Genomic DNA, 131628 nt, shown 5'->3' on the forward strand with positions numbered 1-131628 from the left:
CTTCACTCTGCAATCCGCTTCTATCGGAGTGGACACTGACAGGGGGGCGGGAGGGCAGCCTGTTCTTGAGCCTCCTTCCCCAGTCCTGCTCCAGCAGCTCTGCCAGCTGCTCTCACCTTTGAACCCAGAACTTTCCTGCTACAGACGCCCTGGGAATCTCTAGGATAAATCATGGGAACTTAGAGATCAGTGGCACAAATACATCCAGGACTCAGCTGATGCACCTCACTCCTGACCCACAGGCTGCCCCCACCCTCCAATATTCTGCATCCAGAGTCTCTTTCTGGAGGGTCCTCTCTCCCCTGCCCTAGGGCAGACCTTGGAAGCAAACGCTGCTTGCACTGGGCACAGATGGAAACGTTGCTAAATGCTCCAGGGGCATCACTCCTCCAATCTAGTTGTAGCCATAAGCTCACAGCAGGGCTGATGCAGCCCACGGGTCAGTGCCAGAGATGGTACCTCCTACGCCCCTCCTGGCCATCTGGAACATGCTGCAGGGCACATCAAGCCCAGGAGGAGAGGGAGGGGGAGGGGCTTTACAGCCTGATAATTTATGGAGCTGCTGGAGAGTTTTTCACACTCTCTGCCAGATTCAGCTGTTTGGGCTCTGATTGACATGCTTCCATTGGGGAGAGACACCCCACCCCCAGGGGAAGTTCTCTGCATGCTCTGATGAGGGCAGGGGGCAGAGTGACAGCCTGGGGCCACCTGGCATGATAGGAGATACTAACTGGAAGCAGCACAAGCCCTGCTGGACACAAGTTCTGACAGTGATGGACAGACAGCTTGGCCTGTGTCCTGGCTCTGCTAAGGAAGGCAGCAGCCATCATTAAAGAGGATGCCTCAAAGCACAAGCAGAGCTGGATGCAGCCCAGGGTAGGACTAGAATAGCAGGGGGGTGTTTGGGGTGCATGGGCAGAGCTGTGGGTGGGTGCCTAGGAGTGGAGGAGCAAGGGGAATGGCAGGTTGGAGTGGAGGCGCATTGGCAGAGCTCTAGGGAGAACGGGAGAGAAGCCAGGACTAGGACAGTAAAGTTTCTGCAGCGCTGAGGTGTGTGGTGGGGGGACCCAGAAATGGATTGAGGTGTCTTGGCAGATCAGTGTAGGCAGAACCCAAGCCTGGAATAGCTGGGGGTGCTGTAGGCCAGGAGTGAGGGGCAGCAGCAGAGCTGTAGGGGTGCAGGTCTGGGACAACTCCCACCTGCCTTGGGAAGAGACACAAACATGCAGAGAGCTTGGCCTGCTGGAGGGTTAGCCCTGGGCATGGCCCAGGCTTGTGCTACCAGGTGACCCTACCCCTTGTGTAAGGGACTCACACTGCCCAGGGCTCCTGACCCTCGAGAGATTTCAGTGCTCTGAGATGCAGGTGGAGCTGGTTCCTGCCACGCTCATGAATTCTGCTAGGGATGCTGAGAGGTGGGGGAGAGCATTAGGGGGTCAAAGCAGCATTGTAAATGGTTTAGAGCAAGGGTGAGCAATAATTTTCACAGGGGGGCCACTCCATGAGGGATAGCTCAGTGGTTTGAGCATTGGCCTGCTAAACCCAGGGTTGTGAGTTCAGTCCTTGAGGAGGCCACTTAAGGATCTGGGGCAAAAATTGGTCCTGCTAGTGAAGGCAGGGGGCTGGACTTGATGACCTTTCAAGGTCCCTTCCAGTTCTAGGAGATTGGTATATCTCCAATTACTACCTTTTTATTACCTTTGGTAAGTTGTCATGGGCCACCCATTTCTACTATATTAATGGGGGGGGTGCAGGATCTGGGAGGCAGTTTGGGTGCAGGAGGCAGCTCCAGGCTGGTGCAGAATGTTGGGGTGCAGGAGAGGGTGAGAGATGTGGGCTCTGGGAGGGAGTTTGGTGCAGGAGAGGGCTCCGGGCTGGGGCTGGGGGTGCAGGGTCTGGGAGGAAGTTGAGGTGCAGGAGGGGCTGTGAGGTGCAGGCTCTGGGTGGGAGGTGCTTACCACAGGTGGCTCCTAGCCAGCAGCTCAGCAGGGTTCAGGCAGGCTATCTGCATGCCGTGGCCCCCCGCCACTCCCGGAAGCGGCTGTGGCCAGATGCTGCTGGCACGTCTCTGCATGCCCCTTGTGGGGAGGGGAGCAGCACCTCTCCGTGCGCTGCCTGCATTCACAAGCACCGCCCCTGCAGCTCCCATTGGCTGGTTTCCGGCCCATGGGAGCTGTGAGAATGGTGCTAGGGGCGGGGGCAGCACGTGGAGCTACCTCCCCCTGCCAGGGGCATGCAGAGATGTGCCAGCAGCAGCTGGCTGCTTCCGGGAGCGACATGGAGCCACAGCAGGCAGGCAGCCTGGCTGAGTGCCCCGCTGCACTGGGGGACTTTAAGCAGCCCGGACTTGGAGATCACAAGGGGGCAGAGGAGGCCGGACAGAAATGTTAGACAGGCCGGATCCAGCCTGCGAGCTTAGAGCTACTTTGACCCTGCCTTAGATCTACTTTGACCTGGGGCTGGAGTCCTCAACCCAGCCTCTCGGTCCTAGAATAGAGTCCTTCCATCTCCTCACAGCTCTGTAACTGAAGGCACTCCGACCCCATCCACAACACAGGGACAAATTCACACAGTGCTAGAGGGAAGCTATTTGCTACCTTCGCCAGAGGAAACATCTACCACTTGGCCCATCGGAAATTTGAGCCCGACAGTCTCACGGCTTGTGTCTGCCTCTAGCAAAACCACCAGTCACCACACTCGCTATGTCCACACACACACATACTTCACCATGAACATGTGCAGCCTCCATACACACACAACCACACACTCTTACCTCTCCGCCCCTTCCATTCTCAGACGCGCCCTCCCTGGCCCCACAACCTGACCCTCCCCTGGCCACACTTTCCTCTCCTTGCTGTGCCCAAGGGATAGAGCCACTCGGGCCTTCTGAGCCACAGGCAGCTTGGCAGAGCGGCCAGCTGCTACACCACTCCCTCTGCACCAGCCTCCCCAGGGCCATTCTGGCACAAGCCTCCCGTGCTCTGAGCAGGGTTGGACCACGGGGTGGTAATACCCACTGGCAGCTGGTCCAGGCTACTTGCTGCTACCACTGATGGAGCTGACGCCCTGGGAGAGCTTAAAGAAAAACTCAGTGTGGGAGCAGCTGATGGGATTTCCCAGACAGAGCCTGCCACCTAGTGGCACAGTAAGGTGTTGGCCTACATACCACTGTCAACAAACGTCTGCTAGAACAGGAAGCCAAATTTGCCTTTTAAATTAGATCTGAGCCAGAGAGCATGGACCACAGCTTCCCAGTCTCAGAGCCCCAGTGCAAGCTCTGGCAGGAGCTTCTTCTCTCCCTCTGGGCCATGGCTATGAGAGGAGGGAAGGTGTTTCTTAGGTAAGCAGCAGCCCAGATCACCGTGGGTCAATTCAAGGAACACGATGACTGAGCATGGTAAAGATACACCCTGCTGAGCCCACCTCCACCCCTCCATACAGTGTTTCTCAATCAGTGGGTTGCAATGCCAATGGGGGAGGGGAGGGGCAGATCTGGAGAAAGAGGCCAGCCCCGTAACAAGCTGTAATCAGCTAGCTTTGTCTCTGCAATGGCCCTCGACTGTCCTATCTAACATGGTAGGACGGGCACATATCTAGGCTGCAGGGTGTTGGGCTGGGCCAGGAAGCACAGTCACAGAACCCGGAAAAGCACACCAAGAACTTTCCTCCCTTGTCCCACTGAGCAAGGCAACCAGCAAGTCGCTTGGATGAGTGCAGGTGGGTTCGGGATCTCCCCCAGAAGCCCAGGTGGGCGGCTCAGGAGACTGAAGAACAGTTCGGTTTCCCCTCCCTCTCTCCCCACTAGGACCATTTGCATTAACATGGGCTGATTTCTCCTTAGGCGCCTCTTAACTCATCTGCTTATTCACCCTCGTTTAAAGTGAATGGCACCTCCATCAGCCCCACTACAGCCAGCTGGGATTCCCCTACACCCAGGAGGTTAGGAGGCCAGTGGGAAAGAGCAGTCACCAGCAGATGGACTCAGAAGCCACAAGAACCCTGTTTCCAGGTCAGTGAAATCAAGGGGGTAGAAAGGCAGGCAGCCTGGGGGAGTGGTCACTACTAGGAGGTTTCTAAAGTCCCTGCAGCCCAGCACCATGCCAGGGGGTTGGGATCCGCATTGACTCGGAGAGGACAGCACCAACTACTGAGTCACTAACATCGTTTCCCCCAGCACATGGCCCCTTACTCGGCACGGGGTCAGAACGGATTCAAAAGGACCACCAGTACCACGCCCTGAAGCAAGCCCTTTTTAGCACAGTGCTAGAGTCTGCTCAGTCAGAAAGGAGAGCATCCTCTACAGTCATCCATGCTGCTTCATGCAACACAGAGCCTCTAGCACAAGTGAAGCACTGGAGTTGGCCCTGACTCAGAGAGGGAGAGTCACTCACACTGCTCCCTGAAGCACAGCAGCCCTTGCATGATACTGGGGTCTGCAAGAGCAGGCCATTGGTTTACCAGCACCTCTCCTTAGCGGTTGGCTGTCTGCTCCTGAACACACCCCATCGCTTTCCTAAGCTCCTCCAACATTCTCAAGTTGCTAATTCCAAGGATCGCAAAACAATTTGTTTTCCAGAACGGCACACTGGTGTCGGGCGCTAATGGGATACGTTGGTCATTCAGAAGAACGGCCCAGGGCAGGTCAGCGGCTTACAAATGTGCAGACGCAGATTTCACGATTAGCACATGGCTCAGATTTCCCCCAACGCTTTCAAAACAGCAATAGGCAACATTAACAAAAGGATTACTCAGAATTCAAAAGCGAATGGGATTTGTGACCCATTATATTAACCAGAGACGGGGGAAAGCTCTGCCGAGTGAGCACTGCTGACAGGGCACCAAACCAATTATGAAGAGCTCACAGATCACTAAGCTGGATATATACACACACATCAAGATAAATTCCTATTTGCCTGCAAATGCAGGACGCTGCCTGAGCCACCCTACCCCAGCTGGTTTGCTTTTCTATGTGCCCATTAAACTTGGATTATATCTAGTTACTTTCCCTGGTAATTCACTTCCCCCACAGGTTTAATGCTCAGGAATAACATTTGGGAGGGTAAAACCTGAAAGGATAAATGTAATGTGTGTAATTACTTTGATAAATGAGAGAGAGCAGAAGGCAGGCAGGGAGTACACTGAGCTACAAGGCCACGCACACACACAATCGTGGGAATACCACCGATGCTACTGACAGATACGTAGGAACAGCCAGACTGGATCACACCCGAAATCCAGCCAGTCCTGTATTCTGGCTCTGGCAGTGGCCAGTACTGGATGCTTCATAGGAAGGTGTAAGAACCCTGAAGTGGGCAGATGTGGGATAATAGTTAGAGATGGGCTTAAGCCAACAAGCATGAGGTTTAACAGCCCTTCCAAAATGTGTTGTCAATCATAACAACTCTGGCTATTCTTATTATCTATATAAGAGTTTAGTCCCTTTTAGAATCTTGCTAAGTTCCTGCTGTAAATGGCTCCCTGGGGCAAGGAGTTCCAGTCTAACCACACACGGTGTGAAAAAAAGTCTTTCCTTGTATCTGTTTGGAATTTGCCCCCTTTTAATTTCATTAACTATCCTTTTGTACCTGTCTTACAAGATACTTCTGGGTGGCACAGGAAACCCAGCTGAGCTGGGCTCCACCTGGAGTCAGTTTTCCACTGTGGAGCTTTATAGATAGAATCATAGAAGCGTAGGGCTGGAAGGGACCTCAATAGGTCATCTAGACCAGTCCCCTGCACTCAAGGCAGGACTAAGTAATGACTAGACCATTGCAAGTTCTTAAAGAGAAAAATGTCTCTCTCAGGAGAGTCATATCCAAAACATCCTCCTGCCCTGAAACCTCCTGCTCCAATTGCCTCCCACTGACCTTGATACTTTCAGTGTGTTTGTTTCTCTTATGACTTGAAGATATAGACTAATAGACTTTAAGGTCAGAAGGGACCATCGTGATCATCTAGTCAAGGGGTGGCCAAAATATGGCCTGCAGGCCAGATCCGGCCCGTCTAACATTTCTGTCCGGCCCGCCAGGCTCTTCGGCTGCCCCTTCACGATCTCTGGGCTGCTAAAAGTCCCGTGGCACAGTTGGGTGCTCATGCAGGTTGCCTGCCTGCCATGGCCCCACACCACTCCTAGAAGTGGCCAGCTACTGCTGGCATATCTCTGTGCCCCCCTGGTGGGGGGAGGTGGCTCCACGCACTACCTCCACCCCCAGCACCATCCTCACAGCTCCCATTGGCTGGAAACTAGCCAATGGGAACTGCAGGGGTGGTGCTTGCAAGCGCAGGCAGCGCATGGAGACCCGCTGCCCCGCCCCCCACAAGGGACATGCAGAGACATGTCAGCAGCAGCCGGCCGCAGCCGCTTCTGGAAGCGGCATGGAGCCATGGCATGCAGGCAGCCTGCCTGAGCCCTGCTGTGCTGCCGGCTGGGGGCTGCCTGTGGTAAGCGCCTCCTGGCCAGAGCCTCCACCTCACAGCCCCTCCCGTACCCCAACCCTCTCCCCAGGTCAGAACCCCCTCCTGTACACCAACAGTCTGCACCAGCCCGGAGCTCCCTCCTGCACCCAACTCCCTCCCAGAATACGCACCCCCTCCATTAATATAGTAGAAATGTGTGGCCCATGACGACTTATCAAAATTCGTGGAGTGGCCCCCTTGCGAAAATTATTGCCCACCCCTGATCTAGTCTGACCTCCTATACATTGCAGGCCACAGAACCTCACCCACCCCTGTAATACATCCCTAACCCCTGGCTGAGTTACTGAAGTCTTCAAATCATGATTTAAAGACTTCAAGTTATAGAGACTCCACAATTTACACTAGTTTAAATCTGCAAGTGACCCCTGCCCCACGCTGTAGAGGAAGGTAAAAATCTGCCAGGGTCTCTGCCAATCTGACCCAGGGGAAAATTATTTTCCTACTTCAAATATGCCAGTGAGTTAGACCCTGAGCATGTGGGCAAGACCCACCAGCCAGACACCTGGGAAATAATTCTCTGTAGTAACTCAGAGCCCTCTCCATCTAGTGTCCCATCACCAGCCATTGAAGAGATTTCTAAGTCAGTTCCTCTCTGCTAATACCTCACCCCGCTATGCATGTCCTGACTCTCCCTCCTATCCCTGTGGATCCTCCTCAATATAGACCTACAGCAACCCCTGCTGGTCCAAGACCTGTCCTGCACAGCCAGTGAGGCATGTCAGGTTATATGGATGGTTTCATACTGTGGGAGAAAATATCTGCTAGACACCAGAGAGACCAGGTAAATGCTTGCCACTGGTGACCTAAATCAGGCTTTTAAACCCTTAGCCAACTGTGCCACCTGGCTGCATGGAGTGAAATTTGCTTTACTCAGCACATGCGGCCTGCTCCTTTTGCAGACTGCATGCAACAGTTTATGGAAGAAACAGGCAGAGCTCAGAAATGCTGTGAGCTGTCAGAGAAATTCCCGTGCAAAGTTCCTCATGCTTCTGATGGTGCAGAACTTCCAACACAAATAAGATTCAGAGTGCTTTAAACTGAGCGAGAAAGAAACTACCAGGAAGTCTAGAGCCCTCTCTCTCCACCTTTTGTTCCAGCAAGGAAAACAGAGTGCACAGGAGACCTTATATAGCATCATTAAACATACCAAAAACCAAAACAGTTGAGGCCCAGCCAAGATGCCGACAAGAGGCTTGTAGACCCTGCCTACACCATACATGTTCCCTACTGGCATTTCACACCACAGGAATGCTGGGGCTATAAATGCAGGGATGGGACAGGGGAACATGGGGCTGGGGCCAAAATCTACCAGTCATGGACCCGCTCCTGGACAGTTTTCAAACCCGTTGGGATGGGAGGGTTAATGTAATAAAATGCGAAGGATTGCTTGCCATGACTTTTTGCATATCCAAAGGCATGTCCTGTTCCTGGCTGACGGGAACACTGGGGAAGGAGGGGCCATAGGGCTGAGTGGGAGCCAACCCTCGTTTTCTCTTTCCTTTCCCAGGAAAGAAGGGACAAATCAGAGCAGAGAGATACTCAGAACTGAGGGCACAGGACCAGATGGCCTGGGCTGTTTCTACTAGGGTGACCAGATGTCCTGATTTTATAGGGACAGTCCCAATATTTGGGGCTTTTTCTTATATAGGCTCCTATTACCCCCACCCTCTGTCGCAATTTTTCACACTTTCTGTTTGGTCACCCTAGTTTCCACCAGTGTAATAAACAAGATCTCATCCTTTTCAGCTCAGCGGAGCAGGATGGAACCACGCTCCAATCCAGGAGTGAAGGATTAGCTCTTGTCACACTGCGTACCGTCTCCCAAATTAGCCAATTCAAGTGTGATTACAGCCCTAACCCATCGCCACCACCAGCAGCCTTGTCAATATTGTCAGCAGAGAGATTAAGGCCTGCATGAGCGCTGGAGACTGGTCTCCCTTCTTTCCCCTAGAAATGGTCAATTTGGGCAAGCTTGAGGACATGTTTGTGATGGAGGTTTTACTTTCTCCTGCTCTATGAATTTAAGTACAGGAGGAGACCAGGTGGCTGGGGTGTCAGTGCAGGACCTTCCCCAGCACAACACTCCCAAAGAATCAGGCTCCAAAGATTGTGCTTTAAGCATCTCTCAATAACTGTACTCATCTCCCTGAGCTCTTCATGGTCTACTCGAGAGCTCATGTTCTGACCAGCAGAGACCATTGGCTCCTGGACTTGTACAAGGGGGAAAAGGAAAATATTTGTCTCACCTGTGAATTTTAGTTCTAGGATCTTCCATGTTGGAAAGTCTTCATAGTGGGTGTTCTTGGTCTCCCTGGCAAATGGAGGCCAACCTTATCTTTGTTGAGCCTGGGCTTAGGACTGTCCCTTGGAAAGGACTCTCCAGAATGATAACTGCCAAAGCTGAAAAATTATTTCTTTCTAAAAGTGCTATTTCACTCAAGCAATTTGCAGCAAAACCTTGACATGAAGCTCAGGGTTTTCTGGAAGAAGCGTCCTCTTCCCTTTCTCTAACAAGTGAGCAATAGCCAGAGAAAAACCTGGGCACAAATTGTGAATTTTCCCTCTCGGTTCCCTCCATGTCAGACAGTCTTCACAGTGGGACAAACAAAGCAGAAAACCATCCCTAGGGAAGACAGAGGATTCTATTTACCCGATTGAAAAGGAACTTAAAGGTTACTGGGTCACCCTATTGCATAACACTTTTCTACCAAACATTGTATCTGAACAATTCTCAGTGGTTAAGCGGGGCAGGGAGATATAAACGAAGCTTTTTAAGTCCACCTCTGAGATATGGGGAGCACAGCTTCCGCTATCAAGTGTCTCTTTCTTACATAGTAGTACCTCTACATCAAAGTCCATTCAGAAAATTAAAATAGGTCCATCAACAGGCTTCCAGCCTGGTCTCTGATACACCGAACAGCAAGATGGTCTAGGTTCCATTCCCTTGTTTCTGTGCCAAGTTATACTCCATGTCTCCTCCTTGGATCTCAGCTCTTCCCCTCACTTCCACAAGTCAGACAGGAGTTCAGATATGTGCCCCCTACATGGGTTCTGGTATCTGTACTGATCACCAGCTTCTCTGGACTCAACACCAGACAGCTGTAAAAATATTAAGAAAGCGTCTCTTGGTGAATTTAAGTAGTGGATTTGGATGAAGATCTTTACATACTGATTTACTGCAATTGCTATCCGGAAGCAGAGAAAGAATTGTGCTGGGTATCCACATGAAACTAGCTAGCCCAGGAGTTGAGTGAGATTTTATCTTAGTTCACCAAACATTAGCACACCTCGCCTATCTTCTTCTGTCTCCCTTCTGAAATAAAGATCTTCTAATCTTTGATGATGACTTAGTTACTGGAGCTCTGAGCATGCTGTAATTGGGCCTCCCACCTGTTCGCTCAAAGCCTGAAGGCTTTTACACAAGGCCCAGGAGACACTACTAACATAAGAAGGTCATCCAGACTAGGGTTGATATGTATCCCTTTCACTTGAAAGGAAGGTTGATGAAACATTGGGCTATATATCCATTTAGAAGCTGAGTCCAAAAGGGCACTGCTTTGTATTGAAAATGCTTCTTGTGGTAGCAGAACCTAAAGTATCCCTGGGTGACTCTCCCTGTGCATACCTTCAGTACATCTCCTGGAGGTGTATTTTCATATTGCGGAGTTTGGAGGCGATAATGCTGCAAGGACTGATTTCAGTATTTCTGCATGGAATATTGATTTCCTCATGGATGATGGAAGACCCAAGATCTAAAATGGGCTGTGTGCTATTGTTTCTTTGTACAACAAAGAATCTTATGCCTTTTCCAAAATATGTTTTCCATGAAACTGGTTCTATCATTCTAACGTGTAGGAAATGGACTTCTGCCCCCTTCACCTTTAGATTCTACAAAGAGACTTGCTGTTACTATTGTTGATTTATATTAATTCACTTTGGGGAAAGGATAAACTTGATCCTTGGACAACGAATGAACTCTATTGAATAGCCTTCCCTGATTATCTCAAGCACCCATTTTTGTAAGTGGGTCACTCACAGATAAAGACCCACCGTTAAGGTCACAGAGGGAGGGTTTGCCCAAACTTGGAAATCCAAAAAAATCACCCGACGCTTTTGGGGCTTGATGTTTTTTCCCCACAAAAGAATCCCAGCCTGAGTCTTCCACCTCTCAGGAAAGGCAGTAATGGCTTCTTCCTCATGTGAAATCTATGCTGGAACTTAGAGGAGCAGAGAGGTTTCAAAGGGAACACTGGCTGAGATAAAGCAGTTTGAAGATATTCTCACTGGAAGGAGGGAGGGATGTATTACTTTGTATATAGCCTCAGTGACTGCTTTGTTAATGGGCCCCCCAAAGAGGATATAAGTTCTGTGGGACCCCTAGAGGCAGGAAGGGGAAAGGAGGGAGGGCTATCTCCTAGGGAAGGGGATCTGAATCACCTCACCCCATGCTCCCTGCTGCTGAATCGAGAGTGAGCGAGGCCTGACCACACAGAATGAGGAGTGAGCTGGAGCCGCTAAAGATAAACACCTTCATTGGTAGCAGAAAAGTCGCAGCAGCTGCCATCTTTCCTGGCAGCTGAGGCCTTGCAGCTAAAACAACTTGTGGGAAGAGGGGATGCTTTGGAGCCTTCTCAGCACAGACCTCACCTGCCCTGGGGATTCAGGCGGTTCCATGAAACTTTCCTGCTTGCAATGCAAGCTGTGGGAATAGGAGTCCCATATATGGGGGCGCTGAAAAAAACTTGCCACTGATTCTGGCCTGGCCTCAGGGAAGGCAGCTTCCATGCATCCTGCCTGGGCATGGACCTCACCCACCTGCCAGCTAGGAGCTGGGTCCTGGGGAGAGCTGCTGTCCTTCAAATCTGCCTCAAAGCCAAATGGAATTCTTTTTGTTCTGACAAACCTCAAAGCCAACGAAGGGAGAGACATTTAGTTAAAAGTCTTTCAGAAACCCTGCAAAGGGAACTCTGGAGCGAGCTGCGCGGAGGCAGAGCTCCAACAGTCCTTCCTGAGGGGCAGCTCTGAGCCGAGGCTGAGAACAAAGATCTGGTCTGCCTCCAGTTGCCATGGAGACCGGGAACACCCCACTGTGAGGTGTGCCTGACAGGCAGGGGACTGAGAACGCAGGTGCTTAGCATGGATGGAAAGACGTGCCCATCTCTTCCTGCTGCAGACAGCTTTTAGCATCACAGCGGGCTGAAGTCCTACCCTTTCCCCTTTTCAGTGAAACTGGAGTCACCAGACCTCAGCAAACTAAGCTCAGACACCCAAGGCACATACTCTGCTTTTATTTAGTTTCTCTTTGCAGCCTGCTCTCCCTCTCCCTGGTCTCTCTGCGATGGTCCATGAGCCTCCCAGGGCAATCTAAGATGAGAGGGGTTTTTAATATAATTTATTACTAGCCTGCAGCTTCGAAACTCCACGGCTTTAGAAAACAGAAGGCTGCATCTCTGACTGCTTATGGGGTGATTAACAGCTTTAATTTGCGGCCTGCAGCTCGACAGATCCCCAGGGGTTGACAAAATACATATAGCAATCTCAAGTTGGTCCCCTGAAGCCCTGACGCTCCCTAGATGATTCAGAACTGCTCTTTCCTCTCTCCCTGTGCCACTTGAAAAGGTTGTTGCCCCACAAAATGCAGCGAGCACCAGATCCATACCTAGCCCAACAGTCAGCCATGCTTTCAGTTAGAAAATGCCTTTGGAAATCAGACCATCAGGTAGGGCAGAGCCCCGCAAGCATGGGACACAGTCTTCAGAAATCACACCCCTACCCTGTAATCTGAAGTCAGACTGTAAATAACAGAGGCACTGCCAAGTAGGGTTAGCAATTCTGGCCTAACGATTCTGTGCATAGGAATGGGGAGCCAGGGATTTCTACACCCAGGTTGACAGAGACTGGCCTTGCATAAGTCATGTTCCCTCCATACCTTCTCCAATCTGTGAAGTGGCACCTCTAATGCTGAACTTCCTGATAGGATGGAGAAGATACTCGGGCACTAGGTAAGGGCAGAGTGTAAGCAGCAGCTCTGCTTTCTCTGCTTCTAAGTCTGTCAGGCTTCACACACACACTAGAGCAGTGGTTCTCTAATTTTTTTTTTCCACGGAGCACTTGAAAATTGCTGAGAGTCTTGGTGCACTACTTAATCATCTTTCCAAATGTTTTTTATACCGTTAGCTAACTATTGTAAACAGCTGTGGATAATACCGCTATAGATATAGATATAAACTATTTTTTTTTGTTCTACAAATAAAAGCACACAATTCATATTTTAATATCAGTAGTCTTACCTTTCTAATGCAATGGATGTGCCCTCTCTCCCCCGCTGCGGCAGACCCGGAGCTGGGGCTGAGGAGTGGAGGGTCTCTCCCTCTCCGGTAGCCCCTGAGCTGGGGCTGGGAAGGAGGGCCATCTCTCCCCAGCAGCTGCAGCTCTGGAGCTGGGAAAAGCCACCTCTTTCTCTGGCTGCCATAGCCCTGCACGTCCCAAATTCCCCCCACCCCTCTTCCCACCCCACTGCCCCCTCCCAACTGCCCCTTATTCCAAGGCCACCACCTCACTTTACATGTGCATCTTCTCCAGAGTCCAGGCACCTCATTAGTGGAGCCACGCCTGCGCAGCTCTACTCATTAGGTGGATGGCCCTTCCTTCTCTTGTGTGCGGCCACCCAGCTGCATACCTTAGAGGGAACTATCCGCGGACCACCTGAATTGAGCTCGCGGACTACTGGTGGTCCACGGACCACAGTTTGAGAACCTCTGCGCTATAGAGTAGCAATGGCCTCACAGAAGCCGTCAGAATGGCGACAGGAAAGCCACATGATGGTCTTTATGTGTGGTAGGTGGCAAACACACCACCTGCTGCCGCATCCTTACAAGGACTCGGAGTGCCACAGACAGGGATGAAACAGCTGCATGTGACTTAAGCAGTTTGACTTTCATTGTGAATTTCCCATGCAGATAGAAACAGAAGAGGAGCCAAGTCCTCAGCTGCAGAACGAACATTTCCTGGGGCATGGTTCAGAGCATAAAGCGCAGCTGCTCCACTTTGCTGAGAGGACAGTTTGTCGTCAGCCACCATATCCTGCCGGGCACTCAGACACACTTTCTGCTGAGGCACAGATGCCACAAATTAATACACAGCACTGGCCTAGAACAGTTCTCATTCGTTAGATAAATTACAGTGGCTGCCTCTGGAGAGGTCAAAGGACCCCCTAGTAAGTTAAAGAGGAGGATAGATGGGCTCAACAGTGTGTACAATTTGCATGAACAGGGACCAGCGTGTTACTGAAGATGCTGCTTTCCCACGTTCCAGGCCAATGAGAGCTGAATTCCTTAGAGAAGCAGATGGCTGCTATTCCCCCACACATTGACAGGTGCGCCTCCTCCCGAGAGGGGCCACAATAACCCAGAAGGAGATTAAGGACTTAGAGGCTTGGACACTGAGTTTAAAAGTGGGGAACTTTAAACATGGTCCTTTGCCAGGTCTTTACCAATACAACTAATTGGTAAATCCCCTTCTTATTCCTCTAACAGTGTCTCGTCCCACCTAAGCAAGTAAAGGGAGCTCACTCACTGCTCCTCTTATTGAGGAACAGCTGCTAAAGGAAGAGTACAGCTTTTCAGAGAGACCATTTGAGCTTCAGGCTACTACAGGAATCCAGTGAAGAGAGGTACCACAGACCTAGGGAATGGCACAGCTGGAAAGGGGAAAAAGGAGAATCCTAGGGGCATTAGAGGATGCAACATAAGCACAACATTCTTCACTTAGCAGAGGTTTTAATATTTATTTGATACAGGCCTAGAGAAGAGGAACAGAAAACAAGGGGGAAGGTTGGATCCTTCTTCAGGTTCAAACATCACTCTCTGTACACAGAGGCAATGCTAAGCATTGTGCACCTGTTTGAAGTTGTTTTGTTGTGTCCTCCCCATTTGCTTGGAGCACAGCCCTGTCTTTCACTGGTCCATCAAAAATCTGTTGACTTGCTTTAGGTAGTCCGGTTTCAAGTAATCCCCCAGCTCCCCCTTGCTGACCCACACATAGTCTTCTCTCCTCTCTGCTTGGAGCAGATCACCACTCTGGAGGAGGGCTTTGAAGAAGAATATTTTGGCCCCAACACTGCCCTCTGTCCTGAGGGCCCTGGGGAACTTGTACTTATAAAGCCCGCATGGTGCATTCCCTAGGAATTTGGCCTGGATGCAATTTCCTGTGAGGTCCCAGGGATCCCGAGGGGGAAAGAAAACAAAGCAAGAGATCAGGTCACACGATAGCAGCTGCCGCATCCAAGGGGTAACAGTGGAACAGCACAGGACACGTCATGCTTAGTTTTGGTTCAATTCTGTTCTCTCTTTCTAGCAAGAAGTCCACACTATGCCACACCTCCCTCTTAAGGGCTCTTTTTAGAGTCCCAACAACCCCTCGCAAGGACTGGCCAGAGTTAGTGTGATCCTGGGGAATCATAAAGTGCCCCCCTGCACCTTTGTCAGGCTAACTGTGCTGCTTCCACCGTGCTCCCCTGCTGGGAAGCAAGAAGCAACCTTGCTGAGGATAGGCTTTACGTGCCAAGAAAGGCTGCTAATGAGCTGTGTGTGGTGGAGACAGAGGCCCTTTCCCCCCACAAGAGCACTAGATACCATTCAGGAGCCTGTCCCTGGGGCTGAAACATTGCAGACCCTAAAGCCACATTGAAGAAATCATCGGGCCAGCTCGCTGGAGCTACCAACAACAACAAAGTCTTACTCTCAGGGTATGTCTACACTTACGGTGGTGTGCAGAGTACAGACACTGCACACACACACACACACCTACCTGGCAGGGGTATAAATGGCAGGGTAGATGATCAGGCATGTAGCACACTACTCACCAAAGCCATGCCTCAACTCCCCAGGTATACACCCTACACAGGCTCTCTACATACTAAGCAGCACCTCCCCTGTCTATGCTGCTATTTTGTAACAGCTGCAGTGTCCCTCTGCATCCCCGCTGCCAAAGTCTCTCTCTGCGGTGCCTAGCTACTTATTGCAGCGATAAGTGTGGACAAAGCCTCCCTTTCACTGCAGCTGCATGTGTGGTACCTGTACTCTCCATGCCACCGTAAGAGTAGACATAGCCTTGGGCACCTAGCGCCCCCTGTAGGGAGTCAGTACACTAGCAGCTGAGCTGGAACGTAGAGCAACTCCCCCTGAAATGGGCAATACCCTGGGCTTCCCATCAACTTTACCCAGACACAACTCTCCTCAGAGACCCCATTGGGTGCAACTCACCTTCTGCTGCTACATGTCCTTTCTCTAGCCAATCCTAATGGAGTATAATAAGGCTCTGCTAGTATGAGCAGATAATACACAAGAGAAAGAAACAGGGACAGGAAGGGGTGGCAGCAGCTGCACAGCAGATGACTTACCTGAGAGAGTAGCCAAGGCTCTCTCTGCAGTGCTTCGCAACGTCTCTCCAGCCTGCCACTCTGCTTGAGGCAAGAGCCACAACTCTTGGTTGCCAACTTTCTCTTTGACCAGAAGCATCAGGTTCCGATCCAGCTTCCTGTTCAAAGATGTCCGGTCATTGCGCTTATCAGCATCTGCCAAGAGAGAACAGATTCTAGAGACAGTCTCCAAGCGGGATGGCGTCATCCAGTACCTAGCTCGTCAGAGCCCAAGCCTTCCTCTCGCTCAGACCCTGACAACAAGGACACATAGAACAATTCCAAGTGATGCTTCTAGGTACAAATGCTTCTTATTTCTTGGGAGAGTGGAATAAACTCCCCCAAGAAATAAGCAACATCACAAACCTCGCTACTTTCCACTCCAAGTGCAAGGCACATTTCTTTGACATTGCCTTTTCTAACATAGGCCCATAGTAAAAGGTATATTTATTTTAAAATAAACTACCAAAACAAGACATCTGCTCAATATGCAGTGGCAGTCAAAAAAGTTAACAGTGTGTTAGGAACCATTAAAGAGATAGCTAAAACAGAAAATATCATAATGCGACTATATAAACCCATGGTACATCTAGACCTTGAATACTCCATTCAGTTCTGGTCACCCCACCTCAAAAAAGAGATATTAGTAATGGAAATGGTATAGAGAAGAGCAACAAAAATGATTAGGGGTATGGTAGCTTCCATACAAGCAGAAATTAAAGACTCGGACTGTTCATCTTAGAAAAGAGATAGATAAGGGAGGATATGATAGAGGTTTATAAAATCATGAATGGTGTAGGGAAAGTGAATAAGGAAGTGTTATTTACCCCTTCACATAACACAAGGACTAGAAGGTGACTGGAAAAAAATTAATAGGCAGCAGGTTAAAAAAATAAAAGATAATAATAATAATAATAAAGGAAGCACTTCTTCACACAATGCACAGTCAACCTATGGAACCCATTGCCATGAGATGTTGTGAAGGCCAAAAGTATAATGGGGTTAAAAAATATTAGATAAATCCATGGAGGACAGGTCCATCAATGGCTATCTGCAATGCTCCGGATATCCCTAAACCTCTAGCTGCCATTGGCTGGGACTACCCAAAAGGGAATAGAACACTCAAAATTGCACTGTTCTGTTCATTCCCTCTGAAGCATCTGGCACTGGCCACTGTCAGAAGACAGGATACTGGGTTAGAACAACCGTTGTTCTGACCCAGAATGGCTGTTCTTATGTTCTCAAAACACTCCACTACACATGCTTTGCCCGCTGGGGAGATGATGAGAGAACAAACAGCATATGATAGACATTAGTCATGTTACTTAATGCACTACTGGAAGGCACTCAGATACTATGGTGTTGAGCAAAGTATAAGAACCTATATACAACAGAATAGGTGTCACCTGGGGATCTGGATGGAATCCATTGATTTTCAGTCATGTCTCATAAAAGCAAAAGCAGGATTGCACTTGAGATGCTCTTCTTTTAAAAAAGACCATTTAAAACAAGTAGTTTAAGTCTCTAGTTCAACTTAGTGCCTAATAACTAAGAGTCAACGTTTATGTAGCACCTACATAATTACAACACTAGTATTGTGTGCTCTTGTGAACTACAACTGGGAGTCAGTCTGGTCATGGTTTTTCTGATAAGGACAGAATAACCAGCCTCCATACTTTTCTCACAGAACCTTTGAGAGGGGATAAAGGAACAGAACACAGCTCCTTTCACAGACCAGATAACTCAGCCTATAATAGCTTAAAGGGGTCATGGGAGTCCCATGGAAGCTCCCTCTTCCTGAGGGCTCAGCACCCTGCCTCACCTCCACTGTACCAAAGTCAATCATGTTCAGATAGACCAGAGAGGCCCCATCCCTCTCTTGCTCAGCTGAGAGAACTTGGATCAGAACCTGTTATTCGTGGGCCAGCTTTGAACCGCTGAAATTTCTGTTCCCAGGCATCCTCCAGGTCTTGGGCCAACACAATAGCTTGCCCAGAGTCCGCTTCGTCATCATATGTATTGTCTTTCCTCTTCTTTAGCTGCTCCTCTTCTGCCAAGCGACGGATCTCATAGTCTGAAAAGTTGCTTTTCTCCACCTCTATCTGGAAAGGACATCATAGAGAATTGTCAAGTATTAGGAGCCTCACTATGGGTCACAGTTACCAGCGCTGTTATCCTAGGTCGCACGGAGAGAATAAAGCAATTTTTACTGCCACAAACAGGGCTTGTGTTGATTTCTTTGTGCTGGAGAATAACTTCTCTGCCCAGAGCATGAGCTCTACCCCAGGAGGTTAAAGTTACACTGTGCAGAGAACACATCCAATATTGAAGACATAAGGAGATGCTAACCCAATGTAAATACAGCTATATGCTCACTACAAAAAATATGTTAGCACAATATTATCGTCTGGAATCTAAATGCACATAAATCGGGAAATGCAAAAATTGAGGGTTTCACAGTAACATGGCCTCCATGTGACATCCAGCAGATATCACCTTTTAGAACTACAGCCAGGCATTGGAGTCATTACTGTCTCAGAAGGAAGTGGTCTCTTCCCAACAAGTCACCCCACCACTTGTGGGATCCCATCGCCCACTAGCACATGCGCGGGCATGGAGTCATGACTCAAAGGACACCCCTAGTTTGCCACTCCCCACAACATCCATACACCAGAACACTCCTCATGGAAGCAGAGTCATAGTGCTAGTGCTTAAAGCAAGAAGGGGACACTCTGATTGACCATCTAGGGTGCACATCACAGCCCATGGAACGCCACCCAGCCACTCCTGCAACAAAGCACATAAGCTCCTGGGGCACAGCCTGCGTCTTGCCCCGGTACAGTTACAAAAGGGCATTTTAGCCTGGGTTTTAACTTGGTGCTTTATAAGCTATTTGCATTTTAGATGGGGGACCGCTCCAGGTGGGTCACAGCGCAGAGGCACAACAAGCTGCTTTTCCTCAGCTCTGATACTCCGGAGCTTGGCAAAAGGGGACCCAGCAATCTCCTGTGGGGGAAACACAGCATGTGGCCACCACGGCTCTGGACCAGCTTCAGTGCGGGGGGCTGCCCGGGGGTAGGAGCGGCTCCGATAGGCACCGCAGGATCCAGCACCGCCGCTGCCTGCGTACCCCCAGCCCCAATGTTTTCCTGCTCCCTGCCCCGGGAGGGTCACTCCCCCCAAGCCCGCTACCTGGTGCGCCAGCTGCGCCATCGCCTCCTGCTCCGGGCTCAGGGCCTGCGTGATGCTAGGCGGCCTCTGCAGGCACAGCGCACCCGCGAGCCGCCACCGGGGCGCGGCCGAGGCAGACACCCAACGAGGGCCAAGCGCCCACCGCCATCGCACCGCGCCACCGTACAACGCCCGCTGCATGGGGGCCGCCATCATTTGTCCCCGAGACCACAATGCACCGCGCCACCGAGCCATCCGGGCGCCGCCATCTTTCCTCCCATAGGCCACAATGCACGACGCTGACCTTTCCCCTCTCCCGGCGGGTCGGGCCAGCGGCTCCTCGCTCTGGGGCGGGTCGGACGGCAGCGGGGAAGGGCCATGGCCCGGGTGCTGGTGGTTGCCTGGCAGCGGTTCTTAGGAGCCGGATTGGGGTAACTGGAGGAGATGCGGGGAGCGGCCAGGGCGCTGCTCTGCGAGCGACGTTGGGGAGGGACGGGAGTCCAGGGCTTTGGGAATTGCGGGGGGGGGGGGGAGGCGGAACGGGCGGCCGGGGCCTTGGGAATTGCGGGGGGGGGGAGGCGGAACCGGCGGCCGGGGCCTTGGGAATTGCGTGGCGGGGGCGGGGGGAGTGGGCAGCCTGGGAGTTGCGGAGGGGAAGTGGGGAATGAGCGGCCCGGGCATTGGGCATTACGGTGGGAAGGGGGCAGCGGGTGGCCAGGGTGTTGGCAGCTGCGGGAAGTAGGTGGCCAGGGCGTTGGGGTTCCAGCTCTGAGCTAACCACGACGCCCTGGGGATGGTTTACAGACAGCAGCCGCACTTCGCGTTGGGTTATATTGTGGATTCAAAATGTCTCTGCTCCAAGCAGTGACTCTGCTAAACGGGCGCTGTGGGGCTCGTTTGCTGTTCTCATCTTTCTTGGTTCCAGAGCTGGATTGCTCAGAGCGCAAATAAAGACATTTGTTTTGCCATCAGCCCTGCAGACTCAGGCTAGTCTCCCTCTGGCTGGGTATGGTGCTCAGTAATAAAGATTCTGTTCCCCAGGGATACCTGTGCAATCACACAGTCTTCATCTTCTGCTCCTATATACAGTCTTTTGGCCCTGTCATTGCAGCTCAGTTCACCCTTGTATAGACAAAGCATGAGGTGCAATAGAAACCTGTTCACTCTCCAACTAATGAAACCTATGTAGCTACTGAAGTCAGCAGCTCTGGTTGATACACACAGGAAGGGCTCTGTTGGGTAGGAAGAGATTGTGTAGGGTAGAACTAGCTAAATTATTAAAGCTACATGTGTTTAACAAGCGCCCTCCTTCCCAGCGCTACCTGTAACAAGGTCATACTGTGATGTTGTTGCTGCTGTTTCCATGTCAGCCGATGACCTCGTGCAGGATCTAGGCACAATAGAGAAATCCAGGGCTTGAGGTACAGGCTCTTAGGGTATCGCATAGGCTTGGCAGGAAATGATTGGGCAAGGCTACTGTTTTATTGATGAACAGTCTTATTTTCAAACTTGCTCCCAGTTAAGTGTCTCTTCACAATGGATGTTGTCAAGATACAAATGCAATTAGACAGACACCTAAAATCCTCTCCTCTGTGCTACTAAAAGGATTATACAAAATACCTCAGTGCTCATTTCAGTACTTGTAAAAGCAGCAAAGAGTCCTGTGGCACCTTATAGACTAACAGCTTTCGTGGGTGAATACCCACTTCGTCGGATGCATCACCCACGAAAGCTCATGCTCCAAAACTTCTGTAGTCTATAAGGTGCCATAGGACTCTTTGCTGCTTTTACAGATCCAGACTAACACGGCTACCCCTCTGATTTCAGTATTTGTTTGCTTTTGCGCCTCCCTAGATCCTGGCCAGTGAACTTAGCCAAGTCCCTTTCCATTTCTGTTTCTTGTGCACTGCCAGCATGCTGTCCGAGTTTATTTTTATTGTGAAAACGCTCCTCAGTTTTGCCCAACTGTTTGTTTTGATAAAAAACGAATGTGGAGGCCTGACAACATCCCTTTGAAAAAGTGATGTTCCTGGGGTGGTTACTATTTGATTCCTCAAGGTGACTGTGGAACCTTGAGGGTGGTGGTGACTGCTTGAGTTAGTCCTGCAGTCAGCAAATAGCTGTGGTTGTTTCCCGTGCGAAAATATACTATGGGAGGTCTTATGTGAGGGTGGCAAAAGATAATGTAAAAGACTATTGTGTAGCTGTGAAATCCTAATCTATTTCTCCCACTTCTTTTACCTAGTGGTTACAATGTTGCCTTGCATCGTGGCATACACACAGGTTCCCAGAGGTTGCAGGAACAAATGGAGAATACAGAAAGTGTTGCACCTGAAGTGACAGCAAACCAAAGCAAGAGTGACTTCAGGTGAGGCATCCTGTATGGCTCCAAACCAAGCTGTGGTGTAAAGTCTCTTCATTTGTCTCTCATCAGGGGGTAAATCACCTCAAGCATCTTTCAGGAAAGTAAGGAAAACAAGTGACTTGAAACAATTACAAACACAGTTCATATAAGAAGTTCTGAGCTTCGTTTGGCAGCATTTGATCCACTTTTTTCCCAAATTCCAAAACTGTATTAAAAATTACCATTGTGTGTTAGTGATATTGCAAGTATTTGATTCCTCTTATTTTACTTTTCAGCCTTTTTCCCCCAGTACCAGGACAAGGAAGTTCCTTAACTTGGGGTGGAAAAAAATATGAAGAGATCCCAATAGCTCACATCAAAGCTACATACAACAAGTAAGACACAAACTTCTCGGTGTACAGGTCCCATGTAAAAGGGCCTGCAGCAGTACCGCTTTATGCTGAGAACACACAAGCTAAGCAACTGGGCCCTGATCTTGGGTAGATGGGAGGCCTCTATGGAAAAGTCAGGGAAGTAGTGTTATGAGTCAGTACTGAAGCAGCCATCTGTAAGGGGAAATGCAAGACCAAGGCCATTCATTCATAGTGCCTTTCACAAGAGCAAGGCTGTTGATCGCATGTTTTGACCAAACTCCAGTATGTGTAATTACATCTTGTCCCCCCTAAATTCCACAGGCAGTTTTAGCAGGATACAGGAATCTTATCATTTCCTGTCTTACATTGTTGCAATGTTGCTGTACAGCCAGTGGTGAGCTGGAGCTGGTTCGCACTGGTTCGCGGGAACTGGCTGTTAAATTTAGAAGTCCTTTTAGAACCGGTTGTCCTGTGTGGAACAACTGGTTCTAAAAGGGCTTCTACATTTAACAACCAGTAAGTTGAAGTGACCCAGGAGCGTAGCGGAGGGGGAGGGGGGAGCAGGGAGAGCGGCCGCTCCCCCTGAGCACATTATCCAAAAGTGATGCCAACCCCCGTGGGTGCTCCAGCTCCCCGCCCCTCGGCCCCAGCTCACCTCCACTCCGCCGCCTCCCCTGAATGCTCTGCCCCACTTCTCTCCCTCCCCCCTGCATCCTGCGAATCAGCTGTTTGCGCGGGAAGCCTGGGAGGGCAGAGAAGCGGTGTGGCGGCTTCGCGCTCAGGCTCAGGGAGGTGGAGACGGAGCGGAGGTGAGCTGGGGGGGAGGGGAGGCGCCCGTGCTGCAGCAGATAACCGGGGGGAGGAGGCGGCGCAGGGGAGGAACCTCTTCCTGCCCCAGCTCACCTCCGCTCTGCCTCCCTGGGCCTGAGCATGAAGCTGCTGCTTGCTTCTCAGCCCTCCCAGGCTTCCCGCATGAACAGCTGATTCGCGGGAAGCAGGGGGGCTGCGAGCTCAGTCTGGCCTGGTGCTTCAGGCGCTGCATGGTGGCGGCATGGCCCAGCTCCAGCCGAGCAGCGCGGCTGTAGCACCGCCAGCCACCTCCAGGCAGCGCAGTAAGGGGGCAGGGAGTGTGCGGGGGAGGAGGTTGGATAGGGCTGGGCAGTTCGAGGGGGGTGGATAGGGGTAGGGGTGGTCAGAGGGCAGGGAACAGGGGCATTGAATGGGGGCAGGGGTCCCTGGGGAGCAGTCAGGAAAGAGGGAGGGTTGGATGGGGTGCTGGGAGGCAGTCAGGGGCAGGGGTTCCAGGGGCGGTCAGGGGACAGGGAGAAGGGGTGGTTGGATGGGGCAGGGGTCCCGAGGGGCCATCAGGAATGAGAGGAGGGGTTGGGGGGGCGGGGGAGGCAGTGAGGGGACAGGGAAGGGGAGTGGATGGGGCAGGGGTCCCGGAGGGGGCGTGTCAAGGAAGGCAGGGGGTTGGATGGGGCAGGAGTCCCGGGGGGTGGGGGCGGGCCATGACCCCCTTGTGGGGTGAGGAGGGAACCGGTTGTTAAGATTTTGGCAGCTCATCACTGTGTATAGCTGTTGAACAGCTGCCCTGTTGTTCACCAGAGGTGGCTGCATTTCAGTGGTGACCCCTAATGAGACATAATTTATAATTCTGTAAAGCACTCTGAAGCTTAAAAAAGGTGTTCTCTATGTTTTTAAAATAAGCAGAGGTGGTGAATCATACTCACCCGTGGGAAAGTGGGCCTGGAAAGGTGAAACCCCATCTGAACAATTTCTAGCAGGAGTATATTACCTCAAAAGCCAGTACTCTCCCAGTACTCTCTTCTGCCACTCTAGCATGACCCTTAAGACAAACCAGGAGCTTTCTACCATTGCCTAGAGCAGTGGCTCTCAACCTTTGCAGACAACTGTACCCTTTTCAGGAGTCTGATTTGTCTTGCGTACCCCCAAGTTTCATCTTACTTAAAAACTACTTGCTCTCACACTCAGGCATAAAAATACAAAAGTGTCACAAAACACTATTACTGAAAAATTGCTGACTTTCTCATTTTTACCATATAATTATAAAATAAATCAATTAGAATATAAATATTGTACTTACATTTCAGCGTATAGTCTATAGACCAGTATAAACAAGTCATTGTCTGTATAAAATTTTAATTTGTACTGACTTCACTACTGCTTTTTATATAGCCTGTTGTAAAACTAGGCAAATATCTAGATGAGTTGATATACCCCCTGGAGAACCACTGGCCTAAAGTGCAGTAGTGTTGAGGTATGGGGCGGCGGGGGGGCCCTGTGGACGGCCTTGAAGATAATCAGAGCAAGAAAAGATGGGAGAATTACTTTCTTACGGCTTCTTACCCCACTTTTTCTTATCCCCAGCACCCACATCCAGGTCATCAGTTCTGAGAACTTGCCATTTGCCCGTACGTCCTGTGGCACAGAAGGATTCAGAAATGCCAAGAAGGCCACTGCCATTGCAGCACAGACTGCAGGCATCGCAGCAGCAGCGGTGAGTCTGGTCTGGTCACTCTGCTTGTTGAGGCTAATCTTGCTGAGCTCAGAGGAGGAGTGCTAGCAATGGAGTGATTGCCAACAGATGGGCTCTGAAGTTCTGCTTCCTTCTCCCATTTCTGTCTTCTGGTGGAGGAGAGAAGTAAAGTCTGCCAGTTCCTGTGTGTCTGAGCAGTACACTCCGTTTCCACATTGTTTCCTTTGAGAGGGGGCATGGTGAGCTTCTCAACCTGGATAAACTGTATGTGAAATGGGAGCTTTAAATATACATGTGGTGGATTTAGTGGCCTATAATGAAGAAATGAAAGTTGCTTCATATCCTTTTTTGGCTCCAGTTTGGACAGCATCGTAGTTTAAACCATGGGTCTAAATGTTAAGCAGCACATTTCATTTGACTGTTAAGCCCAGATGGAAACAGTTTACTCAGCTGTGACTCCCCTTCCACATATCGATGCTGTTATAAGCAGTGTCACTCATTGGTAAAATGGCAGCTGCTTTATGAGAGACAGAGCTTCCGTTTCAGTTATAGCTTATAAGGGTAAGAAATTTTTGTTACCTTGTGCAGAGTTGTGGCCCTGACTTGAGAGCAGCTTTTGCTCAGATGGTCTCAATCGGAATATGGACCATTTATTTTCAAAAGCCAAATAAGGGGAAATGAAATCTAGGCACAAACCGAGCAGGTGTGAGAGGCAGGAAGGAACTGCTGTGTTTAGCATTATCCCATGAGCAGCACTGCATAGTTGGCCCGGTGAAGTCTCAGCTATAAGCTGCTGTTGGAGGCAGAATACCACACCAATGACCTGAGCCATTCTGGCAACCCTTCATTCCTAAAAGAGCTTGGTCAGACTTTGAGAATATGAGCACGTGTTGTTACCAGTTGCACACAGACTTTAATATCTGGCCCTGTGGGTCTAGTGTAAGTGTTTCTAAAAGAACCTAAGTTTGTGCATGATGTGTAGGGGAAGATGAGACTACCTGTGTCTTAGACTCCAGCACTGCAGAATGAGGCACAGTGAGAATGAAAACCTAGAGCAGTGTTTCCCAAACTTGGGATGCCGCTTGTGTAGGGAAAGCCCTTGGCGGGCCGGGCCGGTTTGTTTCGGCCGATCGCGGCTCTCACTGGCTGTGGTTCGCTGCTCCAGGCCAATGGGAGCTGCAGGAAGCGATGACCAGTACGTCCCTCTGCCCGCGTCACTTCCAGCAGCTCCCGTTGGCCTGGAGCAGTGAACCATGTCCAGTGGGAGCCATGATCGGCCGAACCTGCGCAGCACTCCTGCGCAGTGGGAGCAGGTAAACAAACCAGCCCGGCCCGCCAGGGGCTTTCCCTACACAAGCGGCGTTCCAAGTTTGGGAAACACTGACCTAGAGTATCCCCATTCTGAACTGGATAGAACTCACTCTAGTTAACCCTTTAGCCTCTGGAATTTTCTTTCCCATTGTGGGAAGAACAATGTGTTGTGATTGGTTTAGATGAATAAGAACCATTTCCAGCACTAATCTCATGCATCAAGGACGGATTCTTAGAATACAGGTGCAGTGATGCATTGTTACCCCTCACAAATAGCCAGTGTCAGAAATTAGCCTCTATCTCTGTATCCTGAGGCCTGGTCTATACTGGGAATTTACATTGGCATAGTTCTCAAGTGTGAAAAATCCCCACCAAAGAGATGTAGCTATGCCGTTTGAACCCCCGATGTAGATGGGTGCTAGTTGTCAGAAGAATTCTTCCGTCAATCCAGTTTCTGCCTCTCAGGGAGGTAGATTACCTACACCAGTGGAAGAACTTCTCCTGTCAGGCCTGGTCTACACTAGGAAATTGTCAGTAAAACTACGTCACTGAAGAGTGTGAAAAATCCACACCCCTGAACAATGCAGTTAAATCAACCTAACATCCTGAGGAGGTGGAGTACCGACACCAGCAGGAGAAGCCCTCCTTTTGGTGTAGATAGTGTCTTCATTGAAGTGCTTCAGTGCAGCTGCAGTGTTTTAAGTGTAGACAAGCCCTGAAGTTCTGGGGCTGTATCATTTTAAGTATAAACATACCTCCCGACAATTTTTAACCTGCACCCTCAGGGAGGATTAGAGATCTCCACTAGATGGCAGTGCTGTGCCACATTAGGAGAAACTGGTAAGATTTGTTGATTTGACGTTTTTTTAGGCCCTCCCTAATTTGGTCACCTACCAGCCTTAAAAGGACACATCATCTGCTGCCTCAACTCATGACCCAAGACAGCTTCCCTTCTCAGCTCTCCTTTCTTCTTCATACATAATGTTATGTTGAATGTGTCCCTGGCCGTGCATTTCCTATCCTTCCCCAAATCCCTGGCTTTGTCCATATGATCTCCATGTTTATCTCCCTGGAACCATCCTTGATTCTCTCTTCCTTTCTGTCTGAAGATGCTTGTGATAGTGGATGAAAGGGATTAATCCAGAGAGATTGGTACTAGCAGCGATAGATACCTTTTGACCTGCCTGCCCCTCATCACTGAAAGCACTTTTCTCCCCACAGAAAGCCTGCGGGAAGGGCGTGTCCCATGTGCGAGTGGTGGTGAAAGGTCTGGGCCCTGGGCGTATGGTGAGTGCCTAAGATTCCTCTTCACTGGCATCATGAGCCCTCATCTATTTGTTTCTTTCTCTGAGGGCTGCAGGGTTTTTTATTCAGGCCTATGGCATTATGATGCCTGTTAACCTGCTTTTCTGAAATTGATATGAAGGACAAGAGGGGCTGCAGGGAATTTACTGGTTTGTCACCCCAAACATTAATCGCAAAAAGAAAAAAAAATGTCGTCCTGGTGAGATCCTAGAATAATTTTGTGTAAGGGACTGAGTGAAAGCCAAATTGCTTACGTCACTTCAAACTAGAGTAGCAAATCCATGGAGAATACATTGTAAGAAACAATCCTGCCCTAGTCAGGAGGAATGGACCATCTGGGACCAAACAGGGCTTCCTGATTGTTAAGTCTATTGCAAAGAGATGTTGATTGCTCTGTTCCAGACTTCCTTCTCAAAAATCTCTTTCACTTTTCTGCCAGTCTGTGCTGATTGTGCAATGGTGCAGCATGCGGTCTAATGTCCACTCTCTTGCTCTTTCAGTCTGCCATCAAGGGGTTGACCATGGGGGGTTTGGAGGTCATCTCCATCACAGACAATACCCCAATTCCACACAACGGCTGCCGTCCTCGGAAGGCACGAAGACTCTGAGAGGGGAGTGGAAGGGAGACATCGTGTACAGTATCAGTTTGGTGCACTGTGAACTGGTTTTGAATTTTGCCTTTGATGGATCTTGGCAGGACGTGTTCCTTGGAAGCCTTTCCTAGGAGAAACTTAGAGAATGGACACAACCCTGGTCTTTAGCCTAGTGGTTGAAGCAAGCCTGTATTTACTTTCTGAGTAGGAAGCCTCATCTGTAAAGTTAATAAATTAAAATGTTTTAGTCTTTGTGATGGCCACGTCTACTGGCTTCCTGGAAGCATTTTGGATTATTCTTCTCTCAACTGCTGCTTTCCTCCTGTCACTGCTACTGTATGTGGCTTTTGACAAATCCAGGTGCTGCTACTCTTGTCATTAGGAAGGGGCCCTTTTGCAATGAATGGCAGATTTTTCTCATCTCCCTTTTATCCAAACACAGATTTGGAAGCTAGAAGTGGAGAACCTCTTCTCCCCATCTAGGTTACAAAATGTGGTGTTCCCACCAGAGGCCTGAGCCCAGCGCTGTTATGCGAGAGGAGTGCAGAACAGCCAGCTCCTCCAGCTGCGCGGAGTGGAGGAGTCTGAAGTCATTCCTGCTATAGGTTGGTTTTGTTGCTTCATTTTGCCTTAGCTACAATTGTCTAATTGGTGGTATTTACTAATAGAAAGCCCCAGTTCTACTGAAGTAGGAATCTTGCCAGCGTTGATCTACGGCATCATTGCTGTGACTGTGCCAACTCCATGCATAGCTAGCACTGTGAAATGCACATACAGTAGCTGGTACATTTTTTCCAACTATTACTGCATGCAGTATATTCAGCCCTGTCTCTCTCACGCCAACTGCACCTGCTGTGCCAGGGCTTGAAGGGAGAGGGTAAGTAGGGGATTAGAAGGCCTGAGGAACAACTAAATGCTGCCCAAGAGATTTAAAATGCCAGGCCAATGCTGCCATTGGCTAGAGGCTGGCATAAGCCAGGACCTATGTGTTTGGAACGTACCTGCTATTTGCTGCCACCTATTTCAGCTCCACTCAAGGAGAGAGTCTCGTAGGCTAAGGGCTCTCTGGTGTGTGAAAGGGGTGGTAACTCTAGCAACTGAGGAAGGGGTCTCTTCCTGGCTGAGGGAAGTTTGCTGATTAGCCACCTCCAGCTCAAGGAGGAGACCAAGAGGAACAGAAAAAAGCATTGGTTACATGTCCCAAACCCCTGGCAAGTACTTCACCTCTATCAGGGATGTTAATGAGCATAGATTCTCCTTTGGTCCATCTGCCAGGTCTAGCACAAATCCAGGCTTCTCTGCTCCATTATTTCTCTTTTCTTTTGCTTCCTCTTTAGTTTCTCAAACAGTGTAATTAGCTATTCTCTTCCCCTTTAAAGAGAGAGGGTGCCATAGCAACAAGGCAATGTTTAACTCCTTCATGGCTTTGTGAGATGTGCAGCAAGCTAATGAAATTAGGCTGTTTAGAGGAGCCAATTGGGCTACATTTAACCAATGGCAATAAAACAAGGCTTGAATGACTCCACCTATCTCATTCCAGCTCTGTGTATGTGAATTTGGGCAGAGGGGAAGTTGTTTTAAAGTAGGGGGAAGTCCCTTTACAATTCACAAGACTGCAAGATGGAGGAGAGAAGCTTTTTCCTGTAGGCTCCCCATTGATTTGAATTTAATCACTCGAAAAGGCAGGAGAGCTTTCCCCCCAAGCCCAGGAAAGGGGTTTCTGGGCTTCTGCTGACTTCCCAGCATCTCCTCCTGGACAGTGTTTGGTTCAGTTATAGACCCTATAGAAAAATATTAACCACATGCTTCATTAATGGCCAGGGAGAGCGTACATGGAGACGTGGGTAAAGCTTGATCATTTTTAGTGCTGCGTTCAGCAAGTAGTTGTGGGAACTTAGCAGCGTCCCAGAACATGTACATTCACTAGCCAGCAAAAGAATGGCATGGTTCTAAAGAGGTGCATGTCTGAGTATTGCTGAACGGCTGAAGATAATATCATTATATGTATTCTGGAGCAAACTACATAGTCACTCTTGAATACAAGTAGCTTATGTGCTGCTCAATCCAATGCTATCATGAGCACCACTGGGGCAGCAAGAAGTGCTTCTAAGTGTAAATGGTAGAAGGGAGTGAAAAATAACAAGTGCTATGGGGAGGTCTGTTGTTTTTGAGTTATGCGCTCATCACATATACCCTCTGTAGGTCCAGGCCAAATCTACAGTAAATCTTGGCCTTTCCCACTCTCTAGCAATTATGAAGACCGGGGCTTTTAACACTGTTGATTCCTCGGCATTTGTGAAAGACACACGAATCCAACAAACTCTCTTCACTGTATGTGCAGTAAAGAAGTTTCTCATCTCTTCTCTGCTGTTCTGCCTCACCCCCGTTGCCTGTCTCTCTCTCCCTTCCTATCCAATATTGATGTTTGCCTAGCTCTCTCTTCGAATCCTTGTGTACCTGGCCAGAAGGAGCTGGCATTACCTTTCCATCTGTTCATTAGCTGGCCATATAGAACATCTTGACATGTTTGCTTCTCTTCCAATCCCCCAGCTCAGCATAATCTTCATGGGTTTGCAAACACAATGCATCAGCTACAGTGCTTATTTGTGAATTCAAATCCATCACATCCACCTTCTTTGTCTCCCTGACTTCACTGCTGAAAAACAGACCGTCTGAGCCCAGGCCATGCTCATAAAGCATGAGTGGAAGAGCAAGGGAGCCTTGACTCTGCTGCAGTTTTAACTCTCTTTGTTCTGCAAAGCTTAGGCCCATGCTGCAGCTTTTTAGCCTTGGAGAAGAGCATAATTGCATCCAAATTGGACTCTTACTCCCCTTGAGTGGGACAGTTACCTTCAAACACTGTGCTGCAGATGAGTCTGCTGCGGATCTTTTAGTGCAGTGTGCTCAGTTGTGCTCTTTGTTGGGTACGAATGGACCCCAACAGCACTTAATTACAGGATTTCTTTACAATTCCATTTCAACCGTTAATTAAAACCCAGTTTGAGTCAGCCACCAGGATTTACAAGTTTTAATTGCTTTCCCTAGTGCTTGGGTGAGGTATAGTTCCGTGCTGGCTTGCTTAGCTGCTCCTCCTCCGTGTGCAGCACCATTTGGTCCTAGTACTTTTGTACTGGTCAGACTTTTTAGTCCCTGTTTGACTTCTCTCCTCTCAAGAGTTCTCTGTTTGGCCTGGTGCTCACTTGGCACAGGTAGGCTTCTCGCTTCCTTGCTTTGATAACTTTCTGCCTACCATTGTAAGCTTCCACTTCATGACTCAAGGCTGCTCAGACAAGCCTTTTTGAACACAAGCTGTTTAGTCTGTTACTGAGGGCAAAGCTCCACTCTTTCTTCTTTGCTATCATGGTACAAACATAGGGTATTTTTGTACCCTTTCTTTTAAACTAGAACATATCCAAATTTCCTATAGTGAGGGATCAAAATGCAAACTAGGTTACTCATTTATGGATACCCTGCTAATATGAGTTTACCTTATTGAATGTAGAGTTTGCCATACGGCCTCAGGCAGTTAGTCCTGCCAACCTGTTATCCTGCGTCTAGTAGGGGCCAATCCCTGGGACTAGAGTAACAAGCGGAACTTAAGCAGTGCACTGGCCATGCCCAACTTTTAGCTGCCCTGCTCTCGAGTGGAATTCATAAGCCTGAGCTAGGTGCCTAAATCCTACCCTCAAAGGGAGTTAGGTACGTCTCTTTCTGGGCCAGAGGCATACCCCTTCCTCCACTCAGGAGTCTCAGCTCATTTTACTGGAGTTGGTGCCTAACACGGGTCAGTCCTTTCCCCCCCCCCCCCCCAAGAAAAGTGATGATTGCAGCACTCCTGCTCCTACCCCCTTGCTATAGCCCAGTGGCAAAGCCATTCAGCTTGGAAGTAGGAGACATGAGTTCCAGGCCCTGCTTCTGAATCAGGCGGATTGGGGATATGAACCTGGGCCTCCCACATAAGCGGTGAGTGCCCTAATCCCTGTGCTATAGAACAAAAAGGGGCACCATCACCTTTTTGGTGTAGAGAGCACACTTAGCGCACCAGGCAAGACAGGAACAGGGAAATGGTTAGTTTGTCAATCCCACTTGGGCTCAGGTGAAGCAGCTCAGCAATGTCATGCTAGCTCACAAGTACGAGACAGCTTTCTGCATGCTCACTAGCGGGAATTTAGGTTGGACCTAGGTGCCGAAGTCTCCCTTGTGCATCTATGGTTGGTGCTCTGAACAAAAGCCACAAAAACTCATCCCTCACAGTGCACTGTACATGGGGGAACCCCCTTCACCAAGCAGTTTCCCCCTGGAGCTGGAGCAGTGGTCATCCTTGTTTGCTGAACCAGTGATTCACTATTTCCTTTGTAGTTTAACTGTAAAGGGTTGTTGGTGACAAGTCAGGTGCCCAATTCCAATTCCTTTGCATGTTTCAATTGAACCATTAATCAAATGATGCTGATGTCCTTTAATAGCTGACACCAAGTGAGGAAGAGAAAAGGGCAGAGCTTCCAGTGCCAATAATCTGGTTTACTTCACACAATGTCTGCATGGGGTAGGGCTTCTGCTTAGTTTTCCCTCACTGCCCCCAGGGGGAATGTCTAACCAGAAATCCTCAGGAGCGCTGCAGTGGAATTACACTCCTTTACAGTGGCAAAGTGGTAGTGGGCCAAAATCATGCTCAGTTATAGGGGGTAAATCAAATTAACTCCATGATTGGACGTTCCTAACTAAGAATCCTTATGAACTTCCCTGAAGCATGGAGGGGATCCAAATGAGGTCATGATTCTACCCTTCCTGTGCACTGAGACTCTGGCATCAGTATTCTCCAGTCTACAAACAAATCATTGATACCAACCCAGCTCAAGCCTCTTTACCTTGGCCATCTTTCCTTTCCTAGTTACCTCTCCAGGTTCTTAGCGTGCAACCTCTCAGGCCAAATTAGGTCAAGGATCTTCGGATTGTTTTCTTACTTTCATAATGCTCTCCACTCTCCAGGAAGAGGCTCAGGCATTAATTGGCACTCAACAGGAGTGAGTGCTTGGAGGTTTTGCTTTTCAGCTGGCTAATAGCATCCAAGTTCCTGAGATAATGGTGGGGGTTGGCAGCACATTTCTCTGGAGGAGGGGGTACCAAAAGAAGTGGGCAGACAAGGGCTATTTTCCTTTTCCCGATGATCACTCAAGCTCTCGCTGGGCAGCTAAACAACAGCTGGTGAGAAAACTGAGCACCAGTGTAGGAGGAAGCATTGTGTTCTCGGCTCTCCTGTCCCTCTGACCCCACCCCCTTTACCTTTTGTTTGTCAGATGCTCATGATGCTTCTCTCACTGGGCCCAACATCTGCTGAGTGCTGGAGAGTCTGCATGTGCTCCTATCTGAACTGAAATCTTGCACCAGCTGGAAAGCCCCAATAACTCTTCCCCTAGGCCCAGGCCAAGTGAGGCTGTTCCTGGGAGTAGCTAATGTAGTCAGTTTAGAGCTACTGTTCTAGAGGAAGTAGGCAGAGCAAACATGGGGCACGGGAGTGAATGATAAGCAAAGATGAAGGGAATGAAACAGGTGCCACTCAAGAATAGAGAAGTTTGGGATCAAAGTACAGGAAGTGTGTGGTTATATTCTGCTGTAACTATCCAAATCATCTCCTATGCTGAGCCTTCAGCACACAGTCTAGAGCCGTCAGTGTTACCAAAAGTGTCTGGCTGTACAAGCAGGGACCACTGCAGCAGTAACTTTACTCTAAGGACTTACAGCTATTCAAACGACTCACTCCCCTTCCCTAGCAGGGAAGAACCCATCTCTCCTCCCTCCCAATACCCAAAAAAGCAGCTGGGAGTTTCCATGCACCCCTGCCGCTAGCATGAAGAGTCCAGGGGGAGTATTCACTTAGCCACCTTTAATACTGGCCTGACAGTCCCATTGGAAATTGACTCCCAACTTGCTCCTCTTTAGTAAACTTTAATTTCTCTATGTGGAAATGACACCCCTCAAAAAACTTTCCCTTCCCTCCCACTCTGGTTCTGAAATGCCCCAGGGGTCTGGCCATGGGGAAGCTCCAGGGGTATGTCCATGAGGCTCTGTCTGCCTTTGCTTGTCTTTATGGAGATGGATTCTTTGTCAGCATGCGAGACTGCAGGAGCAGCAGTCCATCAGTGAGTTCCCCCAAAGATGCTGCTGGGTAGGGCTGCTATGCGCAGCGCCCTGCTTTAGAGTGAGGCCAAATCAGAGCAAGTGCAGGACTTGCGCTATCTCACCAGTTAGGATTCTGATTGGCAAAGCCAAAGTGAAAAACAGGAATGGCCTGGGTTCATGTCCTACATCTGTCCAAAACCGTTTGGATAACAGCTTCGCTGCTGGTTCATTTTAATCACACGTCCTTCTTTCCTCCACTAACTACCCTGTCTGAGAACAGGCTGGATTTCCCACAGCAGGCTGGACTCAGTGTTGCATAAGAAAAACAGAGCTGAGCAAGAACCACGCTGGTCTTATCAGTCCCTCTGGCAGGTCCCAGGCTGAAGTGTTGAAAAATGATTCTAATCTCTTCCTATTCCTGCCTTGAGGCAAGCAACTTTTTCCAGTAATTGTCAGGAATAGCCCTCATGCCACTCATTGCACAGACCTGGAATCTGGCCTTCATTTGGTCCTGCAGGGTCCATAACAGAAGCAGATGACTGATTTACTGAGCAGTCAGGACCACACTCTGCCCAAGAAAGTCTAGAAAACAGTCAGACTAACCTCCAGTGCCAGCCCCCCAATGCATGTCTCCTTATTCCAGGGGGAGAGAGTGAACAACAGGTGCAGCTTCTCTCCCTACCCCTCCCTCCAACAACCGGTGTTGCACCCAACATGCACCAAAATGCTTCTTCTTTGTGCATGTTGGTAAACAGTCTGTTTAATGCCAACAAGAGTCACGTATCAGAGGGGTCGCCGTGTTAGTCTGGTTCTGTAAAAGCAGCAAAGAATCCTGTGGCACCTTATAGACTAACAGACGTCTTGCATCCGACGAAGTGGGCATTCACCCACGAAAGCTCATGCTGCAAAACGTCTGTTAGTCTACAAGGTGCCCCAGGATTCTTTGCTGCTTTAACAAGAGTTACAACATTCTCCATTTACCCACAGAACCGTAGCTGGCTGGCCAGCTGCAAAGAAAGCTCCCTTCCCAATGGGCCTGACCAACAGCAGCCAGTCCATCTTTGCCCTCTGCTGAGATTGCCACCCTGTGTGCTGGTACTTGGTGCGATATGGGCACCTCTGCAGCAGGAAGTGAACATTGTCACACCCAACTCATTCCTCAGATGTCAATGAATGACCACTGGAGGGTAGGGATAAGCACAGCTGGGTTTAAACAGGCCCTGTGGAAGAGAAACGCTTCCAGCACCCTGCTTCTGAGCCAGCCAGGCCCTCCTATAAACTCCTCTTTAACTTAAAACCTCTTTTGGAAGAAGCAGGTGCAGGCAGAATAGGGATTTTATTCTCCAAAATGATGATCATTCAAGGTGGGAAGAGCGGGGAGGGCTAGACAAGAGATTCACAGCAGTCAGTATGGGTACATAGAATTGCAGCTTTAAAAGAAAATAGTCTCTTGGCCCTAGGCTATAGGTAGCTTTAAAAGTACTTTCAGCCCTTCAGGTCAGTCCCACCTTTCCCTTAATCAGCACACGATGAGCCGAGAGAGAGAGAATGAACTAGATGAGGGGTTGGAAAGCTGAACTGTTTGGCTTCCAAACGCTACTTTCCTTCTCCCTCCCAATACGCACACATTTTAGCCAAAAAATGGAATTAATTCCCATACCTGTCCCTTGCTTTTATCAGTGCTCTGCACACACTGGCTGGGAGGGAGACAGTGCACAGCTAGTTCTCTACCAGTATCAGCAGGTCTAACCTGGCTGGACTCAGCATCCAGCTAGAAAATGCAATAAACAGCACTGAAAAACCTTCCCTCGGGGTGGGAAAGAAAGAAAATGAGAAAGAGGGACCTTTCTCATAAGGCCTACCCTGCAGGTGACACTAGCTACTAATCCCCTCGTAGAAAGTAGTGGCATGAGCATAGTTCCAGCAGCGGTTCTTTGGCCATTGGGAACAGAGTTGTCATAAGATCCTGCTCCGGGGTTGGAAGAGGGTTGTCTCCAGGGCTGACTAGCACCATTCTCAGGAGATGTCCTTGTGCAGGTTGCTCAGAGTAGCCGGTTCGTTTGAGCCTCCTGTCTTCTAGCTCAGGCTGCTGCATCCCACCCTGGGGAGGCTTAACAAGGACAGGGGCCTCGCCCAGACTCTGGGCCGAAGGGTGGGAAATGACCTCAGCCACGTGCAGAGCGGCCATGTGCGCTGCTACCTCTCCTCTCCCCCCCCGAGCAGGAGAGGCCAGGCTGCTTTGCTGGCCGCTCTTTCCTCTTCAAGCGGCTGTTTTAACTGGGTTTTGTTGCCCTGTGCCGAGGACGTTGCCAGGTTGATAGCTGCTTTTGCGGCTGGTCTCTCCTGGTTGTCATGGTTACAGTGATTAGCAAGAGCTCAATCCCGAGATGGGGGAGGGGTAAAAGCTGCATCTCCCCATGTGCTCTCCAAGGACGGCAGGTACATCTAATCCCAGCATTGCTCCGGCTTACGCCTTTGACAGGCACCAAGGAGCTATCAAATGACCAGCTCCAAGACTGCGATAGTTGCTCGGAGGGGATGCAGTACTCAGCCAACTACTCCTATTAACACTCTAAATCAAATCTGACCAGGCCTGGCAGACAGGTATCTCTGGAGATGGCCAAGTCACCTCCTCCCACCTTTCACTTTGTTATATTTGTTCAGTTCCAGACGGGGTTCTCCCTTTCCCCTCGCCTGTCATTCCTGCTTTCTTACTGGTGAGAAACCCACTGGGGATGAGCTACTACCTGCAGGGGTACAGCCGTATGCCCGCACACCCCTTGGCCACCTTCTGGCCCGAGTGCGGCTGTTGACGTGCCTCAAGCATACCACCAAACATCACATGCCATGCAGTCACACTTAGATGCTGCCTGGCTGCAGGCTCACCTCCATACCACTCCTCCCAGGCACAGGCTAGGAAAATGCAAGCAGCCAGACCCATTGCATTGAAGGGCCTGATCGTTCCTTCCTCACACATCCACACTGAAGCCAGTGAGTTTTGTGTCATAAGGAATGGAGAACGGGGCTCAGAGTGAGTTAGGGTTTATTGTCTCCTATTGCTACTTTGCCTTATAGCCGGGGCGGCTCTAGCAATTTCGCCGCCCCAAGCAGGGCAGCGCGCCGCGGGGGTCGCTCTGCTGGTCGCCGGTCCCACGGCTCCGGTGGATCTCCTGCAGACGTGCCTGCGGAGGGTCCTCCCAGCGACTGGCAGAGCGCCCCCCACGGCATGCCGCCCCAAGCACGTGCTTGGCGTGCTGGGGCCTGGAGCTGGCCCTGCTTATAGCCAAGGCCTATAGCTGCCCCAGCAAGGCTGGAGGAGAAAGATATGGCAGGTGAGAGGGGAAGGAGTCCTCAGGGTAGTCCCAAGTAGGGAAGTCTGAAGGCGTATGTCCAGGAGCGGAGGCCTGATGTGTCCTTCAGGTGAAAGCTAAACAGCATGTGCCTGTGAAGGACTCCACTTCCTTGAGATTCCTCTCTCATTGCACCACCGGCAGCTGGCACATAATGAAGGCATTTGGAGAGATCCCAACTGAGGAACAGGGATAGTTGCTACTAAGTACAGTTACTGGTTAAAAATTAACAGCTTCTGTTAAATTCAGTTGATCCTTGCAAATTAGCAACCCAACAAAGAGTGTCCACTTCTAAGGCCAGTGACACCAAGCATCAACCTCCATCTGACAAGTCAGACTGCCCCACTAGGGTAGAGGCTGGGGGTGTTAAGGTTTCCTCTAGCTTCACGCTGCCTCATTTCAGTTTCCACAAGACGTTCCCCAGCCCCAGTGACTGTCATCTAAGCCCTCTGGGTCTCCTAAACCACCAGTGGATTCTCTCACTGGTCTCTTCTCTAAGCTTAAGTAGGTTCTGCTAAGCTCACTGAGCAGCTGGCGATAGTCTGTCTCCCCACCCACAGTGCATGAATAAACTTTTCCCTGAATTCCTCAGTGCACTTGGCATTCCAGTCACTGCAAAGCAGATGGCAATTCTGTCAGGCAGATGAACCGCAGGAAGCAGAAGATGTTTTAAGAGAGGATTTTGCCAGCTGCCAGAGTGAGAAAACAAAAGGGAAGACACTGGAAGAACAGCCAAACCATGCAGAGATGCAAGAGAAGTCTACCAGCTGCAGCTGTCTGTCTGGCAGCCAGCTCTTTAGGGCATGCCTGTACCCACCCACAAGACACAGTAAAGCTTCCTGCTATCTCCTAGGATCAAAGCAAGAGAGCCAACTCGCTAATGTAGCATTATAGCAGAGCTCCAAACCATGACACTAGGACCAACTGAAGTCTGGATATATGGATTAACATTACCAGCCTCCAATGGAGCATAACTAGATGCAGTACAACTCTGTCAGAACTCACTAGCCCTTCTTCGTAAGTATATCCCCCTACAAACCCACTGCTACGTTGCTGGTTACCCACACATCACTATAGTTTTCTGGTTGTTACAATCTTAAAGCCTGTATTTTTATCCCATTACATAAGAAAAACCTTATACAATTCAGCATTTTCACATCACTGTTTCTCTGAATAAAACCAGAACTCATTTTCCAGCATGCCAACTAAAATTCTGCATGGAGCAGACAGACTCCCAGCCAAAGAGCAGCTGTGGTTTTGAAGTCAGTCACTTCACAGAGCAGCTGGCAGGGTCATGCAGATTTCTTACCTCTAGAAGAGTTTACTTTGTACAACTCACCAGAGCACACGTGTCTGCAGCACAGCAGCAACAGGAGTTTGTAGCTGTCTCCCTCGCTCCATTTCCTTTTAGCCAAACGTCTCTCACAATTACTCTGACAAGAGAACAACTTTTGACATGATGCCAGGGAGGCAGAAAGGCACAAGTTCACACTAACAACCTGGACCCTATCATTGCATGAGTAACATGAACAAAGGACCATCACACCTGGCACATGATTTATCGATTACAAAACGTCTTCTACAGTCACCCTTCTAAATAAAAAAAACATAGCAGAAGCAATCTCGGTTTTACTAGACCTCAGTGACTTCATCCCCTTTTCCCCAGGGGTGAAATGGTTCCCATAGAAGGGAGTGTGGTGGAAAAGAGAGACAGGAAAGACTAAAAAAGTTGCAGAAAGTCACAAACCTGTTTTTTTCCCCGTGTCAGAAAAGCCCTAAACAAGCCTACCAGATAAAACTGGCGCATGTGAACAAAGGGCCGCTCCCATAATTACACTGGGACTGCCAGGGAACAAAGCCAAGGAAGAGGGCAGAAATGGTAGAAAGGAAGTCACTGCTTGAAGGTTAACTGAAAGGAGGCTTGAGAAGGGATCTACCTTTAGATGAATACACAGATGTACAGAAGGTTGCATTTTTGAGCCCACAATGATTTCTGTAGCTTGTCACTTAATACGGCTATATATAATCCTCACACAACTGACCCAATCTTATTTTGATTGTCTGCCAGATCAAAGATGGCTGAAGTCACAGAAAGCATAAAGTAGATCCATTGTTAACCAACACACTGTCTTTTCAAGGCATGAGTTTCCCTGCCAGTTAGTTCAGAACTGAACTGAACTGAGGAGTGCTCAGTGCCAAAGGGCTTCTGTGGGTTCATTCTGATACAAAGCTCAAGAGAAGCCGTAAAGAACCCTACACACAATAGAGGGAAAGGGCTCAGGAAGTGAAGATATTGGCCTCTCCGGTGCTCTCCTGCTTGAGACTGAGTATGGAGGTGCGCACACACACTGTTGTTGTTGAGTACCCAGTGCAGCAGAGCAGTGAGAAATCCAAAGGTGTGGAGCCTCAGATCAGGCCCATTTGGGCACTGGCAGCCACTGTTCAAGCTAGCAGAGGCACATTCCACCTGGGAGGACCATGCAATAAAAAAAATGCATAAATCAAAACAAAACCCACCAGTATTTTTGACCCACACTAAAAAGTATTGGTGACAGCCCTGCAAAGCCACCCAGATTGGCTTAACTTTCATGTTAATGTCTCAGAGACAGTAGATAAAATAGTCATAGGATGAGGCCCTAGGGACAGGCAGAAGGAAAAAGTCTATGTTCACAAGTGGGGCTGGCAACTTGAGCACCAAAGTGGGAGAGAGGAGCGTGTCCCACCTTTGCCATTAACTCACACCATCGTCCATACATATGAGTCCATAGGAGCATCTTAACTGCTCTAAGGTGAAACTTCAGCACAATGAATTAATACCCTAGACTTTATGGAGACCCTCCTGCACATATAGGTCATGCCTCCTCAAGACAAATGCACCCTGTTTTTTCTTAATGAAAGGATTTAAGTTACCACTGATATCTGATAGGAGATCTTGGAAAGAGGATACAAGTCAGACTCATGAAACAAGTTCTTGTTTATTCTGGTATTTATCTTGTGTTGCTTAACAGTTCTCATTCTAACCTAGTAAAAATATTAGGTAGAAAATATATGTCCCGCCCCTACTCCCACACTTCTTGTTTCTTAAATAAAAGAATCAAAATGTCAAGCATGAGAATGAGACAGGCTTTTCTTTCAACACACTCCTGTGGTAACATGAATCCTTCACTGTAGATACAAAATGTAGCAGCCACAGAATCTACAGTGCTGCACCAATGCAGTTCATACCCCTCACAACCGTCAATCTGTGCCTCCAGAAAAAACATTAAAACAACATTTAGCACTTATCTGGTACTTTTCACCCACAGAACTGAAAGTGCTTTACAAACGTGAGTCCACATCACCTCCTTTTACAGATAAGAAAACTGAGGCAGAGGGAGGGGAAGTGACTTGCCTGAGATTACACAATTTAGTGGCAGAGCTGTGAATATGGTTGTTACTTATACCAGTGGTTCTCAAATTGGGGCTGCCGCTTGTTCAGGGAGAACCCCTGGTAGGCCGGGCCGGTTTGTTTACCTGCCACATCCACAGGTTTGGCCGATCATGGCTCCCACTGGCCGTGGTTCGCTGCTCCAGGCCAATGGGGGCTACAGAAAACAGCGCAGGCCAAGGGACACAGCAGGTAAACAAACCGGCCGGGCCTGCTAGGGGCTTTCCCTGAACAAGCAGTAGCCCTAGTTTGAGAACCACTAACTTATACCACTTAAAGGAAATGGTATCAACAGAAAGCGGAGCTATTTTGAAGCACTGCTCCACCCCATCTGGAGCTCCAGGGAGAGGGACCACTAGCTTGTGGCATCAAGGAGTTAATGGGAACTGCTGAGAACTTCTGGGAAAGACAGAAAGATACATTAACAATGGAAAAGGGTAATGAAGAGTGAACTTTTGGTGAGAGAGAAAGCAGATAGCTCAGTTATCTATCAGCCACAGTGCATTTTATCAAGGAGGAGACAATGTGCAAAGACTCCCTGCTCGGAGCTTTAATAGAAAGAGTTTGAGAAACAGATTGTAGGTGAAAGAAAATAGTGTTCTGAGCTGGAGAGGAATGAGGCACTACTGCATGCATGTCCTGACACCTCCCCCAGCAAGTGGCCTCCCAACCTGAAGTCATTTGTTACAGCCCCGAGAAACTTCCCATCAGCACAAATACCCTGGGAAAGAAGACAAAGAAATATGTATTCTTGTCCTAGGACTACATTTTCCACAGACAGGCTTTGAAAGCCCTGAGCAATCCTGCACAGATGCAGATGGGCTACTGGTTAGAACTGGAAGTCAATTCTATACTCAGTTTACACAAGGTCATATGAATTATTTCATCTGAGTCTCAATTTCACCATCTGCAAAATGGCAGCAATACTTTCGTAAGAGTGCTTTGAGATCCTTATACAAAAACTGCTGTATAGCGTTGCGATGGGCTGTGTTTGGGAGGACAGAAGAAAGGAAGATAGAGCAAAAGAACTATATTGAGGGCTGTAAACATCCAAAGGACAGGATGGCTCAAGGAATCTAGGGTGAGATGTGGAGCTTGTCACATCTAGGTGAGGTATCCAAACCCTGCCCAGGTCAGTAGTGACAAAAATAAGATTATCTGATGGCTATTCAGTGATGTCTGAGATGAGCTTGTGACCTCAGGACTTTCCGAGCAGACAAGTGGCCACAACATATTACTCACAACTGGCCCCCTTTTTAGTACCTTCAGCAGATATGAATGGGCTTTTAGTCTGAAGGGCTTTCCTTCGAGGAGGGGTGCCCTCAAGGACAGTGCCCTGTCATGGCCCATCATGTGCATCAAAGAACAGCAGTTTCCAGTGTCAATCCAGCACCTTTAACCAGCCTTGTTTGCCTAAGATGACAACATTCCCTAGCAACATGCACATTTTGGTATGCACAGGTTTCGAGAAAGCCCATGTGCTACCTTGTAGTACAAATGCAGCCAACAATGAAGTGATCTTCAGATCAAAGTAGGGCCAGCATTTATATAAGCCTGCACAAGCTCAGACCCACAGGCATTTAGGTGCACATCTGGATTCAAGTCTAGCAGTTCATTTTGCAGACATCTCAGAAGTCAATCTTGCTTCAAGCGTACAGCGATACACCAGCAAGCTGTGCTTCAATCCCAGGCAGTCACACATTGGCACCCCTTGCCACCTCATCCCCAGTTCTCATAAAGAATAGGGTGTGAAGCAGGAGAGGACAGGCAGCAGTAAGTCAGCAAAGTCAGACCTTCAGCTACAAGCTCCCAGCAATACACAAGTCTCCTCTTCTCCCAGTGCAAAATCCAGCCTAGCTGTCCTCTAACTTCAGGGGAAAGACAAGCACCATGACATTCCAGTGCCAAACAGATGCAGACATTCTGAAATCAGCTCTCTCAGGTCTAACCCTGTTATCTCCTGGTGACTATAACCTTACAATCTGAGGAATCACATAGTAGCCATGGGAAAGACAAGGATGCCACAAGTCAGACATTCTCCACATTCACGTACCTGGCATGCACCAGAGACTGGGGCTGGCTCTTTCTCACCCTGTCAGCGGAAGCAGGGTGAGGGAAGAGGACGACACCTACCCCTGGGGACACATTCCCAGTCCATGCAGCTCTTTTCCCTAAGCCTCTCTCATGCATTCCTGCTGCTAGCTACCCATCTTCCCACCATACACACTAGCTCACACGTTAGGCATGCAGTCAGCTGTTCTGGCTTCCCTTCCTTGGTACCTGCCACCTTTCATCTGAGGGGCTCAAAGTGCTTTTCAGAAGGTGGCTTAGTCACATCCTCATTCTATGGTTGGAAACTAAGGCACAAAGATTAAGTGACTTGCATAAGAGTCAGGAACAGAAATCATCTCCCCTGATTCCAGTGACCTGCTCTAACTACTAGACCACCCCACTAACAGAGACCTTTCTCCCCTAATGCCTTGAGTGCACTGTGTGAATCACAAGAGCTAGTTTAGTTTCCTCATAACAGTGAAGGTACAAATAAAAAAAACCCACCACCGTGGCTTCTATTCTCACTCTGTAAGATGGGCTACTTGTCTTGACTAAGCAGAAGGGCACCGGTATAGAAGGAGTGTTTGAGAACTCTGTCTTTCCTATCACAAAACAGATAAAGCGAGAGAAAAGAAGACACTCCTGGGGAAACAGGCAAGGTTTCTCAGCTACATTTTGTTCACCAATAGGTGTGGGAAAAGACAGGGTTTAATGCAACAAGGGGCTTTGGCAATATGAACTGGATGGTATCTATAGAAAGAAAAGGTCACAAGACTAATCTCCAATCAAGATGGCTTCTTCAGAAGCACAATGGGATTCTCTTTCAATGGCTTGCGAGTGCCAGCTGCAGACGCTGTGGAACAATGCTGGTTGGTTAGGGCTTCCAGGTCAGGTTCCTTCGGTGACCAATGGTTTGGTTTCCTAGAAGGCATGAGTGTCCGGCTTTGGTGTGTCCACGATGGCAACAACTGCCCCAGCCCAGTATTGTACTATGTGCAGCTGTGCCTCATGTGGAAATTAACAACATATTCTGCATTAGTCCGCTGCACCGAGATGGCAAAGGGCTCAAAGGGGTGAAAGGTGAATGCAACCAGGCGTCGTACTGTGTGATTGATGGGTCGGCCCAAGAGTCCTGCTTGGATTTCAAACTTCAGAAGGCCAGAATCCCGGGCATAAAATCTGTAAGGAAGAGAAGCAGAGAACGCTGATTATGTCTATTCCTGCTCACTGGTTTTGCCATCTTGAACTCTGCATGAAAAGGGACTGGTGCCACTGATGACTGCTCCTTATTCCATCCTTATTCCATTACCAAAAGCATGCTGGCAATATGGTACGACAGACTCAGCCTGAACTGAGCAATACAATACGTAGTATTGACTAAGCAATACAAATGATGGAAGGTCACACAGGGAAAGTCCCTTCCTGGGTAGAAGTTTTTAATCTCTAACATTTTAACTCATTTTAGTGCCATAAATGAGAGAAGCCTCTTGCAAAGGGCTGTATTTCACTCTTGCGTGCTCTGATTTCTGGATCCACAGTTAGAAATAAAAGGCTTTATCCCTAATAAAATACATACTGGCTCCCTCCCATCCCACTGATGCAAACATATCCCATAGTCATAATGGGAGTTACACATGAGCAAATGAGAATACAGACCCATTCCTTTTAGTAACTTTTAAACAACAGCCTTCACTCTCCACCTGTGAGAATGCATTGTGTCTCTCCTGTTCTACCAAAAAGACTTCACAACACCACATTGCTGCTATGTGACTTGCTTTCTCACACATCATGTCCCCTTGCTGTGTCCCCATTCAGAAGATGTAAGAGAGCTACTGGACTTGACTTTGCTCTAAGGTGCCTTACACTACTTTACAGCCAGACTTCGCAGTCACTTGCTGATTTCCAGTGAAAACTCTCAATGCAAGAGTCTAGGAGAAAGTCGCTTAATGGCCAAATGCAGGGATCACAGCAAATCTGGGTGATCCGGAAAGGGAAAGAGATCACCTAATGTACTACCATGCAGAGCTCCACCTCCGGGACTCAGATTGGACCCTTGCTCCCCAAACCTGGAGTGCTCTGCAATGTGGCTCAGGTAAGAAGTGGACAGTGCTCTTCACTGACTTTCTGGCCCATAAGCAGAGCAGTGTTGGCTGCCTCTAAAGTGAGTTCTGCCTAGAACTACTTTGTTTGTTTGATCTTTCCAGTGCCCTGGAGGAACTCCTCTCCATGTTCAAGAGTTATGCTGTTTCAAGCTGCTCTCCCTACATCTCTAGGAGAACACAAGGATCTCTGCAACTTCACCTTCCACCCAATACTTCGGTGGGTTCTTCAGATAATTTGAAAACCAAATAGCCTCCTGTTATTACACAAATCCATCAGCACTGGCCCTGAAGTTGGTTCCACGATTAGGACCTTTTTCCGAGCACAGACTTGTGGTGGTCATTCTGTCCCTATCTGTCTCCATTTCCTTCCTGCCTTGCAGCTTTTGGTTGTTTGCATTTGCCTCTGGTTTTAGCTCAAAATTGCTTTTGTATCAGAGCACATTCTTCCCAACACCACCTGCTAGCCTGATACACTCACAGCTCTTAGGCTGGCAGCAATGGCTCCAGACAGATTCTTTCAATATCAGACACCCTCCAGGTTTTGATAATACAGCTTGCTAAATTCCTTGCATTTTTCTAGCATGCCATTCTCCTCTCCAGTCTCACTCCTCACCTGAATAAGAGTGCCAACCAACTGGCCTGCCAATTACACATAAGAATGAAGCAAAAGAGCTACAATCTTGGTAGCTGGCTTTCCAAAAAGCTCCCTCCTACTCAGAACTAGGCATGTGGGGGGTTGCTTTCTAACTAAAACATGGCCTATGGGCTGCTCCGCTCGCCACAATTCAATGTAATTTAAACACACTCAGGATGAGCTCCCTGCAATCTCAGGTAATCTCAAAGATGTGCTCGGGTTGGTATTTTTAAAAAAGTGCTCTGCAATCAGAGGCCATTTCCATGGACTCTCACTCTGTGGATAAACTAGGCATTGAAATATAAGACCTTGTGTCAATAAAAACAACAAGACCAGCCTTTTCAAATTGTACAAAAATGGTGAATTTATCTACAGACCACTTCTTTAAGAAGGCTCCTTGTTAACCCTTTAGATTTAAAAGCTTTAACCCCTAACACAGGAGTTTCTGTGTTAAGGATTTGGCAGCCCATGCATCTCCCCCACAAGCTTTGTAGTTCCCTGCTGTGAGTTTGCTGCCAAGCCTCTTGTAAACAGATACTGGGGGAAAGGCCCTGAAGCCATTCCATCAGCAAAGAGGCCAGGAAGCAGGATGTTAACCACTCCAGCAGCTGAGAGAGAGGACTGCTGCAGCCTTCCAGGGGAAGAGAAAATAAAACTAAGAGTGGGGAGGAGTTAAGCTAAAGGCAGCAGGAGTGGGTGCTGAGTCGGTGCAGGACACAACGGCGGGACCTCCAAAAGAAAAGAAAATATAGATTGAGTGTACCTTGGGCTGCTGATGGGCTCTGTGCCAATGCCAGGTGCATGGAACTGTCACTATAAATCCTACATTACCAGTAAAGAGAAAATAAAGCTAACGCGTCTTTATTTCAAAACCATTTTCTACATGATGGGCCACTGTTGTATCTTATTAATCACTGTCTTGTGTGACAGGAACACAGCAGCACTTTTCCAGCTGTTGAAGGGTTAAGGGTTACTTCTGCTGTTGAATTACCCTGCATACTATAAGCAGGCAGCTGGGAAGCAGGAGCCCCCCCCCACAGCTCCAAACCCCTATTCAAGTCCTGATTGACTCTGGCATTTTATAACCTGATCTTCTAAAGCGCAAAGCTACACGTCTACTCAGGGGAGAGCGGGAAGGTGGTAGTTTGCTTTGTTTACTACAGAAGACGTGACCACAGCAAATGTCTGCAGTCCCACTCCCTTTTGTCTGTAGAAGCTGCACAAATGTTGGCAGATGCAGACAAACACCACCCAGTGAGATCTCTGAACACCAAGTACAGCGACAGAAAAAGCAGCAGATATTTCTCTGCAGACTGTACAGAGTTTGAGATCAAACCAAACCGTACACGGGAAATCAATTGAATAGCTAAGATTTGGGGATTGTGTGTGTATGAATGGTCAGAAGTTCCCAAATCTTTGGCAGGTATAGTGTGCATGGTGCAGGAGGGAATACTGTGAACAGCAATAAAGTTGGTGGTTGCGACCTGTTTCCCATTTCTCTGGGCAGATCAAAACACTGACATCAGGGCAGTCACAGATAACAGTATTAACTCTTTGATCTCTCTCTTTGTTCACAAAATGTAGGATTTATTTCGCTCTTCAAGCACTAAGAGCTGTGCAGTTTTCTGCCTTGGGACACTCAGCACATTTAGGCCCAATGTATGATCTTCCTTAAGACGTTTTGAATATGGTGGGGGAAGTGCCAGAATCCAAACAGCTGTTATTGAAATCCATTGCTGTGGCCAATAAACAAACAATTTGTGCATGCCCAAGATAGAAATGTGCAAGCTCCCCCTGTTAGTCTGCAAGGAGCATTGCAAACCTCCCTACTTTCAAGGTTAGGCATATTCCTGTTAATAAGGCACAGACAGAAATAAGCAGAACAGCCCTTAGGTCTGACCAAAGGTTCTGCTATTCAAGCAAGTTTCTTATGCATTATAGGTTTCCAATTCACGAGAAACACAAGAGCCGATAGGGAAAAGGGGCCCATGGACTCCAGTGTTTGTTAAATGAAGAGGAATAAAGTTCATAGTGAAAGATGACTTTGGTTTCTAAGTTTCTCAGTGTGCGTTACAGACACCGGAGTATGAAGACAGTCAAACCAGCGCTGTGAATGTTATGGGTAACATGTAACATACAAAGACATTTAAACAAATCAGACTTGTATAAGTGCTGGCCAGCCCCACCTCCCAAAATGAGCATTTTCTTGACATGACAAAGCAGACTCATACATTGCAACCATAGCATGCTGGCTGTCATAGCAAAAGGCTGGAGTCTGAGAAGAGGGGGAATTTAACGTTCCTATAAAAGGATGTTAAAGTTTCACTACCCATTTCTGCCTCTCAACATGACCAATGCGCTTCAACTCCACTTTTGAAAGAGCCAAATGTAAATGTGCATATGTAAAATAGGCACAGTCCATAGGAGAGGAAAGACAGAGCTTCCTAATTTACTGGTCTCTCCGGAATAATCTAAACAAGGGCTTTGCTGGAATGGGACAGAGGAGGAGAAAAGGCAAACATCCCTATATGTACACTTCAGTCTGAGACACAGTCGAGACACATACATTTCTGAGAAACACACATTCAGTCCTAGCCATGTGCAATTTCTGACTCTTCTTCATACCTGATGGGGTGATCTCCACACGTCTTTGGCCGTTCCATGACTGACACCCACTTGTCATCATAACTGAAGAGGGAGAGGTCAAGGTAAGGGCTGCCGCTGTAAGACTGAGCGCTGATTGGGAGCTGACCCAGCAGCCTCCGCACAGCCTCTGTGTGCCCTCCATACTTTGCATTCACAATAGTGTCCTTAAACCTGGAACACACAAAGGGACACATTTTATTTGCAAAGCACACAGGTAAATGGCACAATGTAGATACATTAGTGTTCAAAAAGGGCAGAAATAACAAAAATCAAAACAGCAGCAGTTTAAAAAAAACAGTACTACTAAGTTCAGAAGTTGTAATTCATCTGATACACCATCAGTCTCAATTTTGGTGACCTTTTACCTGCTCCACAATCAGTGTTCCTATTCTGTTTTGGAACTATGTGGACTGACAAGTGGATAGGAACTTGTCATTCCACAAGATCTGGCTACAGCTGCCTTGCAGTACTGGAAAAGTAAGGATCAGAAATGGGGAGAGATGGAGTAGCAGCTTAATCAATCCAGGTTTTACTGCAAAGATTGTAAACATTGTCAGTGAAGCCTGGAAGTTGTGCTATAACAGCTGAATTCCTGAGGCTGAAGGAGGACTTGGGAATCCATCTCTCCTCAGCCATTATGTTTTGATTGCATAAAGGGAAGAAACTGTAGAAGAAGAAGAAGAACCTGGAAGAGAAGCCTGCAGCTGTTTAGCTCAGCACAGTCTGAAACGTTCTTTCCTGTGAAATGATTTATCTGGATTGGAGCTTTTCTTCTTTAGAAGTTAGTAAGCAGAATCTGAGCTCTCTGTTGCTGAGATCCAACTTTTATGAGACCAGCGGTATAAGAGCCACTTATCAGGAACAGTTTATATTGGACTGTAAACTCTCAGAGCAAGGGCCTATTGTGTTTACTTATCTAATAAGCACCCTAGCACCCCATCACTAGCCACATTATAGGTTCTGACCACCAACCAGAAGGCTGAAGAGGTTCTTGCCTCTGGTTTCAGCTACAAAACAAGAGCAGCACTTCATATGTTTGCATTAAGTTCTGTCTCTCACAAGCAGTAAGGAATCCCCAGTGGGAGTTATGGAAATATACAAGACGAGTAAGTCTCCTTCACTTGCATGGATTCAACAGCTTGAATCAACAGAAGTCTCCCCTATAAGCAATGGCAGAAATGGTCACTACATAGTTATGCTGAAGTTAAATTAGTTGTGTGGGAAGTACAAGAGGCTCTGGCACACTTGGGTATATCACCACATATTCCTAGGACCACATTTTAGAAACACCATCACCTGCATTACTAACATGACTTTCGTCTATTTAAAAGAATTTTAGAAGCCTTATTTACTTTTATATCTCACTCCACTTTCACTGTGACATTAGATTGGTCAGTTTTACTTTCACACTGGAAAGGAAGTTTCAACTGAAAAAAGGAACAGCATACTTTTTGCTGAAATTGTAGAAAATGCCACAAACACAGAGTTTTATTCATATTACATTTGGGGAAACCTGTCTTGCAAAATAAATCCCTAATTTGGTGACATTTTTGGTTTAACAAATCCCAGCTTTGGGCCCTAACTATTCAGAGAGCATCGCTTAAACCGCCGCAGAGGAAGACACAGCACAAAGTGTGCTGGCAGCATTCTTCCCTCAGAAATCTCTCTCCCTAGGGTTGGGTTCAGTTCTTAGGTTGTCACTGTATACCAGTCGTCCCCAACCTTTTTGTGGCCAGTAGCACATTCATGTTTTCAGAAGAGTGTGGCGGGCGCCAACAATTTTTCAAGGCTTATTTTGTATTTGTACATTAAATAATATGAAAAACATCATATTTAATATTACATAATATATGAATCCATAAGATAAAAAGGGTAATTTTACATGTAAAAGGTATTAATTTAATTATTCGGCAATTACTCTTTCACCTTACCATGTGAATTTGCTCTTTTTTATCTACCCGTAAGAAAAATTAAGGAGTTTTTACAAAATAAATATCATAAACAGTTTTTATCTTATGTATTTTAAAAAAGTAAAACACTGTTGAACTGCTGGTCCAAATATATTTATTATTCTTACTTTAACATAGAATGAAGCCTGCAGCCCCGGAGTTCTCTGTCCCCAGCAGGCACGGGGCCGCGGCTTCTCTCCGGCTTAAGCCGCAGCCCCTTGCCTACCAGGGACCGAGAACACCGGCACCCGCAGCCTGCAGCCCTGGAGTTCTCTGTCCCCGGCAGGCACGGGGCCCCGGCTTCTCTCCCATGCTGGGCACTAGGCAGGCCACGTGCCTGCCAGGGACAGAGAACACCGGTGCCCGCAGTCTGCAGCCCCGGAGTTCTCTGTCCCCAGCAGGGGCTGGGCTGCGGCTTCTCTCTGGCTTCGAAGCCAGAGAGAAGCCACGGCCCCGCGCCTGCCGGGGACAGAGAACACCGGTGCCTGCAGCCTGCGGGCTCCGGAGTTCTCTGTCCCCGGCAGGCGCAGGGCTGTGGCTTCTCTCCCCTGCTGGGCACTAGGTGGGTGCACATAAATGCCATGGCACCCGCGGGCACCACGTTGGGGACCACTGCTGTATACTTTCTAGCCTTGGTCTACCATTTGCAAGACAGTGAATGTGGAATACAGAACTAGGTGTACCCTGCCTCAGCCTTGAGTGTTCAGGATTTCAGAACCCATAAGGCTGTGGTGAGATGTGCCACGTTCAGAATGGACTCATACACCAGTCAGTCACTAAAGAGCTATGTTTCTCAAGATTGCCACAGCTATTTGATACTGGCCTTTGGCTGGCAGTGTTGAGCATGTACCTATATGGTATAAGGCATGCTCCGAATGGCTCACCGGCGCTGGATCTGTCTGGCAAAGTTGTTACTGGAAGCTGAGCAGGGAAATTGGACAGCCTCGCTGTGCAGGGTGGCATTCCTGAAGAGGTCACAGAAGTTTTCAAAGAGCTCCAGTAGCTCATCCGAAGTGTTCTCGAACACGGCAATAACCTCTGTGGTCACCATGTTGTACACAACAAAGAACGAAGGCTGCAGAGAGTAGCAGAGTTAGTGGTTTTCCAACAGAGTGCAGACAGACAATACAGGGTCTATATTAGTTGGGAATCCCTCCCCTTCAATATACACACACACACACACACACACACAAAAGATTACCCATGATTACTCTGCAATGTAGGAGAATCTCACATTCACTATATAAATTCATTATGCTATTCAAATACCTCAGAGGGTACCAGATTATCCAGCCTATTCACTACAGTGTAATTATTTATGAAGGGAACTAAACGCACTTTCAATTTTTCATTTCAAACTGGACGTCAATATTTGTTTTCTCTTCCTCACTCCCCACCAAATATAAAACGCTTTTTAAAGTGGCAGATTTAATTTTCTTTCCTGCTGGGGAAGTGATTTTAAACCAGGTGCTGGCTGGCAACAAATTATTTTTCCTGTATATGAAGAGCTGAGAGCTTTTTTTTTTTTTTGGCATTTATTGTTTTCCCCCCCTCTTAGTATTTCCAGCATGCAGAGATGAGATATTTTTAGTGCATTGTGTTCCAACATTGCCTGCAAAAGTTTTGCCCTCCAGGTATCATGCTGGTGTAAAAATGAAAGCCTGAAAAACAATAACTATTTCTTTTTAATACTGACACTCTTAGCCAAGAATTTCCAGGTGCCATTGCAATTGTAAATCCAAAGCATGACTCAAGTACTTCTGCAGTAAATTTTTCCCTAGATAAGGTTACTCAATCACTACAGACACTAACTCCCAAACCCAGGGTGTCCAAACTTACTGGCCTTCCGAGCCACATACAACAATCTTCAATCTTCAGAAGTTCGAGAGCCGGGGCACACCTGCCGGGAGCCAGGGGTTGGGGATTCAGCCCTGCTCCTCAAGAATCCCCGAGCCCTGGCAGGTGTGCCCTGGAGGGCTGAAGCCCCAAGACCCACCTCCCCGCTGGACAGAAGCCCCTCCCGCACCATCCCACTGCAAGGCAGAGGTCCCGAGCCTCCTCTCCTCCCCCAGTCTGGTAGGTGAAGAATGGGGAGGCAACTCAGACCTTAGGATTTCCATTTATATTAGATGCTTGGGGAAGGTCTGAACATGTTTCCAACCTACAGACTCCACCTTGATATACTCACAATGCAAGACTGGCCTCGTTTTACAAAAAAAACAACAACAACCCAGCTGTAGACGCACCTCAAGACTTCACCCTATAGGATAAATTTGTGGGCTGGGGAGAAGTAGTATGAGGGAAGAACTCAGATGAGTCTCTCAAAATGGGGCGGAGTTTAGACTATGGCTTGTTACAGAGTTGTGTTGGTTTTGGAGAAGTTGGTCCGCTCTATCCAGTTCTCTCTCTCAAGGGAGCTGTTACTGACACATTGTAAGTAAACTATTCAGAAAATGGGGGAAACGGATAGTTGCCAAATACCCACATATTACTCCCAATCACCTGAACCATTAGCTAAATCACCACCTCCTGAGGATTGAAGCGCAGAGGGAAGGAGAAGGGCTTGACTACCCTTGACTCATTCCTGTACAAGTATTTACCACTTTAAAGATTGCAAAATTACATGGTGAATAAAAATCAATGATTTAAAAAAAAAAAATCAGATTTTTTGATAAAATGCTTTTTGAGGAAAAAACCCATCTGAAGATAGTTTTAATTAAGATACATTATAGCTCAAAGATACCTCATCATGGAATAGGGATTATAAATTCTAATTCTATAGTATGAGACAATATATTCATGTAATGTTTAAGAAAAGTTTTGTAAATGAGTTCTAATAGTTCATGGATTAGGGCCCGAATCTTATGGGGTTCCAGGGGCTTCTGTATAGATTATTTAGGTTAATCTTTCTATCTACCCAGTCGGACTCAGTGCTCAGTCTAGAAGATACCATCAGAGATGCTTAGTTTTGCAGTTCTCAAACTGTGGATTTGTGTCTCCAGAGATAACATGCTTGTTAACAGCAAAAATGTTTTTAAATAAATAATATATAAAGGTGAGAAATAACAGACCTCAACCCTATTGTCCCTCTGCAAATTTGTGTACACAGAGTCACTTCCTTACCGCTCTCTCTAAAAGTGCAAAGTTTCAAAAAGTTCAATGAATAGAAGATTGTTGCGGGTGGAATAGATCTGGACAAGGAGAAAAAGTCTGGAGATAAATGTGAGAAGGGAAGGACAGGCAGTAGAAACAAAAGTGAAACTAGTTGAGCAGCATATTCCAGAAGTCTTGAGATCTTTCTGAGTGTAGCCTTTATTGATTTGAGATCTACCATACCATTGTCTCACTAGAAGGGAAAACCTATAATGGCAGCAGGCTGTAAAAGAGACCCAGTTTGGGAATAAGAACCTTTCAAGCAATATGTTTGCGGATGATGTTTTAAAGAAAGTCACACCAGTGAACTGGTGGAAGTCACTTAAGCACTTTGATTCAGACTGTTGAAGTGATAATCTCACTTCTAAAAGTAGTAGCTTCTTCTGCCGGTGTAGAAAGAATATTTCTTCCTTTGGACTAATTCATTCCAAACTGAGAAATCTTCTGGGACCTAGGAAAGCTTGTTTTTCTTTTCCAGATTATGAACAAACAGGAAAATGAAGATGAAGACTGAGTTAGCTGCAGAAGCCAATATTTTAAGTTTCTCATGTTGACCTGGCTGACAAAGTCGATTTAATTTTTTTTTTAATATTTCATTTAACTATTTTAGTTAAAAACAATTTTAACAAAAACAAACCTGATTTTAAAAAACTTGAATGTTTAACTAAATTCAAAAATTCATATGCTTGTTTTGTTAAAATATTATATGTTTGCTGTTGAAGAAAAAAATCCAGAATACATAACGTTGTTTTAGTTAAATAAAACCATTTAAATGTGTCTGGTGATGTGCGCCTCCTAATACAGCATGGCAAGAAAATCCTCCAAATATTAATGATTAACCTGTTGAACTGGAGATACTTCACCTCCCAATGACTTCTTAAATATCTGCTTCAATTACTTTTGGTAAATGAAATAACCAGACAATCATTCATTTTCTGATATAACTGTAAAACTAATCTGAAAAGTTTTCAAAATAGATCACTTTAAAAATGTATAGTGTACACCTTCTAAAAATGACACCTACATCTGTCTCTGAGTTGTGAAGAATATGTATTAAGGTTATAACAACCAAAAAAAAAAGCACTTTTATGTAGAAATCCATGATTAAATCGAGTCTTCCTGACTAGTGATTTAAATCAATTTGATTTAAATCAAATCCACCCTGCAAAATTACATTTGTAAGATATTTCTTTTATGGGAGTCGCTGTATTTACTGTAATTGTGTGTCTATGAAATGTGCTAAACTAGAAAAACTTTTCTCAAATTATATTTTAAAGCCACTTGTAGTTCCTGGGTGGGACATTATGCTATACACTTGGCATAAGTTAGGTAACCACATAGCTATTTAGAAAAACATAGTATTTCCATAGAACGTGTCATGTCTAGATCCATCTGAATAACTGAGAATTCATCTTCCATACTTTCAGTATAGGTTCCCACTACTTGTGCTTGTGTTAATCAGACAATTGAAATGGAAAAAAACCTACTAAATCATCTAGTCCATGTCACTGCCAATGTAAAGCTCAGATCCCAAGAAGGGGAGGTGGGGGGAGTAACCAGACGTAGATATTCAACTGTATCATAATTTTAAGCCTCACTGCATAATCAAAAACAAACAAAGGAAAGGTTAGACTCAAGTGCAGAGGAAACAGAATTTTCACTAAATATAGAACCCTGCTACAGCTGCCATAGAAACCATCCAAGAGCAGTGGAAATGGCAGAGCATGAAGAAGGGACCTTGTGGCCAGGTTGGCAGATCTAAAATGTGACCATTTTTGCTTTACTTTGTATTACTTGTTGTTTAATTAGATGCATAAATGTGTTTATCAAAACTCAGGCTTCATGTACAACATTGAAAAACAAATGTGAGTTTTAATAAAAATTAAAACCTTAACTTTTCCCTCTCAACACATCAAAAAAACCCAATATCCTAAATACCAACCCACCCAACCCCTCCTCATGCAAAAATCTAGGAGATGAGATAGGCCTAATTGTCAATAAGCTCTGACTCCCTCAAATCAGAAGTAAATGAAAGACTTTCCACAACAGAGCCCTAACACACAGAACTGCTTGCCACACATGCTTAAATCTAGAACCTAACAACTAGTTATCTTGAATGCCTCAGCTGATCACATAGTCAGAATTTACACAGAGCTTCACAGATCAAAGTAAATATCTGGAAGTGGACCCAGAAACTAATGGGAAGCTAAGTTCATCTCCTGAGGAACTAGTGTAGTCTGCAGCCTGCCTCTGAGGCTTCAAGCCAGCCACGATCTGCACCAGCTGTGAAGTCTAAGTAATCTTCAAATGGAAGCAGTCTAGAGAGCATTGAGGTGACCAGTCACAAATGCCTGTCAAAGTCCAGATCCAAGAGAACTGGTTACATTCACCTAATCAGGAAGGCTTATGATATTTTTGACCACTGATGGAGCTCAAGACTCCAGGAGCAGTAAAGTGGGCCCTAAAACATCCCAAATTGCAACCCACTTGGACAAAGGTTTAATATCTTTGCAATATCCATGTTGTTTATGTGTATTTGTTAGACAAACATTTCAATGCTGCTTTTACAAAAGACGCTCAGTTCTCAGCTATTTTACAATAATAAACAGTGCACACAATCTAACACAGTGGTTCTCAAAGCCAGTCCGCCGCTTATTCAGGGAAAGTCCCTGGCGCACTGGGCCGGTTTGTTTACTTGCCGCGTCCGCAGGTTCGGCCAATCGCGGATCCCACTGGCCGCGGTTCACCGCTCCAGGACAATGGGGGACGTGGGAAGGGGCATGGGCCGAGAGATGTGCTGGCCGCCCTTCCCGCAGCCATTGGCCTGGAGTGGCGAACCGCAGCCAGTGGGAGCCACGATTGGCCGAACCTGCCGACAGGGCAGGTAAACAAACCGGCCCGGACCGCCAGGGGCTTTGAGAACCACTGATCTAACATTCTTTGTGACTCTACAGCAGACTAATGTATGTGCACAATGGAAGAAGTAACACACAAAGAAAGCTTCAAAGTGAACAGCTTACATTCATTCATTCCAACTTCTAGCCCTTGAAAAAAAATGGGGCAAATATTGAGGGGGGCAGGAAGGGAGTCGCTAAACTTCCAGAGAAAACAGAACAGTGAGCAATGAGCAGCACTGCAAGTTTAGCAAGAGTTCTTGCCCGACATCTTCAATAGAATTATAAAAAAAGCAGATGAAAGGAATTAAGTAGATTAAAAAACTTAAAGTAGTCTCAGACCAATCTCACGTGGATTGAAAACTGAAGATCTCTAGGAAAATAGGCAATGATAAACATGCTGTGTTATGGTGGGGGCAGAGGGGTAAGGGATGTCTACCACGGAGATTGGCATTACAGCTGGTCTGATTTAACTTCATTACCGAGCTGGAAATGGGAGTAAACAACATATTGGTTAGAGATAGCAGATGATACTGAATTGGGGATTCTGCACCACCGCACAAGCGCAGAATTAATGTTCCCGGCAAATTTTTTTTCTCAAGCAAAATAATTGATTCTGACAGGAAGGCAAAGGGAAGTCATGTGAGGGGTCACGCTACAATTACATCTTTTGCCCACCAGGGGCTGATGTGGTGTCAGAAGAGAGGGCAACAGGCTCATAAGCAGGAGCAGCCAACCGTAGAGAGGGAGGGGGCAGATGCTGTCTTCCTTACAGCACCCTGCCTGCAGGGCCAGGTAAGGAGGCATGGAATTGGGGGGAAGAGAAGACAGAGAGTGGGGCATATGGGGCTGCTGGAGGGCTCACACAAACTGGGGTTCATAATAGCTAGTAAGGGGAGACAGGGGCACAGGAGCTAGTGGGGTGACAACATTGAGCCAGAGGCTGAATGGGAATGGGGGTCCAGGGCCACGGGGGGATATGGGCAGCTATGCCTGGCTGAATGTGAAGTGGGGGTGCAAAGACACATGGAGATGGGGCAGCTATGCATAGCTGAGTGACAATGCAGGGCCACATGGGGAAAAGAGGGGAGTGGGGGTGCAGGGCCACATGGGCATATTTGCAGATATGCCTGGCTGAATGGGGTGTGGGGGTACAGGGAAACACAAGGACAGGTTTGGATGTGCCTGATTGAATGGGAGAGGCTAGAGATCAGCCAGGGTCTGCATGGGGGAGGATCCCCAACTCCCTAACAATTGCCCCCCCTCCAAAAAAACCCAAAAACCACCTTGTTCCATACTTCCCCCACCCACACCCAACAATCCTCCAGATTCTCTCCCAGGCTCCTTCCCAGCAATTACTTCCCTCTTCCTCCGCTCCTCCATTACCCCCAACTTCCCAATGCCTTTGCACTGCTTTGGAGGGGTGCAGGAAATACATTTCTGTATTGTACTTTAAATGAATTATTCTGTATTAATAAAGTTCTGTATTAATATGCCTAGTAAGGAATCTATTTGTCAAAAACCATTTCCTGAATCTTTTTTGTCGTCTGCATTGTTACAGACATACGTGCTGACAGGTATTTTGAAACAAACTACCAAAATAATTGAAACTGGTGTGATTATATTGTTATTTTGACAAATAAAATATGCAGAATTTTACAGAATTTAAAATAGTGTGTGTAGAATTCTTAATTTTTTGGTGCAGAATTCTTCCAGGCATAATTGGGAGTTGTGAATACCATTCAGGACAGAAAGATAGTAAGAGGCTTTGAGAGATTAGAATTGTAAGCAGAAAAAGTGAGATTCAGCTTGGAAAAATACTCAAACACACATACCTAATAGGAGAAAAGCATCTGGAAAGCAATAATGGCTTAGAGATCCAACTATGCAATACAATATGGAAAGAAAAAAAGGCCAGTTTGGGGTGGCACACGCAGAGTCTGTAGACCACAGAGTAGGGAAGTTAACAGTCTTTTCTTTATATTACTCTGGCATGACTGCCTCTGAAGCACTGTTTAGTTCTGGGCACCTTTCAACAGAAAGAAACTGGTGAGAGTGGGGAAAAGGAACAAAATGATCAGCAGGCTGGAGGGGTTGAAATAAGAAGCTAAATTAAAGAACTAATTGTATAGTTTGTGTAAGACATCTGATGGGGAATGATTGGATGATTCTCTACAGGTAACTGAAGGGTATATATTCCAAAGATGGGAAAAGGTTACAATATGTAGGCTAGCACTAGGATATCATTAGGAATAATTGGAAGAAATTAAGAAAAATTTAGAATTAGTTTTATGGAGCAAATCCCAATAATTAGTTCCAATAAGCTGTGGGGCAGTGTCCCAAGGGAAGTAGAAATACTGTCACTTGGGACATTTACAATTATAATCAGATTGTACGCTCATCAGGACAGAGACTATTTTTTAGCCTGTATTAGTACAATGCCAGGCATAATAGGTCCCTGATCCTGATTACTAAAATACAAACTGGGCAAAGCACCAATAAGTGTAGTATAGGAAACAATCCTTCATTTGCAGGAAGATGAAACTGGATAACCACATTGGTCTTCTCTCTCTAATTTCAATGACGTTTTTACATTGTGAGAGGGGGAATCTTACTAAATACAATCAAAGATACCACCAAGGCCCCTCACAACAGTATCCAAATTATATACTGTGGAGAGCAGAACATTTCTACCCAACACTCAAAGACCCAAATCAGCACTTAGACCAGAAATGTAGCTTATAGTATTTTTCTGCATGGGAATAACCTCAACAAAGCAATAAGCTGCCCAAAGAGGACAGGCCCTACCTGCGAAGGGTCTGTCACCCTCAATGTGACCACATCTTCACTGGTGTATTTAATAAACAGATGGCTCTCATCCAACAGCTGCATTTTCCACATGCGCAGCTGCCTCAACTGATCAAAGTACTGGAAGAACCTCCTTTTTGCCATTGCACTCCCATCCTGCTCTGCCCTCCTCCACAGGTACACCAACAGTCTGTGTTTCAGAGAATTTATGAAGGGCTCTTTGTACGGGTTTGCCATCCCTGTCTGAGTGTCTCGCTGCACTTCTGGATAGACAGCGGACAGGGTCAGGAGATCATCCTCATAGCAGAAGCGACCTATAGTCCGTACATCAATGAATGTGCCCTCAGGTGTCACTTGAAAGACATGAATAGTCTGCTGCTGCACAGAGAGAATAGCCAAGATATTCTTATACAGGTATAGGCCCTGGTTGTGAGACAAGATGACTTTGTCACATTTGAATGTCCTTGTGTCACAGAGTCTACCTGTGTGAAGATCTATGATATGCAGAGAATAGTCCTCCAAGGGGGACCTGGGATTAGGGGTCACTGACTCACTGTTGCGATAAACCTCAAAAAATGGGGGGTGAGGTTCCTCAGGCAGGTAGGCAGCAGAGCCAACAATTACATAGCGACAGTCATCTGTGAACAAACTGCACTCGCGGTTCAGGTGCTCACCATTGGAGGCCACGTTGGTGATATGAAGCAAGACGAAGAAACGTTCAAAGAGCCGCCCACGGATGTTGACAGATCTTTGGTCGTTGCCATTGGCCAAGATCTCTCCCTCATAACCCTGCAGGAGATCCTCTGCTGCCTGGCAGCCCTGATACTCGTAGATCTCCAGGGAGGTCTGGTCCGAGGAGAAAGCGATGAAGTAGCGCCCATCGGGGGAGAACTTGCGCAGGAAGCAGGGCGGCTTCTCGACGTTGACCACAGTAAAGTTGGGGAAGACATTCTGGTGGAAGACCCGGACTTGGTGCCAATGGGTGCCGGCCTTACCAGAGCTGATCCTTCGGCGCTCCAGGCGGTGGATGACATTCTGGTTCTGGATTCTGCGGGGCCTGATGGTCGGAGCATCATGATCCATCACTTCATCGTTCCCTGGGAAGGAAACACAGAGGCCGCTGTACTGGACAGGGAGCGGCACGACCCTATACCAGACCGCGTGTGGGGAGGGGGGGGAGATGGGAGAGGGTCTCCTGGGGGGGCAGGGGCACCGCAAGGGTAACCCAGCTGGGACCCTAGAGGCGGGGTGCTCTGGAGATGCCTGCTGAGAAGAGGGAGCGCGGGAGGCTCCCCCCGGAGGCGGCCCCGGTGTCAGGGGCCGGGAGTGGGAGGCTCACAGAGACGGAGGTTGCGGTTTCCAGACGCCGGGGCGCTGCAGGGCCGCGGTCCCCCGGGATGGGCGTGCGGCGGCGAGAGCCGGGGGGCGTCGCGCGTCTCCTCACCTCCCCGGGCCGCTGCGGGATCCCGGCGCCTCCGCTCTCCGGTCACTCTATGGCCGCCGCCATCTTTCCGCCAAGGCGCCGCTGTTAACGACTCCTCCTCGGCCTTGGTGACGAGAGCAAGAGGGGACCGCGCCAGCCCGGAAGTGCTTCCGGAGGCCACGGGGCGGGGCGTCAGGTAGGCGCCGCGTGTCCGCCGCAGCCGGCGGACAGTGACCCCTGGCGGCCGGAGGAGTCACCGCGGGGCTGGGGGAACCAAGGGCCCTTCAGAGCCGTCAGGGACCATGGCAACCACGGCAGCCGGGCATCATGGGAGACGGGCCCCACATCCCCAGCAGTGCAGGGCACCCCGACCCCCCCCCGCCTAGGGCACCGGCCAGGCATCCCCCAGTAGGGAGCTGTACTCACTGCACCCCTCCAGAGCCAGCAGTGCCCCCTCAGGCATGCCAGGCAGGGTGCAGAGCCCACCCTAGTCCCGCCCGTACTCCCTCGCCCTACAGCCATTGCTGGCAGACTCCGGGGAGAGCCTGGCTCTGAGGGGCATGGCGGGTGTGGGGTAAGCCCCGTGCGATCGCTGCCCATCGGTGGGGGCGTTTAGTCGGCGTCTCTGGGTTGCCTACTGGGGCCGGGGTTTCTGCAGTAATAGCTGGGCACTACCCTACTTCCCTTGTATGACATTTTGGGGTGCAATCCAGAGCAGCGAGGGGCTGCGTCACCCCTGCCCTTCAACCGTGGGTGCCACACAAGGCTTTGCTGTTGTGGCTCCTAACCTGGGCTCCTGCCAAACAGCATGCAGGTCACACCCTGAGTGTCTGTGTGTAGCCACAGTCCTGGGCCAGCAATTCTGACCCCAGCAGCCTGTCAGCAAACACCAGCCACACTCTGGCTTCCAGCAACTTTGATTACCACATGCAGAGTAACCCCAACACACTCCCAGTCCTGGATTTCCCCCCCAAAAAATGTACTGCCCTCACCTGGACAGATCAGAGAACAAAGGTCCGTTGTCCCTGTAAAGCAGTGTTTCCCAAACCTGGGACACCGCTTGTGTAGGGAAAGCCCCTGGCGGGTCGGGCCGGTTTGTTTACCTGCCGCGTCCGCAGGTCCAGCCAATCGCAGCTCCCAGTGGCCGCAGTTCGCTGCTTCAAGCCAATGGGAGCTGCTGGAAGCGGTGCAGGCCGATGGATGTACTGGCCACTGCGTCCTGCTGTTGAGTCTGAACTTTTTATGAGTTTAAACTTAACCCAGACTTGATGTCTCTATCTGAAACTTTTAATCAAAGCTCTGACCTGCGAACTACTCATGACACCTCCCTCCCCTTAAGTAGCCATCTCCCCCTTTTGTCTTTTCTAATTTACATTTTAACCTGTTTTATCCTGTAGAATCTTGATTGATTATGCATGACCATTATGATCTGTTAATCACTTTGTTTACTTCTGTGTATAAATATTGATGCTCACCCCTAATAAACTTGCCACACTTACTCCGAAGGCTTTTAAGCTAAGGATAGTGTGAGCCCGTTGATCAACGAAGTGTTGTCTGGTCTCTGACAGATTTGTGAGCCCCATACCAACTCCGCACGAACTCGGGTGCTGGAGAGGTGAGTAAGGACTTGCTTTTTTACCTAACACTGCAACCCCCATTGTCCTGGAGCAGTGAACCGCAGCCATTGGGAGCCCTGATCAGCCAAACCTGTGGACCCGGCAGGTAAACAAACTGGCCCGGCCCGCCAGGGGCTTTCTCTACACAAGCGGCGGCCCCAGTTTGAGAACCACTGTTCAAGAGAGATGGATAGGGAGAGAGAACTTGGAGTGGTTTTGCCTCTTACTTGTATAGTTCAATCACCCTTTGAAATGCATTTCCCAGAGACTGACCCTTAAAGTTCTTTCCAGTGGAGGGCAAGGAGACATGTGGGGGAGAGAGATTTCATGCAGTTCCTTCACTCCCTTCTGTCTGAGGACTCTGTTTACAGCTCATATGCAAATTGAGGTCAACACACCTCCCTTTGTTTAAGACCTGCTTGATCAGCTTTACCTGATGGCTATGTGACTTTAAACATGGGCCTTTAACATTATACAGGGGGGAATTTCATAACTTTACACACCATGTTGCTACATACATTCCACCGTGATATATTGACCAGTGAGATATTAGTTTTCAAATATTTCATAAGGTGACTACACGAGTGCATTCCATTACACCTTGTCACAAACGTGTCTTTCCAAAATGTGTTGTGAGCATTCCCCCCTCTGGACTGGGACTGATGCACCATCCCCCTCCTGTACTTCCCCACTGCCTGCTTTCTTCAGTCCAGCTCTCATTGGCCATCCGCCATAGAGCCTTCCTGACCCTTCACTTTCCAGTATTTTCTCCCCTCCTGGGAAAGCACCATTGCCCCAGAAGAGTTTTGTACAGCCTGAATACAGAAAAGGCTGATACTCAATGTGGGGAGGGCACACTGTGCCCCATTTCACTGCCCTTCTAGTCAGAGAGAACCATGCTCCTCCAAGACTCTAATGCTCTCTTCACATCAGTTCTCAGAGAAGAGTCCCACCCCATCCTCCTCCCCGAGGATCGCTGGCTTTGCTCACTCCCAGTAAGATGATCACATTCCTAATTGCCACTTGGGAATAGATTAGCAGTCAACGAGAGCAACAGTTTTGCTAACTCAAAATGTCCCTTTCTAAAGGGATATGACCTGGCCCCTTGTGACCAGCAAATTCATCACATTTGTGATCCAAGCAAACTGGGAAACCTGGTCACCTCCAGAGAAGAGAGTCAAGCGCGTGCTGTCGCATTGCCACCTGGTCCTTCAGTGAGGCAGTGAACATCATCACAGGTTTGAAAACCTTATTCCTGTTTGACCCCTTCCTATGGCAGTGGCACAGCCAGGTTCTAAGAGCGTGGAGAGCGAACATATAAAAAAAGACACCACCTGCTGCGAAGCAGCAAAACAAAAAAAAGAAAAACCCAAGTCTTGCCGCCGAAGACTGAAGAACCCGCCGCGCCGATTTTACCCACTACCGAATTGCTGTCGAAGACCCAGAGCGACTGAAGCACCCGCCGCCGAATTGCCGCCGACCCGGAGCTGACTGTGGGAAACCCACGCTGGATTAGTCCTCAGCCAAGCAAGGTAGCAGGCGCTCCTCAGCGGGCACAGGGAGGAGCGTCACCAGGCTGCCACAAAGCGAGGGCAAGGGGAGCAGGAGAAGCACCGGCCGCAGGAGCCGCCGCCGCAAGATGCACGCAGCGGAGCCCAAAGTGAGTGCCGCCGAAGACCCGACATGCTGGGAAGCCCCAAGTGAGTGCTCAGGGGAGCGGCCTCTCCCCCTGTTCTCCCCCTAGCTGCGCTATTGTCTTATGGTGGTTGGAATATCTCTCTCCTCTCAGTGAGAGGTTCACCAATGTTCCTATTGTGTATTTTGCATTTAATTCAACAACAGCCCCTGTGGTTGTAGGCTGTGGTCATTGAGTGGTGTAGGGATAGGATATACTTCCTGTTACCATTCACTTCTGACAGTCCCTTCCCCTTGTCCTTAATGAACATTGTTTTGTGGTAGGGAAGCAGCAATTAGAGGAGATGGCAGATTGAGACAGGGTCTTTCCTGAGGTCAGATTCAGCAAAATGGCTTGGAGGGCAGAATTTCCCCTTCCTTTTTCCCCATCCTCTCCCATCCACCAGAGATCTGCATGACTCACACACACAGAGCCCTGAGTTTGTTAAACAGGGACATCTCATTCTAGAGCTCAGACTGTTTCCAACGCAGGCCTTCTCCAAGGACTAATTGCAGTTACATTTACATCGGCACAGGAAATGTGGTGTCTTCACCATTCTGCAGACTGCAGGGTTGTAACTGTGGTAACTTTGGCCTTTGTGTCCAGATGGCCACTAGGGAGAGACACCCAAAAATGAGAAAGAAATAGGGAAAGCATTGAGCTGAAAACTCACCCAGGGCCTCCATTAGTGTATGGTCCATGAGGTGTGTATGGCCTCCGGTTTTCAGAGCAGCTTGTTTGCAGGAGGACATGATTTTGTGATCAGTCTATTTTATGGTGTATTTTTTATGGGATTCAGCTTCCAAATAAATTATTCCCCAGGGCAGTAAGCTAGCAAAGAAGTGATGCCATTCACAGCTCAGAGTATGGTGTGTTGTGGGTGACAAACAAACAGAAAAGGTCACGGCCCACTCTGATCTCCACTGACCCCCACAGTGGGGCCAAAGGGGGAGACAACTCTCAGCCCCATTTATGTCCCCCCTCCCAACAGCTCACCCATAAACTGCAAGGCTGGCCCTGAGCTGAGCTGTAGCCTCTGTCTCAGTACATCTCGGCACAAAAGACATTGTGAGCTGCAAAACATATCCTGGTGCTGCATGGATCTGCAGGAATGAAACCATTATTGTAAAGTGCCTCTTATGCAAACACCTTCCTCCCAAAATAGCTGAGAGGCAGAGAGAGGGAAACAAACAAAGCAGGAATTTGGAGTCGGATTCTTTCAACAAAGAATCATCTGCCTTTTCTTGTAGTCGTTGGGGGCCTCGGATTCAACGGTGCTGGGCACCAGCCGCACCAATCAACTCGAGCAAGGGGGGTGCTCAGCACTAACATCTGCAAGGCAAGATGGGAACTATAGAGCTAACTCTGCCCCCTCAGCCAACTTTCAGCCGCTGGGACTGTAATTTAAACATACAGGATTGAATGTAACTGTCCATTAGAAGGCACTGGCAGAGCCATGCTGATACAACACAATCTGACCAGTGTGGCTTGGGACTGTTATGCCCAAATAAGGCCATTCCAGTTTAGCTGCAGTTTCCAAGTTGCTTCTGTTGGCCCTGCTCCTGTGAGTCAGGACTTCAGTGGGAGGTCAGCATCCGAGCAGATCATGTTTGTTGGTAGAACAGGTTCAAGAAACAATGAGCCATGGAGTCATGTTAAGCCAAATTCAGCACTAGTGTATTTAAATCCCTGGTTGTACTGCACCAAGATTACAATACATTTCTATCCACTCTGACTGTGGGGAATAATTTCTCTCTCAGATGGTTTCTGATTGAACCTCAGCTGTTCCCATATTTCAGTAACGTTTCTGGGTTGGTCCCGTCCCACCTCCACCCCTTCTACCTCTCACCTGTGCTGTACCAGCAAAGATTATTTATAGGGGAGAAGCCAAGAATTCCCCTGCATCTCCCCTTACCTCTGTATGCTTAGCAATTTCCCAGCCAGGGAATGAATTGGTCTGCTCTCTTTCTGTGTGTTTCTGTGGCTTGCATTGTCATTTGCAAACTGTATTACTTCACACCGTTTACCTTGCTCCACAGTCTGGACAGCTGTGTGTGGCCTTTCTTCTTGCACAAGTAAATAGCTGTCCCCTGGCTGCCTCTGCTGCACTGGGGGCTCAAGATCTCCAGTCAGTGCAGATCAAGCCTAGGCTTCACGGCTCGTGTTGAGTTAAAATCTGCGGGTATTTGATGGTGGGTGGTATTTCTCTACCCAGGCTAAGGCAAATGCAATTTTGTGAGACATACTTTAATATACAGCAAAGGCTGGTCTGCCCTGCACAGTAAACACCTCATCTTTCCAGAGAGATTGTTCTAATTCCAAGAGTTGCTGCTGGTGTTGCAGGGTGCTGGAAAGCGATCTGCAGCATGGTGAGAAACTGCAGCTGTCTGGCCTCCATTGCCTTGTGTTTGTTAAATAGGAATCACTGATTTCTCTCCATCCCCTTTTGCCCTTGCATGCACATGATTCTAAGGGGACACTGGATTCTAAGGGCTGAATTCTGTCCTTTGGTACATGTGTGAGGCAATCTCTTTTATTGGACCATCTTCTACTGGTGAAAGAGACAAGCTTTTGAGCCATACAGAAGGAAGAGCTCTGTGTGACTCAAAAGCTTGTCTCTGTCACCAATGGAAGCTGATCCAATAAAAGATATGACCTCACTCACCTTGTCTCTCTGATATCCTGGGACCAACATGGCTACAACTACCCTGTGTGCTTTCATACATGTAACACACTCACCCCGAACACAGGAGGAGCTTTGCCTGCGTGAGGATTTCAGGGCTGGTCCCTCCAAAAAGTTTTACCCACTGCCTTACTCTTTGGAGGTCTGGTCAGTCTTCCCCCAGATCTCAGGGTTGCACGTGCTGTGAGATGCAGTCCTAACTGATTCACTGAAGTAATTTCTCAGAGTACTGACTTTCTGCAAAACCTTTCATCCAAATAAACAAGCTACAAAATGTATTCTACCTAAACTCCTCCTCTGCGCGTCTGTAGCCTTGAACACTGATCTCTCTAGTGACACAGGCCCTTGCCTCTTCCTCTATAAACCATCTTTTCATTTAACTCAGTACCAATCCACCTTCCTCGCCTCATGTTTCTTTCAAACCACATCCAACTCACCCAGGGCTCATAAGCTCACACACAATTTTTCATAATGGTGTATTCTCAAGAGAGTCCTGGGTCAGGAAAAGGATGGGACATTACAGACCAGCGTTTAGGAGCGTTGGCAGAACTGTGTGTGCGCAAGGGGGTTCCTGGGCTAGACTCGGGAGATATTGTGGGTCAGGATTAGGGGGCAATAGCAGAGCCAGATCCAGAACAGCAGGGAATGTTGTAGGTCACTAGTTGGATGTATTGGTAGTGTTGTGTGGGGAACCTGTTCTGGACTAGCAGGTGGCTGGAGGTCAGGATTGAGTTGCCGTGGCATTGCAATGTGGAGGCTGGAGAAGCCCAGGGCTACAATAGCAGGGGATGCTGCTGGTCAAGAGTGAGGCGCATTGGCAGACCTGCGTGTGGGAAGGCTGCCCATCCCCCCTCTGTACCACACCCGTCTTTAGCCAGTAGCTTTTTAGTCCCTCACTTTCACCAGCACTACATTAATAAAGGTTTTTAATCAAATCCATTCCTTGTTTTTCCCCTTCTCAACTCATTTCTTCCCATCTGTGCATGACGTGGGGACTATAACTGGCCGATTAGCCTGGCCGGTGGGGGTCTTCTTTACCTGAGTAATGACCAGTGGGCGATGGGCTGCTCAGGAGGGGCAGCACTCCGTTGTTTTTAAAGGCCCTGAAAGCTTTTTGTTTCTCCTCAGGTTTGTGCTGCAAACTGAGGCTTGCGTCTGCAAGGCTTTTAGCAGCTCTTCCTCTCACGCCCTTTGCATTAGTGACACATGCAGCAGCGGCAAGGAAGCGGGAGCGGGGAAGATGCACTAGAGGGGCACTTGCCTTTTTTCCCCCCCTTTCCTTTTTTCTTTGAAAGGAACAATGTCAGGGGTCCCTCGAGTTCCATTTGCCGGCTGCTGGCCTGTCCTCTCTCTCTGAGGCTGAGTGGTTTATTAAGCATTCCTGGCACAGGCAGCGCAGGCACTTTGAGCTACTTCATAAAGCAGGGATATAAGTGCAGTAGATATAAAGGAGATATGGGACTGGGGGAGGGGGTGAAACAGGGTGATGTCGAAAATGCTAGAATTCTTTATCGCATGGCCAGCAGACTGAGTGGGCCCCTGCTTGCTGTAGGGTTGAGAGGGGATATTGGAGCTAACCTATCTATGGTCATAGAGATGGTTATAGAGATCCTGTAACCGGGCCCCGTATACAGATCCACCCACACCAAAGGCTTCGCTGCAGTAAACAAAATAACTTCCTGCTCGGAGGCCTCATTTATGTGCTGCAGAGACCATCCCATCTAAGGAGACCTGCGTGCAGTGCCCAGCCCAGCAGCCCTGGGCAGGCTACACAAAGGAACCAAAGTGGTGCAAGCTAATAACAATGCCAGGCTCAATTCCCAGCTCTTCTCAAGCTCACTGCCTGGGCATCTTGAGGAAATGGAGAGAAGTTCCCTCTGGCAGTCTCTCTGTAAGCCCCTTTGTGAGGATGGCAGCACAGCTGTGTGAGTGAATCAGGCTCAGCGGGCTCATACTCTCTCCCTGAGCTTTGTGAATAGCTGTCCTTGGCTCTAGTGTCTCCTGGAGTCTTCCTGTCCCAATAGCTAGGCTGGTGCCTCCTCCCTTACTAATAAACCTGGGACTGGGGTGCATGAGGGTCCCAAAGGATCTGTACTGGCTGGCACAGACCCTATCTCCCAGGTACCTAGGTGAGAGGGAGTTATTGTTTCCCATCAAATGGATGATCTGGAAATGCTATTATATATATTTTGTTTTCAAAATGCAGCGAGGGGAGGGTATTCACCACCAATCTTATATTTGGTGGAGGCAGAGAGGAACATCTGGTTCCTCTGGGCAATATCCTATATTAGAATTTACTCTATAAATACAAAACAAGGTTGATCTTGGGCTAGGCACCATATCATCCATGTATCTGTACATTGCTCAGTACAGCGAGTACCGATGCCAACTTTCCCGTGTGCCAGGGGGTCCTGGACTCCTGGCTTTGCCCCAGGCCTCGCCCCCACTCTATCCTTTCCCCCAAGGTCCCACCCCCTCTCTTTCCCGCCACCGCTGCCTCTTCCTGCCCTGTTCCACTCCCTCCCCCAAGCACGCTGAATCCTCGCTCCTTCTCCCCTCCCCCGCCCCGAGTCTCCTGCATGCCGCAAAACAGCTGGAGGCACGGGGAGGGAGAGGGATTCATGGTGCCTGCTGGTGGGCAGGACATGCTGGGGGGCGAGGGGGAACTGACAGGGGGACTCCTCACCCCCCACCAATTCTTCCTCGTGGGTGCCCCAGCCTCAGAGCACCCATGGACTTGGCACCTATGACAGCGGGACCCTGATCCCAACAAAGGATTTGATACAATAGAAATTTTAAATGACATTTTAAAAACTATGTTAGACGAATGTTAAGATGGCAGAGTCAAGCCCTCAAAAGCTAGGCAATGCCAGACTCTAGGTTGTCTGTGCATATGCACTATGATACAGTCTTTAATTACATGATCACTTACTATTTTCCCACAGCATCCCAGCCACATTCAGTGAATAGGCAACTCTTCAATGTTTCTTTTATCCTCCACATTCAGTGTGTGGCCCCAGGCCTTCCTTACTGCACACTATTCAAACCCTGCTCTGAATACAGAAGTATTAATTTCCTCATTGGCTTTTCTTTGGCACTCATCACTGTCGCATCTGAGTGCTTCACAAACATGAATTGATTTATCTTCACAACCCCTTTGTAAGATCTAGGGGGATACCTGTTTGACAGACAGGAAATTGAAGTACAAAGGGGTTTAGGTCAAAAGTATCCACTAATTTTGAGAGCCCAATTTGAGATGCCAGGGGTCTGATTTTTCACAGTACTTAGCATTATGTAGCACTTTATGTGTTCAAAGCACAGCGCTCATTGACTTCAGTTGTATCTGCGAGTGCTCAGCACTTCTGCAATTCAGATCCCAGGGTCTCGGGCACCCAGCAAATGAGGAACGCATAATTAGTGAGTGCCTGCACAACCCTTGGGTTAACTGACTTGCCCAGCATCATGTAGGAATTCTGTGGCTGTGGCTGAGGCAGGGATAGAATCCAGTTCCCCAGGGCAGCATCCAGCTGCCTCACTCATGAGGCCCTCACCCCACTGCTGTGTTTCATCCTCACACACTGGACCCCTGTGCTTTAAGCTTCCTGAGTGTGAGTGGGCTCCAGCGCTGTCTTTTTCCTTGGGCTCTCTGGAACACTTCCTGGGCACAGGATCTTTGCCTGCTACCTTTGCTTAGAACTGAGACCTCACAATCCAGCTGCCCTAGGTCCCCAGGACCTGTGCTGATCCTGCGTCGGCTCCCCAGTTCCTTTAGTGCACCTTTTCCCAAAGCACCAACCCCAGGGCACTCTGGTTTACTGTATCTCCCCCCAGGGACAAGCGATAGTGGAAGCACATAACCCCCGGTGTGCTTGCTAAGGTTTCTAACACAATTACTCTTTACTTTAGATAGCCCAAAAAATATACAGAGCTAGACAAAAAACTAAACACCTGTAAGCATTTACCTGCCTCAGTTTCCTCCAAGCTGCTTGTGCACCAGCAGAGGGAGCATTGAGAGCACAGGAGAGACAGTCTCCCTGCTTTCAGTTCCAGTGTCCAGTGCCACAGCGATTGGCAACAGCCCAGAGCAGCACTTGCAGGGAAAGTCCTGTTCAGCCATGCAGCCGTGGGATGGAGCATGGCCAGTCACTGTGTGGGGATGGTGCATGCACTGTCCCACAGGCACCGACTTTCAGCTTTCTTTGGAGATGCTCCACCCCTGCTCCACCCTGAGGTCTCAACCCCACTCCGCCCCTTCCCCCAGTGCCCCTGCACTGCTTCTTCCTGCCCCGCTCTGCCCCCTCCCCAAAGTGTGTCCCACCCTCACGCCACCTCTTCCCACCCCTGCTCTTCCCCCTCTCCTCCAATGCCTCCTGCCCACCACTGAACAGCTGGTTGGTGGTGGGCGGGAGGTGCTGGGAGGGAGGGGAGGAGCTGATCAGCGGGGCCCACTGAACAGTCTGTTTGGTGGGTGGCTGGTGGGTGCTGAGCACCCACTATTTTTTTTCCATGGGTGCTCCAGCCCCAAAGCACCCACAGAGCGGGTGCCTGTGCACAGTCCATGTCAGAGCTGAGAGACATTGGAGCTTGTTCCACGCAGATGGAATCTTTGGAGAATTTACCTGCCAAACTCTAACAAGTCCCTGCTGAGCATGTGAAAACAGAGATTTTTCAAAGGCTTATAACGTGGCCCAATTTGAGTATTTTTTCATGGGAACAGGAAAACGGCACACCCCTGACATCAGGACACTCCCCGTCCTGCCCCCATGCCCACACCCTGCCACACTGCAAGTCCTTGTTCCAAGGAATGGAAGTGCTAGAGATTCTACAGGTGGAAGAATTTTTTTTGACATGGGCAAAACAATGTATTTTTTCCGATTCTCATTCTCTGAATTATCTGAACCATTGATGCTGAAATTTTCCAAAATGAATTCAGCCAGAGAAAAGACATCCTGCATGGGAAATTTCAGTCCAATAGTTAAAGTTTGGCAAAGTTATAGGCGACTGAAAACAGGATTTTATGATGGAAAGTGTCTGGCAACCTGAACTATAGGCAGCACTGCTGGCTCCACCTATAATCATAGTTATTATTATTATTATTATTTATTATTATTGCAACAGGGTGAGCTTCATCTAGCCTAATTATCTGATCCTCCCCAAGAAAAGACTACCAAAGCCCACATCTGAGTGTGTAGGATACTAAAAATTGTTTAAGAGCCAGATGGCACTAGAGGGGTTAGCGCAGAAGGCCTTTCACCTCTGGAAAACTGGGCTCCGGCTCTGGGAACTACTGCAGTTCAGGACTGAAGCTCATTGGCAGAGTTGTGTGGGGAGACCTGGAATGAAACAGCATGAGGCAAGGTGGGTCAGGATTGAGGAGCGATAGCCGAGCTGTGTGGACTGAGGAGAACAGGACACCGTGGGCCCAGACCTTGGGAAATACATGCCAGTTACTGCACCGAGACCAAATCAAGACTGGAAGAACATTCAACATATACACCAGGGGTGGCCAAACCATGGCTCATGAGCCACATATGGCTCTTTTATAGTTAAAGTGTGGCTCCCGGAGCTCCCAGCTCCACCCCCCATTCTTGACCTACCAGACTTGGGGGAGGGAGCTTGGGGCTTCTGCCCTGCGGCAGGTGGTGGGGCTAGGAGCAGAGACGACTGGTGCCTGCTGACAGTGGGGTGGGGGCAAAATTTAAAGGTTCGCCCCACAACAGCTTGAGTCACCCCCCCCCCCGGCATGCACCCCCCTCTTACCCTCAGCTGCCCCTTCCTGCAGCTCCCAGGTGTTAGCTCCACATGGAGAGGTAGCAGGAAACAGCTTTAGCTCTGCAGAGAGACGACAGTAGCAAAAGCAGCAGCTCTTCCTGCAACTCCCAGCTGTTTGCCGCGGCCTCTACCCAAGGCGCAGCTCCCGCCTTGCTGGCTCCAGCGGCTGCTGTGCAAGGAGGAAGCCCAGTGCACCATATGATTGAGCAGGGCCAGAAAACCCTGGCAAAAATCTAGGGAGGCATGTAACCCCATCTGTCCCCTTCATGCATCGCCTCTGGCTTCTACCCAGCAGAAAGGAGAGCCTCAGGGCTTCAGCCCTGTGGAGTGCACCTGCCAGGGCTCAGGGCTTCAGTCCCGCAGGGCACATGTGCCGGGACTCGGGACTTCAGCAGGAGTGGGGGCTGAAGCCCCGAGCCCCAGCAGGCGCCCCCCGGCTCCCGAACTTCTGACAGTTGCCATATCAGAGGGTCAGTAAGTTTGGCCATCCCTGATATACACCAGACAAAGCTGCATGAAAACACTGCTGAGATGCGGACCCTGAGTTGCACAGATCTTGATTCCGACACTGCGAACAGTAAAATGACCCCAAGGAGTGTAAGCCCTGTGCCCTGCCTTCTGCACAACAGACCTTGCAACAAGCAGCCATCAATAATCCACATCTCGCTCTGCACATCTTACCTTGGTTTCCATGTATTTATTTTAACCTTGATTTTATTAAGTGTTCTTTGCGTGTTAGGCGTGTGTAGCCCAAACACAATCGGTCTGGAGGCCGGGCAGAATTGGAGATTTCCTATTCGAATGAAGGTTGCCCACGGCACCTGAGCCTGGCCATCCTAGTGATAAACACCAGCCAGGCTTTTCTGATTCCTTCAATGCAGTTTTTAAGTGCTGCTCACGTGTACGATAAAGGGAGAATATGGAGACAGAGGGAAGGGGACATAGAAGTGTCTTGAAGTAGCTGCAGGGGAAGTGCTTGTCTTCACAAGGCTGGCAATGAAATTAGAGGTAATTGTGAGGACCAAAGATTCAATAAAACCCAGGGAGGATGTCAGGTGAGAGAGGGGCTGCACGGCCATTTCTGTAAATTGAACAGATGTTCCCTGCTGGTGCCAATAATCAGTTACTGATGGTGCTGTTAAACAAACAGTGCCAGGCCTGCCTCAGGTGCTGTAAAGCTGATAGGGACATCTGTTACTCCCACCTTTGAACTTCAGAGTGAGAGGACAGGCTTCTTTCACTTTGGCTCTGGTTTAATGAGGCATGGTGCTTTAAATAAACCCAGCAGCCGCTACCTGTCTGATGGGCAGAGAGGTGAAAGGGCACTGGGGTGTGACAGGCATCGCATCTCCACTCTGCTCCAAAGTTGCGACGCAGGGGGGATTCAGGAAAGAACTGAGGTGGATGATGGGTGTTCTGGGGCCTGTGCTGTGGCTCATGTCAATGTGTTCTCTGCATCCTCGTGCCTGGACATGCTGTTGCCAAAGGCAGTGAGCGTGGAATCGCCGGATATTTACAGGGACTGAATGGAAATTGGACTACAGAACTACAGTATTCCCTGCTCCCCTGGCAGTGAGACGGAGTGCACCACTCGCTTTTCTTTCCCTTTTCTTTTTGGGTGAATGGTGGTGTCTATGAATCTGATAGGTTGAGAACGCTGGCCAGAGGCAAGTGAAGTGCCAGCAGGCTCTGAGCGACTTCCTTCTGCAGCTCTGACAGTGCTCCTCAACCTGACCTGCAGCACCTTTGCTCTTTCAGGACTGGGCTTTCCCGCCCAATTCTGCTGCTGCATCTGAATCCCAACCTCTGGTGCATCTAACTGTTCCTGTCCATCAGCCACTCCAGGGTGAAGTCATGTGGGAATGAGTGGCGGGTTTCAAGGGGTGCTCATTTACCCAGTTGACACGGGGATCAGATTGAGCCCATCAACCACATTCCATTTGTGATTTAATCAGAAGCTGAATTCAAGTGTTCAGAGGTGAAAGGCTACTGTATTAACCCCCTGAGCTAGATGGGCGACTTGGTTATCCTCAGTCTTATAGCTATGTCCATGTTGCAAAGGCATGATGCCAGGACTTAAATGAGTGGATCCCAAATTCCCTCTTTGTCTCTCTTCCTCCTGCGTAATTAATTGAGATCCACCTTAATAGGATAAAACTAAATACTGAACAGCATCCAAACGCACAGTGGCTGGCAGGAAAACAACAGCCAGAGATAGAAAGGGAGAAAGGCAGCTAAATGGACAAAAGACCCATTTAAGAGTGTTTATTAGAGGTTCCTAAGCTAATAACATCATTATCACAATGTCGACACGGCTGTGATGAGCCTGGTGTGTGCCAGGAGGGGCGATCCTCTTATGTGTTTTGACTAATCAGCTGGGATTTACATGATACACAATAAATCTTATTGATTCTAAATGAAATGTGCCTTTGGGAATCTTTAGCATTCACAGCGAGCCTGAGACAAACCAGGCAGCAAAGCTCTGTCTCCACTGGACTTGGAATTTTAAAAACCTTCAGACAAAAGGATTTAATGGAAAATATGGACAGGAATGAGCCTCTGAACTGCAGTATTACAAGAGACAAGCAAACATGCAGATATGCCTGAGAGAGGCAGCCAATAGGAAGGGGCAGGGAGAGGTTGGGGCACATAGAGAAATGGGGGTGGAGGAGAGAGAGAGCTTAGATCAGGTTTCTTGACCTTCAGGGCATGCTGACAGACTTTATTTCAGCCTCTGCTGGAGGATGCTTTTGGTGTTTGTTAACTGATGTTTTGTATAGAACATGCCCAGAAGAATATACAATACCTAAATACATAGCAGAGTGCAAGGAGAAGGGGTATATTGTCACAGCTGTACCAAGGCGGTTTGAAATAACTTTCTTTCTAGGACATTTTGGTGTCCTGGACGAGATGGCATCTCTGTTAAGGTTTGAAACACCTAGACTCCCGAGAAACACAAATTTGAATAGCATCAGCAGCAACATAGCCATTTCTTGGGTCGTTACACTAAATACTTTGTCATTTCTTCAGTAGGAAATTCCCCATGCCTGCTCTGTACAGACTTTTCTAGGGGACTGGCAGACAGTACCTGGAAAGCTTGGGCAGCTCTGCATTAGATCCGGGATTCTGCATCTATTGGGAAATGGCGATTTACTGTCTTTCCACGCTAGTTAGCAATAGGGGCTGGGGCTGCACAGTCTGTGCTGGCTGACAAGCCATTTCTTCAAATAACTCATACATTTAAATTGAATGCCATAAAAGTGTCAGGTGGGGAGTGAGATGCCACAGTCCATTTCCTGGCATATTTGTCAGGTGGAGTTTGCAGAGCTGTTTATATCCTTCAGGACATGCTGCTGTTAGGATTTGGGTTCTTGTTACATTGTCTCCGACAGAGGAAATAACCAGGTTGGCTGCCAGGGTCAGTTCAACACCAAGGCCTCCTCATTGCCCATCCTATCTCCTTTGAGTCTAATGGAGAGGTAACAGTTCCTGATTGCAATCATGGAATTAATGAGCAGTTTGCAAGGCCATTTATCTTGGTGTCTCTCAGTTTCCTTTTTTTGATGTTACTAAGGAAATAACCATCCACCCCTCTGCTGAAGGCTACACGAGACACAAACATCCATCCAAGCTGATAAGCACTTTCTGTGACTATTCCACCAAAGGCCCCAGGAGATCCAAGAAGTGTTCAAACGATGTCCCATTGCCACTTGTGACCAGCAACTGTGAGAGAAGTTCATTCCAGGTCCACCCCAAATTCTTTTGGGGGATGCTGATGCATTCCCTAAGGTCCAGTTTGCTGAACCCTATATCATCCTGCACAAAAATAAGCTGTTAATAGACTCCATTCTTTTGATCTGGCTAATCTTTCTGCGGTCTCTGCGGTGGCTGCTCAGTAGCACTTACTGGGAAAGAAAGGCTGGTAGCAATGGGATGTTAATGGAACAGCACAACTTAAGTTCTCAGCAGTGGCTGGTGACGTGCACAGAAGCAAAAGAAACAGCTCCTTTTCCAGTTTGCAGAGAAATCTCTTTAAAGTCATAGCCCCAGTAATACATTTTTTTCACTGAAGGTCTTTGAGTTGGTGCAGAGATCTACAATACAGACCTGCCTGCAAGTCAAGGGACCAGGAGTGCAAGTAGGGCGATATTCTCTGGTACCCCATACCTGCAAGAAACTTCTAGCTGGTACAGGGTACTGGAAAGACAGGGGCCAGCACTCCCACTAGAACACATGGCGGGGAGCGAGGGGCGGGGGAGAGGGCTGTGCTCTGCTCCTTAAAGGAGCAGAACTGGGCTAGGGAGGTCATTCATTCTTTATGGCTTTAACAACACAATAAGTTTAAGTTTAAGTTTGTTTAAGTTTGTTAGCCTATGTATTGTGCTGTTTTATGTTGGTCAGGAGTCCTCAAGGGGTGGGGGACAGAAGGTGTTTAAATAAAACAGTGTTTAATTCTGTTTCTCCCCATTGGTCTGAATTATCCATGACATTCATGCTGCATCACATTGTGTCCAAATCATTAGAGGAATGCCTCTGCTTGCACTGACCAGAGGATGTTTGGATTCTGATGTCAACCCAGTTCCGCAGCCTGACGGGAATCAGTGGTGTCCGTTCCCAGTGTAAACACAGAATTCTTCTATGCTGCTAAACTAGTCTAATGTGCATTTTGTTAACTGGAGCAGCAAAACAAAGAAAACGAATGCCTCATTTTCCAGCTTTGTGGGTGAAAGAAGTATAAGTGAAGATTATAATGCCGGACACTGATGGCCTTAAACCTGCTCCCTAAGGAATCTGCCAAGAACTTTGCTGAAAATATGTTCTTTATCTTAGCAGTGGAGCTAAGACTTATCACAATCTGCCCACCTTTATTTGAATGAAGCTCCTTCAGATCTGACAGCTCAGGCTCATTGTCAATTTCATCCAGAATAATTTACAAACTTGGAACCTAATCCTGTAAACCCTTTATCGTTTGATCAATCCCATTGAAGACAACGGGGCTATTTGCATGACTATGGACCACTTTTGTGGATGGGTAAGAGTTTCAGGAGTCTGTTCCTATAAAAGAAATTGAATCCCCCATTGAAGGGCAATGTTTGGGTACAGTACCATAAAGCAATTTAGGATACAGTTCTACTTAAAATTTGTCTTTTAATAAGTCATACATATGCTGAAATGACTCCTCACCCAACTCCTATATTCCATATAAACAGACTGAATACTACTAGTTAAGCATGTTGATGTTTGTATATACAAAGGGGGGCATCAGAGGGGTGGGGAGAGAGTGGGGGTCCCGGGCTGGGGCGGGGTGGGGAGGAGTCACATGGAGGGTCATGTTGGGAGGTTACATGCCCCCCCCTTGTGTTCCTCCCATAAGTGTAGTACTAGCAAGAAATGATTTCTACTTGCACCACTGCGTGGCACTAATAAATATTCTCTCATATTGTTGTTTCAGATGCCATAGCACTATTAACAGGTTGTGACCAGGTGTCAGACTTCAGGGCTCTACGCTGCCAATGCATGCTGGCAATTAGTTCAGATGGGGCTTATTAACACCAACTCAGGAGTATAAGCAGCTGAGAGTCTCTCTGCTTGGAGGAGGGTCAGGAGATCTAGCAAAGGGGGGAAACCTAGAAGCAGTTAGTGCAGGCCAAAGCCTATCTTTGTAAGTGCAATCCTATTTTGGGGCTTTGTATGTTAAGAATAAAGACAATCTTCAGGAAGGAATGGATTTGAACCATAGCCGGTGTGTATTTGTGATTCAGTATTCACAGATATTGTTTTATTAGTGGCAAAATCATCATGCCATGACACGTCAGTTGGTCCCACCACATAAATCATCCTGTTCAATCTCAAATGAGGCTGAATGTTTCACTCCCTTCTGAAGGTGAGAGTTTCCCTCATATTGTTATTTATATATGAAACAGTGGCAGGTATTTGAAAAGCAGAGTGATTTTGGGTGCTATACGTAATGGTTTCCAGTTTTGATTAAAGGTCAGGTTTTGTAGGAGTCCTCAAGGTCTGAGTTTGGGATCTGATCGGGGATTGGAATGAATTAAGATTCTGGTTAAGAACATCATGATGTGGGGGACAGACAGGGCCTTTTTTAGGACTAGGATTTCTCATCTAAGAATCTTTACTTCAGTCCTTTTCAGAAATCTTCAAAGCCCATAGAGAGCCTAAACCCTCTTAGTTTGAGACAGACCAGTCTGTAGATGTGTGACACCTTTCATCTTGTTTCCTTCTTTGTAAAGTTCTCTCTCCACTTAACCTGGTCCCATTCCTCTCCTCTGGGACACAGGTTTGTCCTCCCGGTGTGGCATCCCTTTACTATTATTTGTATTGTGGCTCCACCTAAAGGCCAGAGGCAGGATTTGGGCTCCATTGTGCAAGCAGGTAGGTATGACCCCTACCCTCGGAGTCCAATCCAGACTTCTCAGCCATGCTGTTTGTGAGGCCTGAATGGAACAGGAAGGACAAGTGCTTTCCAAATCCAGACTAGTAACACAATCCCACACCTGCTTTGCATTGGAAAGCTTCTGTTTCAGGTCTGCTTCACCAGCTCCCTTGTATGCAGAGAGCAGGCGCTATGCCCCATGTATAACTTTTCATTTCTTTGGTATAGGGGCAACTTTTCTTCTGATGACTAGGACGTTTTTTGTATTCTTCCTTATGCCTTTTACTAACAGCCTGCTGGATCTAGATCTCTGTGCCTTCTTGTGTGCAATGAGTGGCCTATTGTGGCAGATTATGGAGATGCTATGAGCGAGGGGCAATGGATTACCTACTACATTGTGGATTTCAAGCCACTAGGCACACCCTTGAGTGCCATGCTGCTACAGAGAAATGTCAGCCTCTCTCTCTGTAAGGGCCACAGTTGTAGAGAAGAAAATGCTTCAGTTTCTGAACCTTAAACTAACCTTCCCTCCAAGGCTAGCAGTAGGCTTCAGAAATAGCAAAAGCCACAAGGTCTACAGAGTGTTGCTGAACATTAAGCATGACTTACACATTGTGTCAGAGAAAATACAGCTTTCTGGGGATTTGCTCAGAAAATTGTTAGTACAGATACTGTTAAGAAGTTAAGATCACTTCAGCCTTGAATAGTATTTTTTATCAATCGTCAACCCATTCCCTCTCAAGGACTGAATTCTCAGAACACACTTGGCTTGTTAATTAAATTTCAACTCCATATGAGGAGAGATTAAAGAGGCTAGGACTTTTCAGCTTGGAATAGAGGAGACTAAGGAGGGGGTATGATGGAGGTGTATAAAATCATGAGTGATGTAGAGAAAGTAGATAAGGAAAAGTTATTTCCTTATTCCCATAATATAAGAACTAGGGGTTACCAAATGAAATTAATAGGCAGCAGGTTTAAAATAGATAAAAGGAAGTTCTTCTTCACACAGCGCACAGTCAACTTGTGGAACTCCTTACCTGAGGCGGTTGTGAAGGCTAGGACTATAACAGCGTTTAAAAGAGAACTAGATAAATTCATGGTGGCTAAGTCCATGAATGGCTATTAGCCAGGATGGGTAAGGAATGGTGTCTCTAGACTCTGTTTGTCAGAGGGTGGAGATGGATGGCAGGAGAGAGATCACTTGATCATTACCTGTTAGGTTCCCTCCTTCTGGGGCACCTGACATTGGCCACTGTCGGTAGACAGGATACTGGGCTATATGGCCAGTATGACCCAGTATGGCCATTCTTATGTTCTTAACTCAGTGTGCATACAACAGCTTCATGCATGCTTAGGCTGCTAGGTCATTGGGTTATCCAGCAGCTTCAATGAACTCTGCCATTCTCAGCTGTCAAACCATTTGTTGTCCATACAACCTACAACTTGCCTTATGAAAGCTTCCTTCAGAATGGTATTTAATGCCACTTGAGTATAAAAGGAAGTATTAATGCAGTTAGGTTAAACACTCTAAAACCTAGCCTTTAAAGATTCCTATGTAGGATGTAGCTAGTCAGTTCTGCAATGAGAAATCTAAGTCCTGCATTTTTTTTCTTTAGAAAGGATCTACCAGCTCAGTGTTTCTAATGCAAAGCATCCTGCCTTACATTCAAGTACCTTGAACTTCAGCCTGGAGAGGCAGTGGAAGCTCCATTGCTTGAGTAACTGGACAAGGAATGTAAGGAACAATCCAGCCCTAGGTTTTGGGGTGGGCAGGCACCTAGGTTTTGGGGTGGTTTCAAAGGTCTTAACTATCTCTAATGTCTGAGATTTTTTACCATGCCAAAAAAAAATCCGCAAAACAACCTTAATTCAGTATTTACTTACCTCCCAAGTCTGCAGGGAGATTTAATTGATGTTTGTAAAATATTTTGAGCTCTTTGGGTGGAAGGTGAAATGTATGATCTTTAATAAAGTATTATTCAGAAGTATGAACTTCACTTCAGCTGTGGGTGAAAATGTTCTCGGTGTAGGCCACTGGGATGACTTGTGTTGTCTCCAAATTCGCAAAATGTTAGGGGCCACATTTTGCTCACAGTGACACCTCTGCAACCCCATTGACTTTAGCAGGGTGGCAATGGTATAATCAAAGCAGATATTGTCCTGTTGTCCATTTGCTTTAAAATTTTCACTTTTTTTATGTAGTCCTTTGTGTGTCTGAGTCAGGTTATGTCCTTTTGGGGCCAGGACCTTGTTTTGATTTGTGATTTGTAAAACACTATGTACCTTTATAGCACTATGTAATGTGGCAATACGCTTTCCTTTTCATCATAGTGAAACAGCACAAAATCCCATTTTAACTGGTGCCCAAAGCTCTTTTCACAGCTGAAAGTGGCAAAATTGTATTGTTACCTGTACTGCACTGATGGCTAAGGACATCCCAAAGGGATTAGGGCCCTATTGTGCTAGATGCTGTGCAAACACCTACTGAGAGCTGTAGATAGTTTAAAAAAAGTTGCATGAGATCTTTCAAAATGATCCTGACTCTTGCAGTGACCCATGTTGACAAAGCCAAAGGAGCAAGGCAATGGGACTTGCCATCAGCGTATGTTCAATCCATCAAGATGACATTAATGAGCTCAACATGTGGCTGCACATTGAGACCATTTGGAAACTGAGGCTAATGCAGCAGGTAGCCACCCACTTGTTAATCAGTGCATCGCTTTGAGAGTAATTTATACCCATTCGCTGGTAACTACACTGGCTACTTAATAGCAGAGCTATTGACCTATAAAACATGAAATGGACTGGGAGCTGCCTAACTGAGAGGCCATTACACTCTCATACAATGCTCCCTCAACTGGAGCCCTTTCTGTATATAAGAGAATAATATATTCTGTGAATACAGGGCTCTCGGTAAAGCATTTTCTGGGAGGTGTTCTTGACTTTGGAATTGGTTCCCCCACCTTGTCTGCCAGAGCACAGATGGTTAATCTTCCAGGCATTCCACCATTGCTTTCATTTGAGGAAGTGGGTTGATGGACATTGTCGTTAAAGGGTTGTTAAGATGATTTCCAGGCCACCTATTAACTATGCCGAGAGGATGACAATGTTTTAACTCTTGCATGAAATTGTTGTAAAGGGCCCAGAGCTTGAGATGGGCACTTAAATCATCACAATCAATATCTAGTTAGGTATTTATACCAGACCCAGGTAGTGTCTGAACATCTTGTATACTGAGCCCTGTGGGGTCACGTCTCTGCACTGAGTTGCCAGGGGGGAATCTGCAAGTGTTTCAGAGATACAGCCTTCACCCCCCTCCTCCTATCACACTCCTCTACCTACCCAATCTGCTCTAACCTTTTCAAGTAAACACAAACCTTTCTAGATATTAGGCCCATTTGCTGATTTTCAAAGGGTAGAGCAGGGAAGGAGGGCAGCAAGTGGATTTGAATATGTCTATAGCTGGGGCAAGTAATTCTCCTGCAATGAGGAAAAAATAGGAGCAGGTGTGTGTAAGAAGGTTATAAAAAGGATACACAGCTGCATTTTAATCCCCGTTTTAGGAACGAAGGCTAATTGTTGTATTCCTTAACTCTGAATGGAACCCAGCCTCTTCTCTCCTTCAAAGACCTTCTTCCTATTCATAGTCAGATGCAAAACATCACTTGTTTAGGATTTGCTCTAAGCAAGGGAGCAGCTAAGCTTTTTCCATTCTAGGAGCTACTGCTAGTTCTCAGCAGAGAGAGAGAATAAATGAAGATGCTATGGTGAAAGAGATGTGCAGAGGCACAGAGGATTTTGCAAATCCGGTAGCACCTTTGGGCAGCCCTGCAATGCTTCTTCCTTAGCAAGGCTGCCCCCCGTGCTAATTGCTGTGGATTTACACTGATTCCACCCCCCACCCCCATGTGGGAGGCACTAGGAAGGCAGTTTAGCAGCACCAGGATGGATGATGTGTGCACTGACATTTGCAATCTGTTGCCATGGTCGCCGGGGGACTCTTGTTTTGAAGTCGGATTTTTCTCCCTACCTCCTTTCGGGTGACGTCATGGATGTCCACGGTGGTGACAGGCCACCTGTGGGTTGATCAAGGGTTTAAAGAGACAGTCCTGCAACAGGAGCCCCGGCTATTGTCTCTGCACCTGGTCACAAGACGGGGCGCAGCAGCAGCCGCCGCCGCCGCCCCGGCCCCGGCCCCAGCCTGCTGCTGCTGCTGCGGTCAGGGCGGAGGAGGCAGGTGGGCCAGGTGGCAGGACAGGGCGCAGCCTGGCCCCCCGCAGCCCCCAGCCAGCACAACTCCTGCGAGCAGCGGCGCTGGGTGGAAGCCTCCCTGGCGCTGGTGGAGAGCGAGGCGCGGGACGAAGCCCCCAGGGAGATGGCAAGAGGTGAGGCTTCGTTTCAGGCTGAGCCCGCTCCTCCTCCCGGGGCTGGGGGGAAGTGAGCCGGGGAGTCCCCGGGGGCCCAGCGCCCGGGAGGCTCGCGGTGTCCCGGCTTGCAGCCGGCAGGGGGTGGCTGCCCGCCCGGCAGCGGGGCTGTTCGCAGCCTGCGAGAGGCAGAACCTGGCGCTAGTTCCCCCGAGCGCGGTGCCCGTCCCCGCGGCTGCCCTGGGGCCCCGGGGCAGGCCCGGCTCGGGAACGCCGGGGGCGAGGGAGCTCTGGCGGGTTCCTAGCGGCCCTCCCCCGACCTAGGGCTTCCCTGCCCCAGATCAGAGCTTGGCAGCCGGGGACGCTGCTAGCTGCATCTGCCTCTTCACCTGCTCTCCTCCCTCCACCTGCCTCTCCTGCCCCTCTGGCTAGTGTGTTCCTCCCTCTCTCTCACTTCCATCCCCCCCCCCCCCCACACACACACAACCCGCCTGGTCTTGGGAGGACCCCGCACCGTGAGGCTGCCCCGGGACTCTGCTCCTGCCAGCTTCCCCCTGGTTCACCAAGAGCCTAAATCGCTCCCCCTTCCCTGCGAGGAGCGGTTCTGCCCGCCTTTCCTTTCGCTTTCCAGTCCCGGCTCCCCGGCTAGTCCCGGGGAGCGGAGCAGTGACTGCCATCCGAGCATCCTCTCCTGGAAAATGGCAATCGCCCTTTTGCGGGACTTGTTGAATGCTAATAATTTAATTCTGCAAACTCTCGATTGCGTTAGTGGGCTTTAATCTAATATCTCAGAGGATCTCTCTCTCCCTTAGATCTCCCTCCCCCTTACAAGAGGAGAAAACGCTTTGCTTTGACTTCTCTTTAGTGCAAATCGAATTGGAGAACAATTGCGGGCCGTGATTTAACAAAGGGGCTTCGTTGTGTGTCTCTGCCACCCCCACTTACTCCGCTGCTGTTTATTAAACGGTAGCAGCCAGGGGAACTCGTGCCCAATGGCTTGATGTCTCCATTATCAGTGCGTCCAGTCCTTCTCCTTTACTTCTCTGCTGAACATCACCCAGCAAAAAGCACGTCCTTTCCCCCAGGGTCCCCCGTCAAAGAGGTCGCTTGGGGAAGGTGGGGGGACAGGCGAGAGACGGTTCAGGGTGGAGCGCTGGCTGCAGTTTGGATGGTGGGTAGGAGGTGAGAGGCACTTTCCTGGCTGAGGTTCTGGCTCTTCCCAATTCTTCTCTCTCCAGTGACCCAGTTTAGCCGCCGTTTTCCTCCAGTCTCCCTCAGCCTCTCTTGATGGGGGCAGGGCGGGGTGTCCAAGCTGATGAACTTTTGATGCGCCGGGTCGGGTGGGGGTTAATAACTGAAAGGCTGGATTGGGCTGCCTCTGTGCGGCGCGGGGAATGGTAACCAGAGATTTGTCAGGTGGGCGCTGTCAGCAGCGCCCTGAGAAGTAAATGGCCCCGGCGGGCAGGTGTGTGAGGGGCCGGTAGCACCTGACGCCTGGCCCCAGGGGCAGGCTGCAGTACCAGTTCAGCACCAGCAAAGTGGACAGCAGTTCCCCAGCCCGTACCTAGTCCGCGTCCTAGCAGCACCGCAGCCGCGGACAGCTCCCTGCCGAGCTCTCTGGTCGAAGCCTTCAGACAGTGTCCTTGTCCTTGCAGGCTGCAGGACTCTGGAGGAGGGGCTCCAGGGCCACTTCTGCCTCGCGCTCTCTTGCCTTTATATTTCGATCTCTGAAAATACCCTTCATTCTGCTGCCTCTCCAGCCCCAGCACGAGCTGGGGGCAGGTCGAGGCTCAGGTGGGTGCCAAGAGGCAGCAGGCGTTCCTGGGGTGGGTATAAACTGGCGTGTGTAACAGGCACTGTTTTTAAATTGAGTCCGACTCGGGTTCCCAAGTTCGGAGGTGCCCACAATGCAGCTGTGCGCTTGGCCAAAGCCAGAGAGCTTGGTGCCTTCTCACCTGCGCTTGGCACTTGGCAGCGAGCGGGGCCTGGGGCATGGCCCTGGCATGTTGCCAGGTGGCCTGGAAAGTCTCTGGCAGCTTCAGTGCAAACGGGGAAGATGCTGCTGCCGCCGGCTGGAAACAAAGCTACCAGGCGCTGAGTGCAGAGCAGAAATGGTGTGTGTGTGTGGGGCCTTCTCCAGGTATCCTCTACTCATGAGAAGCCTGGCGTATATGTGGCAGGGAACATGACAATCACCTTAGGAAGGGCGGAAGGCTGCAGCAGAGCCAAGGGGTTTGAGCGGGTGAGGTGGCAGATGCAGCTTTCTCCGGATTTGCAGTGCTCCTACTATCCACGATTCTTCCATCTCTGGGAGGAAGGAAGCAGCCAGGCTCCAGTGTAGGTAAGTGCCTTGCATTATTTCTTGCCAAGGATTGAAATATCACTAGTATGGGCCTGGTTGGGGGGATGGGGTCTGAGGCTTGGGACAGGCTAGAGAAGATGAGGAAGGAAGAGTGGGTTGTGTGTTTCCCCGCCATATGGAACTGCCTTCCTGAATGTATAAATGTGACTGTTTTAAAAACTCTTCAATCCACTTCCCCCAGGCTACCTTGTGCTCAGGTTTGCCCATCAGCGAACCAGATCTTCTGCTGGTTTAAATGAGTGTAGGTCCCTCCAACTCAATGAAGCTGCACTGGCGTACCCGAGTTGAGCATCTGGCCCTTGGTGTCTGTCAGGGCTTGTGGAGGGCCCTGGGTCAGCCCCTGGGACTAGCTCAGTTTGCCTCTGAACAGAATTCCTTTCCCACCCAGATCACAAAGGGTGGGTGCTATTCACAGATGAGCTACTAGGTACTCTGTCAAATATCCCATCCCCAGTAGACAGATTTTTTTCCCCTACAGCAACAGAGCAAATATCTCAGCTCCCTGGTGTGTCTCTTGTCAGAGAAAGTAAACATCTCCACTTCCTCCCCTGCCTCACCTCAGTATTCATCTGCAGACAAGTCTGTTGGTGGAATTTACTTACACTGATGTTGGGGTGATGATATCTGAGATTGTCCCCAGTGCTGAGAGCTTGGACTGGTCCTTCCTTTGTTTAAGGTAGCAGAAAAGCAAATAAAGTAAAAAAATGGATATCTCCCACTGGGTGGGAATCTGAGGCTGCTGCTTTCCTGGGTTTGCACATCTGTTTCTCCCACTTGCCACAGCAGCACAGGGAGCTGAAGTGCTTTGGCACACATTGGGTTAAAATCTCCCAACAGTCAACCCCAGGGGTCTTGTCCCTGGGTGGATTTTTTGTTTGTTTGTTTGAGGGTTAGGGTAAGGGGAGAAGTGATGGGGTGACTCCAGCCAGTGATGCAGCAGCACCTTACTGATTAGACTGTTCAAATGGCCTCTGCAGCTGCATTACTCCAGCTTGAATTTAGAGCTGAGAAGGGCAATGAGGTCAATCCAAGAAGCACCAACAACTGCACACTCTTCTATATAAAGATTAGATATTTGAGCATCTGCATAGCTCACAAAGGAGCTAAAAATAATCCCCATTGCAAGCAGTAATAAGGAAGCCCCCGAAAGCCTGCTAGCTCTTCCTCGAACATATCAAGGGTGCTTGCAATTGGAAGCCTGTACAGTGATGGATGAAACCTTTGAATCCAATGTGGAAGTCAACTGAGCCATCCTTACCAACTGGCACTTTGGAAGACACTTATCACCTGTGCAATAGCCTAACCGTTGTGCCACTCAGGGAGAGCTGAGGTTTGCAGTAGTGACAGATGAGCACAAAGGAAATCCAAGAGGCCATCTGAGCAGTACCTGCTGGTGCAGGAGAAAGGTGTGCAGGAGTATCGGTCAATAGACAGGAGGGAGTGTTTAGGAACCCACTGAAAGACCAAGGCCACCCTCTCTGGGGAAATTCAAGGATTGAACCCTTTGGAGGAAGTACAAATTCTAGGAGAGTGACTGTATGGTGCTGTTAGCTACAATTGTAACAAAATGCCTGTATGGCAAGAATCAGGAACACTAGATAATATCCTGTTGCTACTGTCATCCAGCCTGAATCAGTTGCTTGTCAAATGGTAAGCCCTCTGTGGAGTCCCAATGAGGACTGGACTAATCACCTATGAGATCTTCCTTCCTGGGCTTGTTCAGGGCAGGCAGTTCTTGCTGGCTTTGCTCTTCAAGGAATGATGGGAGTGAGACTAGCCATAACTTACTAGCTAACATGTTGATTCATCTTATTAGTGTACATGTTGTTAGTGCACCCTAAGGCCATTATATGATCTCAGACTGAACTAGTAAAAGATGGAGTGTGCCAGAGGGTTTGTTGGTCCAGCTTGTTGAGGATGTTCTTGAGATGGCGCCTTTCTGGGTAACTCGCCCGATGGAGGATTAGCAGGGTGACCCGGGGAAGGGTTTTAACTGTGTTTGCAATCTCTGCTGCACAAAACAGCAGAGAAGAGAGCTCTGAAACCATGGCAAGATAATGCCCCCATCAGATTCTATTTGACAATTACAGCGGGTGCTAGATTGGATTGTGGAGATCCATGAATGTAAAAACCACTTGGCTGGAGGATTGCTAGAACCTGACCTAACTCTTTTGTTGGCACTATTAGTGTAGTGGAAGCTTTTTGGGAAGTGTAATTAACTGCTTGCGGTTAGTACTAGATATCTACAGTTGTGTGCGAAATATTAGTACAGTCATGCCCATAATGTGCTAGGTCTGTACTGACGTGGAAATTCACAGTTATTGGCTTTGAGCTAACATTCAGAAAAGACAAAGTGGGAGGGATACAACATACAAGGAAGATAGCTGAAGTGGTGATTGTCCATGTCTTGATAATCCAAAGGGTTTTTGTTTGTATTTCTTAAATAGTAGATATCTAAATATTTATATTTTTTATCACTTTACAAAAAATCCTAGGACGTTCCATACAAAACCCCCACATTAAGAGCATTACAGCTGCAGTTGGCATACACAGTTCAGGAAATGCCAGAGCTATGGTTGCTTGTGCATCCTGTAACTCTGTTCCCACGCATTTCTTTTATTTAAAATAAGTATTCTCATTTCTAGAGAGGAAAAAATTGTAAAAGTTGGCTGACAGATCGCAATTGTGCATCCTTCCTCTTAACAATAGAACTGAAGTGACCTAAAATAATTTAACACCCTTTCCTCATTCGGTGGGTCTCAGTTCAGGATAATACTTAATCTCAAAGTTAAGCATGTACTTAGGTGCTGTCCTAAAGAGTAATCGGGACTTAATTTTGCACCTTCTGAATGAGGTAGGGATCTTGTGGAAACAATAGTATGCAGTCATGGAATTATAATAATGTATTGAAAAGCTAATGCACAAGGGGACAGAGTTAAGGTTACGTGAGTAATTCTAGACTTCTGATTGCTTGATCATAACACTTCATATAATTCTTGCATACAGTATCTGATATCTGCCCCTACATGGTCTGCCTGATTCATATATAAGAATGAAAACCCTCATTCTGTCCAAATGTGGATCTAATGGATAGGGAGAAAGATCTCAGGTTTTGTGCCCTTGCTGTGATTTGGTCTGGATTGTGTAGAATTTGCAAGGGGATTTTAGAAATTGATTCCACCGGGAGCTAATAACCCATCTTTGTGTCTCCAGTATGCAGATCAGCTTGTGTGTGCGCAGCATGCACAGTCTCTTCTGGAATAATATGCAGTCTCTTTAAAATCCACCCTATTAACTCTGTTAATTCTATTGTTTTCTCTCATCAGCCCCCCCTTCACCCACAAGAGAGAGCAGCACAGAGCCCACTAATTACACTAACAATGGGCGTTCTGCAATGTGTCTTTCTGTTTGTCAGTTTCATTATTTCCTGACAAAGCCAACAGTTTCAGGGGGGCTGTTCTCCCTTCTCAGGCAGTGTGGCATACAGCGGTAAACACCAGGAATCCTCTGGCTCTAGGAAGCAGCTGGAGAGGAAAGCTTTCTGCTTACTCCCCCGCACTAATATTGGCACAGACTTTAGCAGGGATATTTAGCTCAGATCTGAACTGAAGATTTCCTGGTTTGACCCCAAAAATCTACATGCCCCCAGTCATCTGGTTAGGAGGCTTTTCCCAAGCCTAAAACAGATGACCAGTTTGGTCTTTCTGCAAACTAATGCTCCCCAAATCCCCTCTGGCATTTTGTACACACTAGAAGGCCTGCCCATCTGCTTACCACCCTCCTTCACAGGACAGGAAGGAGAGGGGAGTGGTACCACTCGATTTCAGACAGTGCCCCAAACCCAGTCCACTCCTATCCATGTTGATTGGTGTCTTTGCGCAATAGCCCAATTCCATGATCATGATCATGTGTGATGTCTTAGCCACCCTGATCTATTTGGGTTCTTTCCTTGTCCTGTAAGCTTAGTTTACTGGAATCAGAGTTGTCCCACAGATTTTAGGAGATGAAGCAGCCTCCCTTTGATTAGCAAGGACCTCTTGCATTAGCTGATGGAGATGGCCATAGATGCTAGAGCTTCCTCTGACTGTGCTCGCTCCCCAGGAAGAAGCACGGTCGAACTGCTAAACTGGCAATCTAAGGATGTCTCCAAATACCAACTACCAAGACCACAAATACGGGATAAAACATGAAATGGCATGGAATTTTTTTAAGGGTCCATCTGGAAATTGGAGCTAAAGGGGGATGTCCTCTAGCTCACTTCATTCCTCTCCTTTCCCCTTTTCTACTGCTCCTTTCCATCTCCTCCCTGCTCCAAATGTACCATCTGGCCACACTCATACATGTTAAACAAATGTTTGCCTCTGTTATCAGTGTGTGCTTTGCCTTTCCCCCTCCAGACAGATGGAGGCTGGATGTGCACGGAGCCCAGGCCTGCAGCATTCATGTGTGTGAATGATAAAATTGAATTATTTATGACCATGTGAATAAGGGTGACTGCTGCTGAGGCCAAACGGAAAGGGCTCCATTACGTGGCAAACACCTGTTGCTATGGAGAACTTGGCTCCCTCTCCCCCTTCCCGTCACTGGCTCCAGGCATAATTACCTCTTCACACCAGGCTGGATTTCTGATTGTTGCTGGGGGGTGCTCACCCTCTTCTCTCTGGCTGTCTTACTCTCACTTTTTTCATTCTGAGTGTGGCTGATCCTTACAGTAGCTGTGTTTTGGATAGACAGTAGGGGAGCAGAGTGAAGAACTGGGAGGGCTAGAGCAGTTCACTCTGTCCTGGTATTTCTATAGCCCCCATCACTGTTGCATCTGAGCACCTCACACACACATCAATGGATTTACTCTTCAAACACCTCTGGGAGGCAGGGAACCGTTGTGATCTCCACGGTACAGCAGGGGACTTGGGATGCAGAGAGACTGTGAATTTCCCAAGGTCACATAGGGACTTTGTGGCTGAGCCAGCACTTAAACCCAGCTGTCCTGAGTCTCAGTCTGTTGCCTAAACCGCACCATCACCCTCCTTCTCTGGCTAGACTGCCCAAGACCCCCTCTGAGAGGAGCTGCAAGAAAGGGTCCAGGCAGTTCTGCAAAGAATGAAACAGAGTGCGGGAGTCAAACCAGACAGTCACCAACTCTAATGCAACATCACCCTCCTCCTAGGCCACAGGATGAACCCCTCCTCAGTGACTGGGGCTATGTCTATGAGAGGGGGCAGTGCTCTGCATAAATCCCGCTTCCCCATGGGTGAAAGGGAGCTGAGACTAGGGGCTTGGCTACACTTGCAGATGTGCAGCGCTGGGAGTTACAGCTGTCTTCGTACAGCTGTGTAGGGAAAGCGCTGGAGTGTGGCCACACTTACAGCATTTGCAGCGGTGTTGGGAGTGGTGCATTATGGGCAGCTATCCCAGCGTTCAAGTGGCTGCAACGTGCTTTTCAAAAGAGGGGGGTGGGGTGGAGTGTGACAGGGACCGTGGTGGGGGAGAGAGAGAGAGAGAGTGGATTTTTGGAGCCGACACTGTGTCAGCTCCCTGCCTTGCAAATTCTGACCATTTCCCCGATGCCTCATTCACTCTTAAATGCAAACAGCTTGCAGACCAGATAAGCAGCTGCTCCGACGGACTCCCTTCCCCCCCTCCCCCTCCCTGCCATGCTGTTTCTCTCCTAAAGCAAACACTAGCTGTAGACATTCATCCCCCTGCCTGCCTCATTCACAGCAAACAGGAGCTGTGTTTGGTTTTTTAGATAAGCAGCTCTGGGAGCCCCGAGTTCACAACAAAACAAAGAGAGGCATCATAACAAAACAAAGAGTTCTTTAGTTAAAAGCATTATGGGAAAATTCTGCTGGAGGCCAATTACAGCGCTTTTGGTGGCCACACTGGCGGAGCAGCGCTGCATCACCAGCGCTGCAATAGTTATACCCGAGGTAGAGCAGGAGTACAGCCAGCGCTACAGCCAGGGAGATGCAGCGCTGTATGTGCCTTGCAAGTGTGGACGGTGTGTAAGTTGCAGCACTGTAAACCCACCACCAGCGCTGCAACTCTCCAGTGCAGCCAAGCCCTAGGTTCCTGAACTCACAATAAAGACTTGGGCCTTTTTGGCTGTTGCCTGCTGAGGGTGCTGTTAAGATTTAGCTGTGTTGAGCATAAACCCCCTTTCTTCCCTCCCCCGCCAAGACTGCATTCCTTGCCTTAGGGCTTGTCTACACTTAAAATGCTACAGTCGCAGAGCTGCGCCAGTGTGTGCTTCCGTGTAGACACTACCTACATGGACAGGAGGCGTTTTCCCATCAGCCCAGGTAATCTACCTCCCTGAGAGGTGGTAGCTAGGTCAACAGATGAATTCTTCTGTCGACCTAGTGCTGTCTACGTGGGGATTTAGGTCACTGTAACTATGCTACACGGGAGTGTGGACTTTTCACACCCCTGACCAATGTAGTTTTGCTGACCTAACTTTCTAGGGTAGACCAGGCCTTAGCTAAACAATGAAAAAATCCCAGCCTGGGTTGTGTGCAGCTGCTAGGCCACCCATAAATATAAACAATTACCCATTCCAACTTCCTTCAGAACTCCAATGGAATTGTGCTTGATTGGGAAATAATCTGCATCCTCCAAATCCATCCCACCAGCCAGTGGGGCCTGGGAATGAGATCGGGCTTGTTCCCCCCTACTCCCCCCATATAAGAGATTGTCAGAGCTGGACCATCCAGCTGCTCAGAATGTCTGTGATGTCCTGGATTCCCCTCCTCTTCGCAAGGGTGTGCGAAGGCTCCTTCCCTCAGACTTGAGAATGCAAGGCTAGCTCCAGCCTCTGCCTTCCTTGGGCCTTTCTGCTCCTTGGCTCTGTAGCTGACTCATGTTGTCAGTTGTAGCATGTTCTGTCGCTTGTGCGCACACACCACTGCACACGCCCCCGCCTGCCCTCTCAGACTCTGTCACTCTTCTCCACCCACCCACTGTGAGGCTTGCTTGCTGCAGTGCCTTGACAGCTACTATTGGGAAGATCCACTCTTCCATAGGAGGGAGGAGAGGACATTAGAGCAGGGATTGAACCTTTGACTGGGGAGTGGGTGGCCTGCCCTCCCATATTAAGTCATCATGAGCCAGTCCATGTTGTGATACACATGAGTGCCACTGAAGTCAAGGAAGCTGTGGGCAGGGATCAGAGGCCAGAATCTGCCTCCTGAAGCCTTAACTGTGATCATGTCTAGTGCACACCTTGCATTAACCCTATACACATTGCACACCTATACCGGGATATCTCCTGTGTTCACCCCCAAAAATTTATATGCCCAATTCTTCTGGGGAGGAGGTTTTCCCTCAGCCCTGCAACTGATCGCTAGTTTGGTCATCTCAATGATTCCGCTGTTCCAGAGTCAGATCTCCTGCTGGGACTCTCACATTGATGTAAACTGACATCTGAAAGTAGATTCACAAACTGAAAGGATGAGAAATTTCATACATAGGATTAGGCCTTTCTCTCCTCCCCATACCCCACCCAAAAGGATACCAAGGTCGGGTGTCCTGGCCATTGCGACATGACACCCCCCACCTCCACAAAGCAGGGCTTTCTGAGGCTTAACCAGGCAGGGTGCTCCCACCTTCTCTTGGCAGGAGTTAGTGATATCCTCCCCCAGGGGTCTGATCCATCTCAAAGTGGCTTGCATTGCGGCCTGCTCCTCGTCCTGCAGTGATAAGTTGCATTCTAGAGTTTATTGATGATCCTTTACAACATTAATGCTCAGAGGAGGGAAATCCGGAGATGGTCCTTGACAGTTGTGAATGGAGTCTTGAAAGAACATGGCTGACTTGCTCCTGCAATAAAAAAAAAGATCCCTGCTGAATATTACAGCGACTCTGTGAGAATGGCAACGTGGGCTTCTCTCATGTCTGGTTTCTCACTGATCCCACATCACTTTGGCTCACCTGAAAAGTAAAAGAATGATTTTTCTAACTGCCAGTGCACAAGCCCAGCCTGGGGTACTGATAGACAAACTGGGCTCTGTCTGGCTCTCGCATCATCCTCCCCAGTAATAAAGAGCCTGGTGGATTGCACAGGGTGTAACTGAGAGCAGAACTGGAACTAAGTGAACAGTTGTATTAATGATGCACGAGGTCGGACCAAATCCAGCTCCCTCTCCCAGAGATGAGTGGGCTTTGCAAGGCTAAGAGGAATAAAAAGCCGTTCAGTGCTTATTTTAGTCACTGCAGTGAGCAGCTGTGACTCCGTTACACCCAAGCAGCAGATTTGTTGAGTAAGAAGGTGCCATTTTTACAGTCTCCTTTCAGACTAGAGCCACATTTTAATCCAGCTGCTCTTCTCCTTCATGGCTGGACTATTAATGAGTACGAGCAACATTGCTTGCATTGCTGGGTTTTACCCTCAGGTCCCTCCTCTAGCCCATTGTCCCATTTTTGAGGCTTCAGTAGATTTAGAGGAGAATAGCCTAGATTGTGCCATAACTCCCATCAAAACCATGTCAGGACAGCAGGGCTTAATTCCTGCAGCCCAGAGGACCCAAGAAATCTCAGACCATCCTTGAGACAACTGCCAGGGCTGGGGGATTGGCTCAGGAGCCGTTTGGGTGTGGGTGGACCCCTTGCCTGCCATTTGCCCAGTCCCCTTTTGGTCTCGCTTCTCCTTGCAACTTGATGTGAAGGGAGGCATCACGGACATGTGGCGGGGGGGGGGACAATTACTGTTTTGGGGGAAGCCCTGAGGCTTAAGTTTGCTCCCCCACCCTCAACCTCTGTCCTGTAAGTAAAGTTTCTCCCCTCCCTCAGGCAAGGCCCTAGAGGGTGCTAGAGGCGACCTCCTCCCTATGTGGCAGCAGCAATGCTCTGGACACACGGTCAGGAAGGGAAGCACCTGGCCCCTGGGAGAACAAATCTGTGTCTGTCTGGTTAACACAACCCCTGAGGTAAAATAGAGAGCTAATTGTTGCCATAGTTACATGAAGTGGCCTTTCCAAAGAAGCCACGTCATCGCTGCTGTCACAAGGTTAAGGCGGTGGGGTGGGGTGGGGGGGAATGTGTTTCCTTTGGAAAAACCATGGCAACAGCTATTTCTAAGGGAACAGCTGCGTGTGTCAAGGCCGTGGGGAAGGGGCTGGGTTTTTCAATGCTCTAGATGCTTTCAAAGCAAAAGCAACAGGTACAATGGTCCTTCGCTGTACCCATCCTCTCCAGCGCACACTGCCCCATGCCAGCCTCTTCTTCCTGACGTAAGAACTTGCTTGAGAAACAGTTGTGGCACTTAGTGCAGTGAGTCTGTTATGGGGCAGACTGGCACTGTGGGCTGTAGCCCAACTTGGGCCTAGTGGAGCTGTGGGAGGCAGAGGCCAACCCTGACTCTGCAGCAACAACCGGCCTCCGGTAACAGAAAACCAGCCCACTACAAGACAGTGCAAGGGGCTGATACAGCAGATCTAGTCACGGGGGCAGGGAGGAGAGATGATTTTAGACCCCTAATTCTTAGTGCTGAGATTGGCTGGAAACAGTGTGGAAGCTCGGCATTCAGCCCATACAAAAAGGAGCCCTCGCTGCTAACTCTGGCTCCCGCAGGAACAGTACCAATGGAGGCAGTGGCATGTAGCAGGGCATTGGCCTTTCATCAACAGTGGCCAGCATCAACTCGGGAAAGGCCAGGCCTGCAACTGCGGGGGACACAGCTGGGTGAAGGCTATAGCAAGCGACAGCCAAACAATCCGTCATAGAAAAGACTGAGTTGGCTTTGGGATTCCCAACCCCGTATGTTCACTCTCCAGGAAAGTTCTGATGAGCAAATGCTTGTCGACAAGGCCTTCTGCAGAAAGGGAAGCGAGCACTTATTCAACTGTGTATTTGCACCAGAAGCATTTGCGCAGCCTTTGTGAAGATTGTGGGTGGGTCAGCCCCCACTCAGGGAGCAGGGAAGTGACACACTGCAAATACCCCAGGCACCAATCACAGAAGATACAGTTAAGAGCAAACAGGCTGACCTAAGTTATCTCAAACCATTATGCAAATACATGTGCAGAACACAGTCATCCGAATCAAAGCCTGAACAAACAGAGAAAGGGGCAATACGTGCTGAATAAATTATTTGCTGTGACTAATGCACCGAGTCCTTGCAGGGGGTACCACATGTCAGGACTGAAGTGCAGGGAGCAAGAACAGGACTGGAACAGTAGGGTGCATTGTGAGTCAGGCTTGAGGACCATCAGCAGAGCTGCATGGGAGCCCAGGACTGGAATGGTGGGGGGCTGCAGGTCAGGACTGCAGAGTTCTTTAGGGTCCCAGGACTCAGGTGCACTAGCAGAACTCGTGTGGGGGTAGGAGGGGTGGAATCTTGTCCAGTCTCTGTCTGTCCTTCATTTCTGCAATGGGCCAAATTGATCCAGAGAGGAGGAGAAGGCATGGGGAACACTTCTCCCTTGCTGCTATTTCAAGAAGAAATGTTTAATTCTAAGATTGAAATGCTCTCTCCTTGCAAGACAGACTCTTAATTAAGACATTTCCCTGAAGGAAGCCAAGATGGAGAGCCTGACTTCTCGGTGTTCCAGAGCATTCTGCTGTTCATTTCCCCTTCAGTTACTGCCTGAATTAGTCATCTGGAGATGGGCTTAGGCTGCCTGCTCTCAAGAGAGGTTCTTCTGCACAAGTGCCATCTTCTCACAGAAACTAGGGCTGTATTTGGAATCCATTCAAATTAGGCCACACAAACCCCACCCAGGATAACTAATAGTCAGTGCTCCTCACTCTGTACCTTGAAGCCCAAGGCTAGAGCACAGAGCCACAGGCTGATGAGGGGAGCTCTCTATTTAGTGCATATGGTTTCTCCTGTGCTCAGCCCCCTTTCCCCTCTCCCCGCCCTTAGCCATGTACTTCAGGCAGAGCACCAATTGTTGCAGGGACTTAGGGAGAAGGGCCTATTGGTGGCGAGCAGCTCTTCCACACAGGAGCTGGGGTCAGGATCAGAGGCGTGAAGTCACAATGACAACAGAATCCAAATACCACTCCTGGGGTGGACAGAGCCATGCTTGGGGTTGTGTTTCTAGAAGAGATGCCAGGAAACTGACTTCTGACTTCTCACAGAACAACAGCTCTGCCCAAGATGGGATGGTGACCTGCTGTCGTCGTCCTTGCTGTTTGTAGCAAGATCCTGAGCAAATACAAACTTCCTGAGTTGTTCTTTACTTCTCTTTTCTACTGGTTTATTTTTGCCACAGGGATCCACTTATGGGACCAAAGTAACATGAGGTATGGTGTTTTCCCCATCTCATGCATGTTATTTTAGTTCCATAAATGGCTCCCTCATACATTAAAGGCTGTGAGAAACACCTTGATACACCAATAATAGAAGCTGTGTATATGCTTAGTAGTAACCAGAGGGAGGATCCCAGTTGTTGATAGCTAATGTTGATGCTATTTTAAAATCCAAGGGTTGCAGGTTCTAATCCTAAGAGAGGCACATCCATCCAGTTCCATATAGCTATCAGTTAAACCTTCAGGTACTGCTGATCCCTGCTCTTGTACCATGCTCCACCTGTGTTATTTCTCTCCGGGGGAAATCTTCAGCTCAGGTATTGCTGCATCTTATGTGGAGTTTCTGGTTATTACCCAGTTTCTCCACTGATCTGGTGGCCAAGGTGAAGCTACTTACCTGAGGATCTCATACACGGAGTTAGACTTAGGGTGACCAGACAGCAAATGTGAAAAATGGGGACAGGAGTGGGGGGTAATAGGAGTCTATATAAGATAAAGACTCAAAAATCAGGACTGTCCCTATAAAATCGGGACGTCTGGTCACCCTAGTTAGACTAGAATGCAGAAACCTCCTGCCTCCCAGTCCAGGGCTCTAAGACTTTGTCCATGTGATAGGCCTCCCCTGTTGGAGGAAGTTAAACCCATTTGTAATTTTAATTCACAGGACCACAGTCTCTCTTTGGTAATTGTATTTTTGTTATATAGCACTTAGCATCTCTCCCCCCACCCCAATAATGCTGAGTTGTAATTCCACACCTGCTCCCTAGTGACTTTCAGGAGAGAGAAGTGAGAAATATGACTCAGGACTCTTTGCTGCCAGGAGTCCAGCCTGCAGCACATTTCATTTTTTAACATCAGCCCTCTGTTTTTGTCCCTGTGGCTAACTTGGTTCTCAAGAAGCCTGCGTTTGTCACTCAGGAGCATAGCAATGTCTGAGAACACGAGTACCTTCCAAAGCTGATGCACTGGAACTGATTTAGACTGCACTCACATTAGTGTTAGAAGCTGAGACCAATGGGGTACAAATTCCTTCAATTCACCCCACCTTAAAACGTACATAAAGCAGCGTGGCTCAGGGAAAAGGACTCATAGAATATCAGGGTTGGAAGGGACCTCAGGAGGTCATCTAGTCCAACCCCCTGCTCAAAGTAGAACCAATCCCCAAATAAATCATCCCAGCCAGGGCTTTGTCAAGCCTGACCTTAAAAACTTCTAAGGAAGAAGATTCCACCACCTCTCTAGGGAACCAATTCCAGTGCTTCACCACCCTCCTAGTGAAAAAGTTTTTCCTAATATCCAACCTAGACCTTCTCCACTGCAACTTGAGACCATTACTCCTTGTTCTGTCATCTGGTACCACTGAGAACAGCCTAGATCCATCCTCTTTGGAACCACCGTTCAGGTAATTGAAAGCAGCTATCAAATCCCTCCTCAAGGACAATGCCAAGTCTCATCACACGTATCGTTAGCACTAACACTCAGCCTGAAACCCAGCTGAAAACCCTCTGCCTCTTAATGGGGGCAAGCCTGAAATGACTCCTGTCCTCAGCTATGATGGGCAAAGGTTTGATCTTCCTCCCTTTCATAAGCCGAGGGCAGGCGTGACAGAGGCGCACACTCTTCCCTAGCAGCTGCGTCCTCCTTTTTCTGCTTCCCCTTCTCTTTTTTGTTTCAAACTTGCCCACTTCGGACTGTGCTCTGAACCAGGCTGGCTTGGCCAGAAGAGAATCCAGCTTCAGAAACTCTGCCCAGGGGGGCAGTTCTGCTAGATGCAGATGTGCTAGTTAGTGGGGGGCTGTGAACCTATATAGAGAGTTTTGGAGCTGATGACACTAAGTGTGAACTGGAGCTGTGTCTGTGCTATGACTGTATCATAGCTGATACTGGGAATTGTCCCCTCCAGGGCTAGAAGCATGAGTCTCTAAAGCTAAAGAAAGTTAAAGAGCTGGGCTCTGTAGTTGGGGGCCCGAATATACTTGCCCTGTGTGGATCTGTCGCAGAGGGAAGAGGATGTGTAACCCACTGAACAACCACTTTTGCTCCACACTTTCCTGTTGCTACCAGCAATACAGCTCCACTGCCAGTAACTGTAGAGGGAGTGCTTGGCCAGCCAGCCACTAAGTGGTTAAAATGGCAGTGGTTGGTGGCACCTTGTCTATATTTATAAGACTCCCACCACTGCTACCACCAGTGAAGTTATACTGGGGGTTAGAAGGGAAGGAAGTTTTAGGGAGAAAAGCCTTGCACAGAAAAGGCCCCAGAGCTGCTTTTCTTTAGGCAGGTAAATACCCCACTCTTGCTCTGTGCGTAGATTTCCTGTGTGTAGCGTATAGTCACTTACAGCCAAATTTCCCATGTGGCCACTGACTTTGGGCGCCCAATTTGAGGTGCTGGGGCCTGACTCTCAGAGCTACTGATATCAAGAGGCGCAGTAGGTGCTGAGCATCTCTGAAAATTAGGCCCAAGTTGCTTCAGATTGAGCACTCAAAAAGTGAGATCCTTAAAGTCAGGGGCCCCTTTTGAAAATAGCGTTGTTGTCATGTCTGCCACTTTCAGCTCACTCTCCCTTGCATGATGTAGTCACCATTTACAATACAATTCACAGTAGCCCTGTGTGTTTCTCCTGAAGCCAGGATACAGGACTGTTCCTGCCCGCCACTCCCTATGAGTGTGCATGATGCTGTAGGGAGAGAACAAAGACACGGCACCTGCCCTGGGGAGCCGACAGCCTAGGTTTGAGATGACATGATGCAGAGAGAGATGACAAAGGGAAAAGGAGGAGACTCAGAAAAGCCAGCCTCTGCAGTAGAGCTGGGCACATTTTCGGGGGTTGGGGTTTTTGGTGCAAAAAATACAAATTCGGTGACACCAAATGTTTTGTAAATTTCATGTCAATTTTGCTAAATTGTTTTGGCTGACCCCTCCCCACCCCCCAAAAAAACCTCTTTTCAAAAATGCCAAAACTGAACATGTTTGATTTTTTTCAGAAATTTAACGTTCGAGGTGTTTGGTTTGAAATGCCTTCTTATTTTTAAAAAATTAAAAATGTTTTTAAATGGTCAAACTCAAAACAAAATGTTTCTTTCAACCCAAAATGTGTGAGATTTAGTTTTTTGTTTTTTTTACTTTTGGATTCACTGAAAATTTCAAAACAATTTCTTTTCAGTTTGACCCAAAATAGTTCTGTCCTCATCACAATTGTCTGAACTGCCAGCAAACCAAAAAATCCGTTATGTGCCCAGCGCCGTTATGAAGTTGCCTGTTTTTATACAGTAGATCAGGGGTCAGCAACCTTTCAGAAGTGCTGTGCCGAGTCTTCATTTATTCACTCTAATTTAAGGTTTCGCGTGCCAGTAATACATTAACGTTTTTAGAAGGTCTCTTTCTATAATATATAACTAAACTATTGTTATATGTAAAGTAAATACGGTTTTTAATATGTTTAAGAAGCTTCATTTAAAATTAAATTAAAATGCAGAGCCCCCCCGGATCGGTGGCCAGGACCCGGGCAGTGTGAGTGCCACTGAAAATCAGCTTGAGTGCCGCCTTCGGCATGCATGCCATAGGTTGTCTACCCCTGCAGTAGATGCTTTGTTGGTTCCAACTCTCTTATGTTGTTCTTAGTTTAGAATGCAGATGCTTAGCAGGGGAATCATTGCTGGGGCAAATGTGGGAAGAAGTGGGTTTGAGGAGGGCATGAGAAAGATCTCGTTACTAACTGAGAATGCTAGCTGCTCTCAAGACACACAGAGAGAGAGAGAGATTCTTGCAAGCAGGTTGTACGAATTCATTGAACATGACTTATGACACCTGCAGAGAGCACTGGAAACAGACTCCCATTGCTAAAGGAAGAGGCTGGATGCCTGACTGATTTGAGAGCTGATGCGTGGCTGAACGGCCGACTGGAGACCTGATGGAGAGATGGAAAGACGGCTGGGAGACGATATCATAAGGCAATTTTAACTGCTGGTGTCTGTCTCTGCCTGGATGACCTGGGAAACAAGCTCTCCCTGCAGCACAATGCATCCATTTTGGCTATGGCCAGCACCTGTTTGCTTATATTGCACTAAACCCCTCTGTCTTTGGGTACATCTACATTGCAGCTGGAGGCAAAATTTCCAGCTTGGGTAGATGTACATGTCCTCGTAGTATAGGCAGGCCAGCGCAAGCAGTGGGAGAGGTTAGCTGCTCAAGTACAATCCCATCCATAGGAACGGACCATCCCGAGTTTAATCTCTTACATATAAACTAGTGTAGCATGAGACGAGAGTTTAGTTGATAATTCTCAGTGAGTAGTTGATTCAGATTTCACCACCTCTCCTTTTGTTTGTGAATGGTCTGTGAGCAACCTAGTTTTCTCAAATGTATTCATTATTTCACATGATCTGCTGAACAACTGGGATGTGAAGTTCTAAGTCTGTAGCTTCTGTGCCAGCTGTTCATAGTGAGTGTTCAGAATCTGAGCTGTGTTGCGTGGTTCCAACAGGACATGCTTGGTCATATGATTTGTTTCTATTCCTTGATTGGATGAATGAGATTCAGGGAGCCAGGTTTCCTGTGAGAATGTTTGTGATCACAAATTCAAAACTCACTTCCCGCAACTATTCTCTAAGATAGCTTAAAATTGACTCTTCTTGCCAGTAACCTCATTCATTTACCATGAGCACAGGAACTCCATACCAAGGCTCCATCTAGCCTAGCAGCTGGTCTAACAGTTGCCAGCCCAGCTGCTTCAGAGAAAGATGCAAAAAACCCCACAGTGGACAAGTATGGGATAACATGGCTTCCGAGCCCCATTAGATAGTGCTTGGCTTATGCATTGAAGCATGAGGGTCTGTATCTCGACTTTTCTAATCCTGTCTAATGTAACTGAGAATGTTCTCATTAGCCACATAATTGTCTAGCAAACACAAAACAGGCCCTGACACAGTCAAAGTAAATTGGTTTAAAAATATGAACAGACATTTTCAGATTTTTTTTCCTTCTGTGTTCACCCAGCTCCACGCAGGTCAATTAAATGTTACATTTCCCTTTAAAAAAATAATTAAGAGGCAATCACATGAACTATCCACAGTGTGAATCCAGGCTGACACTCTGGGCTGTAAGAGGAAAGCCTGCATTGCCCACCTCCCTCCGAGCAATGGAGTGTGGGCACTTCCCAGGATGTTCATGCGGCCATTTTCCTCACGTGCAGATGCACTGCAGCATTTTCCCAGTCAGATGTTTAACAATCCAAATCTACAAGTGATAGAGCCTGTTAGCTTCAAGGGGCCCCCGTCCACTTTTCACAGCAGATCACAGAGCTGGGCTAATCAAGTCAGCAGTAACAAATCTAATTAACCTGCAGTATAATGTCTAATTTGTGCAAAGTTGTTGTGGTTATTCAGCTATAAACTCCATCCTGGATCCTAATTACAGTGAGTGGCACTGTGGCATTAATTGTTAGCATCCTGGTTGTGTCCAACCACCTTTTCCTCACTTCCCAGATGCCCTCAATTTCACACAGACGGTTTCAGTGACTACCTCCATCTGGTGCTTTCATGGCTGTTGAGATACTACGCTAGCTCCAAGCTTTGGAACATAGTTACATCCTCTGATTCCATGTCTACTCTGACATAAAAAAATTTTGAAGGAAAAAGTAGTCAAGGACATTGAGGTCAATGGTAATTGGGACAAAATACAACATGGTTTTACGAAAGGTAGATCGTGCCAAACCAACCTGATCTCCTCTTTGAGAAGGTAACAGATTTTTTAGACAAAGGAAATGCAGTGGATCTAATTTACCTCAATTTCAGTAAGGTATTTGATACGGTTCCACATGGGGAATTATTAGCTAAATTGGAAAAGATGGGGATCAATATGAAAATTGAAAGGTGTATAAGGAACTGGTTAAAGGGGAGACTACAATGGGTCGTACTGAAAGGTGAATTGTCAGGCTGGAGAGAGGTTACTAGTGGAGTTCCTCAGGGATCGGTTTTGGCACCAATCTTATTTAATCTTTTTATTACTGACCTTGGCACAAAAAGTGGGAATGTGCTAATAAAGTTTGTGGATGACACAAAGCTGCAAGATATTGCCAATACAGAGAAAGACAGGAAGATCTGGATGACCTTGTAAACTGGAATAATAGTAATAGGATGAAATTTAATAGTGAAAAGTGCAAGGTCATGCATTTAGGGATTAATAACAAGAACTATTGTTATAAGACGGGGAGGCATCAGTTGGAAGTAACAGAGGAGGAGAAAGACCTCGGAGTATTGGCTGATCACAGGATGACTATGAGCCGCCAATGTAATATGGCTGTGAAAAAAGCTAATTTGGTGTTGGGATGCATCAGGCGAGGTATTTCCAGTAGAGATAAGGAGGTGTTAGTACCATTATACAAGGCACTGGTGAGGCCTCATCTGGAATATTGTGTGCAGTTCTGGTCTCCCATGTTGAATGGGATGAATTCAAACTGGAACAGGTACAGAGAAGGGCTACTAGGATGATCCAAGGAATGGAAAACCTGTCTTATGAAAGGAGACTCAAAGCACTGGGCTTATTTAGCCTAACTAAAAGAAGGCTGAGGGGGGATATGATTGCTCTCTATACATATATCAGAGGGATAAATACCAGGGAGGGAGAGGAATTATTTAAGCTCAGTACCAATGTGGACACAAGAACAAATGGATATAAACTGGCTATCAGGAAGTTTAGACTTGAAATTAGATGAAGGTTTCTAACCATCAGAGGAGTGAAGTTCTGGAACAACCTTCCAAGGGGAGCAGTGGGGGCAAAAGACATATCTGGCTTCAAGACTAAGCTTGATAAATTTATGGAGGGGATGGTATAATGGGACAGCCTAATTTTGGCAATTAATTTGTCTTTGACTACTAGTGGTAAATATGCCCAATGGCTTGTGATGGGATGTTAGATGGGGTGGGATCTGAGTTACTACAGAGAATTCTTTCCTGGGTGTCTGGCTGGTGAGTCTTGCCCACGTGCTCATGGTTTAGCTGATCGCCATATTTGGGGTCGGAAAGGAATTTTCATCCAGGGCAGATTGACAGAAGCCCTGGGGTTTTTTCGCCTTCCTCTGCAGTGTGGGGCATGGGTCACTTGCTGGAAGATTCTCTGCACCTTGAAGTCTTTAAACCATGATTTAAGGACTTCAATGGCTCAGACGCAGGTTTGATACAGGAGTGGGTGGGTGAGATTCTGTGGCCTGCGTTGTGCAGGAGGTCAGACTAGATGATCATAATGGTCCCTTCTGACCTTAAAGTCTATGATTCTATGATTAAAGCCAGTTCTCATATGGTCCAGGACCTGCAATGTCAATTTGTTGTTTCAGCCTATTCATGCAATAACTAGTGGGAGGCACCTCTGAGCTTTTCAAATTTCCATCAGAGGTGTTGGGCCCTATTTCATGTTGAAAGCTTTTTGTTAATTTCTTTGCTCTTGCTCACACTTGAAACTGTTTCATTCAGGCTGTTCCAAGGAGTGGCCTCCCTGTGACATCCCATAACCCATCCCAGTTGAGAGCAAGGCTCATTATTTAAAAAATTTCAAAAACTATCCTCATGAGACCCATTGGTCCCCCAAGAGCCTTTAAAAATTGCAAGTCAAATCCTACTGAGCAAACTAGAAAGGAGCACAACTCTGACGAGTCAAGTGTAAAAGTATAATTAGGCAGCCCACAAAAGAATTTGAAGAGCAACTAGCAAAAGACAAAAACTAACAGCAATTTTTTTAAAGTGAATCAGAAGCAGAAAGCCTGCCAAACAATCAGTGGGGCCATTGGATGATCAAGGTGCTGAAGCAGCAGTCAGTGAAGACAAAGCAGTTGTGGAGAAGCTAAATACATTTTCTACATGGGTCTTCTCTGCAGAGGATGTGAGGGAGAGTCCCACACTTGACCCATTCTTTTTAGGTGGCAAATTTGAGGAACTGTCCAAGAGAGAAGTGTCAGTAGAGGAGGTTTTGGAACAAATTGATAATTTAAACAGCAATAAATCACCCAAGAGTTCTGAAAGAACTCAAATATGAAATAGAATTACTAACTGTGGCATGTAACCTATTGTTTAAATCAGCTTGTCTACCAGATAACTGGAGTATAGCTAATGTAAAACCAATTTAAAAAAAAATATGGCTCCAAAAGTGATTTTTTACAATTGCAGGTTGATGAGCTTAACTTCAGTACCAGGCAAATTGATTGAAACTATAGTAAAGAACAGAATTTTCAGACACATAGATTAACATGATATGTTGGTGAAGAGTCAACACGGCTTTTGTAAAAGGAAATCATGCCTCACCAATCTATTAGAATTCTTTGAGAGGGGTCAACTAACAATTAGACAAGGGTGATCCTGTGGATATAGTGTACTTGGACTTTCAGAAAGCCTTTGACAACATCCTCACCAAAGACTCTTCAGCAAAATAAGCAGTCATAAGATAAATGAGAAGATTGTCTCATGGCTCCGGAAGTGTTTAAAAGATAGGAAACAAAGGATGAGAATTAATGGTCCGTTTTCACAGTGGAGAGAGCTAAATAGCAGGGTCTCCCAAGGATCTGTACTGGGACCAGTGCTGTTCAACATATTCACAAATATTTACAGTGGCAAAGTTTGCAGAAGATACAAAATTACTCAAGATAGTTAAATACAAAGCTGACTGTGAAGAGTTAAAGAGATCTCACAAAACTGGGTGACTGGGCAACAAAATGGCAGATGAAATCCAATAAATGCAAAATAATACACATTGGAAAACATAATCCCAACTATACACAAAAAGATGGTGTCTAAATTAGCTGTAAATTAGCAGTCAAAAAAAGCTAACAGGATGTTAGGAACCTTAGGAAAGGGATAGATAATAAAACAGAAAATATCATAATGCCAATCTATAAATCCAGAATAATCCCACACCTTGGATACTGCATGCAGTTCTGGTCATCCCACCTCAAAAAAGATATATTAGAATTGGAAAAAGTACAGAGAAGGGAAACAAAAATGATTAAGGTTATGGAACAGCTTCCATATTAGGAGAGATTAAAAAGACTGGAACTGTTTATCTTAGAAAAGAGATGATTAAGGGGGGATGTGATATAGGACTATAAAATCACAAATTGTGGAGAAAGTGAATAAGAAAGTGTTATTTACCCCTTCACATAACACAAGAACCTGGGGTCAGTCAATGAAATTAATAGGTGGCAAGTTTAAAACAAACAAAAGGAAGTGCTTCTTCGCTCAACACATAGTCAATCTATGGAACTCGTTGCCAGGGGATGTTGAGAGGGCCAAAAGTATGACTGCATTCAAAAAGAATTGCCTACGTTCCTGGAGGATAGGTCCATCAATGGTTATTAGTTAAGATGGTCAGGGCCACAACCCATGCTCTGGATATCCCTAAACTGCTAATTGCGAGAAGCTGGGACTGGATGACGGGATGGATTTCTCAAAATTGTCCTGTTCTGTTAATTTCCTCTGAAGCATTTTGCACCAGTCACTGTTGGAAGACAGGATACTGGGCTAGATGGAACATTGGTCTGACCTAGTATGACTGTTCTTTTGTTAACCAGGTGTCATATATAGTGGCTTCTGAACTTCAGGAGTAAGCAGTGTTGATGGATGAGAAGATAGTTGCATGGTCTTATTGGAGTGATGCAGAATGAGTGCAGGGTGGACTACTATTGAATGTGAAAGAGAGAACAGTACAGTGTTCCCAGCTAAAACCTCTTTTCCAGGTCCTGGACCAATTGGCAACACTGCAATTGTGTAACACAAGGCCCTTTCCCTGTCGGTTGTGTTCTGGAGTGCTGAGTTCCTCTCTCTGGTGAGGGAATGATGTCTTTGGGCTAATCAGTTGGTCTTGAACCCCCAACCTCAACAGCCTCCTTTTCCCATCCCAGTCAATCTTGGTGGATATTCTGGAGAAGAGCTGGTTGGAAATGCTATAAAGAAACCTAACAACAATTGAAACATTTTGTTTTTAATTGAAATGTTTTCAACAAAATTTTCCAACCAACTTCTACTTCAGAGTGACAGCTGCAAAGCTGGACTTCTTCTCTGGCTGCAGTAGCCCTACCATTCCTGTGTTGTACATCACCCAGACCCTTCTTTACAAGTAATGCCACAGCAGAGGAGTTGCCAAGGTAAACTGCACTGTGCTGAGTCTCAAGGGAAATCCAGGGTTAATACAGGCTCCTTTTATCAGTAGGATGTTTCCACCCTTCTGCAAACTAAGGTGGGTACAGGACATAACAAGCCTCCTGATATGTCATGGGCATGACATTCTCAGACTATGATTTTGGATGATGCATTGTGCCATAGGTGTGGCAGTTTTGTTCTGCACCACAATCATTTCAAGGTAGTGAGCGTGGGTTCATCCCTCCTAGTTCTTGATGGAGCAATAGCCTTGATTCACATGGTGCTGGCTGCTGCATTTGTAAGCCACTTCTCTTTGCATGTTGCCCTGATCCTCTGAGGATGAGAGTCTTCTCCAGCTTCCAGGTAGAGGAAATGGTTCTTTAGCTCAGGCTCAGGCTCAATCCCTGGTGGATGCCAAGATGGCAGCCATCACACTTACACCTGCCATAATCCTGCTTTGGATTTCTATGGCCTTTTGCATCCAAGGATCTCAAAGCACTTTGTTAAGATTAAGAGGTCTCACAAGACCACTGTTGCCCTCTCCCTCCAACAGGTAGATTTGCAGAAAGGGAAACCTGAAATGAAGTGACTTGCCTCAAAGATGCTAAGCAAGCCAGTGGCAGAACTGAGACAGAAACCAGGAGTCCTGCTTCCTACATTTCTGTAAGCCTGGGCATAAGTAAATTGCCATAGGTGACTTGCCTCATTTCTCAGTGGGCATGATTGGGAAGGTAAATGGATCAGTAGGCTAGAGACAGGGTGTCTGTACTAGCTGAGATAAGTGGGAATACCCTGCTGCCATTTACAATAGACAAAATAATCCTGGAATGTAAGATGAGGTAAAGTGTGTGACATGCATGGACAGAGTATGCTGCACAGGAATTGGTTTCTGCAAAGTAACCAAGCCAATCCCGAAGCATGTAATGCAGTGTTTCTCAAACTGGGGCCACCGCTTGTGTAGGGAAAGCCCCTGGCGGGCCGGGCCGGTTTGTTTACCTGCCCTGTCCACAGGTCCGGCTGATCGCGGCTTCCACTGGCCGCGGTTTGCTGCTCCAGGCCAATGGGAGCTGCTGGAAGTGGCGGCCAGTATGTCCCTCGGCCCGTGCCACTTCCAGCAGCTCCCATTGGCCTGGAGCAGTGAACTGCGGCCAGTGGGAGCCGTGATCAGCCGGACCTGCAGATGGGGCAGGTAAACAAACTGGCTTGGCCCTCCATGGCTTTCCCTACGTGAGCAGCAGCCCCAGTTTGAGAAACATTGATGTAATGCAATATATGGTTAGGATGCGTGTGTTATTACTGTTGGTAAAAATGTATATAATGAAAAGTTTTTTGCTGAATAACTTTGGATGTGTTATATACCACCCCTTCCCCCCCCCCCCCATGATCAACTCTGCATAGTTTTGCTGTATGCCAAGTAAAAAAAATCTGAGTGACAACACTGGAGTCAAACTAAGTTCTCAGGGAACCGAGTGGAAGAGATCTTGGAACAACCCCAACAGTTTCTTGCTATTGTAGTCTGCTCTTTGGGGCAGGGACTGTCTTTTTGTGCTGTACTTGTACAGTGCCCTAGCTCAGTGGGTTCCTTGTCCATGACTGGGGCTATGGTAATACAAATAACAGTGCATTTATCAAATGTCTTTTGGGTTTTTGGAAATTGAACTTGTGTCATCAAAGGCTTTAAAAGAACCTATTGTATCTCCAGACAGATACTTTCAGTCAGAATGACCTTTCTTTCAGATCAAGAGAACAACAAAACAAGAAAGAAGTAAAGTCTTCATGAGAGAGAGTGTGAGAGCACAGCGTGTGTGAGAGAGACTGCTATAACAGTCTGTATTGAGTTCTGGGAACAAAATGGCTGCACGGCACTACACACAAGGAATGTACTTATTAAAAATTTAAAGAAGCAGTATACAAACAGCCATAAGTTGGATAGTCATATACACATCTAGATACAGGGGGACATTTATTTTCAAAAGGATATCTTCTCTTTTGTGGATACAACTTGTACCTCATACTTCAGCTGCATTTTCAACAGCAAATTAGAGCACTTGTAATAGTCGTCGGCGGGTGGGATTGAATCTGGGACCTCTGGAGCTTAGTGCATGAGCCTCTACAGCATGAGCTAAAAGCCAACTGGCTGTTAGCAAACTCATCTCTCTCTCATATATAAAGAGAAATCAAGACACCCTTTAGTTCACAGAAGGAACTGTGCTGCCTCCTTTGGCAAACCCTGGGTCTCTACCTGTAAAGTCGTGATTGCATTAGACTCCTTCAAATTCCCCACCACACCCCCTGAGCTATGTATTCTGTGGCTTCTGAGCTTGGTTTTTTGTTTGTTTTTGGTAGTTTTGTTTTTTAATTTAGGAAAATCAGCTTGTTGCATTGCTGGTGGGAAGCGGGGGAAAGGAAGAGAAAGAGAAGCCAAAGAGAAAGAGCTGATTTTTTTTTAAAGGAATTAAAAAGTGGCAGTGCTAGTGAAGGGTAATTATCCCTCTGTTCCATCTGAAATACAATTAAGGCAGCTCTCCGTGAGCCCCCGGGATATTGTGGTTTACTAATTAACAAGCGGATATGCTGTGGCCCCTGTCAGGGCAATTATAGCACGAGACAGGCTTCAGGAATTCTAATTACACATCAGTCTGCGACACACGCTGCAATACAAATTAACAAGGGGCCCTGGCTGGCATTAAAGGGAGCTTACCTAGCAAGTGATTACTGCCAGCCAACAAGCTATGGTAGTCAGGGAAGGGGCACGGAGCTGCACAACAACTGACGCAGACTCTGACCCAGAGCTGAGGCAGGGAGAATACCTGGGCTCTATTGGAGGCTGAGCTTAGAGCAGGATTTCGTTGGAGCATTTCCAGCCTCATTGTTGTGATTCCCCCCACCCCCACAGTATTTGTGGGTTTGGATTTTCAAAGCCAAAATTACTAATCCATGATATTAGAGTGAGTCAGAGGAATAAATAAGATGGGGCTAAATGCTGTGTCTCTCCCATTCGCTGGATATATACAGCACTTGTGTAGAATATATGTTGATGGCCAGTGGGATATGAGAATGATTCCTCATGTCTGGAAGGGCTTTTAGCGACTTGTGTATGGTGGAGTGAAACCATGGACCAAACCACTCTAGCGAGTGTCCATACACAGCTGTCCTTGGCTGCAGGATGGGGTTATTTTTCTTACAAGGTATTTGTAGAGCACGTTTTATATTTTAAATAGTAATAGGATGACATTTAATAGTGAAAAGTGCAAGGTCATGCATTTAGGGATTAATAACAATAATTTTTGTTATAAACTGGGGATGCATCAGTTGGAAGTAACAGAGGAGGAGAAGGACCTCGGAGTATTGGTTGATCACAGGATGACTATGAGCAGCCAATGTGATATGGCTGTGAAAAAAGCTAATGGTCTTGGGATGTATCAGGCGAGGTATTTCCAGTGGTGTTAGGAAGGTGGTGTAAGGAGGTGTTAGTATCGTTATACAAGGCACTGGTGAGGCCTCATCTGGAATGCTGTGTGCAGTTCTGGTCTCCCATGTTTAAAAAGGATGAATTCAAACTGGAACAGGTACAGAGAAGGGCTACTAGGATGATCTGAGGAATGGAAAACCTGTCTTATGAAAGGAGACTCAAAGAGCTTGGCTTATTTAGCCTAACCAAAAGAAGGCTGAGGAGAGATATGATTGCTCTCTATACATATATCAGAGGAATAAATTCCAGGGAGGGGGAGGAATTATTTAAGATCAGTACCAATGTGGACACAAGAACAAATGGATATAATAAACTGGCCATCAGGAAGTTTAAACTTGAAATTAGATGAAGGTTTCTAACCATCAGAGGAGTGAAGTTCTGGAACAGCCTTCCAAGGGGAGCAGTGGGGGCAAAAGACATATCTGGCTTCAAGACTAAGCTTGATAAGTTTATGGATGGGGACAGTATGATGGGATAGCCTAATTTTGGCAATTAATTGATGTTTGACTATTAGCAGTAAATGTACCCGATGGTCTGTGATGGGATATTAGATGGGGTGGGATCTGAGTTACTACAGAGAATTCTTTCCTGGGCGTCTGGCTGGTGAGTCTTGCCCACATGCTCATGGTTTAGCTGATCGCCATATCTGGGGTCGGACAGATTGGCAGAGGCCCTGGGTTTTTTTTCGCCTTCCTCTGCAGCATAGGGCACAAGTCACTTACCGGAGGATTCTCTGCACCTTGAAGTCTTTATACCATGATTGAGGACTTCAGTAGCTCAGACATAGGTTAGGGGTTTGATACAGGAGTGGGTGGGTGAGATTCTGTGGCCTGCGTTGTGCAGGAGATCAGACTGGACGATCATAATGGTCCCTTCTGACCTTATAGTCTATGAGTCTATGATTTTTAAATCCCACCTGCGATGTTCAGGGAGGGGTGTGCCTGCTGGACACTGTGAAGTTGGTGTTTCCATACTGATGGTGCTCTTGCCTGGGTGCTGCTACCTGTGGAAGAAATGCTGATAGGCTTTCACCCTCAGTGACCTCTTTATTGGGAGCTGCATGAAGCGGTGGTGGCCAAGGGACATACTGGCCGCCGCTTCCCGCAGCTCCCATTGGCCTGGAGCAGCAAACCGCGGCCAGTGGGAGCCGTGATCGGCCAAACCTGCAGATGGGGCAGGTAAACAAACCAGCCCGGCCCGCCAGGGGCTTTCCCTGCACAAGCAGCATCCCAAATTTGGGAAACACTGTTTTAAAGGAAGTGCCACCTGCTGGAGGCAGTACTTCCAGGAAAGGAGTCAGATCTTCTTGGATCAGCGAGTCTGGGGGGTTAGTTTGATTCTGGTGAAAATCTGGAGAAGGTTGATGTGAACATGAAGCTCTTCAGCTGAGAGAGGAAGGACAATATTTAATGGCCCTTACCAGCAGAATGTAAAAGCAAAGATCAGCCTCCAGAAAATCCATCCCAAGTTTTCCTGTGACAGCATTTCGGGCTGGGACAGGCACATGGGGCTTTGATTCCTCTCCCACGTAAGTGTGGCTGTGTAATTCCATTGAAGACGTTGTAGTTATACCAGCATAAGGGAGAGGAGAATCCAGCCTGGGAGTTCTGCTCATCCCATGTGGATGCTTGAACAGAGCAGACAGTCCAATACAGCTCAGAGCTATGTACCTCGTTACCTGGTCTCAGTACCTGGGATATAACAGTGGAATGAGCATTGCACACAGCCCGTCCATACTGCTTTTACCCATATTGGAAAAATGATTTCACACCATTAAAGTATGGCAGGTTTTGGGTCCATGCCCAATAAGACTACAGTATTCGGAAACCATCTGACTGGTTACTTGGAGGAAGCCAGCAGCCTGATTCTTGGCAGTGTTGTTATTTAGCATTTATCTGTGTACAGTGCCAATCTGTCTGTCCGCAATGGGCAGAAAACTCATGATCCAGCCCTGCCAGCAATAGCTACGCTGGAAAGCTGCCTTGAGTCATGGTTCTGGCACCATAGTGCTGGAGACCCATTTGGGAGAGTGGATTGCAGGCCCTGTCCACAACCAGAATTGCACCCAGACTGAACTAAACTCAGAAGGTTTCAAAGGCAGGTTAAGCAGACAGGCTCTTTCTGCTGCTGCTTCACTGAGCCTCTAGCTAAGAGGCTAAGGACATATTTCATTTAATTCAACAATAACACAATATATATGTAACCTTCCACTCCAGCTGAGCTCCAGCAAATGAGATTTGCAAACAGCTAGCAGAGCATCCATCAGGCCTGCAAGCATCTGGCATCCGACAAAGGAAAAGGATTCTCTGCTCTGATCAGTCCTCTGAATAAAAGAAGTTGCTGCCTCTGAGGACATGTTATTCAGCTGCTGTTCAGCTCTGCAAAGAAACCCCATCAAGGCAGCAGGAGAAGGGTGGAGGAGAGGAGGAGGTTGGAAGGGCCTTGAAAGGTATTTGTCCCGCAGCAATCACGGCTCCGTTCTGTTGTGGCTCAGGATGTTCTGCTTGGGCCATATGCAGAGGCCTGGAAGAGAGTGGGGCACAACTATGCATTCTGTTGGGACGGGGTGGAATGGAAGGTCCGGTGAGTGCCACCCGGTAAAAGGATTTAACCTATAGTGCACACTTTCCCAATTGCTAAGCTTCTTCCACTCTGACAAACATGTGTCCCACGATCTCTGAGTGCCCCAAACCTACCCTCTGTCTGCAGCTGCTGGTTACCGCCCCTCCTCTCTCTCACCCTTGCAAGACAAAGGGCCCCGCTTGATTCCCCTACCCAGCTGGCTGTTCCCTTGTGTTTTCTCTCCCCATCCCTGCCTAGATCTTTGGCCCGAGCTTGCTTCCCTTTCCAAGATGAGACCAGACCCCCAGCAACCTCCCCACCTATTGCTAACTCCCCATGACACCTTCCCTAGCCGTTCGAGTGGTCTAGTTCTATGGTCTGTCCATCTGGGATCTAAAGGGGAAGGGATAGATGGGGTCTGTGGTCAAATGACTTCTTTTGGTGCCTGTCGTGTAGCATGTGTCTAGAACAATTCGGCACAAACATCCACTGGGGGATGGAAAAATCCCATCGCAATCAGAGCCTGGCGTTTTCGTCCCCGCTAGGATGCATGACTCATTCCTCGAATGAATGCGCAGCTGAACTGGGGCCTTGGCTGCACTAGTGCAATTATCCCAATGCACTTCCCTCCCTCTGCATGCCGAACCCTCTCTCCCCGATTACCCCCTTCCAGCATTCCTGATGAGACCGGCTCAGTCATGTTCCCCTGCTGAGCTGTATTGCTGCTCTCCCGCCCACAAGGGATGCAGTACAGGAAGAGAGTGAGCTGCTGGCCTCTTGGGACCTGGGCAGTGACGTGACTGGCAGGCACAGGCTGCATAGGGTGAGGTTGAAGGGGGAACTTTAGTGCCCTTCCCCTTGTGTGGAGTACGGGACTCGATTGGTCTTTCATGGGACCTCAAGCTATCAGCGCTCCTACCCGAGCTGCCACTGTGGGGGATAGCAGGGGTGTGTCTGCGGAAGGCAGCCCTAGAATAATCATGACAGGGTAATGAAGGGATCCACCTACAGTCAGCAAGAAATAACCGGCCTGCATCCACGGATTTTCTGAACCCAGTGAGTTTTGTGAGCTGAGAGCCGGGGCACTGTTTGAATGGGGATCAGATTTTGGGGGCAGGGGTGAGCTGGAGAGACTAGGAAACAAACCATTTACACTTTGCAAAATATGCACTGGAAATTGCTGCAAGTTTTGGACAGTGTGATGCTTTGGGCTGGTTCCCAGAATTCCCTCAGACTCCCTAGCAATCCTGTGAAATCAACATGGGTTTGTAATATGGGAGGGGGGTGGGTTTGTTTTTTGTTTTTAATTTAACCAAAGCAGAGCTTGGCTGTGGCTGCTGCATGCGCACACACTCACACATGCGCACACCCACACACGCCTACTTGCTTCCTATCGTCTATGGCTCAGCAACACAGTTATCCATTAGCCACCTCTGCTGCAAAGCAACAACAGTGGGGGAGAGGGGACAGCGCACATGGCCTCGTTCAGAAGTCCCGGAATAAATCTCATTAACAAATGCAATTAATGGGAGCTGGGCCCTGTCCCCCTACCCACCCCAGCCAGAGCCATACATAAAAATAACTGTTTATTACACAGCAGGCGCAGCCTGGCTTATCACTGCAGACAGGAAATTACAGCGCAGAGCTGCACGTTTCACTCTTAATAACTTTGGCAATAAAGCGTCTTGTCAAACGAGGCTGAGACAGCGCGATAATGAAGCTTCCGCAAGGCCCATAATTGCGCACTGTTCTCCCAGGGCTAAGCCAGCAAAGTGGGGCGATTGGGAGGGTCACTTGCTTTCTGCCCCACGTGGGCTGCCCCAGCAGCGGTAGGGCACTTCCACCCCTAATTCCTAAACCAATGTTAATCCAGTCACCCTGTCCCTTGGCGGCAAAGGCAGGATTGTTCCTCCTCCTCCTCTGTGGTGCTCGTGGTATTGTCTCCCCCCACCCCAGCACTCTGCTCCATCTGAAATCTAATGTCTCTTGGCAATCTCTCCCCCAGCATTACAATGCCATGCACCTTGCAAGGTGTCATCTCCTCCCTCAGACCTGGTCAGAGGAGATGGCCTGGGCTTGCTCCTGGCTATGTGGCCTCCTCCGCTGCATTCAGCACACGAGGAAGGCTGCACTCAGTGTCTGGATATCTAAGGGCAAGGAGGGATGGTGCCACGGAGAGAGAGGCCGTTATTGCTGTAGGTGAGTGAAAGGAAGCAGCAGGATCTCTCTCTGTAGGGCATTGCCCTGTGCAAAGAATCTGCAGCTGACCAGCATCAGCCATCTTCATGTGCTGCCCAATAGGGTTTCCTCTGCCTCCATCAGGAGGAACACAATCTCCCTTGCGCTTGGCTCTTCCTCTGCACATGGCAACTCAGTGAAAAGATTCAGGCTGCAGCCACAGCGGGATTATCAAAGATGTGAGGCAGTTGGCCGGAGATGGGAAAAAGAGGTGGGAAGAGTACTAGGCCCTGGCAACTACTGACCCATCAGCATACCCCTGCTCCTTGCTGAGGTCATCATCAGCTAGAGAGGCTTACTAGGCATAAACTGTTGACTTCCATGGTTGATGTCTCTATTCAGTTAATATTTACGGCTTCTTCCCACACCTGCCATTAGCTGTCCGTATACAGCAGTGACCTCTTGGCCGGACTTCTTGCCTTCCTGCTCTTGAGCTTGTGGTTGACTGACAATGTGAGACAAGCTGCCAGCCTGAGTCCAGCTCCTCGTAGGCATGTGTCCACCTCACCACACACCACTGGCACCTTTGCTGGCCATCTCAGCAGAGGGGCCATGGAGACTGAACTCTCCTGCCATCTGCAGAAGTGGCCCCTCCAGGTCAGGGATGGAGGCAGATGGCCGAGGGGCAATGTAGGGAGGAGAGCTCCCAGTATCACCTCCTGTGCTGAACCTCTCCTATGGAATAACAAGAGAATTCAGTCGCCAGCACTGATCATAGATTCTTAGGTTTTTAAGAGCAGAAAGGACTGTTAGTCTGGCCTCCTGCATAACACAGGCAATGGAGCCCCCCACAGTAATCGCTGCATCGAGCCCATAACGTATGGTTGAGCATGAGCATATCTTCTAGAAAGACGTCCCGTCTTTGTCCATCTGTGATTGGCATTGCTGTCAATCCAGCGCTGACAGTGATGGTAATAATAACAATGGTGGGGTACAAGTGGGGAACCCTTCTGTTCACCCATGAGCAACTGACTGATGACCCAGCTTCCAAGGCAGCTCCCTGAGCACCAACCAGTCCATTTATCACAGCGGGAGGCTGAAAGGGGAATGCTTATCTCTTTAAATTGCCCAGCTCTGTTCTTTGGATCACTGCTTGCTCAATAATCTTGCCTCCCTCCCACAGAGGTGTGTCCCAGCTGGTTAGCTCTACATCCCAGGGCAATCAGTGTGTGCTCAGTGCACCCAGGGCCGGCTTTAGGCCGATTTCCCCCATTCCCCGGAATTGGGCCCCGCGCCCGTGCCTAAGAGGGCCCCGCGCCTTAGGTGCCTTTTTAATTCTAAAATTTTTTTTACATACCCGGCAGCGGTCCGAGTCTTCGGCGGTGGGGGGTCCTTCACTCGCTGCAGATCCCCCACCCCCGAAGTGCCGCTGAAGACCCGGACTGCCACCAGATATTCAAATCAGGCCCCGCAGTTCCTAAAGCCGGCCCTGAGTGCACCCAGCAGGTATGGCGGGGCACAGGGAGGGCATGTGACAGCTACGTTGAAGGAGAGTGAGCGTAGGGAAGATGGACGCTCAGGGAATGGGACTGGAGCATTTAATTAGGAGAGAGCTGGTGGTGTAGGCCTGGGTGGGAGAGGACAGGTGGCGTTTGAAAAGAGTCAAGTAGTCAGCGAGTGGCAGAGACGCTGTGGGTAGCAGGAGGGCAGGACTTACCACCCTTTGTAGTTGCCACTTCATGCTTAACAGTCCGTTCCCTCCAAACTAGGAATCCTTGTATCACTTCTTGGGGCTTTTATTTGTCTGGACTGGCCTTTCTGAAAAAAACTCGCTCTGATGGAGTCCTCCTGCTGCTCACACCTGCCTCCAGGCTCATTACTCAGCTTCATCTCAACTTTCCCCTATGTTCCTCTGCCACTGTCCCCCTGCTCCATACTGCCCCCTTCAAATCACTGAACCCCCTCCACATCCTCTCTCTCCCTCTGTTTTCATTTGTAGCCCCTGTGGGACACAGAACTATACCTGCCTGCCGATGTGATGGGTAACTGCGCGGGCCCCGCTCTTGGGTTCTGTAACTCTGCTGAGCCACAGGTGACTGGAAGATGTCTTGGTGCCCCTACAGACCCCAAGGACATTCTGGGTCCCTACAGAAGCCCTCGTCCAGTAGGTCCAAGAACTTTGTGTAGGTCTGGAGCACAGGGCCTTCACCAAGCCCCAGGACTTCCCCCTCCTCTGTGCCGCCTTCCCCTCCAAGCTGTGAACTGGGCCCCTCTTTTTTTCTCAGACACTAAGCTAACAGGAAGCAGGGACCAGGGCATCTTTGCTGAGCTTTCTCACCCTCGTCCTAACCACCTTCCCTCCCTGCTGGCTAGTCCCGATTGCCGGGCCCTGCCGTTGCAAGCTGGGAAACAGGCAGAGCTACACCATGCTCCCGGTCAACCTGCTAATGTGTTAAAACTACACACTGGAATGTTACCACCTGTTAGCTAAGATGTGGTTAAAAATCACCTCTTTTCCCAGTGAACGCAGCCCCAAAGGGGGGGTTGCATGAAGATTGATTAGTTAATGCTTGTAAAATAGCTGAGATCCTTCCATGAATGTTGGTCAAAAAGGACAAAACATTGTTATTGGCATTTCCCTTTAAGAACGCCTGTCTGTCCCCATGAAGTGCACTTCTCCCTGCACTCCTGGCACTGCAGACCCCTCCAGAATGACCCCTGGGATGGTGGGCTACTGGAAATGGCAAAGCCAGGTCATGCATATACACAAATCTGTGACTGCCTAACACAGTGAAGGCCAGTGAGAGATGAATATGTAATAGAACAATCTGCAGCAGCCCTGTTTGGACTCCATAGGCAGAGCTCCAGCTTCTCGATAATAGTTTCTTTAGGAGACAAAATGAGACTCGTCCAGACTGGGACTGAGAAATGAAGCATTTTGGAGTCACAGCAGGAACGTGCTGCTGTTGTTGGACCCTCTGCCCGTTGCCTGGCTCCCTGGGCAGAGAGGAGGCATTGTTATCTGGCATTAGCACTCTCAGGGACTTTACCTGGAATTACTGATCCACATTCATAAACATGATCATGCTAATTGTCTGCCACAGCAGCCGCTCTCGCCCGTCGCTGCCTCCTCCCTGTGCTGGGACATCGCATGTATTCATTTCCTTTCCCAATCCAAATGTCAAGATGTCTTTATTCCACAGCCCACTTTGATTAAAGGGGACAGGAGGAGGCTAGAGATAGTGAGACAGAGAGAGAGAAATGCAGGGACAGCAGAAACAGACAATGACAATGGACTAAACTGTGACCTGGTATAAGCCAGTGCATCTCCATTGACTTCAGCTGAGTTGCACCTGCTTACACCAGGCCTGAATTTGGCCCAGTGGGAGAGCATGTCGGAAATATTGGTCTAATAACCACTGATGAACTTTCCTTTGCCCTCAAGCCCAAGAGCTTTACAGACCAATATTCTACAGGATCCAGCTGTGGTGAGTCATGTGCACAGTGTGAATAGCTTCTGTCTAAACAGCAAGGGTTATTGTGTAACAATTAAAATACTGCGGGACAGGAAATGGCTAGCGATCAACAGCCAAGCCATCCAAACTCATCTAGCCTTCTAAGATCACACTTGCTTCTTTCGCACTCTGAGCCAGGCCAATTCTTTGTAGTGAATTATTCATTCTACAAATTTAGCTTTTTATTCTATCCACGATCTGCTCAGTTTTCCAGTTTGGTTCATTATTCAAGATCGTTCAAATGCAAATATATCTCGGCCTCTGGGTTCTATGTAAACGATTCACCTTTGCTTCTTTGTGCTAGCTGATTGCTCACTTAATTCACATGGCTTGGGCTTTGATTTCTGATTGGATCACTGAAACTTCCCCGGACAAGACGAAGGGAAATGAAAGATTTCAAGAGAGTGAGGTGAACGTATCTGTCCGGCAGCAACTTTCACAGTGACATGAGGAATCATGAACTTTCACTTTCCACAAACATGCTTGGGAACAAAGGAAGCTCACTGGTCTGAACACGTGCTGAAAACAAAATGGGGGACACAAATGTCAAAGTTAACATGCAGTCAGATAAGTGCAGGTAGACTGCTGCGCTCACACCGAGGACAATGAAGTCAGTAGGCACTGGGGGCCACATGCATTGGTCTAATTGCGGGATCAGGGCCATAATCTGAACCAATGGTTTTTGCATAGTTCACCCAGCTCTAGTCTTGCTGGTGGATGCAAAGTGACAGCTGTGCAACTGCTTTCCTGTATCCTTTCTGAAACATAAAACCAGGTAAGATCTGCTCAGTGAGTGACTGCAGCTTCAAATTAGCTCCGAGCTCTTGTTAATAATGACATCATACAGGAACTGCAGAATAAAAATTGTGGTTAGTCAAATAAGCTGAATCCACTATATTCGAATGGAAAGCAATTTTGACTTTTCTGGTTCCATGCCTGTGAGCAAGTGGACAGCTGGGATGCAGCTTGTTTGGGGGCCTATGACCTCAGTGTTCCTTCGCAATCTAAGCAATAGATAACAGGCTTGTAAAACTGCAAAAGGCTGTTTTCACAACTGCTTGTGCATGGGGTTCTTTGCAATTAAAAGGAAGTGTTATAACTTCGCATGAACTTGGGAAAATTGCATGCCCTTTTAATATATAGGGTTTGCAAAATAAGACCTCTGAGCAAAGATTAAGAGAAATGGATGTGTTTGGTCTTGCAAACGCTGATTGATAAGATCTTATAAATCCAGAAAGGGATGTGTTAGAGGAGAAGAATCCATTAGTCTTGTTAGTCGATCAGAACAGAATAACAGTGATGGACTTAAACTGCAGTAGGGAAACATTTTAGGAAAACCGCTACGACTGGGTGCAGCTGAGAAAGTTGGTTATGGCTGCCTGATCCTGGGGTTAGTTCTACACTGTCCTCAACCCAGTCAAAGATTATAGCAGCCTCTAAACCAGGGATCGGCAACCTTTGGCCTGTGGCCTGCCAGGGAGAGTCACTGATGGGCCGGGCCGGTTTGTTTACCTGCCACATCTGCAGGTTCAGCCGATTTTAGCTCCCACTGGCCGTGGTTCACCGTGCCAGGCCAATGGGGGCTACGGGAAGGGGTGGCCAGCACATCCCTCGGCCCGCGCTGCTTCCCCTGAGTGAAGAGGCGACCTCTTACAGAGGAGAGAGACACTCACTAGAGCAGGGGTGGCCAACCTGTGGCTCTAGAGCCACATGCAGCTCTTCAGAAGTTAATATGTGGCTCCTTGTATAGGCACCGACTCCGAAGCTGGAGCTACAGGTGCCAATTTTCCAATGTGCTCGGGGATGCTCACTGCTCAACCCCTGGCTCTGACAAGGCCCTGCCCCCACTCCACCCCTTCCTGGACCCTCCCCTGAGCCTGCCGTGCCCTCGCTCCTTCACCATCCCCCCCAGAGACTCCTGCATGCCATGAAACAGCTGATCAGGAGGTTATGGGGAAGGAGGGGGAGGTGCTGATCGGTGGGGCTGCCGGTGGGTGGAAGATGCTAGGGGAGGAGTGGGGGGCTGATGGGGGGCTGCTGACGTATTATTGTGACTCTTTGGCAATGTACATTGGTAAATCCTGGCTCCTACTCAGACTCAGGTTGGCCACCCCTACACTAGAGCCATAGAAAGGGGGAGTCTCAGAGTCTATGGGTTTACCATTGACTTCAATAGGGCCAGGATTTCACCCTGTGTGAACTACTGATTTACCAAGGGATTGTGCCTAATTTCTTAGTCAGGCAACACTGTGAATGTGCGCAGAGAATGCCAATGTGCTCGTTAACATCAACTTGATCTTAACAAGAGTTTGCACCAACTTACCAGCGGTTACCTATCATGGACGGATTCAGGGGATCATTAAATTAGCGGATGTCTACACCACAAATTAAGGTGCGATTATGGTGCAGGTAAGCTGGTTGTCTAGCCTTGAACATTTCCAAGAGTTTGCACAGCTTTGCTGGCTGGAGAAGCCAGGATACGTATATCGCTCTGCACCTCCCATTTACAAACCTCCCAGCTGTGTCCGGGAACCAAGGAACAACAGCCCATTTCTGCTAGCGGCTGGGTACATGTAATTTCTTCCTGCCGTACTTTCTACCCACCTCATTTCCAATGGCAGCTGTTGGTAACGCCGTGCAATTTTTCTCAACTGTCTTGGTGCACCTGGTATTTCTGCAGGCGGAGTGTTGAAGGACGAGACTTTTGTCTCCTGCGGAAAGAATCCTCTCAGGTACATTAACTGCACTTTCCAGGCCACTGAAGAAGACATGGCAGCATTATGTAAAGGTCACAAAATGCTACCAACCTGCTGGCTGCTTTTGAGCTGGAACAAAAGGAGGTGGTGGAGAGAGAAAGAGACACAGAGCAATAGTTCTCACATGATCTCAGCCCCGTATATAGCTCTGCCATGGAAAAACTAAGCTGAGCCTGTATTTCCCCAATTATTATTTATGGAATACATGTGGTCTGTTCTTCTGCTCACATAATATCCGTGTCCTGATGAGGGTTCCCAGATGTAGTCATTATTCTAAATAAATTGACTTTTTTCAAATGTATTTCCCCATACAGATTGGTCTGCAACACTCCCCTATGAGGGTTCAATATGCACTATTCAAGTGGTGAGGGCTAGCTATGATTGGCCAGGTAAGTCACATGATCTTGGGCTTGTGTCTCTCCTCTGATAGGGTGAGCCCGAAAGCACTTCCTTTTCAATTCCACGAGTGGTAAATTAAAAAATCAGTTTCTGCAAAGGTCTGTGCATGCTTTCCACGAAGTCAGCTGCATTAATGGTCATGGTCATTGAAAGTGACCGGAAAGTGACCACAAAGGGGGCTTGATTTGAAAATCAAGGACCGAATTCTGCTCTGATTTACAATGGTGCAAACCATGAGTAACTCCACAGAAAAACAATTAGAGATTCTCACTTATCCCAGATTATCTAAATACCACCATAGTGGGGTCCGCAGCCAGCTCCCCAGCGTGTTTTAGGTTCTGAGGACTTTTTCAGTAGGAAAGGAAATAACAAGAGGGGATTTTAATTTCACAATTGACTATGGAAAAAGCTAGTGAAGCTAAGCAAAATAGCAACTGCAGTTCAGGCAATAAAAAAAAAACCCCTCACAGAACTAATCCTCTGTGACGCACGGAGAAGGCTGTCTCCATTAGCCTGTGCTAACAACTCCTACTCAAGCTCTTGGCGTGTGTATACCTGCACTGATTATGTTTTTTGTTTCTCTGTGTGCAAGTTCACTTTTGTTTCAGCATCGTGTTATGGTCTGATCGCTCCCCGCTAACAATTACTTGGCAGGATAAAGCAGGGCCAGCGATTCCCAAAGAATAGAAAATTAAGAATTACCTACAGCAGTATCCCATGGTCTTACAGAATATAATAAACAAGATTAGAAATGGCTACAAAACCAAATGACCTTCCAGGGCCCCCATGGAAGTTATTGTGTGACTGTCATTAGGGGGGAATTAATTAGCTTAGCAGCAGGGAGGGGGGGGGGAATGTTTGAAATAGACGGCTGCAGATTTAGGGAAGAGGTTTAATAACTAGGAGAAATACATAAGGGGAGAGGAACATAAAAATTAAATTACAGTTTGAAGTCAATTTAAACCTTTTAATTTCTGAAAAGACAGAACAAGCCCTCGGGTGGTGAAAGGGGGAAAGCAACGAGACTTAGAATTGCTCAGCCGACAAGCTTAGGGCAAAGAAGGGGAAACAAATGGCTGTAGCAATGAGACTGCAAAGGGCGACGTGCTACTGAGCCACAGCATCATCTCCCAAAAGATATTGGTTCTCATTCTCCCCCCACGACGCTGGGGTACCTCTGGAGTCCCGCCACTGACGTCAATGGAGTGCCCCTGGGGTAAGAGAGGCCCAGACAACGCAAGCCACCTTTAAACAAAGAAAGGAGAAGGGTCTGGATTTCTGTTCCCAGCTTCCACTCTGGGGGTGCAGGACACTGAATTATGAAGGAGCGAAGGGAGTGGAATTCCAGCTCATATGCTTTGCTGGTTTCTGTTCCCTCTCTGCTGGGAGGGGGGATGGGCTAAGAAGAAGGCTTTTGAGTTTCCCATGGTAGGTGAGTGCATGCAGGGCCACGATGGCCAGTCGGAGGAGGTGAATCGTCTCACAACAGAGCTGGTTCTCCTTGGGCCTGGGTCAGCTTTCCAGGTTAACTCTCTACAGAGAACTAAAGCTGAAATGAGCAGGATGTCTGACAGTGCCCAGCCAGCACTAGAGACGATCAGGGGACACGCACTTGAAAGCACCGTGATCTATGGATAATTTTACTGCTACGACAAAGGTCTCAGCTGGGCTCTCCATGGACAGTAACTGCTCTGAGCACTGCCACGGGCAATAACTTTCCCAGTTTATGGCTGGGCTGTTATCAATATAAGCCCACTGGAATGTCATATTCAATAACAACATTAGACACTCACATCTGCTCCCATCTCCAGAGAGCTTTACTGCATTGACTCAGTCCCTCTCACAGCCTCCTGGCTGGGCAGAGAAAGGGCACCAGTCCCAGAGGGCAGATGGGGAAACTCAAGCACCGAGTGGGGAGTGACTTACCCAAGATCATGTGGTCAATTGATGGTGCAGCTGGCCAGAGAACCCAGGAGTGTGACTCCACGTTCTCTGCTTTGACCAGCATGCTCCCGCCCGGAGACAGAAATAGATCAAAGGAGTCCTAACTCCAGTGATCTCTCTGGCCCTCTTGACAACCTGGGCATGAGAGCCTGCCTGCTGATTGCCAGGCTTCCAGCACATGCAATAGGCATACCAGATACACACTTCATCCACTGGAGGTGGGCATGAGGGACAGACTTCACTGTACATGACATGTCACAGGTCAGGGCAACTGCACCTGTATTTCCTTCTCATGGTCCAGCAAGGGCATCCACTCTAGGCTCCAGGCTCCTCAGCCATCACCTCTCTTGGGTGGAGACATGCTGCCCTCTCCCTCCTCACCGGGGTAGTTCCAGGCTGCACAGTTCCCCAGCTGTCCTGTGATATCCCCGCAACACCTCAGAGACGGCACTGAGTGTGATTGCCACGGTTATGCTGCCGCACAGATCTTTCTAAGCAAGCACGTTTATTCTTAAGGTGAAAGCCGTACAAAGAAAACAGATTAAAGCAACAAAAGAACCCCCACAAGTGCTAATAAGTTTACCAGAGATCACCCCAACTCCAGCCAGGCTGTGGCTGGTGAACACTTCTGCAAGTCCCACAGAGGGGTTCTTCTGTGGTCGCAAGGCCCTAACAGCTCTCACTCACAACAGGCAGCCAGAATGAATTTGCCTAATAATCCCCCACTGGTTTTAGTACCTGGAGGAGCCGTGGTTACCCCATGGAATAACATACAATCCCTGGCTCACAATGCTACATACATTTAATTCAATAAGGTTTGTCCAGGACATTATAGAAAATTGCCGTCTCTGTTGCCGTTTGCAAAGGGGGCACTCCCCAGCCCCTCAGGGACTGTCACGGGTGGGCGAGATGTGGGATGGGTGCTCTGGTCCTGCCTGGGCTCACTCGCCCAGCTCCGGGGGGATGGACATTGAGTGGGCGAGGCGTGGATTGGCTGCTGTGCTCACTGGCCCTGGCCCTTATGGAAGACTAGTGATTTTGTTGTTCTGTAGCTCATCTCACGACAACAAGTCACAGTCTGCCTTATGGTGCATGGCCTCCTCGTCGACACCGTGTCCCGCACTTGCTGAAGCTCTTGAACACTGCCTGCGTTCCCTCCAGCTCCCCACCGTTGTGCTCTCTCTGGGGTACGGCAAGGTAAATAGAGTGCATTACGGGTGCGATTCATGGATACCCTGGGGCAGCCAGATGCCACCTCTCCGTTTCTGATCACCTCAGTTGTTGCTTTTGTGAGCATCTCAAGGGAAAGCAATGAGAGGGTGGGTCTGAAACCCATATTTACATCCGCCAGAGCAAGCAGCATCCAGCAACCCAGCACAATCATCCCAGGGAACCTGCACTCCTACCAGGAGTCTGATCAAGTTTAGTTAGTACCTGGGCATCAGCACAGGCCAGAGGGAGAAAACCTGGCACTCTGGGCTTCAGTGATTCTGAGCAAACCTTCAGACAGTGTCTCATAGTGGGGGGGTCTGCGTATGTGCGTTCTTGAGGCTTTGTGTGGGTATGTGTGAGAGAGAGCTTCCCAGCATTGTGTGTCAGAGAGAGATCAGGCAGCTTCCCGGGATTGTGCACATCTCCAGCTCTGTGTATCTGCACAGTCTGTCTGCGTCTTCCCAGGCTTGCATGTGGAGGTCGGTGCACTTGCTCACTCATCTGCCGTCCTGTCTGCAGGTCCCCTTCCTACTCTCACTCCACTCCTGCCTTTCACTGACACTCTACTTTTCATTCACCTCCTGCTTTATTCCCCCATGTGATTTGATTGGTTAAGTGCAGGGGGCTGAAGGAAATGCCATTCACACTTTCGCCCTGCAGCAAGCCTTAAAGAAGCTGTTCTGCTTCAGAACTCAAACCATGAAAAAGTTCAGTGGAGTTCTTCTATCAACGCTCAGACTCACAATGTTCGAGTGGCTTCAGAATCCCCTGTGATACACTTCAAGTGTCTCCACCGAGAAGAAAATGAACGTAACCAATCCACTTCTCCAACCCCACACAGAGCCTCTAATGAGCCACATACACTATTCACTTAGCTCCTACTTTTATCAAAGGCAGAACCTGCAGTTTTGCAGTTACCATAGTTTTTGGAACCACAGCAATAAAATACTCCTTGGCAGTAATTTTAAGGGCAGCTCTCTCTCTCTCTCTCTCTCTCTCTCTCACACACACACACACACACATACAAATGCTTCTGGACTTCCATGTGCATCAGAGATACAAGGTACTGTATGGTGACATAAATGGAGCATGTACATTTGCTATAGCTAGGCAGGGTAGTTGAATCACAGACATTGCAGTAATGGCGTGAATAACCACGGCTGCAATGACATGCAGAAGAAAGCAGAAAAGCAACCCGAGTTTGTCAGTGCTCTGTCACCGGTCAGCACAGCAGGTATGTGCTGAGTTGATGCCCTCTGCTCACTAGCTATTGGAGGAGTCAGCATCTCTTGGCTTTCCAGGTGCCTGGTTCCACACCCTTGTACATTGTTTTCATTTTAAACGTCCATTTTTTGTATCTTTTTCCATTTTCAAAGGCACGGGGTCAGGTATTGCCCAGGCAGCCAATCAGTGGAGCAGGACATAAGCATGCCACTGCCTCCTGAATAGGCACCACTACCTTGGAACTGGCTACAGTGATCCACACGTGCCTGCAGAGAGGGTTGTTTTAGTAGCTTTTAAAGACACCATGGACCTTTAAAAGCAGCAAAGAATCCTGTGGCACCTAATAGACTAACAGACGTTTTGCAGCATGAGCTTTCGTGGGTGAATGCCCACTTCGTCGGCTGCAAGAGTGGAAATTTCCAGGGGCAGGTAAATATAAGCAAGCAAGAAGCAAGCTAGAGATAACGAGGTTAGATCAATCAGGGAGGATGAGGCCCTGTTCTAGCAGTTGAGGTGTGAAAACCAAGGGAGGAAAAACTGGTTCTGTAGTTGGCAAGCCATTCACAGGATTCTTTGCTGCTTTTACAGAACCAGACTAACACGGCGACCCCTCTGATACATGGACCTTTAGATCGTCTGGTCTGATCTCCTGCACCATACAGGCCATAACTCCTCATCAGTGATCCCTGCATCAAGCCCACCACTTCTGGCTGAGCTTTTTGAAAGACATCCAGTCTTTAAAGACTTTACGCAATGGAAAATCTACCATCCTCCTCTAGATGAGACAAAGCCTTTATGACTTAGAAATAGGGGAAAGAAAGGGCCCCCACTCCCTCTGCCACTCTGCTCCCAGGACAAGAGAGGCAGACAGGTTCGTCTGCCAACGTGCTAACCAATGGCAAATTGGCGCTGCTGAAAGATCTGTGTGGCCAGGTGGCTTCTGACCCAGCTCACTGAATTGCAGCACTTCTGTGTATGAACATAGACTCTTAGCCCTGGTCTACACTGCAAGTTTAGATCGAATTTAGCAGTGTTAAATCAATTTAACCATGTACCCATCCATACGATGAAGCCATTTTTGTTGACTTAAAGGGCTCTTAAAATCAATTTCTGTACTCCTCCCCGACAAGGGAATTAGTGCTGAAATTGACCCTGCTGAGTTGAATTTGGGGTAGTGTGAATGCAATTCGACTGTATTGGCCTCCGGGAGCTATCCCAGAGTGCTCCATTGTGACTGCTCTGGACAGCACTCTCAACTCAGATGCACTGGCCAGGTAGACAGGAAAAACCCCAGAAACTTTTGAATTTCATTTGCGGTTTGGCCACCGTGGCGAGCTGATCAGCACAGGTGGCCATGCAGAGCTCATCAGCACAGGTGACCCTGGAGTCCCAGAATTGCAAAAGAGCTCCAGCACGAACCGTACGGGAGGTACTGGATCTGATCGCTGTATGGGGAGACGAATCTGTGCTATTAGAACTCCATTCTAAAAGACAAAATGATTATGTGCAGCCAGATGCCAAGGCAGTTAGAAGAGCGCAGCAGGGGCAGGGCGCGCTGCGCATCAGAGAAGCTTTGAAAATCAGTTTCATGACTGGCCAGGGGGCTATGGTATGAAAGTTCGGTTTGTTTCTCCTTGATGAAAACCCGCCCCCTGGGTTCACTCTACTTCCCTGTAAGCCAACCGCCCTCCCCCTCCCCCCTTTGATCTCCGCTTGCAGAGGCAATAAAGTCCTTGTTGTTTCAAATTCATGCATTCTTTATTAATTCATCACACAAATGGGGGGATAACTGCCAAGATAGCCTGGCAGGGGTGGGGGAGGAGGGAAGCACGAGGGTGGGGTAGTTGTAGGGCACCCCCTAGAATGGCATGCAGCTCATCATAGAAGCGGGATGTCTGGGGCTCTGACCCCGAGTGGCTGTTTGCCTCTCTGGTTCTTTGGTAGGTTTGCCTGATATTCCAGGCAGGACTGAATCTCCATTAGATGAAACTTAAGGGAATGACCTGGAGTCACCCCCATTTATGTCCAGGCGCCCCCGACCGACCACACCAAGGCCAGCCAGGGGCACCCATGTCTGCCCAGGCACCCGACCGACCTCACCAAGGCTGGCTAGGAGGAACCAGGAGACAGCAGCAGACGGTACAATACGGCTGCTGTCTTTGCTAACTTGCAAAGGCAAGAGCTGCTGCTGTGTAGCACTGCAGAACCGCGTCTGCCAGCAGCACCCAGGAGACATACGGTGACAGTGAGCTGAGCAGGCTCCATGCTTGCCATGGTATGTCGTCTGCACGGGTAACCCAGGAAAAAAGGCGAGAAACGATTTTTTGCCATTGCTGTCATGGGGGAGGGTGGTCCTGACAACATGTATCCAGAACCACCCGCGACAATGTTTTTGCCCCATCAGGCATTGGGAGCTCAACCCAGAATTCCAATGGGCGGCGGAGGCTGCAGGAACTGTGGCATAGCTACTCACAGTGCAATGCTCTGAAAGTCGGTGCTAGCCTCTGTACTCCGCCGACTTAATAGTCTTAATGCTCTTAAGTGGGGACACACACAATCGACTATCAAATCAATTTCTAAAAAATTGACATATTAAATTGACCTAATTCCGAAGTGTAGACTCTAAGACCAGAAGGGACCATCATGAGCATCTAGTCTGACCTCCGGCACATTGCAGGCCACAGAACCTCATCCACCAACTCCTGTAATAGGCCCATAACCTCTGGCTGAGTTACTGAAGTCCTCAAATCTTGATCTGAAGACTTCAAGTTACAGGGTTCCACCATTTACTCTTGTTCAAACAGGAAGGTGAAAATCACCCAGGGTCTCTGCCAATCTGACTGGGGTAAAAATTCCTTCCTGACCCCAAATATGGCGATCAGTTAGACCAGTGGTTCTCAAACTTTTGTACTGGTGACCCCTTTCACATAGCAAGCCTCTGAGTGTGACCTCCCTTATAAATTAAAGACACTTTTTAATATATTAACACCATTCTAAATGCTGGAGGTGAATCGGGGTTTGGGGTGGTGGCTGATAGTGCACAACCCCCCATGTAATAACCTCGTGACCCCCTGAGGGGTCCTGACCCCCAGTTTGAGAACCCCTGAGTTAGACCCTGAGCATGTGGGTAAGACACCGGGCAGACACTTGGGAAAGAATTCTCTGTAGTAACTCAGAGCCCTCCCCATCTACTGTCCTGTCTCCAGCAGTTGGAGAGATTTTCTAATAGCAGTCATGGATGGGCCATATGCCATTGTCAGCAATCTCATTGTACCGTCCCCTACATAAAAGTATCACACTCGGTCTTAAAACAGGTTCAGGGGTGCTGGATTACTTTTTATAGTGGTGGTGCTGAGAGCCACTGAACCAAACTGCAAACCCTGTATAGAATGGAAACCACATGAAGCCTCCAGCACCTCTGAACAGGTTAGGTTTTTTGCTCCCGCTACTGCCCTGAGAAGGCTGTTCCAGAACCTCACTCTTCTGATGGTTAGAAACCTTCACCTAATTTCAAGTCTAAACTTATTATGGCCAGTTTATAGCCATTTGTTCTTGTGCCAACATTGGCCTTCATTCTGCTCACTCCCTGGTGTTTATCCCTCTGGTGTATTTATAGAGAACAATCCGTATCTCCCCGCAGCTTTTGTTTTGTTAGGCTAAACATGAAACAGATGCTTCCCCAGCCACAACTCAGTGCTGAGCTGATCACTGTGTGTGTGTGTGTGTGTGTGCGCGTGCGCGCGCGCTTGTGGGGGTATTGCTACTCTGGTTATTACTGGTTGCACCCCCAATGTACCCTACACTGTCTCAATACAGAAGCATGATCCTTACCCCAACAGTCTGAGTCACAGGCAAAATGCTGCCTTTTACTGTAATAGGATGGGACTGGCCCTTTGTTTCTTTGGGAAAAATGGAGGGAAAGACCAAGGTGAGAGGGAGAATATGGGAGGAGTTGGGGAAGAGTTAACAGAGAGCAGTGAAAACAGAGGGGAGCGAGGAAACCAGAGCTAGGCCAGCGGGGGTGGAGGAGAACGGAGAGACAAGGGGGCATAGAGGAAGAAGAGGAAAAGAGATGTTGCTTTCCAGAGAAGAATGGAGAGGAGACAGAAAGGGAGGGTTAGCTGGGAGGGAGAGACCAGGCAAGGGATGGAAGGAGTAAAGGGAATAAAGAAGTGGCAGGAGGCCAGGTGGGATCAAGGAAACACACAGACACTCTGGGGTCTGTGGCGGAGCTGATTGGCGTCTTCTGGCTAAACCTTTTTCCCAACCAAAAAATGGTCGTGGTGTTTGTTTGCCTGCAATGCACATTTTCATGGAAAACTTTTTGTAGTCAAAATTTTTGGGTTTTTCAATGAAAACCCCCAATTATTTTTGGTCCCTTCCCCCACACCTTTTCCAGCGTGGGAAAAAGGAAAGAAACAGGAGTGTGGGGGGAGGGCGAGGGGGCCTGGTTGAGTTTTGTTTTCATTTAGTCAGAAAAATTCCACACAGTATTTCAGAACAAAACACCCTTTTTTCTCGTTTGGTTCAGAATGTTTCACGGCAAGAACGGAGCAATTTCCAGCCAGCTGCACTGACTTCAGGTCCCTTTCCTTGCCTGCTTTCCTGGCCATCACCCTTGTTCTTTACACTGGTGGGAAGAGGTGGCTATTTGGAGTCCTTGTTCTACCAGCCCTGCCGGCTCCTCCAGATTCTATAGTTAAATAACTGGCAACCCCAACCCCCACCAAAAATAGCCCCAAATTCACCAGTATGTGTACACAGACCTTCCCACCCGCCCTCCGGGCCCTGGGCCTGTCTGCCTCACATCAAGACCTGGCATCCCACAGCAAACAATTCCATTTCAATAGCTGTTCCTTTCTGAGAGCCCCCAGCAGGCATCTGTCCCTATTAGAAATCTTATTTGCACCGGAGGAGAGTGCAAATTACGGTCTCTCTCTTAGACATGGATTGCAATGTGGGGAGAGGCTGAGAGCAGAAGCTGCCATTGTTAATAAGGGGTGAGCGGGCGGGGAGGTAGGGAGCCCTGGGTGGCAAGTAACGGAATACAGTAACTGTCTGATGTAGCTAAGGCAGGAGCTGTGGCCTTTAGAGCTCTCCAAAGCAGCGTCTGAGAGCCCCAACAGCGCAAGAACAACATAAGCAATGCAACAGGCTGTCGCATGATGCTGGGCTCTCTCCCTTTTGTCTTGATTCATAAGGCAGCGATCGAGTGGGAGATGCTGCTGTTTGACAGATACTGTAGATGGACAGATACTGCAGTGCGGCTAGAAGAAACAGATACTGCAGCAGAGAAAGACGCAGCGGGTTCAGAGTGGTTAGCTGAAAGTGTGTGGAGGAGCTGTTCAGGGTTCTTCAGTTGAAGGTTTACCAGCAATTCCCACTCAGGATTTCCTATCTGACCTTTGCAAGCACCTGTGCTGTCCCTCTTCGTCTCCCTCACACCTGCTACACAAGAAGCGTGTAGACACTAATGTGAACTCACCATACATGGCCAGGGCACAGAGCTGCCCTCTGCCTTGTGAATGGAAGACAGGGAGTGAGGAGCGGGATTTACACACAATACAAGCCAATTTCCAATTAATCAGAAACAGGCAGAGCTGTTAATGAAAGTCCTCCTGGTGGCCTGACAGCATGTTGAGAGCACAGCTGGCCCAGCCCCTGGCCTTTGGGGTCTGAGTGAAGCACCCAGTCCTTTTCTAAATCCACACACTTCTCGTTAAAGGGTCACTCCTGCCCTTTTGGGCGTGGCTAAGATTTTGGGGTGCTGCAAAGAGGGCTTGTGGCTGTGACAGCTCCTACCCAGGGTTCCTTTTCAGCTGGTAGACCTGCTATCTTCAGATGCTATCCCCAGGGCTGGCCGCTGATGTACATCAAGGGAGCCTGCCTTCAGCACTGTGGGGGTCTGTTAACTAACTAAGATGGCTCTGCTTTCAGGCCATCAGTTAGCAAAGAACAAGCCGATGGCAAAGGTCTGAGTATGTCTAAAGGTGTGTTGGCTAAAGGCCTTTGGGGCTGTGGGGGATTTTATTATTTCTTACCTGGGAAAGATGCCACACAGCTCTGCTGATGCAACCC

The 131628-nt window shown here is 48.2% G+C and overlaps 3 protein-coding genes across 6 annotated transcripts; 1 reads left to right on the top strand and 2 right to left on the bottom strand.

Moving 5' to 3' along the window:
• Nucleotides 1-14238: 14238 nt before the first annotated feature.
• MRPL46 (mitochondrial ribosomal protein L46) lies at nt 14239-20346 on the bottom strand. 2 transcript variants are annotated; one of them, XM_044980583.1, is made up of 4 exons: nt 20114-20346; nt 17805-17997; nt 15878-16051; nt 14239-14683 (listed from the first exon to the last, which is right to left on the bottom strand). In XM_044980583.1, exons 1-4 carry the CDS (start codon nt 20204-20206, stop codon nt 14433-14435), a joined length of 711 nt encoding a protein of 236 aa, XP_044836518.1. In that variant the 5' UTR covers nt 20207-20346; the 3' UTR covers nt 14239-14432. The 2 variants fall into 2 exon arrangements, with proteins under 2 accessions (XP_044836518.1, XP_044836517.1); XM_044980582.1 differs by lacking the exon at nt 20114-20346 and adding an exon at nt 19088-19360.
• Nucleotides 19341-27760, top strand: MRPS11 (mitochondrial ribosomal protein S11). 2 transcript variants are annotated; one of them, XM_044980584.1, is made up of 6 exons: nt 19341-19497; nt 21312-21434; nt 21707-21805; nt 24176-24305; nt 26817-26882; nt 27401-27760. In XM_044980584.1, the coding sequence occupies exons 1-6, from the start codon at nt 19445-19447 to the stop codon at nt 27506-27508; spliced, it is 579 nt and encodes a 192-aa protein (XP_044836519.1). In that variant the 5' UTR covers nt 19341-19444; the 3' UTR covers nt 27509-27760. The 2 variants fall into 2 exon arrangements, with proteins under 2 accessions (XP_044836519.1, XP_044836520.1); XM_044980585.1 differs by lacking the exon at nt 19341-19497 and adding an exon at nt 20539-20585.
• A 12804-nt stretch (nt 27761-40564) lies between these two features.
• DET1 (DET1 partner of COP1 E3 ubiquitin ligase) lies at nt 40565-60220 on the bottom strand. 2 transcript variants are annotated; one of them, XM_044981132.1, is made up of 5 exons: nt 60070-60220; nt 58626-59722; nt 50655-50845; nt 47801-47992; nt 40565-43618 (listed from the first exon to the last, which is right to left on the bottom strand). In XM_044981132.1, exons 2-5 carry the CDS (start codon nt 59706-59708, stop codon nt 43429-43431), a joined length of 1656 nt encoding a protein of 551 aa, XP_044837067.1. In that variant the 5' UTR covers nt 59709-59722; nt 60070-60220; the 3' UTR covers nt 40565-43428. The 2 variants fall into 2 exon arrangements, with proteins under 2 accessions (XP_044837067.1, XP_044837068.1); XM_044981133.1 differs by having other exon boundaries at nt 59965-60073.
• Nucleotides 60221-131628: the final 71408 nt, after the last annotated feature.

The sequence above is a fragment of the Mauremys mutica genome, chromosome 11 (genome assembly GCF_020497125.1).
Source record: "Mauremys mutica isolate MM-2020 ecotype Southern chromosome 11, ASM2049712v1, whole genome shotgun sequence".
Taxonomy (NCBI): domain Eukaryota; kingdom Metazoa; phylum Chordata; order Testudines; family Geoemydidae; genus Mauremys; species Mauremys mutica.

Coding starts and splice junctions, on each gene's coding strand:
- MRPS11 (XM_044980584.1), top strand. CDS start 19,445: ATGGCCCGGGTGCTGGTGGTTGCCTGGCAGCGGTTCTTAGGAGCCGGA. Junction 21,806..24,175: donor ATCAAAGCTACATACAACAA/GTAAGACACAAA, acceptor TCTTATCCCCAG/CACCCACATCCAGGTCATCA. Junction 24,306..26,816: donor CAGGCATCGCAGCAGCAGCG/GTGAGTCTGGTC, acceptor TTCTCCCCACAG/AAAGCCTGCGGGAAGGGCGT.
- MRPL46 (XM_044980582.1), bottom strand. CDS start 19,321: ATGGCTCGGTGGCGCGGTGCATTGTGGTCTCGGGGACAAATGATGGCG. Junction 17,998..19,087: donor TGGCGCAGCTGGCGCACCAG/GTAGCGGGCTTG, acceptor TGTCCTTTCCAG/ATAGAGGTGGAGAAAAGCAA. Junction 14,684..15,877: donor AGCCTTGGCTACTCTCTCAG/GTAAGTCATCTG, acceptor GGGACCTCACAG/GAAATTGCATCCAGGCCAAA.
- DET1 (XM_044981132.1), bottom strand. CDS start 59,708: ATGGATCATGATGCTCCGACCATCAGGCCCCGCAGAATCCAGAACCAG. Junction 50,846..58,625: donor GGGTGACAGACCCTTCGCAG/GTAGGGCCTGTC, acceptor TACTCTCTGCAG/CCTTCGTTCTTTGTTGTGTA. Junction 43,619..47,800: donor TGTGGAGATCACCCCATCAG/GTATGAAGAAGA, acceptor TCTTCCTTACAG/ATTTTATGCCCGGGATTCTG.